Below are 142,213 nucleotides of genomic sequence, written 5' to 3' on the forward strand. Positions count from 1 at the left end.
GATAGCAAACGAGAACCAGGGCTGTAGAGCGATATGGAGCTGGTGGAGAGTTTACTGACCTCACGGGCAGATCTGCCTGAGACTTGGAGCTTTTCAATGCAAGGCTAAAATTCCACGGAACCTCCAGTGGCAACGACTGACTTCGCCCCTTCATGCAGTCTCCCCACCACCTTTCCATTGCCAGGTACCCTCGGGACATAGGATGCATCAAAATGAGATGCTTTCCTCTCCCCTGGATCATTTCCTAGGACGCCCAAGCTGCTTGTTCAGGGTCCCATTTCTCTGCTGACTCTGGAGAAGCAGTACCTGCATCCCGGGGCTTTGTGACCGTCTCTAACTTCCTGCCCCCCCCTCATTAAGTATCATATTGTATAGTAGCTTTCAGACCATACAGTATTCATTGGGTTACTCCTATTATTATCAAGTAGCTGGAATTGTGAAGGTCGGAGTAGTTAGATCTTTAGCTTTTATTCCTTTTTTTTGTATTACTATCCATGTGTATAAATTATTGATCATGTTGCTGGCTTTTATAAACTCTAAGCAAGGGAGGAGCCCTTCCTCACCCTTTGCAAATGGTAATGAAGCACTGTTTTTAAATAAAAGAGAGAAACACCAGTCGGATGTGTCCTGAGTGTTTGTTTATGGGTTCTCTGTGGTGAACATCGTTGGTTTTCTTGCCCAATTCCCCTTTGCAGAAGAATTTCACTGTTTTCACTTTTGAGGGCAGAGAGGCTTTTTAAAAAAAAAAAGATAAATGTAAAGCTCAGGTAAGTCAAGCCGAGAATACTGCCAGACTACAGGAGAGGCGCTCTCTCCGCTCTGCTGATGCACCTCAGTCCTGACCTACCGGGTTCATACATTGGGCCCCCAAAGCTGTCCGTATCTCCCAGTCCTCTTCTACAGCACTCCCTGCTATCCATATCCTGTTTTCTTAAGAGCATAAAATCCCACTCACTGTGGACATGATTTGAGACTTTATTTCACCTATAAGTAATCCACATCTGAACCCCGTTTTAGAGGGTAAAAGGCTAATATTTCAGCCCACAGCATCTTTAGGGCCATTTGCCTTAAACCTGTGTACCCAGCCACCCTGCCATTTGTGTTAGCATGGCCTCAGCACATGACTCAGAGTCAGCAGTTCTAGGTTCTAATCTTGGCTCTGCGTAGATTTCCTGTGGGAGATTGGACAAGTAATTTTAAACTCTCTGATCCTCTTTGCCCGTAAAATGAGGATACCTATTATCGCACACAAGTGTCGAGGTTTAAATTCATTCATATTTTATAAAGTGCTTTGAAATACTGAAATGAAAGACGACATGCAAGTGTATTATTATTAGCCCTTGAAATAGATGCGTTTTCCAGGCTAATGATCCTAAGAATGAGGGAGAAATAATAAATCATAGTGCTGGCAGAATTATGTGTAATTGTAGAAGCTGACAAGGGAGCAAAAGAATACAAGGAGAAATCTGTGGCCAGCAGTGTTAAGGAAAATAAGGAGTATTCTGAAGTACATCAGGAACAAAAGGAACGCTACCAAAGGTATTAGTCCATTTCTAAATGGAAATAGTAGAATTGTCAATAGTAATGTAGAAAGGCAGAAATGTCCAATAAATATTTCTGTTCTGTGTTTGGGCAAAAGCCAGAGGATGTATTCATATCATTTAATGCTCAAGTATTTTCCATTCCACCAGTAACTAAGGAGAATGTTAAACAGCAGCTACTAAAGTTAGACTTCTTTAAATCAGGAGATCCAGATAACCTGTATGCAAGTGTTTTAAAATAGCTGGGCCAGGAGCACTCTGGACCATTAATGTTGATTTTTAATAGGTCTTGGAACACTGAGGAAGTTCCAGAGGACTGGAAGTTAAGCCAGTGATGTGCCAGTATTTAAAAAGGGATGACCCAAGTAAGTGTCAGCCTGACTTTGATTCCAGGTAAGATAATGGAACAGCTGATACTGGACTTGATTAATAAAGAAATAAAAGGGTAAAACAATTCATGCCAGTCAACATGGGTTTATGTTGATATCGTTTTTCTTTATATTACAAATTTGGTTGATGAAGGTGGTAGTGTTGGTGTAATATGCTTGGACTTCTGTATGGCATTTGACTAGGCACCCAACTACATTTTGATTAAGAAACTAGAACAATACAAAGTCAACATGATACATAATAAATAGATTTAAAAACTGGCTAACTGATAGGTCTCAAACAGAAAATCATTACTGAGCAGGCGTGTTTCTATTGATATCCCACAGGGGTGGTTCTTGGCCCTGTGCTATTCAACAATTTCACCAGTGACCTAGAAAAAACATACAAAATCAATACTGATAAAGTTTGTAGATGCCCCAAAGATTGAGAGTCATAAATAATGAAGAGGACAAGTCACTGATACAGAGTATTCTGGATTGCTTGGTGAGCTGGGTGCAAGTGAACAATATATGTTTCAAATATGGCCAAGTATAAGGTCATCAAGGAATAAAGAATGTAGGCCATACACAGTGGGGGACTCTTATCTTGGAAAGCAGTGACTTTGGAAAAGACTTGGGGGTGATCAAATACTCTGGCCAAAAGAGCTAATGCTAATCCTTGGCTCTGTAAACAGGAATCTCGAGTGGGAGTAGGGAATACTGTGTCCAGTTCTGGTGCCCACACTTCACTTGAAAAATTAGCAAAGGTTCAGAGAAGAACCACAAAAACAATAAAAGGATTAGAAAACATGCCTTATAGTGATAGACTCAAGGAGCTAAATCTGTCTAGGGTATCCAAGAGAAGGTTAAGGGCTGAGTTGATCAGTCTATAAGTACCTATATGGGAAACAGAAATTTGATAATAGGGGGCTCATCATCTAGCAGATAAAGGTATAACAAGATCCAATGGATGGAAGCTGAAGCTAGACAAATTCAATATTGAAATAAGGCACATTGTTAAAAAAAATGTGGGAAATTAATCTGTGGAACAATTTACCATTGGGTTGTGGTGGATTCTCCTTCACTGAAATTTTTTTAATTAAGATTGGATGCTTTTCTAAAAGATCTGCTCTAGTTCAACCACAGCTATCGGACTTGATGAAGGAATTAATTTAGGGAAGTCCTATGGCCTGTGTTAGGCAGGAGGTAAGACTGGATGATTGCCATGATCTCTTTTGGCCGTTCACATCTATGCATCTACTGCACTGAGATGCCAACTCTTTAATAATAGGTGATGGACTTGCTTTCACAGCACTTTGGTGCTGCTAGTCTGTCCTCTAGTGGCTGATTGAGAAAATCACAATTATTCCTGATAACAGTGATGGCTCTGAAACATTTTGGGACCCAGTGGAGAGCACCCTTTTCTTTTTTTCTTTTCACAAATAGTGTTTCTGTTCTGAGAGCCCCATTCTGAGAGACAAAAAGCACTGACTTTGGAGCACTGGCCGGGGGTTATTTCTTTGCCCTATTGGGTTTATTTCCCATGGCTAGTCTCTCTCCAGACTGGTGCGTAGAGACTGGGTGCATTCTGCACTGTCGTGCCACATGTTCCAGGTTCACTCTCCAGTTCTATTGTCTCAACCTCTGGCTTCATGTTGGCTCTCAACAAACATTGGGTTGTATTGTTTGCATTTCATTAGCTGCGAGGGGCCCCAGTTAGAACGTGGGCTCCATTGTGCTAAGTACCATCCAGACAGAAATGGATTCTACCCCAAAGAGCTTACAGTCTGCAAGAGAGGGCAGAAGTGCACTTGCAAAGACATACTGGGAATTCATGTCTAGCTTAGCAGGTTGGAGGTACACACCATCCACCAGCTGGCATTTGGAAAGGCCTGTTCAAGAGTGAGTGTGAAAAGGCCCGGGGTAGACCTGAGGAGAGCATTGTTTCTAACCATGCACACTCTGCTTCTGTTACTCTTTGGTGAAAGTGGAGGCGGAAGCATTTTCTTGACACCCAAAGCGCAGTTGCCAATATCCCAAGATGTGTGCCAGAAGGCAGGAATTGACCTTTTATGTTGACAAATCGTGCAACAGTTGGCTCCTGCTTTGCTGTGAGCTGATCACCCTTGGAATAGTCTCGAGATTTTGTGCACACATGGGAGAGAGAAGATGTGCAGTGCCTGCATTGAGAGCAGCTGTCCCAGTTTGTGGGTACTTTGTCTTTTTAAGGACATGCTGAGTGCTGCACTCTAACTTTAGCACAACGGTATGGATTGACTCGGCTTGTTTTATTAATGGAAGGATATAAATACATCTGTTTTGCATCTGCCTTGTTCTTCCATGTGCAAATGGCAGGCTTAGTCCCGACTCTCTTTGGTGATTAAACTCACCATCTTTTCAATCACAAATCACATTTCCATGTGTCAGTAGGAAATGTAAAGCTACAAAGTCACTTTGCTCGGCAGACTGTAACTCAGCCAAGAAGCCACTGATTTTGTGGAGCTCTTTAAAAATATCTTCACTTAATCTTTGTTTATATCAAATTATCTTTTCCATGAATTGACAGTTCTAGCACAGCCGATGCACTAAACCTCTTACCGATTCCGCACTATTCCACCCCGTCCCCTCGGGCTCAGCTCTAAAAACCCTAGATCTTTGAGTTAAAAGCAGCAGTGATTTTTAAAATTTTTACTACTACTTGGTTCTCCTCTGTCCACATAGAAGGAATTCAGCCTCCATAAATATCTCATGAAATTGATCAAGTACATTTCACATGTGTGAAGCAATTGACAGGTGTGTTGCGAGCAAGACACGAGAAGTCATTCTTCCATTCTACTCTGCGCTGGTTAGGCCCCAACTGGAGTATTGTGTCCAGTTCTAGGCACCGCATTTCAAGAAAGATGTGGAGAAATTGGAGAGGGTCCAGAGAAGAACAACAAGAATGATTAAAGGTCTTGAGAACATGACCTATGAAGGAAGGCTGAAAGAATTGGGTTTGTTTAGTTTGGAGAAGAGAAGACTGAGCGGGGACATGATAGCAGTTTTCAGGTATCTAAAAGGGTGTCATAAGGAGGAGGGAGAAAACTTGTTCACTTTAGCCTCTAAGGATAGAACAAGAAGCAATGGGCTTAAACTGCAGCAAGGGAGGTCTAGGTTGGACATTAGGAAAAAGTTCCTAACTGTCAGGGTGGTTAAACACTGGAATAAACTGCCTAGGGAGGTTGTGGAATCTCCATCTCTGGAGATATTTAAGAGTAGGTTAGATAAATGTCTATCCGGGATGGTCTAGACAGTATTTGGTCCTGCCATGAGGGCAGGGAACTGGACTCGATGACCTCTCGAGGTCCCTTCCAGTCCTAGAATCTATGAATCAGAGGCCCTGGTTCTACAGAGCACAAAGTCAGTCACATACTCAACAGCTGCAGGGGTTGCAGCATCCTCATCATGTGAGGGGAGATGACACTCTCCCATGACTCAGGAACAACATTGACCGGCTGTGGAATTAGCTGCAGCCTCGAACTCTGTGACTGTTCAGACATTGGGCTTTTGAGGGGAGGGTAGAAAGAAAAGGGGGAAAAAATGGGGCAACCCACCCAAAGCTTACAAAAAATGATGGTAAATATGGCAGGAGACTCCACATTTGTGGATTTTACATATTTGTGTCTCAATGACTCAAGTCAGGTAACCCATTTGATATTTAAAAAGGAGCAGGAAGGAAGCAGGGGCAGGGGTTCTAGCTGCCAACCTTGCAAACTCCCTGTGGGCTCTGGCAGCCAAGCAGAGCTCTTTATGGCTGTGATATAGGCAATCACTATTCTAGTGTATTAGAATCTAGTTAAGAACACTGTCAACAATGTGTGAACCAGAGTCCAATCCAGCTTGCTGTACCCTAGTGTGTTGGCTCTGCAGTGGGAGCAGCAGTAGAAAGATGTGAAAGCTTGATGAAGACAGAAAAAGGTCTCTGAAGACACACAGAGGATCAAATCCATCTCTGATGTAATTCCAATAACTACAGGGGGGACGGATAGCTCAGTGGTTTGAGCATTGGCCTGGTAAACCTAGGTTGTGAGTTCAATCCTTGAGGGGGCCACTTAGGGATCTGGGGCAAAACCAGTGCTTGGTCCTGCTAGTGAAGGCAGGGGACTGGACTCGACTAGATGACCTTTCAGGGTCCCTTCCAGTTCTATAAGATAGGTATATCTCCATATATTATTACTATTTACTGCTAACTCTAGTGACTGAGGCTATGCCTACACTACAGATTGTCAGTATAATTTACGTCACTCAGGGATGTGACTGATCCACACCTTGAGTGACATACCTTATACCGACCTAAGCGCCGGTGTAGACGGTACTATGTCAGCGGGAGAGCTTCTCCCATCAGCTTAGAGCATCTTCACCAGAAGAGCTACAGCGGTGCAGGGCCCTCCCCATCAAGTAGTTGTTGCTGGCTATTACTGGACAGCTATGGGCAATATGAAATTTTCCATTGCAGCTGCATATTGTCAATACCCTCAAGCCCCAAGTTGGGCACAAACTAATGCTCTAAGCAATTGATACATTTTCGCCCTCGATGGAAATGCTGCTGTAACACTGAGTGCTCCAAGACGTAACCCTGAATGCCCTGAAAACACAATAGTGCCTTGGGAGCCAAATGCAAGGTTTTCCCTTCCCTCCCACCCCTCCTACACACATCCCTCCTACACACACGCCTTTTCAGGCCCCATACTTCTTGTACCCTAGTCTTGAACTCCCAGATCCGTCCAGGCCCTAAACTCCCCAGAACCTCATGAACACCCCGGGGCGAAATCCTAGCCCCATTGAATGCAATGACAAAACTCACATTGATTTCACTGGGGCCAGGATTTCACAGGCTGTGCTTTCCCTACCTGGACCTTGAGCTTTTACAGCCCCTGTTCCTGGCTGTGTGCTCTCATGGGCACAGGCGCTGTGCTCATAGGTCCCGTCCCTGTTTAGACCCCAACCTGTGATGGTACCCCATCCCTCCCCTGCCAACCAGGGCCCATACCTCCTGCTTCCATTAGCTGTAGACCTGTGCTCCCATGCACAACCCCCACATTCTGCATTCCCAGGGCAGGAATTCCCTATACAGCAACAAACCTTATATTTTCTGTATTGTGAGTGTTTGCACATGGGCTCCTTGCTGATGAAGAACTACGTTTTTTCACCCTATTTCTTTGGAAAGTTAATTCACCTGAGACTTGTGGTCTTGGATTTGGCCCAGGTACTAGACCAGGGGTCGGCAGCCTTTCAGAAGTGGTGTGCCAAGTCTTCATTTATTCACTGTAATTTAAGGTTTCGCGTGCCAATCATACATGTTAATTTTTTTAGAAGGTCTCTTTCTAGAAGTCTATAATATATAACTAAGCTATTGTATGTAAAGTAAATAAGGTTTTTTAAATGTTTAAGAAGCTTCATTTAAAATTAAATTAAAATGCAGAGCTCCCCCGGACCGGTGGCCAGGACCCGGGCAGTGTGAGTGCCACTGAAAATCAGCTCGCGTGCCGCCTTTGGCACGCGTGCCATAGGTTGCCTACCCCTGTACTAGACAGAATGGCGCAGCCATTTTGAAACCTGAGGGATCTGGAATGATCTCTTGAGCCATTAGGCAAATCAAGGACATTTTAACTACCACAAGCCATCAGGAAATTTCTCCTGCGTTTGCCATAAAGTCTCAGATTTGCCAGGTAAACTCAGGATCCCAATAATGTGGGCATGCACAATAGACTGATCGGGCACTGTACTTCCCAGAGTGTGGTGGTTTTGTCCCAAGTTGATACTATGTTGTTGTTTTCCGTCGAGTGATTGTGCACATATGCATTCCACTGTAGGGTCATGGAATGTATGTGTGCACAATGAATCCTGCAAAACAGTCGTACATATCTTGTGAGTAACCGATTCTTGTTTTTTTTGCATTAGCAGTCCTGGGTTTTCACACGTTGTGATAGGTGGTGTTGCCATGTGGGTGTGTACCTCTGAGTGGTGATTCTTTGTTCCTCAGTCTAGCACCTGCCTTCCTTTACCAGAGCACCACCCGTTGGAAAAATCTTTAACTTTGTCTATTTTTTAAATACCCCCCTTTTTTTAAACCAAGAATTTTGCAGCAAGTTCAGTGGAAAATGGTGCCCTAGAGAGAGAAAGGAATTAGAGGCTGAATTTAGAGCGACTGCAAGCAGGTGAAACTATACTGCCTTTGCTGGAGCTACACCTAATTCTAACAGCTGGAGTTGTGACCACAGCTGCTGAAATTCTAGCAGTGCTCTACATTTCCAGCGGGTACATTGGGCTGACAGCAAGAGCCCAGCATGCTCAGCAGTGGAAGGTATCAAGCAAGCTCCTGCTCTGTTTACCCAAGTTGGTGATCAGGTGTGATATCCTGATGTCTGCCTCAACATGAAGGGTGCATACTATGTATCATCACTGGGTGGAGAAGCGCAAAGTTTCCCTTGGAGTGAGTGAGGTACCATTTAGCAGCAGAGTTTGGCCTCTTTGTCATCTTCCTGTACAAAAGAGCTCAACTAGCTTGTTAATTTCAGTACACTATGTAAGGAAGATAGAACAGGGAATGAACTGAGGCCAGTATGTACAGTTAAGACCATGCATAAGTCTGTGCTGGATTGGAGCCTTGGGGCATAAAGCAGACAGGGAAGAACATTTATTTTCAGACTGTTTTCAAGACCGCAGAGGGAAGGGTCAGGTCCTGTCACCTTCTCAAGTCAGAAATAATTGTTCCTTTCGGAGCATTCAAGTTTACATGTCCTTGCCTCTGAAAGCAGGTGGGTGTCCAAATCATTAGCTATTTCAGACACTGACGTTCCAGTGCTCACCATGTTATTTTTGAACAACATTGTAAGGGAACCAGCAGCTCTGATTTTTGTCCATTTGATTATAAATTTGTCAAAAGCACAAAAGTCTCAATAAGTGGCAATAGAGGAGAGGACTGATGCTTTTGGTGGAGAAATAAAAGGAGATTCCACCCGCATGTCACATTACTACTGTATTCCCAGACTTAGTACCTTGGCTACCCTGATTCTGTCTAATAGTGACTGCCATGGATCCAAAAGCTTGTCAGAGAGAAGGGGCATCCTTGTCTTGAGTCACAACCTGGATTAAAGGGGCTGGGGAAAAATCTATTACTGCCTATTACAGCCAAGGCCTTAGTTCAGCACTAATGAATGCAAGAGCAAAATGTAGCTCTCCAAATCCACATTTACAGGGTCAAATTCTGCTCTCCGCTACACTGTATAGATCTAGAATAACTCCAGTAATTTCCATGGAGATACTTTGGCTCCACACCTTGCAGCTAAGAGAAGAATCTGGCCTGTCAAGTTAAAAGTAGTGGCGCCAACCCCATTCCACCCTGTTGAAAGCTTTGCCAGGCATGAGAAGAGACTCCACGTTTTGTGAAATTAGACACTGGTAGAAATTTTCAAACTAGGGACCATACAATTAATTACAGAAATCCATATTTAGGCACCTAAATAGAAATGGTCTGATATTTAGAGGTACTGAGAGATCCAAATTTCTGTTGAAGTCTGTGGGAGTAACAAACAATTTTGGACTGGGAAATCCACATTCAGAGTATTTCTCAACCTCAAGTTTTGCTTCCCCAATCGGTGTCCTGCCGCCTGACTTTTAACAACCTATACACATGTACCAGTTTTTCTCAGTTTTCCTAATCCACTGCATTTATAAAACATCACCTCAATATTTGATCAGAGTTCATATGTTTATACAGTGACAACTGCCCAATATAGGGATTATAGGGTGGTGAGGAATTAGTATTCTGTCCTACTCCGGGTGTAAGCAGACTCTTAAATTGACCACATTATCCTTCATTTCTCTGGCCTCCTCTTTGGATCTAGTTACTTGGGAATAATATGGCCAAGAGATGGATCCCTCTTCATGATAAGGCCAGTGTCTCTGCCCTCTGACACTCAGTGCATGTCCGTTTGAGGGAATAGTTTTCAAATAACTATTTAATTATTCTAGTGTACTGAAAAATGTATTAGTCATTCATCCATTACCATGTGTTCTGATTAATAAGAATAATAAAAATGTAGAAAAAGCAATTTTTGCCTGATTGTTAGAGTCTGAGATTATAGCAACATTTGGATGTAGATAAAATCAAAGGAAGCACCAAGGGCCGTATGCCAAGATACAACCTATTTACCAGAACAAGAATATAAATAACAAGAATCACATTGATTATAAAAATAAAGTGAATAAGTTTTCCAGTCAAATCCCCAAATCAACCTTTTCCTCTATGAAAGAAGGGTAGAAAGAAAAAGAGAAAAGGATATATCCAAAGCTCATACATCTTCTTGCATACCTATATTGTTTATAATTATTTTAAAGCCTACAGGATAACCCAATATATTAAAAGAGAAAAAATAGTTCTTTTGGGAACGGCTGCCACACTGAATCCTTTAAAATCAGAGTCTCTGGTCTTTTCCCTCCTCTTGGGTAGCTTCTCCACGCTTAAAAATCAGAAAACTCATTTTTATCCATAAATGGCCTCTTTTCCTTGAATAAAAAAGTGTTTCATTTTGTATGTCTTCAATCACTAAGTGAGTGGAGCATCCATACCCCTGACGTAATGTATCTGTTTGTTTGCTACAAGGCAGCTCAGAGTGTGACATACGGCCTCATCTGGGGAGAAGTCAGGAATTAATCATCAATATGTCATTTGGTAACAATAAAAGAGGGGGAACAATGCACTGTGATGGCCAAACCATCAGTGTGTCAAAGTTTGTTCCAGAAGATGGAGATACTTAGGTAGGCCCATTAGCAATGAGATTAGTTAGCTGGACTTTCTCCATATTTTAAGAGAGAGTGAATCAGCTGCAATCACAAATTGACTTCTAAGAGCTGAAGTCATATACAATTTATGAAGATTTTTGTACTAGATTTTATGGACCTAATCAAGAGAGCCAAGATATTCTAGATTATGTTCTTTTGTTTTTGTATTCACAGTTGTCTTTGCAGATAACCTCCAAGGCTTTCCATGCTCTATTACTGATAAATGTTTTAGAGAGACAGGGTGGGTGAGGTAATAACTTTTATTGGACCAACTGCTGCTTCACAGTAAAAGCTATAATCTCACCCACCTTGTCTCTCTAATATCCTGGGACCAACATGGCTACAGCAACACTGGAAACAACAAGTGGTTTAGATTCATTCAAGGTTTTGTAGACTTGATGTTAGACCTTTGCAAAGGCCAGTAGATTGGATAATTGATTCAAGTGGGGAAAGAGAATAACATTAATTCCACTCATGTTTTCTGATTCCATGCCTTAGTTGAAAGTAAGCAAAAAAATTTGGAATGAGGATGACATCAATATAAAAAGCACATCTTAAGAGACCCTAGCACACCAGCATAGAAAATGGCAGCCAGTCATCTGATAAACTGTGACCAACTGCATGGAACTAGGCTAGGTCAAAATATTTTTGGTTTTGTGACTGGGGCATAGAGGAGAAAGGGATGGAGTTTCACAAACAAATCCATGTTGGGGGGGGGGGACTGCTTACAATGGCTTCACTGATTGGGGAGATGGCTTTTGCCCATCAATCTGTGTGTTGAGGCTCAATTTTATAAAGAGCATGTTGAATATGATGTAAAGCATTCCATCCCTCCCAGGTGATCCTTCACAAATCTTAATGGGAAAATGTTGTTCTATACCAGTAGTTCTCAACCAGGGGTACAAGTACCCTTGAGGGTACACAGAGATCTTCCAGGGGATACATCAACTTATCTTGATATTTGCCTAGTTTTACAACAGGCTACATAAAAAGCACTAGCAAAGTCAGTACAAACTAAAATTTCATGCAGACAATGACATGTTTATACTGCTCTATATACTATACATTGAAATGTAAGTACAACATTTATATTGCAATTGATTTATGTTATAGTTATATGATAAAAATGAGAAAGTCAGCAATTTGTCAGTACTAGTGTGGCTGTGACACTTTTGTATTTTTATGTCTGATTTTTGTAAGCAAGCAATTTTTAAGTGAGGTGAAACTTGGTGGTACACCGGACAAATCAGACTCCTGAAAGGGGTACAGTAGTCTGGAAAGGCTGAAAGCCACTGATCTATACCATGGTTTATATTTAGGAAGCTCAGGTGCCTCTCCTGCCTTGTATCAGAGGGGTAGCCATGTTAGTCTGGATCTGTAAAAAGCGACAAAGAGTCCTGTGGCACCTTATAGACTAACAGATGTATTGGAGCATAAGATTTCGTGGGTGAATACCCACTTCGTCAGATGCATGGAGTGGAAATTTCCGGAGGCAGGTATAAATATGCAGGCAAGAATCAGTCTAGAGATAATGAGGTTAGTTCAATCAGGGAGGATGAGGCCCTCTTCTAGCAGTTGAGGTGTGAACACCAAGGGAGGAGAAACTGCTTTTGTAGTTGGCTAACCATTCACAGTCTTTGTTTAATCCTGAGCTGATGGTGTCAAATTTGCAAATGAACTGAAGTTCAGCAGTTTCTCTTTGGAGTCTGGTCCTGAAGTTTTTTTGCTGCAGGATGGCTACCTTTAAATCTGCTATTGTGTGTCCAGGGAGGTTGAAGTGTTCTACAGGTTTTTGTATATTGCCATTCCTGATATCTGATTGTTAGTCTATAAGGTGCCACAGAGCTCTTTTTCCTGCCTTGGAGCACTTCAGATATTCCAAGTGCATTTGGAGATATCTGACCTGCTGTATAAACAAAGTTGAATAACTTCTCCAACTCCACCCCACTTCTGTTGAAAGGGGTAATTTCTGGAAGAGAGGAAGAATAAGGGGGAAGGAAATAGCCATTTTTATTAGGTTAATTGGACTCATGAAAGGGGGAGTGGAAATTTGTTCCACCTTAACAGGCAAAATGTGATGCCTGGATGCTGAGGCTAGGAGGACATTAGAAGTGTGATAGGTAGGTAGATCATCCCTTATTTTATGAAAGAGTGGTGGTCTATTACTTGTGAGACCAATGGAGATACATGAAGGAAATGTGACTCCTAGGTTGGGCCAGTTTAAATGGAACATAAGAATGACTATGGAATCCCTGCAATACCCATATACTATGGCTTCAATGCTGAGTAGCACTTATTCACATAAGTAACCCTATCAATGGGGCTACTTACATAGATTCTTCTCAACATAAGTCAGAGTTTCAGAACTGAAGGAAATGTTAAACACTGAGAAATTTTTTTTCTTCATATTTTGAAACCAAAACTAGAACTGAATCTGGTATTCAAAACCAAAACCCACCACCTCACCTTGACTGCAAGCTCTTAAGGGCAGGGACCGTCTCTTACTCTGTGTTTGTACAGTGCCTAACACAGTGTGGCCTCTAACTGTTACCGTAATATATATAATCTGCATAAAATGTCATCTTGGTTGAAGATGGAGATGCCTTTGATCATATAAAACCATTGCTCACTTCAGCCAGCAGTTCTACTGCAAGAATAAACAGAAGGGGATATTTAATGTATGATTCTTCATTTATGGTGTACTGAAACTCTGTTAAAATTGTAGGCAGTGATTTTAAATTTCAGGTTTTTATTCCTGGTCCTGCTTGCAAGCTGGGGGCTCTGTAGGAAAGCATGTGATCAGTCAGTCTAGACTCTAGAGTATGCTGGGTGAGTTGTGCCTTTTTGTTTTAGGGAGCAGCCTGCCTTGTCTCTCTCTGTTTTGCAGCTTTTGTTATTGTGTGAATACAGGTTACTTGCAGGATTCTCTGGATATATCTCATTTAATCATTTCCCTGCCATTGCTGGGGCCTCCAGCACCAGGGCAGCTCGGTCCCTTTTGTTCACTGCCTGTGGCACATAATAGTCGAATCTTCTGTGGGCTAGTCTCATTTCAGTTGTTGGGTTTAGGGTGCTGGCTGATGTTGATGGCCTGTGCTATACAGAAGCGCCTTTGTTTTCTGTTTAAGCTGATTTTTACCAAAAAATTCCTGGATTTTAGAAAAAGTATTATTCATTTTTCCCCCGGTTTTCACCCGACTTTTGTATCATTCAAATATATAAAAAATAACTTCTTTTATTAGGAAAATACAATACATTGCATGAGATATATGTATTACGATAGTACATTAGTCTGTGTGTATATGCAAAGCTGCCTGTTGAAGTAAGGCTATGTATTAGTCTAGAAGATACACACAATACACAAACAGGCATGCACGCAAGCTCTGAGGTGCGTGCGCGTCTGAACATACTGATGAATCTCACGTCCACCACGTACACGTTTCAAGCTGTTAGCAGATAACGGTTTAAAGATTTGACACACTAAAATGGGAAGAAAACGAAAATCTGTCTCAGAATACGTTTCAGCACACAAGGAAGTATTCGAAAGTTTTTAAAAAAACAAAAACAGGAGAAAAGGATGAAGTTGAGTGTGTACGCTGCAAATGGTGTGGCACAATTATTAAATGTAAATATTTATAGGCTAACAGTTCTAAGTCTACAACAGTCAACTGTTTATTCAAATGAAAAGTTTTATTTGGGGATTAGAGAGATATTGTTTTCTTAAACTCAGAGGTGGCGTTGTGTTTTGAGTTCTGTTTTAGTTCTGCAGCAAACCCACATTGATTAACAGAATTCAAAGCATTAATCTACAGAATACTCCCCCTGTCTTTCCATCCACCAAAATAAACCCCGATATTTACCCAGTAAAATGATGAATAAATAGTCTTTTGCACTGATTTTCACCTGTTTTTGTTATGATAATAAACACTGATAAATTCCTGGGAAAATAAACACTGAAAACGAAGGGCCCTAACTATACAGGAGGTAGGGTGACCAGACAGCAAATATGAAAAATCAGGGCGGGGGGGGGAGGGTTTAATGAGAGCCTATATAAGAAAAAGACCCAAAAATCAGGACTGTCCCTATAAAATCGGGACATCTGGTCACCCTAACAGGAGATCAGACTGGATGATCTAGTGGCACCTTCTGGCCTTAAATGCCATGATTCTAAGACTAAGGGCTGGTCTTCCCTGGGGGGGGGGGGATCGATCTAAGATATGCAACTTCAGCTATGAGAATAACGTAGCTGAAGTCGACGTATCTTAGATAGATTTACCTCGGGTCCTCACAGCGCGGGATCGAAGGCCGCGGCTCCCCAGTCGATTTCGCTTCCGCCCCTCGCGCTGGTGGAGGTCCGGAGTCAATGGGGAGTGTGTTCGGGGATCGATCTATCGCGTCTAGATGAGATGCGATAAATCAATCCCCAATAGATCGATTACTACCCGCTGATCCGGCCTACACTTAAACCACGACTGCAGCACAGTTGCACAGCTTCACTGTAGACACTCACTAGAGTCATAGGAGGGGTTCTCCCATTGCTGCAGTTAATCCACCTCCCCAAGAGTATTCTTCCTTTGACCTAGCACCGGCTCCACTGGGGGTTATGTTGGCTTAACTAGAGTTACCATATTTCAACAATTAAAAAAGAGGACGGGAGGAGCCCCGCCCCCGTCCTGCCCTAGCCCCGCCCCTGCCCCTTCCACTCCCTCCCACTTCCCGCTCTCCTCAGAACCCCCCAACCCTCCTCTCCACTCCTTGTCCCTTGACTGCCCCCTCCTGAGACCTTCCCCACATCCTAACTGGCCCCCTAGGACCCTATCCCCTACCTGTCCCCTGACTGCCCCCTCCTGAGACCCTCCCCCCATCCTAACTGGCCCCCTAGGACCCTATCCCCTACCTGTCCCCTTACTGCCCCAACCCTTATCCACACCCCCACCCCCAGACAGACACCAGGGACTCCCATGCCCCATCCAACCACTCCCCACCCCCTGACAGCCCCCCAGAACTCCCGACCCATCTAAACCCCTCTGCTCCCTGTCCCCTGACTGCCCCCTCCTGGGACCCCTGCTCCTAGCTGCCCTCCAGAACCCCACCCCCTACCTAAGCCTCCCTGTTCCTTGTCCCCGAACTGCCCCCTCCTGAGACACCCCCCCACCCTAACTGCCCCCCTAGAACCCTATCTCATACCTGTACCCTGACTGCCCAAAACCTTACACCCCCAACCCCCAGACAGCCCCCCCGAACTCCCGACCCATCCAACCCCGCTCCCTGTCTCTTGACTGCCCCCTCCAGAACATCCCTGCCCCTTCTCTGACCCCCTGGCCCCCTTACCGTGCCGCTCAGACCAGAGTGCTGTGGAGCGGTGCACTGGGCAGCAGGGGTGGGGGAGCAGGAGCAGGGGGAGGAGCTCCAGACTGCCGGAGGCCCGAGGCGAACGGCCAGCCGGCAATCTGCGAATGCAGGGAGGGGGAGGGAGGGAGAGAGAGGAGGGGAGTGGTCTCAAGTTGCAGGGGAGAGGAGGGGGAAGTGGAGGAGGGGCTCTAACTGCCAGAGCCCCGTGTGAGTGGCACGATCCAGCTGGCTGCCCCATCAGCACGCGCGCTCTGCATGGGGGGAAATCCGGACATTTACAAATACCCCCCCCCCCCCGACGCTATTTTTATCTCAAAAAAGCCGGACATGTCCGGCAGAATCCAGACAAATGGTAACCCTAGCTTAACTCTGTCTCTTGGGGGTGTGGATTTTCCCCACCCCTGAGGAATGGAGCTATGCCGATGTGACTTTTCAGTGTAAACGTTCCCTAAATAAAGTCGTGTTATGTTGCCAGGGGCGGCTCTAGGCACCAGCTAAACAAGCTGGTGCCTCACCTGGGCTGGATCTTGGGGTGCGGCGGGGCACGGAGCCGGCTAAGTGGGGAGCATGTCCCCGCCACTCTCCCACAGGCAGCGGCCACCCCCTGCCAGGCAGGAGTCGGTAGCACGGCCCTGCCCCGGCTGCAGAGGATGGACAGCTCCTCCTTGGCTTGTCCCTGCCGCTGCAAGCCGAGGAGTGCCCCATCCTCCACAGCCAGGGCAGGGCCGCGCTACCGGCTCTGCCTGGGGGGTGGGCGCTGACAGTGGGAGAGCAGCGGGAGCCGGTAGCGCGGCCCTGCCCCGGCTGCAGAGGACAGGCCGCTCCTCAGCTTGTTAGCACCGCTCTCCTGCGGGCAGCGGCCCCCCCCAGGCAGGAGCCGGTAGCGCGGCCCTGCTCCGGCTGCAGAGGATGGGGGAACATGGCGCCCGGGCGGTCCGCTCCTCCTCAGCTTGTTCCCGCCTCTGCCTCCTCCCCTCTGCTCCGCCTCCTGCTGGGGGGGGAGAGGGGAGCAGAGCGACAACCTGGGCTGAGCCCAGCTCGTGCTGGGGCCAAGGCGAAGACCAAGGATGAGCAGGGCTGGGATCCAGCAGCAGCCCCAACCCCTGGCCCTGAGAGCGGCGGTGACCAGAGATGACTCCACCTCAGGCCAGATCCGCAGCAAGGTAAGAGTCGGGCCAGGTGGGAGGGTCCCCAGGACCCCTGGGGAACTTCTGCCTGCTGGAGCCCCAGAGACGGCTGCCTCCCTCCCCAGCCCCTCACAGCACTCCAGTGCCTGGAGTCTCCTTCTGCCTTCCCTCCTGCAGGGGACGAGCGACCTGGCAGAGAGGGGCAGCATCTGCCCAGCAAGCCCAGCACCTCTTCCTTGGTTCCTCCAGCCCCAGAGCTCTCTCCATTGCATGCCCCTTGGGCTCCCAGCAGGGTGGCCTCAGGGTGCCAGTGCCTGGAGTCTCCTTCTGCCTCCCCCCCTGCAGGGGGCGAGCAACCTGGCAGAGACGGGCAGCATCTGCCCAGCAAGCCCAGCACCTCTTCCTTGGCTCCTCCAGCCACAGAACTCTCTCCATTGCATGCCCCTCGGGCTTCCAGCTGGGCAGCCTCAGTGCTGGGAAAACGCCAGCAGGGCTGGGTCCAGTGTGTATCCGAGCTCGTGGGGAGCTCTCTCGCCCCAATGACTAGCGCCTTACCTACGGCAAGTACAGTAGTGCAATAGGAGCGTGACGTGAAAAATATCATGTCACTTTGTGACACGGTCACTCAAATCACGATTACGTGTGTGTACTGTGTTGCCCTATTGGCGCCATTCGCGCTAATTTCCGTTTCCCATCGGTGCCAGTGGTTATAGGGCTAAAATGCCAGGACAAAAACGAAAACGACTTTCTGGTGCTGCTTACCGGCAACAAAGAGAGAAACGGCAAAAAGAATTAGAAAAACTATCTCGTATTTTAAAAAAGTATTTTAAAAAAGTCAACAATCAAGGAGAAAGCTCTAAGCAATGCACTGAAAGTGATTATTCATCAACTGATGAAGACCGATCAAACCAAAGATTACCTTTATCAACTGATAAAGATGAACAACAATCTGACCAAAGATTATCTTCACTAACTGATAAAGACGAACAATCACAATCCATCCAAAGATTTACTACTTCAGCTGAAGAGTCCAGAAATGAAGAACTGTTATCCAAATCTAAAACTGAAGAACAATTATTGGAAAGTGGAGAGACTGACATAGGATCAGATCCAAGTACATGGCCGACAATAATTACTGATACAATGCGAATTATTATTGTGAAAAAAGGTCCTTCAAAACTAGATCCTACGTTTGAATATCCATTTAATGAGTCGAATCGTCGATTTATGCCATCCAGTATGAAGAAAAAAATGAAAAATGGGGAACAAATTAATAGATTGTGGTTAGTGTATTCACAGACCAAAGATGTAGTTTTTTGTTTTTGCTGCAAACTGTTCTGTAACTCAGACATTTTTCTGGCAACTGCAGGTTTTAATGACTGGCGAAATTTGCATCAGCATTTGAAAGAACATGAAACATCAAAAAATCATTTACGCTCATTGACAAATTGGATTGAGCTGTCAAACAGATTACGTACTAGTACAACAATCGATGCGGTACAGCAACGTCAACTAAATTCAGAAATTCTACGTTGGCAAGCAGTGTTGGAACGTTTACTGGCAATCATTAATTTCCTAGCTGAACAGTGCCTCGCATTCCGTGGAGCCTCGGATATTTTATATGAGAATAACAATGGAAATTTCTTAAAATTGGTTGAGTTATTGGCAAAATTTGATAATGTTATGGCTGAGCATGTACAAAGACTGAAAGATGGAGAGATTCACACCCATTATTTGGGTAAAAATACACAAAATGAGACAACAGAATTAATTTCTAATGGAGTGCGTAATGAAATTTTATCGAATTTGAAACATGCCAAATATTACTCAATTATAGTTTATTGTACTCAAGATCTGAGCAAAACCGAGCAAATGTCAATAGTTTTATGATTTCTGAAAATTGATGAAAATGCAGAAGTGAAAATTTGTGAACACTTTCTAGAATTTATACCAGTGAATGAAACTACTGGGAAAGCCCTCACAGATGTAATTCTACAGAGATTGGAACACTATGGAATACCTTTAGAAAATATGCGGGGCCAAGGGTACGATAACGGCTCAAACATGCGAGGACGACATGCAGGTGTACAGCAAAGAATATTGAATTTAAACAATCGAGCTTTTTTCATTCCTTGCCATGCGCATTCGCTCAATCTGGTTGTCAGTGATGCCGCCAAATCATCTAAAGATGCCGTTTCATGTTTTACCACAGTGCAAGCAATTTACAACTTTTTTAGTGCTTCCACACACCGTTGGGCAGTCTTGAAGACGCATCTTGAACAAAAACTCACACTTAAACCTCTGAGTCAAACTAGATGGGAAAGCAGGATAGAAGCTATTAGACCATTCCGATATTCATCAGGAGAGATTTACGATGCACTATTCGAAATAAGCCAGGACTTGTCGTATGATCCTTCATTTCGACATGAAGTTGAAACATTGGCTCAGAAAATGATGCAGTTTCAATTTTCATGTTGTACGGTTATTTGGCACAATATTCTAAATCAAATTAATTTGACCGGCAAAGTTATGCAGAACATAACCATAGACATATCCGAGGCAAAGATGATTTTGAATAAAATGCTGGAATATTTAAAAAAATACCGTTCAGATGAAGGATTTGAAGAAACTGTCAAAGAAGCAGCAACAATAGCAGAGGATCTTGATTTTGAACCAATGTTTGCACCTCAAAAATTCATTCGTCCTCAGGAAAAAAACAAGACAGTTTTGTTATGAGGCTCATGATGATCCTAGTCTCGATCCAAACAAAAGGTTTAAAGTTGAATGTTTCTATTGTATTTTAGATGTAGCTATAACTTCCATTGAAGAAAGATTTTGTCAGTTGCATGGTCATTGTGAAACTTTCGAATTTTTATACGATATTGGAAATATTAAAAATCAGTTTTCCAAAAAAGCAACAGAGGGTCCTGTGGCACCTTTAAGACTAGCAGAAGTATGGGGAGCATAAGCTTTCGTGGGTAAGAACCTCACTTCTTCAGATGCAAGATGACTTCTTGCATCTGAAGAAGTGAGGTTCTTACCCACGAAAGCTTATGCTCCCCATACTTCTGCTAGTCTTAAAGGTGCCAGAGGACCCTCAGTCTGAATCTGTAAAAAGCAACAAACACGGCTACCCCTCTGATACAGTTTTCTAAAGAAGACCTCATGAAGCAGTGCCAAGACCTACATTTAGCTCTCAGTACTGATAACGCTGCTGACATTGATGCAGTAGAACTGTATGATGAATTAATAGCTTTATCTGAGCTAATAACTCCTAAAACTTCTCCTCTAAAAGTATTCGAATTTATAGCAAGAAATGATTTTTTCATTCCAAACACTGCTATAGCATTACGCATTCTTTTAACATTACCAGTATCAGTGGCTTCTGGTGAGCGCAGTTTCTCAAAACTGAAATTACTAAAAAATTATTTGAGGTCCACCATGTCTCAAAATCGTATGTCAGGACTGGCATTAATTTCAATTGAAAGTACTATTGCAAAAAAATTAGATTTCACTGACTTATTAAAAGACTACGCAAGTATAAAAACCAGAAAAATTCAGTTCATATAAATTCTTTTAATTTATGAGAAACTGGAAGACACTAACGTTTTTCATTGCAGTGTATAGTTGAACTCAAATTGTAATTGTGTTTTTGTTAAAATTAAATGTTAAAATGACACTAGTAGGAAATTGTTTTATTTCACTAACTACAAATTCTCTGTTTTCATTTTTTTTTTAAATTTTAAACAGTCAAAACAAAACTGCAAAGTGCAAACGTGTAAAAGCCAAAAAAAAGTGCAGGGGGGCGGGGGGCAGCAAAAAACCTAGAGTCAGCCCTGTATGTTGCAGCCTTCTAGGAAGAGTATTTGTTTTTTATCTAACGTCTCCGTGTGTATGCCTTGAACACGATGTTTATACTTAAAAGTTTGCTAATTTGCCATATCTATCAACTCCATATACGTTGTATACAGCAAACTGATCGCCTCAAGTTTCATTTTCAGCTTCTCAGCTATTTTTCTTATTTCAGCTCCAGTCTCTCCCTTACCTCCCTCAGCTACATGTGTGAAGCTTTTCCTTATATCATAGGCTTTTTCTATGATGCCTAGTGTTGCTATTGCAACATCCTTCTGCCAGTTTCCTTTGGATGCAGCAGGTGGTGTTTCAGCTGAGTCACTTTCCATTGCCTTAGACGGTCTAGTTGTGCTAGGGCTGCTGCTTCCTTCTGACCCTGAACTAGGGTTAGCTTTTTGTTGAGTTGATTTGTTTAACTTTGTAATGTTTCTATGTAATCCTTGAGCTGAACCCGCAGCAGACATGAAATCATTCCAGTAGCTGCGGAAGGTCAGAGTCTTCTGAAAAGCTTCTAATTCACAATCCTCTTCATTAGAAATTTTCAGATAATTCAGGCCGTTTTCATATTGCTTTAGCAACTCCTCAACTTTAGCCTTTATCTGGAAGTGGTAAAGAATTTTGTATATAACTCTGGAAATATTTGCAACATCACCTAATACCTCCAAACCAACAAAGAGACGGCCACCATCTTTTACTAGATGAAAAATGCTTGAAATAAAACCCATGGTGTTTGCTGCAGTCCTTATTGTGGCACATTTCTTATGGACTTCATCCGTGTTGTCTACCATTTCCTCAAGGCATCGTATGCAGCTTTCCACCTTGTTTCTTTGCTCAGGAAACTGCTTCAGAAAGTCACCGATACTTTCTTTGTTCCTGTTGGATGACAAAGTCATATGTTTATATTTGGTGCCACAGGGTCAGTTAACACATGAGAGCTGCTAAAAGGTAAAGGCTTGGCTGGAATAATCAAATACACAAATGCAGAAGAGTTGAATGCTGGCTACCCATGGACAGTAAGTGCTCCAGTGAAACTCCGTTCTATTCAGGTTCTTATGCTGCAACCCCTCGCCTTGTATCTGAATGTGAAGATGTTGGAATGGCAGGAGATAAAAGACTGCAGAGACATAGCTCTTGGGGGAGGGTGAGATTCTATGAAGCTTCTTCTCCTGGCGGGGGCGGATGTGTAGAGGGGGCGTGCTGAGAGCCATTGAACCAAACTGTAAACCCTGGATATGGTGGAAAACTATTTCAAGCCTGGAGGTGCGGCCATAGGCACCGACTCCGTGGGTGCTCTGGGGCTGGAGCACCCATGGGGAAAAATTAGTGGGTGCTCTGCACCCACTGGCAGCCAAGCTCCCCTCACCTCTGCCCCACCTCCTCCTCCGCCTTCCCTCCCTGAGTGTGCCACGTCCCCACTCCTCTGCCTACCTCCCAACCGTTGGGGGTGGAGTTAGGGCAGGGACTTTGGCAAAGGGGTTGGAATAAGGGAAGGGCAGGGGTGGGAAGAGGCAGGGCAGGAACGGAGCTGCATGTAAGGGGTGGAGTGGGCGAGGGGCAAAGGGGGAGGTCGAACACCCAAGGAAAAGCAGGAAAGTCGGCACCTATGGGTGCTGCAGCACCCCTAGCACCTCTAGTTCCAGCACCTATGCCTCCCGGTGAGTCCCCTCTAATACTGGCCTCAGCCGCAGTGCCTACAGAACAGTCAATGATGGTTAGATGGTGGGTGTGCAGTGACTGCTACTGAAGATGCTCGTTCCAGTGTTACCTTCCCCCTCTCTCTTTGCTGTATCCACTTATTCTCCCTCTACGCCGAGGTTGTAAGCTCTTTGGCACACGGGACTACCTTTCTATTTATACATGTATGCTACATCTAGCACACCGGGAAACCCAAACCCTGTCTGAGCCTTCTAGATGCTACCACAATAGCAATAATTGTAGCTGTCTTGTCATTTGGGAGGGTTGAGACAAGAGCTCCCCCAGACAGCCAGCGGCACAGAATCAGCAGCGAGCAGTAGGATGAACAGGAACTTGAAGCTATCTGCTCTACCCGTGTGCTTGGGACCTAGACCGCCACTGGGGCGTTAGTGCAGAGCCCAGAAGTTTGACTGAGATGCCCAGACAACCAGACTCTGTGCGCAGAACAATCTACGCCTGGACACCCAGCCCACACAAGCTCCTTGTTTGGAGGAGGGGTAAGGGAGTCAACTTCTAGCAGCAGGATATGTTGCCCCTCAATTGCTTTCTGTGGGATGGAGTGTGGGGATGGGACACTCCATTGGCTTCTCAACAGAAGCCCAGCTGAGCAGAAGCACCCAGTCCCTTGCCAGCTAGTGGTCCTGAAATAGCTCGGCTACTCGAGGCATTGGAAAAGGAGAGAGAATTTTAAAAAGTGAGTGATCTTATTCACTTAGTCACTGTAATATATATATCGGACTAGGGTAGTATCCCTTTTAACAGTCCATGAGCCCTCTAGTGGCACTCTGTGTTTTAGAAGCCCCCTGTAGCGGGGTGGTTACCCCGCTCCTGCAGAGGGGTTTAAAACAGCCTGGGCAGAGGGCTGGGGCAAAGGGAAAAGCTACTGGGCTGATTGGGGAAGTAGCCATAGCTGGGCCACGCCCCAATCAGGCCCCAGCTGGCCTGTATAAGAAGGCTGGGAGCCAGGAGCTTAACAGTCTCTCTCTGCCTTCAGAGAGAGAAGGGCCTGGCTGCAGGGAGCTAGACAGGGTACCTGAGTGGAGCAGGGCTGGGGAAAGCCTGAGGATCTGGGGAGCTCCAGCCTGGATAGCCCCAGGCTGCGGCCTAGCGGAAGGCCAAGAGGTACTGGGGGTTGCAGAGGGCAGCCCGGGGCTAGGCCAAGGCAGCAGGTCCAAACCCAACCTTACCTGTGATGAGTGGCTTATACTGCAGTCTGCCCCAGGGAGCAGGGGCTAGTTGGTGACTGGCAGTGGCCTTATTCTGAGGTAAGGTGGGGATAGTGGGTGGGGGTTCCCCAGGGAGGGGAGACCTAGCGTGTGGGTACTGCCAGGGGGCAGCACCCAGAGCAAGGGGCACCGGGGTCCTCGGAGGGACACAGGGGCCTGAGGAAGAGGATAGGCGGATCACCAGCCTGCAGGGGGCGCTCCAGGACGCTGGAAGAGCTAATTCCCAAGACGACCAGCAGGAGGCGCCGCAGGGGTGAGTCCGGCCCTCTTACACCCCCGGACACCAGCCAGAGCAGCAGCGTGTATGTGACTAGGCTGCCTCCCATCTTTGTGTATGTTAGTAAACATGGTTACTTAGGGCCCAACTATGCCCATGTGGTTTCTTCATGTAGTTATTGTGTGAGGAGCAAAAGATGCAGTGCCTACATTTACTGAGATGGAAAGTATCGTTTGAGATTGGGGATGGGGAAGCACTGGTGGGATTTATTCTGAAGCACTTTGAAAAGTCACTGGAGGCAGAAGCGAGCAGCACTGCCCCTTGACTTGGAAAACCTGCAAAGCTGTTGACTCACAGGATGCTCCAGCCACTTCCCCAGTTTGTTGGTGTTCGCTTCACGCATAACAAACAGGATTTGAGCCAGTCATGCAGCACTGCTCTCAGATATCACCCTGAACTGTGTAAATCAGTGTGTCACATGCACCAAAGGAGGAAGTAAATTGCTCTGCTTTACTGGTTAAATCTCTCTTAGGGCGAGTCTGCACTTGACAGTTTCTTAAGATTTCCCACCATTGCCCTATATCCCACCTCAATGATCTGTTTGTTTTAAACAGTTGTAACCCTTCTGCCCCTCTGAGTTGGCAGCAACAAGGGCCGGGTTCAGTATCTAGGGGTTCCGTTTCAATAACGCAATGCAAAACCAGCTCGAGCCCCCACGCAGTGACCTGGGACAATTACATACCACCCCCCAGGTGCCTCTAGGAGGCAATACTTCCCCTCTCGCAAGCACGGAGTCTGAGTGTAGCAAAAGCCTTTTAATAAAGGAGGGAAACAATGCGGCATTATGTTGGGGAAAACACCACAAACAGGATTCATAACACATACCATGAGCAAAAGTTTGGCAGTGTTCTTTTCCCCTCGGGATCTTAAATCCAATCACCCCAAAGTCCAACAACCCCAAAGTCTCTGTCCCTGGTCAGTGCCGCCCCAGAGTTCAAAAGTTTATCTGCAGAGTTTTACCCCCCCAGCCTGGTTGGAAATGGGGGTGGGGGGGCACACGGGATGTTAAGGGGCACCTTATGTGGTGCGAGGCCGACTGCCCCACCTCTCTGTGGAGTTCTGCTGCAGCCTTTACCACGAATGGCTCCACTCTACCAGCCGCGCCACGCTGCTCCTCCAGCCGTACCCGCAAACTGCGCCGCTCTGCTCCCCGTTCCGTGGGCCGCTCCAACCGTCCCACAAACTGCTCAGCTCTGCCAGCCGCTCCACTCCACCAGCCATCCCATGAACCGCTCCAGCTGCCCCCGCAAATGGCTCAGCTCCGCTCGCTGTTCCATGGGCCGCTCCAACCGTCCCACAAACTGCTCGGCTCTGCCAGCTGCTTAGCAATATATCTTCAGGCTCCCCCACTGGTTAACACAGCACTCAGTGATCTCAGCTCAGCAATTTTAGCTCTTTTAGTGATTTCAGCTTGTAGTAGGGGAGCCCCAGTGCTGGTGCACCATTGGCCCAAAGTGAATTCAGTTCAGCAACTTCTAGCTAGACTCCTAATGGAAGCAAACTTAGCTCTGCTATTCAACAGTGGAGAGAGGAGGTAGTGCAACTGGTGTTCCAGGCCCTCAAAAGGGGCCCATACCATCAGGTACACATGTCCCCAACCTCTCTCAATTCACTGGGTTTTGTAACCCATGCCCGTTGTCTAGCGAGTGCTACTTAGTTACTGGTGAGTCCCTCTGTCATACAACAGTTCCACTGGCCTTGATTCACAGAATCAGGGTAACAACACTTTATTCTTCCTCCCCCAATAACAGAGAAACTGGGGATCCCACACCAGCCAAAGTAACCACTTTCAGTTGAGAGAACAGGAGTACTTGTGGCACCTTAGAGACTAACAAATTTATTAGAGCATAACCTTTCGTGGGCTACAGCCCACTTCTTCGGATGCATATAGAATGGAACATATATTGAGGAGATATATATACACACATACAGAGAGCATGAACAGGTAGATGTTGTCTTACCAACTCTGAGAGGACAATTAAGTAAGTGAAAAAAAACTTTTGAAGTGATAATCAAGATAGCCCAGTTCAGACAGTTTGATAAGAAGTTTGAGAATACTTACAAGGGGAGATAGATTCAATGTTTGTAATGGCTCAGCCATTCCCAGTCCTTATTCAATCCTAAGTTGATTGTATCTAGTTTGCATATCAATTCCAGCTCAGCAGTCTCTCGTTGGAGTCTGTTTTTGAAGTTTTTCTGTTGTAAGATAGCCACCCGCAGGTCTGTCATTGAATGACCAGACAAGTTAAAGTGTTCTCCCACTGGTTTTTGAGTATTATGATTCCTGATGTCAGATTTGTGTCCATTAATTCTTTTGCGTAGAGACTGTCCAGTTTGGCCAATGTACATGGCAGAGGGGCATTGCTGGCACATGATGGCATATATCACATTGGTAGATGTGCAGGTGAACGAGCCCCTGATGGTATGGCTGATGTGATTAGGTCCTATGATGATGTCACTTGAATAGATATGTGGACAGAGTTGGCATCAGGCTTTGTTACAAGGATAGGTTCCTGGGTCAGTGTTTTTGTTCAGTGATGTGTGGTTGCTGGTGAGTATTTGCTTCAGGTTGGGGGGTTGTCTGTAAGCGAGGACAGGTCTGTCTCCCAAGATCTGTGAGAGTAAAGGATCATCTTTCAGGATAGGTTGTAGATCTCTGATGATGCGCTGGAGAGGTTTTAGTTGGGGGCTGAAGGTGACAGCTAGTGGTGTTCTGTTATTTTCTTTGTTGGGCCTGTCTTGTAGGAGGTGACTTCTGGGTACTCGTCTGGCTCTGTCAATCTGTTTTTTCACTTCAGCAGGTGGGTATAGTAGTTTTAAGAATGCTTGATAGAGATCTTGTAGGTGCTTGTCTCTGTCTGAGGGATTGGAGCAACTGCGGTTATATCTTAGAGCTTGGCTGTAGACAATGGATCGTGTGGTGTGTCCTGGATGGAAGCTGGAGGCATGTAGGTAAGTGTAGCGGTCAGTAGGTTTCCGGTATAGGGTGGTATTTATGTGACCATCGCTTATTAGCACAGTAGTGTCCAGGAAATGGACTGCTTGTGTGGATTGATCTAGGCTGAGGTTGATGGTGGGACGGAAATTATTGAAATCATGGTGGAATTCCTCAAGGGCTTCTTTTCCATGGGTCCAGGTGATGAAGATGTCATCAATGTAGCGCAAGTAGAGTAGGGGCTTTAAGGGACGAGAGCTAAGGAAGCGCTGTTATAAGTCAGCCATAAAAATGTTGGCATCCTGTGGGGCCATGCGGGTACCCATAGCAGTGCCGCTGACTTGAAGGTATATATTGTCCCCAAATGTGAAATAGTTGTGGGTGAGGACAAAGTTCAGCCACCAGGTTAGCTGTGACATCATTTCAGTTGTTGTTGTCCCAGGCTAGGCGGGTGGGTGTGCCTATGCAAACAAGATCAGCCCCTGAAGTTCTTTTCCACCCTCGCCATAATTCACCACCAGATGTCAGGGTAGAGCTTATCCTGACTCTGCTTACACAGTGAATGGGGAAAGAGCCAGAATCTTAACTGTTAAAATGAAAGCTGAATTCAGGCTGAATGTGTAACAGTTGCGAGACATAGGAACTGCCAGGTTGGATCATACCCTAGTTGTCCATCTACAGTAGTTCAGTATCCTGTCCCTGACAGTGGCCAGCACCAGATGCTTCAGAGGAAGTGGCAAAAAAAACCCTGCAGCAGGCAGCTCTGGTATAACCTGCCCCCAGGGAAAGTTTCCCCCTAAACCCCAATAGTTAGAGGTTGTCCTATGCGCTGAAGCTTGAGAGTGGGACATCTTTCTATCATAACTGGCACCTGGAGACTGTCTCACTCCGCATAGTAAGGAACCTGACTTTGATTAACATTGATGGACTTTGAGTGCAAAGGATAGCCTTAAAAATACTAATCCTAGGTACTAATTCTCAGAAGCCCTGTTTATCCTAGGGAAATTTTCTAAAAAATTCCCACTCTGTCTAATGTCAGTTCAGCTTCACAGACATTAGTAACATTGAGAGCCGCAGCTCAGGACTGATGCTGCTGGCTTTAATGTTGTGTCATGTAACCCCGCTCAAGGCAGATCTAATACATTTTCAGTACAAAATAATACATCTGAAACGTTTCACAGACTATGCACCTATGCACAGAACTGGAATACCACAGCCTGCATTTTTCACATAACATGGAACCTTGTGCAGTACTAAAGGGGAAGTAAATTAAAGCAGATCAACTGGTTAACTTCTGTTAGAGAAAATTCTTAACTGACCAAAATTTCTGTGCATTACCTCTCAAGATAAACCACGGCCTGCTTGATCATCATCAAATCTTCAGCATTCAAGTCAGGGACAAACTTGTCCACCAGTATCCTCTTCAGATGCTTTGATATTTCAAGGTTGTCATCGAGATTTTCTAAATCAAATTTAAAATAGTTAAACCAAGTATTCCCTTGTGTTTCGCATGAGAGTCAAATTAAGAGGGGGTAGGAAGCTACAGCCCGTGGTTCATGCACTGTGCTGCGGTATAGGAGATTAGAACTCAGTTCCAAGTCCTGATCCTTCATTCCCTGGACTCACAAGGCCTGGAAATGCGCCTCATAATCATGTAGAAGACCCAGATTTGGGTCCCAGTCTCTCTCACTGCAGGCCAAGTGTAATTGGGAGTGTTTTACAGGTTACCTGGTTGACTCTGCTTAGGGTCCCAGTCTCTCATGGCCAACGGGATCATGAGAGAGGAAAGCAGGAAATCCTGGCCCCGAAAGGGTGTGTTAAGTGTGATGCACTAGTTCTGAACAGTGAAAAATAGGGAGAGAGAGAGATTGAGAAACAGCCTGAGCTGCAGCAGATATACAGGTACCTTCAGAAATTCTAGATGCTCCTGAAGACATCCTGGAGGAAAATACCCTCTGCATCTTCTCTGTTGAACCCTTCAGGAGTATCTTGTTAAAGGTGACTCAAGAGGAGACTGATGTGGCTGTATGGAATGACTCAGAGTCTAGTTCCTGGTGGGAATAGGTGCCCATATTATAAAACTATCAGTGGAGTCAAAATTGGCATGAGCTTTGTTGGTAGCCTCAGGGATTCCATGGGCAACATTCCCACTCCTGAGAGATGTAGCTATACTGAAGCCCTGGTGTACACAGTACTAGGTCATTGGAAGAATTCTTCTGTCAACCTAGCTACTGCCTCTCAGGCAGGACCGGCTCCAGGGTTTTTGCCGCCCCAAGTGGCGGGAAAACAAACAAACAAAAAAACCCACGATTGCAATTGCGATCGGCGGCACTCCGGTGGCAGCTCCACCGCGCCACTTTCTTCTTCGGTGGGAATTCGGTGGCAGGTGCTTCCCTCCGAGAGGGACCCGCCGCCGAATTGCCACCGAACAGCCCAACATGCCGCCCCTTCCCCTTGGCTGCCCCAAGCACCTGCTTGCTGGCTGGTGCCTGGAGCTGGCCCTGCTCTTGGGAAGGTGGATTAACTATGCCAATGGGCGAACTCTTCCAGTCAGTGTAGGTAGTGTCTACGCTGAAGCACTATGGCGACGCAGCTGCAGTGGTGCCACTGCACCACTGTAGCATTTTAAGCATAGACAGAGGCGATGTGTGGGGTGGCCTCTGGGGTGATGTGCCCTCCCCCACAGATTTGCTGCTTGGTTTGTACTGAGCATGCTCACACAGACTGAACAGGCTCAGTAACATCTGCTGAAGCTGCTGCCCTCCTCCCCCCCCCAATGGGCAGGTTTCTGAGTGTAAACATACCCTGAATGCCTTTCCAAGACCTGAGGAAGAGCTTGTCTTTTTCACCAACGGAAGTTGATCCAATAAAAGATGTTACCTTGTCTTTCAATTAGTTTATTTTGCCTTAATCTGGCAAATGTCAGATTGAAATGCCATTTGACTGAAACATAAGGCTGTTCTCAATGTGTAGAAGGCAGAACACTAATAAATCTTCAGTGCTCTGCAGAATCTTCTTTGCAGTAGAAATAAAACCGATCACATTTCTGGCTTGGACTCTTATCTGTAGATGCTAGATGAAGCACTAGAAAATATATCATGAGGAACAATCTTGTGCTAGCAGGGCACGACAGGGGAGTGGACTCAATTACCTTGGTAGATCTTTTTCATCTGTAATTTCTTTGTTCCCTTAATTTAAAAACTGGCCATTTAAAGTGCTCTGGGCGGCTAGTTGTCTTGGCCTCAGTAATTTAATTTAACAGCTCATGTTCAGAGCCTTGTAAGTGTGTCCTGGTAACGATGTGGGTTGGGTTCAAGAGCACATCGTAGTAAGGAAGGTAAAGTTAATATTAACAACAGCACTGCATTAGGACGACCATTTAAGAGAAGGAAAGCAAAGTGAATCTGGTTGCTGTGACCATCAGAAACAGTCCGCCGTATGTTTTCTATAGTAAATAGTTCAGGTTTTACTAAGAATTCCAACTCCAGTGTGTTCTGTTTGCCAGCAGGAGGCAAAACAGTAGCACCTTGCTTGATAAATATAGAAGATCTAAATCAATAGTTCAAATGAAATCCCATTGCACTTACCTCTCGGGCTGCCATTTGTTTGTCTGTATCGTGATTTGTATGGCTTTCCCTCTCCACTGACACCCAGGCTGTGCTGTGGGAGGACAAAAAGCAAAGCTTTAAAAAGAAAGTGGAAACAGGAAACTGATGAGATAGAAACCGAAAGCAGATCCGATGGGGATTTTAGTGTGTGTTTTGCAAGGTTAAATTAAGGTCTTGGGGCTCTGGTTAAGAATCCTGCATTAAATTGCTTTTCATCATATGCAGAAAGCCTGTCTGTAGAGAAAAGATTTATATAGGGATGAGTATGAAACTCCTGGGTACCTCTTACCACCCAGTTCAACATTCAGCCAGCAGACGGCTCTCTAATCCTTCTAGAGTCCAGCACAGGAGAGGGAAGGAGGAGGTCTGACTGGCTTTAGCAAGAGCGGGGCCCGCCTCCTGGGGGCGGGGCTTGCAGCAAGCCCCGCCCCCAGGACCCGAGCCGCGCCGCGGGAGGGGGGGGACCTGAGCCACGCCGCGTGGGGGTGGACCCGAGCCGCGCCGCGGGGGAGGGGGGGGAAGAGACCCGAGCCGTGCCGTGCGGGGGGGAAGAAGAGAGCCCCGCCGCGGGGTGGGACGGGGAGACCCGAGCCGCGCCACGGAAGCCGCGCCGGGGGGGGGGGGGGGGGGGGCGCCCCCCCGCGGGGGGGGGGGGGGGGGGGGGGGGACGGACCCGAGCCGCGGGGGCCGGGCCGGAGCCGGGCCGCGGGGCCCGGGCTGGAGCCAAGCCGGGCCAGAGCCGCTGGGGCCTGCGAGAACGGGCCGCGCCTCCCGGGAGCCCTTCTCCCGCCCCCACCACCCCAGCTTACCTTGTGCTGCCAGCCCGCCCCTGCTTCTTTTCAGACTTCCCGCGAATCAGAGATTCGCGGGAAGCAGGGGAGGGGGCGGAGCATTCAGGGGAGGGGAGGAGGGGGAAGTGAGCTGGGGCGGGTGGACAGCTGCAGTGCGGGGGCCCTCTTGGCGCGGGGCCCAATTGGCTGAATCGGCCTAAAGCCGGCCTGTCTGGGGAGGGACCTGGCTCAGAAGAGAGCTGAGGGCTCTGTGGAAGGAGCTGGCTCTTGAAAGAAGTCCAGGCAGCTTGAGAGCTGGGGCTGGATCAAATCACAGCCTGTTGCTGGCAAGGGATCAGCACTAGCTGCTGCCAGGGGTACATCAGGTAGAGAGGTCACACCAAGACTCTTTCCTTCATCACCTAGTACTGGGCTGTCCTTGGCCTTGGGGACTCTTGAGTTAGGAGCTGGTGGGCTGATCATTTAAAGCCTGTGACTTTAAAGCAATTGTGCTGAGGGTCTTTGCACCTTACCCCTGCAGGCCTAGTTATCCTCTATGTTATCACAGTGAATGGGTGCTCACCGAGGGCTACAGCTGAAAGAACCCAGTGCTTGGAGCAACTAAAACATTCACCTCCGGGGGTGATCCGGGGTGTGGTTCATCCAGTGTGGTACCAGATACCTACAAGTCAGTGATCCACAGCACTCGGCGACGCCCTGCACTAGGGTTGGATACAGTGTCCCGTGGCTTGCAAAGTACAGCTCACACGTGAGGGTGTTGCCATCTTCTAATCCTCGGCTCCACTTACAGAGCTGTAAAAGATCTGCCTTGCTCCCTCAGGGACAGTGCAGTGTGTAGTGTGGACATGTGCTGAGTCGGAGGAAGATTCAGCTACAAAGGCGCAGTGGTACCTGCTGTCGTTGCTGGGTTTTTTGAGCCTCGCGTTTGTACCAGCATGTGAGTCCCTTACGCTGTCACCGGGACCCATCTTTAACATCCCTGGCTTTGTCACTGCACGGAACAGTCTGTGTTGCAGAGATTATCTTGGTCGGTTTTAGCATGAAATGAATCTGCACTTAATGCATCTTTTCGAGTGTGGCCACCAGATGGCTTCAGATCATGCCAGTGGCTAGAAAGAAATTTGGACTACAATAGAGGTATCAGCAGGAACGTAACGTTTGAATATGCAGGAAGAGCTTCAATGTCTGCCAGTTCAGTTCAGTACGATAGTTGGTTAGGGTCAGATATACATGACTGGGGAAATGCTAGACAAAGGATGTGAAAACTTCTAAGAGAGAGACCAGAGTCTGTTCTGGGCAGCCTAAGGAGACTAAAGGGAGATGACAGGGGACGTGGTTATTTGGAGGAGGGGGACTTGGGAGGTCTGACACTGGAATGGATGAGAGACACACAAGAGCCCAATGCTGTTACGGGCCTGAGGCACAACGTTCTGGGAGTTTGGATCCAGGGTTTTAATTCAGCTCATTAAAGGGCTGGAGGCCTCCCCAAACTGCAGACTTGGAACTGGCCTTCCCAGGAGTGCATGGATGGTTGTGTCTGGGATTTTGGCTTGGGCCTATTACTAGCCCCTCTGTGTGGGAAGCTGCCTAAGCAGGGAAAACAGGACATGCTGTGTTTGGAATGAAACCTTTTAGTAGAATATGCTGACTCTGGCTCAATTTGTGTGTGAATGTTCAGAAACGAGCTCCCATCACGTGTCAGTGGAAAGGTTATTCTCCCTCTCTTTGCAACCTGGGTGTCACCTGTGATTTTGATGTCACAATAACTTAGCTATTCTGAATGTACCAACACTCTGCCTGGATCCCTCCTCAGCCTGCTAGGAGTTGAAGGTCAGGCCATGGTCATCCTCCCCAACTCTCTGCTCTCCCACTCCCCCAGTTTGCAGTAAAGTCTTGGATTTGGCATGTGACCTCAATGTCACAACCATCTGGGCAATCTGTGCTGGGAATGGGCATCATATGAATGGTGTGTGTTGCCATATTGATCCTAGCTAGTACAGTGGGCGGCTGAACCTGTTCGGAAGGCTCTGGGCTCTACTGTGGTACAAATAAGGATGCACTTTCTGAACGGCAGGGCTGGCTTTTGGGGGTTTCTGTGTATGTTTTTGCCAAAGCAACGTGTATTTTTAAGTTGGAAACAAAATGAACGCGAGGCCCTCAGTGCTCCTCCATTTATATGATCAGTAATTTTGAAAAAGTGTTTTTTAATTTCCATGTCTGCTCCTTTCAGACTACAGTTTTATTTTCCAGCTGGATTAATTTTTTTCAAACACATTTTTAATTCATTCATAATGAGTCAGGAATTAAACTGCATGTGTCTAATGGGAAATACATGTGCCCAGCGAGGGTTTCATATGCCTGCCAAGCTAGCTCTGTTTCGTCTTAACTCTTCACGGCATAAAACACCAATAAACCCCTCTTTTGCCAGGTCTGGTCTCTTGGTCTCAAAGGCAAGACATGGGAGCAATGTCACAGCTGCTGTACAGGGTGCATTCTCTAAGGCACTGGCTTTCTCTTGTTTTCCCTTCAAGGGCTGATTCATAGACTCATAGACTCATAGACTTTAAGGTCAGAAGGGACCATTATGATCATCTGGTCTGACCCCCTGCATGCTGCAGGCCATAAAACCGTCCCTACCCCTTCCCTGGACTCTGCTGTTGAAGTCCCCAATCCTGTTTTAGGTGACTTCAATTGGCAGAAACCCTCCTGCTAGTGATCCCTGCCCCATGCTGCGGAGGAAGGCGAAAAACCTCCAGAGGCTCAGCCAATCTGCCCTGGAGGAAAATTCCTTCCCGACCCCAAATATGGCGATCAGTAAGACCCCGAGCATATAGGCAAGAGTCTCCAGCCTGACCCCTGTCAGCCATTATACAATTTACCTACCATTTCTTGGTTTTCCTTGACTACTATGTTTTACCATTAAACCATTCCCTCCATAAATTTATCTAACTTAATCTTAAAACCAGACAGGTCCGTCGCCCCCACCGTTTCCCTCGGAAGGCCGTTCCAATATTTCACCCCTCTGACGGTCAGAAACCTTCGTCTAATTTCAAGCCTGAACCTCCCCACGGCCAGTTTATATCCATTCGTTCTCGTATCCACATTAGTACTAAGCTGGAATAATTCTTCTCCCTCCCTCGTATTAATCCCTCTAATATAGTTAAAGATAGCAATCATATCCCCCCTCAGCCTTCGCTTTGTCAGACTAAACAACCCAAGCTCCTCTAGTCTCTTTTCATACGACAGGTTTTCCATTCCTCTGATCATCCTAGTGGCCCTTCTCTGCACCCGTTCCAGTTTAAGTTCATCTTTTTTAAACATGGGAGACCAGAACTGCACACAGTACTCCAAATGAGGTCTCACCAGCGCCTTGTACAATGGAAGCAGGACCTCCTTATCCCTACTAGATATACCTCGCCTAATGCATCCCAAGACAGCATTGGCTTTTTTCACCGCCACGTCGCATTGTCGACTCATAGTCATCCTGCGGTCTACCAGGACCCCTAGGTCCTTCTCCTCTTCCGTTACTTCTAACCAATGCGTCCCCATCTTGTAACTAAAATTTTTATTAGTCATCCCCAAATGCATCACCTTACACTTTTTACTATTAAATTTCATCTTATTCCTGATACTCCAATTCACAAGCTCATTCAAGTCTCCCTGCAGGATATCCCTATCCTCCTCCGAATTTACAACGCCTCCCACCTTCGTATCATCCGCAAACTTTATCAGCCCACTCCTGCAATCGGTCCCGAGGTCAGTTATAAATAAATTAAATAAAATGGGTCCCAAAACCGAACCTTGAGGCACTCCACTAGTAACCTCCCTCCAACCCGACAGTTCACCCTTTAATACGACCCGCTGCATTCTCCCCATTAACCAATTCCTTATCCACCTCTGGATTTTCATATCGATCCTCATGTTTTTCAGTTTAACCAATAATTCCTCATGGGGTACAGTATCAAACGCTTTACTGAAATCCAGGTATATTAGGTCCACCGCATTTCCCTTATCTAATAAATCCGTTACTTTCTCAAAGAAGGAGATCAGATTCGTTTGGCACGATCTGCCCTTCGTAAAACCATGTTGTAATTTATCGCAATTGCCACTAACCTCCAGGTCCTCAACTAGTTTCTCTTTCAGAATTTTCTCTAACACCTTGCACACTACAGATGTTAAACTAACAGGCCTGTAGTTACCCGGATCACTTTTTTTCCCTTTCTTGAAAATAGGAACCACATTAGCTATTCTCCAGTCTAACGGGACCACCCCCGAGTTTACAGATTCATTAAATATTATCGCTAACGGGCCTGCTATTTCCCGTGCCAATTCCTTCAATATTCTCGGATGAAAATCGTCCGGTCCTCCCGACTTAGCCCCATTAAGGCATTCAAGTTTTGTTTCTACCTCGGATACGGTAATCCCCCATCCTGAATGCCCCTCTGTAGTGGTGCTAGTATCCCTAATACCTTCATTGGCCTCATTAAACACCGATGCAAAATATTCATTGAGATATTGCGCCATGCCTAGATTGTCTTTAATCTCCTCTCCGGCAATAGTCTTCAGCGGTCCCACTTCTTCTTTCTTTGCTTTCTTCCTATTTATGTGGCTGTAAAACCTCTTACTATTGCTTTTAATTCCCCTCGCTAGGTCCAACTCTACACGGCCTTTGGCCTTTCTCACTCTATTTCTACATTCTCTGACTTCGCTAAGGTAAGTTTCTTTACTAATCCCTCCCCTCTTCCACTCTTTGTACGCTTTCTGTTTCTTCCTAATCGCCCCTTTGAGTCCGTCGCTCATCCAGCTCGGTCTAAATCTCCTGCTTTGTAATCTTTTTCCCTTTTTTGGAATGCAGGCCTCCGACAGCTCATGCATCTTTAACTTGAAGTAATCCCAGGCTTCTTCTGCCTTTAGATCCATTAATACGTTTGCCCAATCCACTTCCCTTACCAGTCCCCTTAATTTGTTAAAATTGGCCTTTTTAAAATTATAAACCCTAGTCTTTGACTTAATTCTGTTACTCCTCCCATGTATTTTAAACCGAATTAGCTCATGATCACTGGAGCCCAAATTGTCCCCCACTACCACTTCCTCAACGAGGTCCTCACTACTTACCAGAATCAAATCTAAAATGGCCTCCCCCCTCGTCGGTTCAGCTACCACTTGATGAAGGAATTGATCAGCAAGCACATCTAGGAACATCTGAGCCCTATTATTACTACTAGCGTTTGTGCCCCAATCTATATCTGGGAAGTTAAAGTCCCCCATAATTACACAGTTTCTATTAGTAATTACTTCTCTAAACACATTAAATAGTTCCTTATCCATATCTTGGGTCGATCCCGGCGGTCTATAGCACACTCCAAGCACTATCCCCGGAGAGGCTCTAGTAGTCCTATTACCCAGTGTGAGTATTGCCCAGACGGACTCTGTGTTATCTAATCCATCAACTATTATTTCTTTACAGCTTATTTCACTATTGACATACAATGCCACCCCCCCACCTTTACCTTTATTCCGGTCTTTCCTAAACAGCGCATACCCCTCCATACCTGCGTTCCAGTCGTGACTGCCATTCCACCACGTTTCTGTTATTCCTACGATATCTGGTTTCAGCTCTTGGACCAAGAGCTCCAATTCCTCCATTTTATTACCTAGGCTTCTGGCATTGGTGTATAAACACCCTAATGTATGTCGTTTAGCCTGTCTCCCATTAGTAGCACTATAAGTTGCGGGCCTCCTTGCGTCCGTCCCCCCTGTCCTTCCTATGTCCAATCTCATCTCCCCGGCTATGTCTCCTCTCATTTTACTCACCTTTTCCATACTGGAATCTGGCGTGGAGATTAACTGTGCATCTCCCAACCTTCTCCCCAAACTTCCTAGTTTAAAGCTCTTTTGATAAGATGAGCCAGCCTCCCTCCCAGAAGTCTATTTCCTTCCCTACTCAGGTGAAGCCCATCCCGCGAGAACAGGTGTCTGTCCCCGAAAGCCTCCCAGTGGCCATACATCCCAAAGCCCTCCTTATAGCACCACTCTCTTAGCCAACTATTTATTCTCACAATCCTATCAGCCCTTTGCTGCCCTTCCCTCGGAACGGGCAGAATCCCACTAAAGATAATCTGAGCCTCTATCTCCTTGAGCGTCTTCCCCAGCCTGGCATAATCTCCCTTGATTCTCTCTAACGAGAACCTAGCCGTGTCATTCGTTCCTACATGAAGGATTATCAAGGGGTTCTTACCTGCTCCTTTTAGGATCCTTTTCAACCGCAGGTCCACATCGCGTATCTTTGCCCCCGGTAGACAGCACACCCTTCTGTTCTCCGGGTCCGCCCTGGTCACAGGCCTGTCCAATCTCCTCAGTAAAGAGTCTCCAATTACATACACCTGCCTTCGCCTGGCAACAGTGCGATCTAGTAATCTAGTCTCTAGTCCCTCTAGTCCTGACCTGTGCCTGTTCTTATCTTCCCTTATGCTCCCCCTTATGCCTTCCTGATTCCTCCCGGGGCCCAGAATTGGTGCTGTCTCCATCAACTCCTCCCCTCTCTCTCTCGGACTAGCTGCTCTTCTCTTCTTCCTCACTCTCCCACCTTCAGCCGCCACCTGCTGCCCCTCCACCTCGCTATCCAAACACTCGAACCTATTCCTGAGTTCTATTCCCCCCTCGCTGGCCCTTCTTTTCCTTGGCCTGCTTCTCACAGTCACATGCTTCCACCTCCCATGTTCTCCCCCTTCCATTCCCCTCTCACCGTCCTCTGCCTCTACCTGCGCTGCAGGACACTCTCCTTCAGCCCCTCCTTGCCTGTCCTCCATCAGCTGCTCAAACCCCCGCCTAAACTCCACCAGGGTATCTACCTGCATCTCCAGCCCCTTAATCTTTTCCTCCAGTAACACTATCAGGCGACACTTCATACACACATACCTGTGTTCCAGCTCCCCTGCTAGGACCATATACATACCACAGCTTCCACATGCAGCCATCTGCATTCTGTCTGCTCCTGCTGCTTGGCTCATGCCTGCTGCACTCCCTGCCCACAGCACCTGTGGAAGCAGAGCACACACCGAACCCCGCCCTCCTGCCTCCCCCTTTACCTCCCCCTGCAAACTCCCTCTCAAACTCCCCTGTTAGCCGCCCTGTTTGCTGCCTCCGGTGCCGCTGCTCGCAGCCTTCCTTTTTCTCTAAGTTACTGTCTGTACATCAGCTCCCTCTTGGTACTCTGGTCCCGAGGATATGGAGGCACGTATATTGGTTCCTGGTTAGTGCTGGCTGAGCCCATAAGAACTCATTAGCCTCTTCTCTGCTAGAGTGAGGGTGTGCCCCTCCCCTGAAATGTAAAAGGTTTGACTCTCCACCTTCTGGAAACACCGCTTTGCTACTCTCCATGCTAGTTCATGGCTGTGTGGTTGGTTAAAGCACGCTGGCTAGCCTAGAACTGCTAGGACTCCACGGCATGGCTTTAATTTCAAATGAAGGGAGTTGAGGGAATCTCCCCTTCTCCAGATGCTCTTGCAGATGGGGGTGAATTTCAGAACTTTGGAGAAATTTCTCTCCCTCAAGCCTTCTCTTCACACCGAGCCCCAGTTTCCACTGAGTCTGTACAACCCCCAGCGTTGAGGCACGTAAGTGCTACTCTAATATAAAAATAATGGTGGCAAGGCACAAATATCTCAGGTATTTCTATCTATTTGCTGAGGTGAATTAAAATGCTTCAGTGAGCATTACAGCTGTGGGCAAGGCAGCTAATACACTCAAATCAGAAAGGAAGAAGTGTAATGCTTTACAAGTTCATTTGAAAAGCAGTTACTGCTCTTGTAATTTCACTCCTGAGCAGATCTCTCACACATGCCTACAGGATATTGTTGCTTTCTCTTAAGCATAGGCAAAATAGGATAAATTCCTAGCAGGATGATTCATGGTGTCCCAGGTTCTGAATTAACAAAATGTTGTTCAGTAGCACGACGTCTCCTGATCCTTTCACTGAATTCCAAACGCAGGAGGGAGTGAATTACGGTATCAATCTCTTTGAACTGTTCAGATCGCTTAATGCTTTTGGTCAAAGTGGAGCTGGCATCTCCTTGTTAGTTGGCATCGTGTGTAGCTTTTGGGGGCTTTGACTTCCTACCACAATCTCCCCTCCCCTTGTGAATTGGTTCTTCTCCTGGCCCAGTGCTGGAAATGGGAACTTGTGTCTCATTTATTCATATACCATGCCTTTCAGCTCCTCATACAGCTCGCTGAGATTCTGAAGGTCCTTTTCAAGTTGGCTAGCTTTTTCTCTTATATCTGCTGCAGCCTCTGCCTTCGCCCCCTCAGTTAAATGGATGGAGTCTTTCACGAGACTGTAGGCATCAAACACGACAAAAACTCCTGCGGCTGTGGCACCGAGCACCCTCGCACTTTTGGACATGGCAAGAGTGGTCCCAGCTAAGGCTTTTTGCACTTGCTTGGTCCCCTTTGCTGTGTTCCGGGCTGTCCTCCCAGCCGCGGTGAGCCGTTGTGCTAAGGCTTTCAAACCAGGGTTAGCTTTCACCACTTTGAATGCTCTTACGTTGGTTCTTATCCCCTTAACGCTTTTGTAGACTACCTCTGGAATTTTACTAGCAGTGGAAAGGACGTGTGTCAGATGGTTGCCCATGGCCTCGCTCTTTGGGGAGGTGATGGGTCTGAAATCCACTTCATCGGGGTGGGTCAGTGTTTTAAGGTTGCTTTGGCATTCCACCAGCAGGTCGTTGGCTTTGCTCCTTTCCTTCGAATTGCTGACGTTCTCATATATGCTGACAGAAATGCTGGTAGCCGCTGCTGCTGCCCCTAAGCCAATCCCAGTTGCCGTGAGAGCCAAACTCCCCCCTGCTGTCAGCGGTGCTAAGGTCAGCCCAAGGATGGTCAAGATGCCAGACGCCAGGCTCGTGGAGTTTGCGGCCATGTTGGCAATGGTGCAGTTCTTATGGATCAGGTCAATGTTGTCTGCCATGTCCTTAAGGCACTGGATACACTTCTCTATCTCCTTTCTCTGCTCAGGGAACTGCTTCAGAAAGACCATGATATCTTCACTGGCACTCTCTTCCCAGGGGATGATTCCTTCAGACCTGTTAGAAGCCAAAGGTATATTTTCGTCACTGCAAGAGACCTTATAGTTGTGCTGTGAAAAGTGACTGTTAAAAAAGCGCCTTCTTCCTCAGCAGATCTGTTCCCTTGTGTGTATCAGAGTCATTGCTATGCCTGGCAGTGAAAATATTTTCTGACATATGCAGAGACTGTGTGTTCTAATGGCTGAGGTAGTGCACTGGGACTTGGGAGACACCTGGTTCTTATTTTGGCTCTGCCATTCACTGGCTGGGTGACCCTGGGCAAGTCACTTTACCTCTGGGCCTGTTTCCCCACCACCCTTTGCCTTGATCATAATCTCTTTGGGGCAGGGCTTGTCTCCTAGCTTGTGTGATACAGTGCCCTGCACAATGGCGCCTCAGTCTTGGTTGGAATCTCTAGGCGCTATTGGAATTCAAATAATAACGATACTGCCAGCCTTGTAAACTCAGCAAGTATCCCGGGGCTAGTCTACACTAGAGAATTAGATCAACCCAACTACATCGCTCAGGGGTGTGAAAAATCCATCTCCCTGAGTCATGGAGTTAAGCTGATCTAAGTCCCCGTGTGGGCTGTGCTAGGTTGAGGGAAGAATTCTTCTGTCGACCAAACTACCGCCTCTCAAGGAGGTGGATTAATTACGGCAACCGGAGAGCCTCTCCCCTCACTGTAGTAAGTGTCCACAATGAAACACTACAGTGATGCAAAAATGGCAATATTTTAGGTTTCGACATAGACGCTATCCCTTACATACTTATCTGGCCTCCATTGCCATAGAACTGGGTGCCTCCTATTCTTAATGTATTTATCCTCCCTACACCCCCGTTAGGAAGGGTAGTGCTGCACTGAGGCACAGTGTGAGTTGCCCAAGGTCACACATACAGTCTGTGGCAGAGCAGGGAACCCAGGACTCCTAAGTCTCAGGGTAGACCCCCTAACTGCTGGACCACACTTTGTGCATTATCACCTCAATGAACGTTCTGCAGATACTACCCTCAGCTACAGCTGTGCAATGCCTTGTCTTCCAAAATGCTGCCCTCAGTTACACCTCTGCCTTCAGGGTAGCTGCTCTGGTGTAATTAAAGGGTCATTTGAAGACAGGTTCCACAGGTGGCACTGCAGTTGGGTTTACTGGACAATGACGTGTGAGCCAGGAAAGAATCCAGCTCACGCTCTTGGAGCTGCGCTGGTTCTGCAGGGCTAACAGGAGTAACTTCTCATTGCTTTTATTTGTAGGCTGAATAATATTTTTTCCTGGAAATCATAAAAGTGCAGTAAGTGAGGAATCCCACGGCACCATTTTGAGTGTTGCTTTTCAGTCAGCTCCACCCTGTGGTGCTGCTAACCAGTTTCTGGTGACTTCCTACTTTCCATATTAGGGAAGATCAGGGGAATGATCTGTTGGGTTTTTCAAATTAATTTTGTCCGCAGGGAAGGTGAGAGAAAACAATCAGAGCTCTGCATTTTTTCAGCCTCTCCCCTTTCCTTCCTGTGTTCTTGGCAGCAGCTCTGGTCTCTCTCAGTGCCATGGGCAAAGAAGTCACCTGCATTTGGCTCAAATGCAAATAAATAATTGACCCTGTGGCTGTGCCTGCTCCATCAAAATGAGTTTGAAGGGCTGGTCTGTAACCTCCACCCTGCAATGGCCCCTCCCTGTCAATCTTCCCCCATCACTGTTTTTCCCATCCCTTGGTGGGAAGACGCTGCCAGCTGGAATCTGCCCATTGAGCAGGAGGGAAACTGAGCCACCCCTGCTTCCACTTAGCTTCTCCACAGCCAAAGCCACAGTGAAGGAGAACAAGGGAGAAGATGGAGGGGGAGGCTTCCAATGAATGCAGCTGAAGCTAGACGTGTTCGGACTGGAAATAAGGTGCCGTTTTTAAGTGATGGTAATTCACCATTGGGACAGCTCGCTTAGAGTCGTGATGGAGTCTCCATCACTTGAGTCTTTAAATAAAGGTATGTGGTGTCTTCACTGGGAGCCGTAGGCTTGATGCAGCAATTGCTGGGTGAAATTCCATGGCCTGTGGCATGCAGGAGGTCAGGCTAGATGATCACTATGGTCTGTCTGGGCTTAAAATACATTAATCAAAACCAGATCAGACAGAGACCAAGGGAAAAGTTAGATAAAGGAGAAAATAGGAATCTGATGAACAAACAAGGGAGACCGTAAGTGAGCTATTTTAATAGTTTTATGAAGGGTTTGATGACACAGAGTTACTAAGAAGATATCTTTGTATATACCGGGACAGGTCAGAGGATGCAGCCCTGTAGGGTGGGGGGTGCTGGGAGGTCTGGCTCTAGTAGGAGATGGAACTCCACCGCGGCCATTGGGAGCTGCGGGGGGCCATGCCTATAGATGGTCAACGTAAACAAAATGTCTTGCAGGCCACCAGCAGATTACCCTGATGGGCTGCGTGTCGATACTGCTGCAGCCTTAGTCCCTCTGAGGCAGGGTTTCTCAACCTGTGGGTTGGGACCCAAAATTGGGTCACCAGAATGTTTCAAAAGGTCATGTGGCAGCTCCTGTGGTTCTGTCCCATGGGGCTGGCTGGGCTCACATCCCTACTCTCGGCACTGCAACCTCCGGGGTAGCAGCGCCACTCAGGTTTGGCTCAGATGTCATGATGATGGGAGTCCAGCTAGGCCAAATTTGAATGAATGGCACTGCAACCCCATGAGGCAGGTCACAACTCCACTCACACAAATTTGTCCTAGTGCAGGGCCAAACCTGAGTCGTGCTGCAACCCCAGAGAGCCAAGCCCACCCCAGCCAGGCCCATAGCACAGGAGTGCAGGAGCTGCTATTGTGGGGTGAGTGCTGGGCAGGACCCAACCCCCGGGGGGCAGGACCTGACCAAAAACACCCCAGGCCCCAGACTATTTACTGGGTTGCGACTGGGCATAAACATTTACAAATGGGTCCAAAGCCCATAAAGGTTGAGAACCACTATTCTGAGGCACTGGGTTGTTCTCTCTGGCACCCTCTATTCCTCTCTCTTGCTCTGCTTAGCGATGAAGCTTATCCTTTCCCTGAACTGAGCCTGCTGGCAGAGAACCTTTTCTGCTTTATACAGCCTCACTGGTGCTAATAAATCTGAAATTGTTCACCAATAACAAATAAAATGGAGGCAACACCCGGTGCTGTCATGGACAAAGGGACCTGGATGCTATTCAATTGGGGGTCAGGTGTTATCAGGAGACAGCTGACCAGCCTCTGTGTGTGAGAATTCTCTTTTGACCAAGATTTCTCTTGCTTACCTCTCGAGGTCCATCACGTCCTGCAACATTTCCTCGTAGTTCCACCCTTCAGGAAAGAAGCTCTGCAGTTCCTCATTATGTATTTTCTCCTGCAAAAGCTCTGAGACCCCCAGGCTGCCGTCATATTGCAAATTGTGGTCATCAATGTTTTCTAAGATTAAAAACAACATCAGACTGGAGCGTCTTCAGACCTACTTTTAAAAGGATGCATGCATTTCTAGTTCCTAATCATGAAAACAGAAGGAAAGAGAAATAGTGCAGTGGTAGGAGCAGGGAATACCTTCATAAGTACTGAACATTCCCGAGGCCATCTTATTGGGTGAAAATACCAGGTGCAATCTCTGTGACTTCGTTTATGTTGCAGTCCTTCAGCACCTCTCATGCAGAGAAGAAGAGGGGCTTCCACCCTGGTAAAGGGAAGAGTAGGAGGGAAACATGGTTCAAAGTGAATCAACAGAAGAAACAAGTGTTGCATGTGGAATAAGTTGAGTGGGAAGGCAGGGTCCCATTTTAGTTTGCTAGTGGAACATGCCCAGCCATCACAAAATCACCATCATAACTGGCACAAATTCTCCCTTTTGTTGGCAGTCGCATGTATGTTATGGGCAGGGCCGGCTCCAGGCACCAGCGAAGGAAGCAGGTGTTTGGGGCGGCCAATGGAAAGGGGCGGCATGTCCGGGTCTTTGGCGGCAATTCGGTGGTGGGACCCTCAGTCCCTCGCAGAGCAAAGGATCCGCCGCTGGATTGCCGCCGAAGAATGAGGCAGCGCGGTAGAGATGCTGCCGAAGTGCAGCCAATCGCAGCTTTATCTTTTTTTTTTTCCCCCCTCCGCTTCGCCACTTGGGGCAGCAAAAAAGCTGGAGCCGGCCCTGATTGTGGGAAATCTAGCTGTTGATGCTGCTAACAGCTTGAAACCCGTAACACTTTCATTGATAACTTGCAATCAATTGGTTATGCAGGGGATTGATGTTACTGCTCTCAATAACCTCTATGTTAAATATCCCTGTGAATTTAAAATGACTCTTCCTGGCTTGAAGAGAGGCTAATCTATGAAATGGGCACATGGATTTAGCTGGAGATTTGCAAACACAGCAAATACACAGTTGGGTTTTCCTAAATGGGGTAATAATTGAATGTATTTTAGCCCTTATTGTAAACTTTGCAGATGGGTAAAGAGGCCTGGAAGAGGCTAATAAAGAAATTTGAAGATCTAGCTCGGAATTGCTCTACAGTCAAAAAGCTGTTAAGGGTGGCAAGTTCCCCATTGTAGAGATGAATACAGAAATCAAAGAACGTAGTGCTAAAGCAGACAGTGTCCGGGCAGGTGGTGCTGCAAGGGGTGATAAATTACACAAGATGGCCATCAACACAACAACTCTTGATAAAAGAAAAAGAAATTGGATGATCAAGAAGTGAAAACGCAGGGGAAAATTAAATAAGGAGTTTGGCGTGGGCAGGGGTGGCAGGTTTGTAGAAATTTTGGTGGTACCAAGAACCTGCTGCCCCGCACCTGCCTAAGGCTCTGGAAAGGAGTTCGAGTGGGGGGAGGAGGTCTGAGGTGCAGGCCCTGGGCTGGGGATTAGGGCGCAGGAGGGGTGCAGGCTCTGGGATGGAGTTTGGGTGCAGGCTCCAGGCTCAGACAGGGGGTGTGGTTGCAGGAGGGGGTGAGGGGTGCAGGCTCTAGGACAGAGTTTGGGTGTAGGCTGGGGCAAGGGGTGGGGGTGCAGGAGGGGGTGAAAGGGTGCAGGCTTTGGGAGGGAGTGCGGAGGGCTGGGATGCAGGCTCTGGGATGCAGTTTGGGTGTAGGCTCTGGGCTGGGGCAGGGGTGGGTGTGCAGGAAGGGGTGAGGGGTGCAGGCTCTGGGATGGAGTTTGGGTGCAGGCTCTGGGCTGAGGGGTGCAGGCTCTGGGAGGGAGTTTGGGGATAGGAGGGGGTGCAGGGGTGAGGGCTGTGGGGCTGAGGATGAGGGGTGTGGGAGGGGGCTCAGGGCTAGGGCAGAGGGTTGGGGTGTGAGGTGGGGTTGGGGATGAGGGATTCCTGATGCAGGAGGCAGGGCCGGCTCCAGGCATCAGCCCACCAAGCTTGTGCTTGGGGCGGCACCTGGAGGGGGGGCGGTGCGGTGCTCCGGCCGCCGGGGAGAGTGGAGCCCCGGGTGGGCTCTCCGCCCTCCCCCCGGTGCTCTGGCCACCGGGGAGAGCGGAGCCTCGGCGGGCTCTCCGCCCTCCTCCCGGCGCTCTGGCCGCCGGGGAGAGCAGAGCCCCGGCTGGGCTCTCTGCCCTCCTCCCGGGGCTCCGGCCGCCAGCGGAGCCGCGGCAGGCTCGCCGCCCTCCCCCCGGTACTCTGGCCGGTTGGGGAGAGCGGCCTGCGGCCGGGCTCAGTGCCCTTCCCTGCTGCGCTGGGGCGGGGGGCGGGGGGAGGCTTTTTTGCCTGGGGCGGCAAAAAAGCCAGAGCCGGCCCTGGCAGGAGGGGGCTCAGGGCTGGGGCAGAGGGTTAGGGTGCGGGGGGATGAGGGCTCTGGCTGGGGCTGGGGATGAAGGGTTTGGGGTGTTGGAGAGGCTCAGGGCTAGGGCGGAAGGGCAGGGTAAGGGCAGCCTGCCTTGCCATTTATGGATGGGGGACACTAGGACTCTGCGGCAGCAGTTGATGCCGGGAGCTGGCAGAGCAGTGTCAGCATGAGCTGCAGGCTCCGGGGGAGGTGAGCGGGGGCAGCAAGTGGGGGCCGGGGGATACTCAGGGGAGGCGTGTGGGGGCAGCAGGCAGGGCTGGGGGAGAGACCCGGCCCCAGACATTGGTGGAGCAGAGCCCCCGGGCCCTGAATATTGGTGGAGCCCGGGCACCATGGGCCAATACAACTCGCTGTTCCTGGGTGTGGGATGCCCTACACAGGAGTTTCTTCAGGAAAAACTAGTCAACCTTTATAGTAGGTACATCTAGAAATCGTTAGGTTAATTAGAATGTTAGAAATAAAGGGTAAATAAATGATTACAGTCATTTTAACAAATGGCTAATCAGTTGGTATAGAGTCCAACAGGGTGCTTACGACCAACCTTGTATCAATGTGCATATCACCAGCTATAACACATGCTGCTGAGATTTTCAAAAGCACCTTGTTTGTAACATGCTTATGTCATCTCTTAACCCTTTATAAATGTTCCCTTAATAGACAATCTGATCAGAAAAACTGGTGAGTACTCAAATTGAGCAACTAAGGAACCTAGGCCCCAGTTCAGCAAGGTCCTTCATTAGGAAGATGCGTCTACAGACCCCAAAGAGCTAAGATGTTGTGTAGTGCTGTATTGGTTAACAGAGGCATTGAACTGCTCCAATGAAGTGACTCAGAGCAGTATAAAAGCTGCTGGGATGTAGTCCTGAGAAGGCGATTACAAGCAAACGGATGTAAAGAGAGGCCCTAACGTATTTACTTGTGTGATTGTCATTTTTTTTCTGTTTTTCTGGGCAGTGCAAGTTCTGCTGTGCCGAAGTGAGAAGAAGACAGGATCGTGAATTTTGAAAGCATGAAGCCTGGCTTACCTTTGTGGTAAGAGCCAGAACCGGGATGCAATTTGAGTGGATGCAAATGTGTCTTAGTGTTGAGTCTTGCACTGCAGCTGATGTTTGAAGCAATAGTTGTTTCCTGATAGATAAATGGATTTTGTAAAAGTTGGTGTTTTCCGTGCAGTAGATTTTGACCTGTTCAAACTGCATTTCATTAAAGTCTAAAATCTAGAGAGACATTTTAATCTAGATCAAGATGAGGCCAGCTACACATACAAGGCCTGAGTCTCCTCTCACAAATACCAGGTTTAAACAGGTCTAATTCTGCTAGTGGGGTGGAAGAATGCTCTTGTGCAGTGTTTTCCAACCATTTCAGGTTGGCAACCCCTTATTCAAATGTAAATTTTTTCCTGACCCCTTATATTTTTTTACTTTTACTTTTATACTAGCTGTATTGATGATAACAATACCAAGCCTACATCATGTATCCATATGTGTATTTCAGGAGGTTGAATATTTGACCTTGAAGGGTAAGGGAGGGAGGACTGGAGGAGCTTTAGATTCTAATTAAGTTTTCAGTGCTTCACAATGTACCTTGATTGCCTTTTGTAACTCCCCTGAGGGACATGACCCCCCAGCTGAGAAATTCTAGTGTAGTAGATGAGGATCTGGATTGGAAGTCAGAAGATAGGAATAGAACCTCAATTTCTGCCACAGACGTGCTGGGTGAATTTGGGCAAGTCACACCCCCGTGCCTCAGTTTCCCCTTTGACTAACTTGTCTCTATAGTTAGCAGATTATAAACTCTCATTATGCATTTATGCAGTGACTAGCACAGCGTGGTCTTGATCTCATCTGAGCCGCTAGGCTGTACCGTAATACAAATAATAATCTATAATAGAATGTAGGAAATGGAGGATTTAAAATCTCAGCTCAGTGCTAGTCTCTTTGGCCAAAGAATTTCAGTAGTGATTTTGGGGGCCCAGCTTTGGGGGCTGATTTTCAGAAATAGAATAGAATAGAATATCAGGGTTGGAAGGGACTTCAGGAGGTCATCTAGTCCAACCCCCTGCTCAAAACAGGACCAGTCCCAACTAAATCCCCAAATCCCTAAGTGGCCCCCTCAAGGATTAAACTCACAACCCTGGGTTTAGCAGGCCAATGCTCAAACCACAGCTCTTGGCCAAGGAGAGCAGCGCTGGTCTGAGATGTTTTAAATCTTGGCCTTTGTGTTTTGTCAAGCGCCGTGTACATCTACTGGGCTCTGTTTAAAATTTAAAAAAAACGGTTATTTTTAGAGCTGATTAAAATTCTGTGTACATGAATATGGAAATTAGGTGCAGCCCTGGGGCTCCTGGCAAGCGGTGAGCGAGCGTGGCTCTTAGCACTGCAAAGGCCGGGCAGCTCTGCTGGTCAAGTGAGTAGAGCCCAATTTACAGGAAAGAAAATTCCCTGTTGAGCGTGTCCAAGTGCCTCGCTGTAATTAGCATCTGTCACACTGCAAGTCAAATGAGTGCCTAGAAGGATGCGGGGAGGGGCAGCAATCCAGCCATGGGAAAGAAATGGTGATGAGGGATCTACTGGATGCTGGAGAGGCAGGATGAGAAAGTGACTTAGGAGTTGTGTGACCCGGTCCTGTCCATGATTCCGCTCTGGACATCCTGCGTGCGCTTCGGCTAGTCACTTAACTGCTCTGCACCTCATTTACTCCATCTGCAAAAATAGGAGTCATTCCTGTGCCTCTTTTTGATGCGCTTTGAGCTCTTCAGATGAAAAGTGCAATATGAGCCCAAAGCACTGGGTTATTGTTACTACATCTGTTGTCTCCAAAGAGTAGCTAAAATTAAAATAAAAGAATATTAATTAGCAGTTTAATCAACTGCATTGCTGCAGCATTAGAGCAGTGTACAAACTCCCCCCAGAAGAGGATGTTAGAAATCCAGCGATACAGAAAGTGTGTCTACATCGTGATGCAGCCTTGTTCTCGCAGCACTAGCAGCTCTGACCTGCTGGACTCTCAGAGAGGAATGGTTATGGATGCCTTGTCCTGGGAAGTGCCTCGTGCTTCCTGTTGGAGGCTGAATGCTCTCATCTGCCCCGAACTCAATGGGAACTGAGCTGTTCAGCACCAGTCAGGATCAGGCCCTTAGAAAGCAAGAGCCCCCATTTCCTGCTTGGCAAACAAGAGAAACCTGGTCTGCAGTTTCAGTTCAACTGAAAGTACCTGGGTCTGGGCCTCATGCTGATGTTTGGTATTTATACCCGGGGCGGGGTGTGTGTGTGTGTGTGTTAATGAAATGTGAATACTGACCACATGCTGTTCAGTTGGTGTTGGCCCACGCACCTTGGTAGAATAATCTCCACTCCCTGCCTAGCTTCCCTTCCCCATCACAAGTGGCATTCAGCTGAATCTTGCCATTTTCCTGGTGTCATTTGGGAGGTATTATAGTCAGAATACTGATTTGGTAACTAAACAGGATAGGCTTTCCAAGGGAATAAAACTGTTTTATTCTTGTTTCTTCTGCTGCTGGGGCAGTCTCGGACCACCGCGCCCCTCTCCCTCAGCAGCAGCAGGAGTTTGGATGTGGGAGGGGGATCAGGGCTGAGGCAGGGGGTTGGAGCGTGGGAGGTGGTGGGGACAGTGGGTGGCGCTTCCCTCAGGAGGGTGGGAGGGCTCCCTGGAAGCAGCCGGCATGTCCAGTTCTTAGGTGGAGGCATGGCCAGGCGGCTCTGCATGGTGCGCGCTGCCTCCGCCCGCAGGCACTGCCCCCACAGCACCCATTGGCCACAGTTCCCAGCCAATGGGAGCTGCCGCGTGGGCATTTGGGGAGGGGGCAGTGCACGGAGCCCCCCGGCTGCGCCTCCACCTAGGGACTGCTGGGACAGACCGGCCGCTTCTGGGAGCCGTGTGGAGCCAGGTAGGGAGCCCACCAGCCACCCTCACCCCTGCAACAGTGGGGGTCCTGGGCTGTGGGCCCCTGGGCCACCCCTCCCAGAGCACCCACTGCACCCCTGGGCCACCCCCACCCCCCTGCACAAAGCACCCAAGTTTTAGTCAGGGGTATATAGTACAAGTCATGGACAGGTCACGGGCCATGAATTTTTGTTTACTGCCTGTGACCTGTCCGTGACTTTTACTAAAAATACCCATGACTAAAATGTAGCCTTAGCCATGATCACCTCAGCGGGCTGACTTATTTTCAGTGCCTGCATTTTTGTCCCCTGTGTGAGCAATGACAGTGGTATTCACTACCCAGTAACAGAACAGGCTTCCTAAAGCAGAGGGTTATTTATTTAGAACCAAAGCTTTTCAGATTAAACAAATCTTAAAACAATAAACAGACTAATGCATGTCTAGTTTACCAGGTATCCAACACTCTTCCACATGAGGATCTTGGTAGGTAGGTCTAAGCTTCCTGTAAACACACTGAAACCTCTAGGGTCTGGCCTGCATAATCTGTTGCTTTAGCTCACAAACCATTTCTCCCCCTGCTTCAGAGAGAGTCACCTTTAAAGACTGCTTAGTGTTTTGATCACTCCCCTATTTATAGACCTTTTGATCACTAGTCTCCTAGCCTGGCAGAGTAAGTCTTGCATCTTTGTTAGAGACAAGATATAAGCTCTGTTCTTATGTGGGACCATTATGTTTCTTTCCTGCTTGTTTTTCCAACAGTCCTCATTGAATTCGAGCATTATACGGTTATAATACACATTCCACTACCCCAGTGTAAGTTACGCAGTCTACCTCAATAACCAATAACCTCAATAATACAGCATACGTAGAATTATTACATACTGGTGGTCTTAGATTATTCCACAGCAGCTTTGTGCCCATCACACCATGTCTCAACACTGACTTGTGCACTCTCCAAAAGAAGGCAATCAGATTATATAATTTTCTAGCTAGTTGTCTTTGAAAGCCTGAAACTGTGACCACTGAAGTCAATGGCAAAGGTTCCCTTTGATTTTAATGGCCCTTAGAACAGTTCACACAAGCATACTGATGAGTAAAGTGCACTGCACTGCACTGGTCTCTACACAAGTGAATAACCCAACATACCCCACAGATGCTTACCTCTCCCCTCCCACCCCTCTTCCAGCTATAGCCCCCTCCCCTTTCAGCAGGCAGCCCAACCCCACCTCCTGCTGCTGGAATCTGTCCATGTCAAGAGATGAGGTAGTAAAAATAGCGTTTAAAAGGAAGGAACCTGCATAATCCCTAACAGACCACCTTACGTTTCAATAGTAACTAGTTTACGTTTTATAGGGAATTTCAGGTTGGCCCACAGGCCAGCAGGAGGCAAAACAATATCCCCTTCCTCAATATAAGGTCTGCAAGATCGAAAGCCCTGATGAAATGCTATGACCCTTACCTCTCTGGCTGCCCCTGGCTAGTCTGCCTGAGAAATCACAGGACTGTGTCTGTCTAGACTGAAGTACAGTTTCCTGTAAGGAAGTGGAGAGGAATTTCTCAGAAGTGCATTAAAATATGTCATAGAGAAGCCAAATATACTCGCCAAGGCCCTTGGTGTGTATTTACCAAGGGTGGAGTAACCCAGTATTATCTGTTATGAAGGAAAGTGGGAGGAGTGAAACAAAGGGCATGTTTTTTTCAAAGAGGCAGCTTGTCTGCTGGCTACACTCTCCTGTTGTAGGCAGCGTTGTTGTAGCCCTGTCAGTCCCAGGCTATTAGAGAGACTAGGTGGGTGAGGTAATAGCTTGGACCAGAGGTGGAAGTAAGCTGGTCCAGTCGGGCGTACTGGCAAGAGCCGGTATGCCGTGCCGGACTGGACCAGCTTCTCCGGCAGTGATTTAAAGGGCCCAGGGCTCCAGCCGCTGCGGGGAGCCTAGGGCCCTTTAAATACCCGCCTGAGCCCGGCTGCTGCAGCGGCTGGAGCCCTGGGCCCTTTAAATCGCCTCAGGAGCCCTGACGCCATTACCCCATCCCTAGCCCGAGCCCTGCCGCCCCGGGGTAGCGGTGGCAGGGCTCCCACGGTGTTTTAAAGGGCCCGGAGCTCCACAGCGGCCAGAGCCCCAGGCTCTTTAATTCGCCCTGGGGCTCCCAGCCGCCTCTGCAGCTGGTAGTTCTGGGGTGATTTAAAGGCCCAGGGGCTCCCAGCCACAGCCCCAGGTCCTTTAAATCTTGAAAGACCCCGCCTCTTCCCATTGAAGCCACGCCTCTTCCAGTCGAGGCCACACCCCACTCAGGACTCTGACGTACCGGTAAGTCCTTTAAGTTACTTTCACCCCTTGCTTGGACCAACTTCTGCTGGTGAGAGAGACAAGCTTTTGAGCGACACAGAGCTCTTCTTCAGGTCTGGGAAAGGTACTCTGAGTGTCACAGCTAAATAGAAGATTGAATAGATAGTTTAGTCGTCTAGAGTCATGGTCTTAATAAGGACACTGGATTTATGGCTTATTACAACAATCTGTAACCCACTAACTTCCTTTTTGTCCTATGACTGCAGGGGTGTTAACGAGCCACTTCACCTTGATTGGTCCCTTAGAATATGTGCTAACTGCTTATGCTAAACTATCTGTTTGATCTTGTATTTAGCTGGGACACACTCAGTCTACACTACAGAATTATGTTGACCTAAGTTATGTTGGCATACAGCTGCAGCAATTACATTGTTTGTGCGCGTCCGCACTGCGCTCCGTGTAATGGTGGTGCGTGTCCTCACCAGAAGCACTTGTGTTGATGCAGAGTGCAGTGTGCTGTGGTAGCTATCCCACTGTGCACCTCGCCTCCATCCAGTGTAGGGTGCTGTGGTAAGTTTTCACAATGCTTCATTGGGACGAAACAAGTTGCGCAGGGGTGACTGGGAGCATGGATTCAACTTCCCAGAATGCAGTATGCTCCATCCCATAATTGCACCTGCATCCCATAAACCCGCGCTTCCCTCTTCACTGTCCACCATCTCCAACGGAAGCATGGAGCCTACACAGCACTGCACTATGGCGATGAGCAATGTGAGCACAGGCCATCTGGCCCTGCAGTAATTGCAGAACTGCAAGAGGCGCCACGGGGAACACGATGATTCCTTGGATGCTAGATTGCTGTGGGACGTAGAAACAATTCAAGATTGTTGGCAGCATTCACAGAGCAGCTTCAGACAGTGGAGTGCTGGTTCTGGGCCTGAGAAAAAAGCACTGACTGTTGGAATCGCATTGTCATGCAGGTTTGGGATGACCAGCAGAGGCTGCAGAACTTTTGGATGTGCAAGACCACATTCCTGGATCTGTGTGCAGAGCTTGCCCCAGCCTCCAACTCAGAGACACGAAAATGAGATCTGCATGGACAGTGGAGAAGGGAGTAGCAATTGCACAGAGGAAATTTGCAACGCCAGATTGCTACTGAACAGTTGGGAAGCAATTTGGAGTTGGGAATTCCACCACGGGGGCTGTTGTGATGCAATTGTGCAGGGCCATTAATCGCCTCCTGCTATGAAGGGCTGTGAATCTTCCCAAACGGCAGTGGGCAATAGATGGCACGCATATCCCTGTTTTATCACCAGACCGCCTTGCAACAGAGTACATTAACAGAAAGAACTAGTTTTCTATGGTAAAGCAAGCTCTGGTGGATCACCAGGGATGCTTTACTGACATCAGTGTGGGCTGGTCAGGGAAGGTTCATGACACACAGATCTTTAAGAACACAGGAATGTTCAGAAAGCTGCAAGCAGGGACTTTCTTCCCTGACCGGTGGATTATCGTTGAGGATGTTGAAATACTAATAGTTATCCTGGGCGACCCAGCCCTACCCCCTTGCTCTAATGGCTCAAGAAGCTGTACACTGGGCACCTCAACAACACCAAGGAGTGCTTCAGCAAGTGCAGAATGACTGTTGAATGTGCCTTTGGATATTGGTAGGGTCACTGGCGCGCTCTACTCATGAGATTGGACCTCAATGAAAAAATATCCCAATGGTTATAACTGCCTGCTGTGTCCTGCATAATATCTGTGAAGCAAAGTGGGGTGAAGGGCAGAGGTGGAGCAGCTGTCTGGTGATTTTGAGCAGCTGGACACCAAGTCTTTAAGAAGAACTCAGTACAGAGCTATTAGGCTCAGGGAGGCTTTGTAAGACCATTTTAATAGTGAGCCAGTGTAGTGTGAGTTGCTATAGTGTGCTCTAGCTGGCCTTGCTCTTCTGCAGCTCTGTTATGAACTCTTTGGTGAGTGCTGTGTGTGTAGTAATATAACCCTGCCAGTGCACCGATACTGTCTGTGAATGATGGCAGCACCACCCAGCATATGTTGTGATCTAATAAAAATGAATGATGTTTCCCAAAATAGATTTTTATTCCATAACAATGCAAACAGAAAAACATTTATAACTTAATAAAGCGTAATGCATTAAGGGAAAAGAACGTATGAAGGGGAAAGAACAGTCGTTTCCATCTCAGGTGCGCATACACAAATCATGTCTTTCACAGGTCAGTGTATGTGCGACTGTGAAGGTCTTTAACGTCCCCAAGGGGTGGAGTGGGAGGGGTAGTGCAGCAGACCCTGGTGCCATGTGGAATGTTGGGGGGGGGGGTGTAGGGAGGTCCCAATATGCAGTTCTCTATGGATTGCAGAGGAAGGCAAGCATGGATTGTTGAACCTACAGGTCTATCAGAGTCTGCAGCATGTCTGTTTGCTGCCTGAGAAGCACTAGCATTTCCTGCTGCACGTCCCTCTCCTTTTCCTGCACCTTTCTCCGCACTGCCTGTCTGGCTAGATTGTCTGCAAGGGTGATTCTCCAAGCCCTATGCTCATTATCCGAAGCAGCGGAGGCTTGCAGGATTTTTTGGAACATATCATCCTGACTCCTCTTTCTCCTTCTCCTTATCTGGCTCAGCCATTCTGCTGGTATGGATGGAGAGACCCCGAAGGCCGCGTTTGCAGCTGCTGAAGATACAGTACACAGAGGTACTGTTGTCAGTGTATTCATGAGATAAATTGAAACTTTGGGCTGGTCTACCCTGGGGGGAGGGATCGATCTAAGATACGCAACTTCAGCTACGCTATTCGCGTAGCTGAAGTCGAAGCATCTTAGTTCGACTTACATGGCCGTCCTCACGGCAGCAAGTCGACCGCCACGGCTCCCCTGTCGACTCCGCTTACTCTTCCTACTGAGGTGGAGTATGGGCGTTGATTTGGGGATCGATTTATCGCGTCTAGACAAGACACGATAAATCAATCCCCAATAGATCGATTACTACCCGCTGATCTGGTGGGTAGTGTAGACATGGCCTTAGGATACTGAACTCACTCCCCTTGATCCAGACAAGTTTTAAGCACTCCATTTTTCTTCTCCTTGGGGTGTATACAGCATGGTGACAGTCACAGCGCCATCCATGGTGAGTATGGCCCTGGGACGGGGGGCAAATTGGGGAAATGAGGGGAGGTGGCTCACAGGCATGAGTATATGTGTATAGGGCAATTGAACTGAATACTGGCACTGTTTTCCATAGATGGAGCTGGATTTTAGCTGATATTTCAGTCCTGAGGGTAACAGAGGGTGAACAGGGACAACTCCTGCAGATATCCGGCTGCAGACCAAGGCAATGGTGCCTGCTGAACTAATGGCTAAGTGGTGTGGGAAATTGTCCTACTGCAGTGGAAGAAATAAGGCAGTCCTCCCCAGAAACCTTCAGCAGAGGATTGCAGACTATCTGCAGGAAAGTTTCAGCAAGATATCTACGGAGGATTTACGGGACATCGCAGTGCACATATATACAAAGTGTTCCATGGGGCCCCATCTGCCTAACTCTAGAGGGAGATGAGAAGCGGATAGCAGTTCTACGTCTCTTGGTTGTTTCACTATTTCTTCTAGCATAAGTAAAAAAGCGTAAGTCAACAGATGTGTCCTGCTACTTTGGGGATTCTGTCTCTGTAATTTCTAAGCAAACCACATACTTACCAGAGGTTCCTTACCCTGCATCAGGCTCGCCCGTACTCAACTGTTAGGACTGGTTGGACTGCATTGGAGTCCAAAACAGGTCCTGGGTCGCCGTGCTGTTGGATCCGCTGGTCATCTCTCTCCTGTATTCCATGTTCCTTCTCACTGTTCATGATGGGGGCCTCTGCCTTGGGGTCCTGCAGAGTGTACACAGGGCTCTTAGGGATGGATGGTCTCGTCCCAGGATGGCGTGCAGCTCTTTGTAAAAGCGGCAGGTTTATGGTTCCACAGCCAGTGCTTAATTTGTAATGAAAGAGGTGCCGGGGCTCAAGCAATTTTTTTACATTCATAACTGATGCAGCAAGCCCAGAAGTGCTGGGGCTATGAACTGCCAAGCCCAGAGGTGCTGGAGGCTCAAGCCTTGCACAAATTAAGCATTGTCCACACCAGAGTGATTGTTAGCCTCCCTTGTCTTCTGGTTCGCCTGCCGCAGCTCCTTGGCTTTCGTGCATCACTGCTGCTGGTCCCTATTGTAGCCCTTCTCCTCCATGCCTCAAGCGATCTGCTCGTAGATGTTGAAATTTCTATGGCTGGATCAGAGCTGTGCCTGCACAGCCTCTTCTCCTGCCAGACCCAAAAGATCCGACCCCCCCGTTCCCGGTGTACTCCAAGCAGGAGGGTGTCTGTAGCATGTAGCCAGCATGGTCAGTCGGGCAGTTGCTAGGCGTGCTCTAGAGTTGCTAGGTGAGCTCTCCAAGCCAGGCAAACAGGAAATGGAACTTCAAAAATTCATGGGGCTTTAAAGTGGAGGGATGGCTTTCTGTGTACCTGGCTGCTGGGCAGTGGAGTTCACAATGGTGACCAGAGCAGTCAAGGTGCGGCATTGTGGGATACCTCTTGGAGGCCACTGACAGTTGATGTAAGTAACACAGTGTCTACACTGACACTGCTTCGACCTAACTACATTGACCTAAACTCTCCGCTGCTCATGGGGGTGGAGTTAGTAAGTCGGCATAGTGGGTGAGTTACGTCGGTGGGAGTAAAATTTTAGTGTAGACACTGTGAAGGGTTGGGTCACAGAGACCCCCTTGGGACTGTCACCTGATGTGCTGAGACTACCTCTGAGCCTGTTTTCCCTGCCAGCTTGGGAGTTCAGAACCCTGCCTTGTTGAGCCAGATACACTAATCTGCTGCAACACAGACCCAGGGTCCGACCCACACCCCCAAAAGTGCAGGCTTAACTAAAAACAGCTTAACAAGTGCTCTTATCTCTAGCACCCAGACACTCAGCTCCCAATGGGATCCAAACCCCAAATAAATCCACTTTACTCTGTATAAAGCTTATACAGGGTAAACTCATAAATTGTCCGCCCTCTATAACCCTGATAGAGAGAGAAGCACAGCTGTTTGCTCCCCCAGTATTAATTACTTACTCTGGGTTAATTAATAAGCAAAAACTGATTTTATTAAGTGTAAAAAGTAGGATTTAAGTGGTTCCAAGTAATAACAGACAGAAAAAAGTAAGTTACCAAGCAAAATAAAACAAAATATGCAAGTCTAAGCCTAATGCATTAAGAAACTGATTACAGATGAAATCTCACCCTCAGAGATGTTCCAATAAGCTTCTTTCACAGACTAGACTCCTTTCTAGTCTGGGCCCAATCCTTTCCCCGGTACAGTTCTTGTTAGCTCCAGCTCAGGTGGTAATTAGGGGATTTCTCATGACTGGAACCTCCTTTGTTCTGTTCCACGCCCTTTTATAACTTTGGCCCCAGGTAGGAATCTTTTGTCTCTCCAGATCCCCACCCCTCCTTCTAAATGGAAAAGCACCAGGTTTACGATGGATTTCAGTATTAGGTGACATGGTCACATGTCACTGTAAGACCTCATTCTTCATTACCTTTATTACGTAGAAAGGCTTGCAGGTAAACAAAGCCATCTATGGTCAATTGTCCTAGTTAATGGGAGCCATCAAGATTCTAAACCACCATTAATGGCCCACATAATTACAATAGGACCTCAGAGTTATATTTCATATTTCTAGTTTCACATACAAGAATGATACATTCATACAAATAGGATGACCACACTCAGTAGATTATAAGCTTTGTAATGATACCTTACAAGAGACCTTTTGCATGAAGCATATTCCAGTTACATTATATTTCACACTCATTAGCATATTTTCATAAAAGCATATGGCGTGCAACATTACAGACACCTCCATAGTTAGGTCAACGTACGCTGCCTTGCGCCAACCTAACTGTAGTGTAGACCAGGCCTTAGTACCTTTCCCAGCCCTGACGAAGAGCTCTGTGTGGCTCGAATGCTTCTCTCTCTCACCAACAGACATTGGTCCCAAAGAAGAGATTACCTGAGCCACCTTGATACTCTGCTGTTGACAGGCTTGTAATGTGACCCCGCAATGCTATCCATGATACAAAGGTGTAATAGCTGGGATGGCCTGAAGCTGGTCGCAGAATCATTTTATTTTAATGAAAAATGTCAATGTAAATGATGTTTTTGTTTTTGCCCAAACATTTTGGGGTTTTGCCAAAAAGTTGAACATGAAAAATATTTCCCTTTTTGGCATCTGCAAACGAAGACACAACAAAATGAAATGAATTTTCTGGTTTTCATTTTTTTTAATGAAAATTCAAAACAATTTGAGGAAAATGAACATTTTCCATGGAAATGTTTGTTTCTATGAAGAGAAAAATCTTCAAATGAAAAATTTCAGCCAGCTCTACTAGCAACTCTGTCCTGAGGGTGGCCTTTACTGCATGCACTCAGGAAGCCTGGCTGTAGGGAAAAGACTCAAAAGGCTGAGCATTGTGGATTCAGGGTATTAATCGAGAGGCAAGAGTGAGGTGCCAGGAACTATAGTGACCTCAGAAGAGTGAAGCTTTTGATGTCATCAGACCCCGAGATGTCTTTATTTCCATTCACTTTATGGATTACAGATGAGTCTCTCTTCACAGTAGTGTCATCACAAGAACAGTTTGGATTGGGTGCAAATCACTTGGAATTAGTTGCTGCCGGCCCCTGCCCAAATACAATGGTATGGCTCACTGGTCCATAATTCTCAGGGGATCTCATGGCTCCTTTTTTGCAGATGGGCCCCAGCTTAGTAACTAAGGAACAGCTGTAGTTTCTAGAGCTAAATCTATGCCTTTCATAGAATCATAGAACATCAGGGTTGGAAGGGACCTCAGGAGGTCATCTAGTCCAACCCCCTGCTCAAAGCAGAACGAATCCCCGACTAAATCTTGAGAAGGATCTTGTAGTTAGAGCAGTGGACTGGGAGAACTGGGTTCTCTTCCTGGCTCTGCAAATGACCTTATGCATGGCCTTGAGCAAGTCACATAACCTCTCTGTGTGGCTCAGTTTCCATCTGTAAAATGGAGATGATAATGCAGTAATTGCCTTTCATAAGTGAAGTTTAATTCCTTAACGCTTGTAAAGTGCTATGACATCCTCACAGAGAAGGCGCCAGAAAGATGAAAAATATTACATGGTCATATTCCCTATTTATTGCCAACAGAACCTTCAGATGCTGAATACTCAGATGGTGCAGTACTGACAATGAATTGCATTTGAGTTTCTCTAGTTGCTCTGTAATTTCCTTAAAGATGTCAGTCCCCATTAATGGGGGTAGATCCAGGCAGGGCTGCCCAGAGGGGGGGGCAAGTGGGGCAATTTGCCCCAGGCCCCACAGGGGCCCCCACAAGAATTTTTTGGGGTCCCTGGAACGGGGTCCTTCACTCAGTCCAGGGGCCCTGGAAAACTCTCGTGGGGCCCGGGACCCCGGAGCTTCTTCCGCTCCGGGTCTTTGGCAGCAATTCGGCGGTGGGGGGGTCCTTCCACTCCGGGACCCGCTGCCAAAGTGCCCTGAAGACCCGCGGTGCGGGGTCCTTCTGCCCCAGGACCTGCCGCTGAAGCGCCGGGTGTTCGGCGACAAGAAGACTCCAGGCCCCCTGAATCTTCTGGGCGGCCCTGTATCCAGGAACGCTGCATCCTGTACCTTGCAGTAGAGCCCTGTGTGGGATTATTTTTTAAATCCTGCTGCCACTCCCACCTGCTCCCACATTGTTTCTTGCATTTTTATCCTGCTCCCACCTGCAAAAACCTTCGATCTTGCAAATCCCCCAAGAGAGACAGATTTTCCCCATACTACTAAAAAAGAAAAACAAAACAAAACTCAGTCAGTTAACATATTATATACATAAACATAATTCAGGCACAATTTTTGCCACTGAAATTATAAAACAAATCTTGCTTAAACCATATAGAAACATTTTATCTCCTGTTAGAAAAGACAGCAAATCTCTTTGGATCTCTCATTTAAATTTAAGTATTAAAACCTTTATTTAAAAAAAGAAAAACTTGCTTTACATTGCTGAAATTCTATTTATGACAAACTGACGAGAGATTTTGTGTTTTCCTGCAAATTGCCATTGTCTATTTTTTTTCTTGGTCCACCCAATCCTGCCCACAACAAAGCACATTTTATGGCTGTGGGACCCGCAAGATCCCAGTCCCGCTGCAGGGCTCTTATCTTGCAGTGTCCCAGACATGTTTCTTGGCATTGCCATTTTTGAGTTCCTGCCTCTCCCTTTTATAAAATGCCCAGCTACACACTGGAAAGTTGCAGAAGTGGCAATCCAAAATGGAAGCTACTATCTGACAGCTCCTTTTGCTCTCGTGACGATCTTGTAATTTGTCCTTGTCAGAGCACGATAGCTAATACTGAATTGGAGAAGCAGCCTTCTGTATACATACATTAGTCATGCTTTAGTTAGCAATGGACCATAATTTCTACTCTCCTTTCCCTCTGCCACAGGCAGAATTCTTTAAAATCCCTGGCTCCTGCCATTGGGATTAACCTACTGTGATCTCGCTATTAATGAGTCTGCACTTATTGCATTACTCACCCAGAGCCACTAGGTGGCAGCAGGTCCTGCCCAATAGATTAAAGTTTGGACTGAGCTGCCGGGACTTGCAGGATGTATGTATAAGCATGCAGCAGGCACCTGTCATATAGGTGATGGCATTATCTCTCTGTGTCGCTCACTTGCACCTCCCTCCTCCCCACTTGGTTGACATACAGGGTATACTCTGATTAAGAGTCCCAGTCAGAAGAGCACTCATGATGACTTGGAGGCATAAGGAAGAGGGAAATAGAGGGACTCCTGAGGACTTTAAAGGGGAGAAGGGAAGGGAAGGGCTGGGGGGGTGTCACTTGTTAGATTGGCAGTATTCTGCTTTGAACCTCAGAGCATCTGTTTGGTCCCAGCTAGCCAATGACCCATCGAGTCATGTATCCTGTCTCAGGGCTTGTCTACACTTAGAACGCTGCAGCTGCAGCGCTTCAGTGTAGACGCTACCTACGCCGACAGGAGGGGTTCTTCCTTTGGCGCAGGTATTCCACCTCCTGGAGAGGCAGTAGCTAGGTCAATGGGAGAATTCTTTTGTTGACCCAGTACAGTCTACACCGGGGGTTAGGTTGGTACAGCTACGTCTCTCAGGGGTGGATTTTTCACATTCATTAGCACACTCTGTTACACAGCATTATAATTATTAGCACTTATATACTGTGTTTCAATGTGATTTACAAAGATGATCTAATCAGATAGAATATTTTCCTTGAGGGCTGGAAGCTATTTGGAATGATTATGTCTCTTTAATTAGCCTAATGGATCGATCTAGATGCTTATGGTCCTCACAAACATTAATGGATTTTAGCTTGTGAGATGGTCAAGTATTATCTCCATTTCACAGATGGGGACCTGAGGCACAGAGAGATCGACGTGATGAAAAGGTTGTATTGGTTTTTTTTAGGGTTTTACTTAGATTGTAAGCTCATTGGGCCAGAGAGTGTCTTTTTGTTCGGTGTTCATACAGCACAATGGGGTCCTGGTCTCTGACTGGGGTTCCTAGGTGCTACCACAATATTAATAATAATAGGCTGAGTTTGGGATCCTTATTCAGAGCAGAATGAAGCCTTTTTATCCATGAGCTATGTGGTTATCCCAGATGAGTGCTAATAAGACATTTTATACCATATCACACTATCATGTATCTGTAATTGCCCCATATTTTTCAAGAAAACTTTCTTTTAAACAAGTTTAGAGTTATATAAAATGCTAATAGTTCTATATTCCTTTACTTGTCAAGCCAGACTCCCTTCCATGCCATGAGACCAACTTTATGAGCCTCAGAAGAAGAGGAAAATTAGAACAGATAGATTTTGGAAAGGTATCACCTATACATATATAACAATGTCACTAACTTAAAATCTGATATCTTGTGATTTACATGGCTAGAAAAAAGTGTTTTATCTTATTGAAAAGGAGGCTTTCCTGGCTTGCTTACACTATAACTCTTATTTCTAGCCCTGGTGGGTCATGAGTTATCAGAGCTTTAAATCTCTCATTGTTCTAAGACTGAATATTGACCTGTCCCTGGCCTAGTATCTGTATAATTTGGGTGAAACGGGGGTGGGGAGGGGGACGGCTGGGGGGGGGGGGGAGAGAAATGGAAACCTTTGGTGCCAGGTTGGTTTTAAAAAAAAGTAGAGTAGTTTGGAGCTTCTCAGAGGCCTGGAGTGTTGTTAGACGTCCCAGCAAGATGGCTTAGTGGGTGAGTGCAGGTGAGGTGGTCAAAAGTACATGATAAATGATATCAATCAGACAGCTGTCACCTAATACTCTACCTCTCACACCCCTTAACCTAAATGTCTCCTTCCATATAGAAACTCTGAAATGAAACAGTCTTTGATTGGGTGGATGTTTACTGGCAGAAAATTGATGGCCAAAATTTAGTATGAGGTTATCATGGTGAACCATACAGTTCAACCTGGTTGACAGAAACTCAGTACAAAATTATATGCACATTTTACACCACACCTCTCCAGAGCAATTTTGTGCCTGGGTTTGATGTCTCATGATGTCTGACACGTGATATGTGGTGTAGTAAGCTAAGCACAAGATAAGAAGAAAACTGTAATTTAGGGGACAGAAGGGATAATGGGAGAAAGGGAACAGAAGGGTTACAAATAGGAGTTTGTCTTGACTAATGTGCTAGCTAAACCCAACCAAAACTTGTCCTTTCCCCTAGGCTAGCTGGAGGGTAACACCTTTAGCCTCAGTTTTAGCTGGTCAAGTTGTAGCTTAGGCTCCTGCCACTTTTCCTAGCCAAGACAAATCTCTAAAGCTATGAGTTATTCAGAGATGTCATGCACAGCTCTTGAAGGTACTTATCTGGCCCTCTTTACTGTAGTATCTGTAACCTTCTCTGGAATTGGTTGTTCCTAACATATTACACAAAGCCTCTAGAGGGGGATACCCCTGGACTATAGCAGCAATGGCTTCAGAAGCTCAGGACTCTTTTCCCAGATTGCATAGATTCCAGGGTGGAGATAAAACAATCTGGAAGCTACTACCAGAACCAATCATAACCCAAAACTCAGAGACAAAGGATTTGGTTATACTTTTGGGTTTTGGTGGTGGTTGGAGTATGTCAGGGTGAGAAGCATCACAGCCAGGGAGGACCCTTCTACTCTCCATGTTCCTAACCAAGGGAAGACTTTTGCTAGTCTACTTAGATGACCTCATCATCTCCGGGAAGCCCCATGAAACACATTTGCTAAAGGTCCTGGATTGTCTGCAGGAATGTGACCTGAAATTATCACTGCACAAATGTGTTTTCTGCCACACCTCCATCAAATATGGGGGACACATCATGTCTGAACTGGGAATATCTCCCAGGCCTGACAAAATAAGTGCTTTGACTGCTTGGTCTCAGCCATGCAATTTACGAAGCCTACTCTTCTTTTTAGAATTATGTGGATACTGCCGCAGGTTTGTCGAGGGCTATTCATTAATTGTGAGACCTCTGCGTGAACTAACACAGGGATATGCCCCTACCAGATCTGAGGGGACTGGCAAGAAAACATTTAAAGAAAAACCCTATTTTAAGGAGTCTCAGCCTTTCAGAGCCCAATGAGACCCCAAATGTGAGGAGACGTTACAGCAGATCATCCAGTGCCTGACACGGGCCCTGGTACTAGCCTATGCTCACCCTAAAACACCTAAACTTTGCACGCAGACACTAGCTGTAGTGGTTTGGAAGCAGTTCTTTATCAAGGAAATAATAAAGAGTTAAAACCCCATTGCCTTTTCCAGTAGAAGTTTGAAAGGGGGGGGGGAATATTCTGCTCATAAATTGAAGTTTCTGGCATTGAAATGGACAGCAGTGAACAAGTTTCACGACTATCTTTACCCAGCCAAGTTTCTGGTACGTACACACAACACCTGTTATCCTATGTGCTAACATCAGCTAAGCTTAATGCTACAGGACACCGATGGCTTTCAGCAATGTCCATTTATGACTTCAGTACCAGCTCGGTTTGAACGACACTAATGATGGTGCTCTGTCTTAGCACCTTCACCCAGAACAGAACACACCAGATTGCTGGAGGACTATTCCTGACCCTGGTGTAAAAGCTATATGCCATATGCTAAACTATACAGACAAAACAACCACCAACCTGAAAAGGGCTGTCAACCAGCTGGGAGCCCCCCCAGAAGCTATCTCTATAGGTTACGCCCATTTCACCCATCTGGATATGACTTCTTTACTGCAACTATGCAAGTCTGCCTGGAGAAAAACCTGACTTCAGTTTAAGAAACTTTATTCATACTTTACAGAAGGGATTGTGAGAGTTGTCAGTCCAGTATTCTCACCAAGATGCACCCTTATTTTTTTTAAAGAAATGGAGTAAGCTCTAATAAATGCCCTATTATTTCACATAATCCAAGGTTCAATGGCTCTGAAGAAACAACTAGTGCTTCCTTTTAAACTTTGGAGGATTGTCCTACATTTCCTCCATTATGAAAACGAGCACTTGCAAATACACAAAACTCTTAACCTAGTAAAGTCCAGGTTCTATTGGCCATGTATGGCTCATGAGGTTGAAAAGCATTGCAAGGCTTGCTTTAGATGTACATGTAAGCAGGATCTGACTGAATGCTTCCCTGATAGCTAGCTGGGAGGGGGAGAGACTTTGGGTGTGTTTATGTAAATACAGTTTGCACCTGCCTTGCTTAGATATTCATCAGATGGAGTGGTGTCAAAGGAATCAACTTTGGCTGGTGTTTGGTTACAAATCACTTTAGTACTGAATTCAGTGAAATACGCTTACCAATGTCGTAATTATTGTAGGAATTACAGGAAAGCAGGACTGTGCTTAACCTGTCCCAAAATAAGGGGGTCACCCTCAATTTAAAGAACCTCATTAAGCCAGGGGCTTGAATGCCAGATCCCTGTGAAAGGGGCTAGGTGTGCTAGCCAGAAGGCTAAGAACCCTCCCCAAGGGTCTTCCCTGGACTAGTTAAACCTGTTCCTTCCCACTGTTCAAAGAAAGAGATAAATAGGCTTCATTGGGAGCTTCTTTGTTATTTTAAATGCTCAATCAGAGCTGAAATCAGTTGTGGTAGGACTGTGTTTCTCCCCTACCTGCTAAGAGCTAAAAATCACTGAGAGACTGATGTGTAGAGGTCATAGCAGAGAGGCAGGTGGCAGCAGAAGGTGATTGACAGCTAGCAAACGAGTGGCTGGTGAGGTGGAGAGGCTCAGTGAGCAGCCAGCAGGGCAGCTGGTGGATAGCGCCACAGCACAGCCTTGCAGAGATGTGGCGAGCGAGTGCTTGCGCAGTAAGGTGCCTCTTTACCCCTCCCCCCCACTGGGTGGGGAGGTGAAATCTGCAGATGCACCTCTGAATTGTGGGTCTGCCCTGACGAAGGACAGCAACTGTGAATGGGGTACAGAGAAGGGTTGGGCACGTGAAAGGGATTTTTGGGTTGCTGGACTTAAGGGGGAAAAGGACACTGCCCGACTTACTTGGTTTATGTTTATGAATCCTGTTTGCAGTGTTTTTCCAAATTAACGCCCAGTTACTTCCCTCCTTTTATTAAAAGTTTCTTTTCTACACTCAGACTCTGTGCTTGTGAATGGGGAAGTATTGCCTCTGAGGCACCCAGGGATGGTGTGTCATTTTCCCAGGTTACTGGGTGGGGGCTTGAGCCAGTTTTGTGTTGCATTGATGGAAAGGAACCCCTAGATATTGAACCCGGCCCCAGTTGCTGCTGGCTCCACCTGGCAGAAGGGTTACCTTCACAAAGAAAAACACTGCTAAAGATATCTTCCCCTTTAGTTAGCTGTGGACCCTTTGATCTCGTACACATGGACTTTTTAAGTTTGGAAAGTAATACTAAGAACATTGAAAACATACTCCTGGTAAAGGACCATTTCACCCAATATGCGGGGACTAGAAAGCTGCCACCGTTGCAGAGGTGCTGTGGGAAAAGTTCTTTGTGCACTATGGATTGCCCTGTAGAATCCATTCAGATCCAGGAAAAGATTTCAGAAGTCAGCTTATTAAAGATCTATTGCAAATGACAGGAATGAGGAAATCCAAAACCACTCCTTACCATCCCAAGAAGATCCGCAGCCAGAGAGATTTAATAGGACCTTGTTAAACATGTTAGGCACCCTGAACACTAATCAAAAGTCCAAATGGAGTCAGCATGACAGCTGCTTAGTACCTGCCTACAATCACACAAGTAAAATCCCACTAGGTATTCCCCATGTCACCTAACGTTTGGGAGAGAGGCAGACCTCCAGTGAACTTAGCCTTTGGAGCGTCTGCTGATGGAGCTTACCCTGAAATCTACCTCCAGCGTGTCATCCAACTAAGAAAGCATTTAAAAGGGTCTATAAAATAGCCACAGAAGCAGAAATAAAAGGCGGAGAGCCCAACAAAGCCAAATACAATGACTATGTGAGGGATCAAGCCCTCAAACCAGAGAGCAGATCCTGATACAAAATCTTGGGCTCCAGGAAAGACACAAGATTGCTGACTGTTGCCAGGCTAAACCTACATCACAGAAGAGAAGGCGCCAGGCCTTCTTGTCTACAAAGTTCAGCCTGAGGAGGGGAGAGAACCTAGCAAGATTCTCCACGGAAACCATCTGTTGCCCATTGGACAGCTAGACTCCAGTACTAACACGGCACTACCAGCCCCTGTCCAAAGATCTCCTGTTACTTGGAGCGGGAAGACAGCAGGAGAACCTCAGTCTCCAGTGCCATCTCCTGATATAGCTCATTCAGCGACAGCTAAGGGGAAACCTGTTGCTTCTAATGACGATAGTGAGTCTAGTTTCCCATGTGGGGAAATGAGCACATCAATCTGATGACGTTTGGAAGGAACAAGACTCGTAATGGAATAAAAACCCTAGTTTTAACCAAACCTTACTGCTCTACATAAGTTAAACCCTTTAGCTGAACATTTCATTTCACCACAAAATCAAGAAGATATGGTCATGGTTATGGAGAAATATCCTACTGAGGGAGAAGTTGCAGACCCAAGTGTGGAGCCTTTGGTGGGAAGTGAATGCCCTACTGCTGCCAAGGATACAGCTGTACCCGGACAGTCTGGTCAAGAAGTGAAACCTGTCATAAAGTTAATCTCTGACTCCCCTGGTGTCGCCTCCTCTCCCTGTGCTGTATAAGTGGGTGTCAGGAGCATGCTGTCCAATATTAAAACCCACTGTGTAGTGAGTGGGGGGAGGAGCTGTGTAGTTGGAGAGACAATGGTGACCGCCCTGTGGTGGGCAGAGCCAGGACACACACGCCCACCTTGCCAGAAACAGAGGGATGGGAAAGGAAGTGAAAATATAAAAGGCAGGCCCTTCAGCTCAGTTGGAGAGGCTGGAGCTCGGACCTGACAGCGGCCATTACATCACCTGAGACCCAGAGTGACTACCAGAACTGCCGGTCGCTGGAGACACCGAGGAGTTGCTATTAGCTGTTTATCCCAGTGAAGTGAACGACGGCCCGAACAGGAGCATAGGAAGTAGCCCAGGGGAGCTGAATATAGTTCGGCTGTGTTGCTGACTGACATCTGACCAATGTTTTGTGGCCGGATTTCCCCGCTAACCCAGTGGTGAAGCATTTCACCGTTGCTAGGGCCCTGGGCTGCGACCCAGTGTTGTCAAGCAGGCCCATGTCCCCCTGCCACCCAACTCCTGGGGTAGCAGGCGCCTCACTCTAGGCCAAGAGACCTGTGTGTGTTGGCGGTCTTCCAGAGCCAGGACCCCCAACTGTGTGCTGCCCCACCTTGCCTGAGGGCTGGGGCTCATAGACATTACTGCTCTACCCCGTCGAGTGGCAGAGACCCCAGTGCTAATTCCCCCTCGGAACTGCACTCTCCCAGAGGCCTTGTAGCGAGGGGGCATGGCCTCCCTCCTAGACAGATGGCGGGACAAACTGCAACTGCCTTACACCATTAATGTTGTGCGCAGGTTTTAGTAGGACAGCGTATTTGTGTACATTAATGAAATTTAATTTATGTATCATTTTAAATGTCTATTGAAATTCTTGATGGGAACATCAAGTTTTCCCAGGTGAGGGAGCGTGTAACCCCCTCTGGAACTAATTGTTCCTAACATATTACACTGAGCGTCTAGGGGACTTGCCCCTACACTACAGCAGCAGCAGTGACAACAGAGGCTGAGGATCTTATTTCCCAGACTGCCTAGAGTCCAGGGCAGAGATCCAACAAGCTGGATGGTACTACCAGAACCAATCAAAAGTCAAAACTCAAAGACAAAGGGTTTGATTATACTTCTGGCTTTTTGGTTGTGTTTGGAGTGTAGCGGGGAGAATAGCATCACAGCCAGGAAGGTCCCTTCTACCCTCCCCATTCCTGCCCATGGGAAGATTTTAAGACCTTTTGGAATTAATATGACAATGGACAATGTCACCTCAGCAGAAATCAGAAACTCAGAAAACTTCAATTTGCAGTCAGGCTATTGAAAGCCAGCCTAACTGCACACTTAAATCCAGATCAGAGAGGCACAACGACAATCTCCTTGGTGCAAATATAGTAGTTTGTAAAAACACCGTTGTTTGTTTATTCTGATATTGTGTTTTAAGCAAGCCACTGATTTCAGTGCTGCGCCATCCATCAAAGACTGAGCCTGAACTCACTGTTTGCCTAGGCAGATGCTAGCTGTTGGGGGAGGAAGCAGGGTGGTTTGCACTGGCTGTAAATGTTGGGTGGGCGGTAGAGTTTATATATGACTAATTTTGTCTTTTGTTGTTTTGTTGGTTATTGTTTTATTACTCTGAGAACTGATACAACTATTTTATTTTTATGTATTCTGACTAATACTCCTCTGTATAAGTTTGGGTGGTAAATATTTTCCCAAGGAACAGGCCCTCTGTGTTATATTGGAATTGGAAAAGGTTCAGAAAAGGGCAACAAAAATGATTAGGGGTATGGGACATTTCAGCTGGGAAAAGAGACGACTAAGGGGGGATATGATAGAGGTCTATAAAATCATGACTGGTGTGGAGAAAGTAAATAAGGAAGTGTTATTTTAGGGTAACCTTAGGTCCGGTTTTTCCCGGACATGTCTGGCTTTTTGGTAATCAAACCCCTGTCCGGGGGGAATTGCCAAAAAGCCAAACATGTCCGGGAAAAATACCGCCGGCCGGGCACTTCCCCTCCTGCAGCTGCTGTGCTCCCTACCTTGACTCTTCTGCTCTGTTTAAAGCTGAACTGCCCAAGCGCTACTGGCTTCGGGCAGCCCCCATGCCTCTGGACCCTGAGCTGCCAGCCGGGCACTTCCTCTCCCGGGCTCCGGGGACGCAGGGTCCAGAGGCATGGGGGTTGCCTGAAGCTGGTAGCGCTCGGGCAGCTCGGTGCTTACAGAGCCCAGGAGTTCAGAGAGCACAGCAGCTGGAGCCCGGGAGGGGAAGTGCCCGAGGGGCGCAGGGTCCGAGGCATGGGGGCTGCCCGAAGCCCAAGCGCTACCGACTTCGTGGTTTGCCGGGCAGCCTCCAGACCTTGCGCCCCTGGCTGGGCGCTTCCCCTCCCGGGCTCCAGCTGCGCTGGGGAAGTGCCGGCCGGGGGTGCAGGGTCTGGGGGCTGCCCGGCAAACCATGAAGCCGGTAGTGCTCAGGCAGCCCTTTTTGCGTGGCTGGGAGGGAGGAGAGGGAATGCGGGGCACTCAGGGGAGGGGGCAGAGTTAGGGCGGGGACTTTGGGGAAGGGGTGGGGAATGGGCGGAGATGGGTGGGGCCGGGGTTGGGAAAGGAGCGGGGCCAGGGCCCCGTGGAGTGTCCTCTTTTTTTATTTTTTAAATATGGTAACCCTAGTTATTTACTCCTTCCAATAACACAATAACTAGGAGTCGCCAGATGAAATTAATAGGCAGCAGGTTTAAAACAAACAAAAGGAAGTATTTTTTCCACACCACACACAGTTAACCTGTGGAACTCCTTGCCAGAGGATGTTGTGAAGGCCAAGACTATAACAGAGTTCAAAAAAGAACTAGATAAATTCATGGAGGATAGGTCCATCAATGGCAATTAGCTAGGATGGAGTCCCTAGCCTCTGTTTGTCAGAAGCTGGGAATGGGCAGCAGGGGATGGATCACTTGATGATTACCTGTTCTGTTCATTCCCTCTGGGGCACCTGGCATTGGCCACTGTCGGAATACAGGATACTGGGATAGACGGACCTTTGGTTTGACCCAGTATTGTCGTTCTTACGTTATGTTCTTATGTTCTCTGCACTAGGAGGGGTTTCCTTGGGCGGAGGCACCAGGTGCCTTTGTAGATGAACCCAGGACCCATACCCACACCTCAGAGTTGAGTTACACTCACAACTCCACTGTGAAGTAGGATACTGCTATTACCCCCATTTTACGATGGGAAACTGAGGCACAGAGAGACTGAGTGACTTGCCTAAGGCCACATAGGAAGTTTGTGACAGGGAACTGAAACCAGGTCTCCCAAATCCTAGGCTGGTGCCAATGTTCATCTCCTAACAAGAGCTCCCTTTCTCTGTGTAGATACACTTCTGCTTAGCCACAGATACGGCTGCATATTACAGCAGTAATTGTTGATTGAATTTTATTATCAAGCCATGTTCTGACCATGTCAATAAAGATTCCTTGAACTTGGGAGGGAATAAATCACCACGTCAGTGTGTCTGCCAGTTGTCTGTCCTTCCCTGGCCAGCTCCCTCTATGGAGCTATAAAGAAGGGTGGTAAGTCTCCCAAACAGTAAACACAGCACTGTCCTTCCCTGCCCCCCCGCCCCTGGCTTTCTCCAAACACACTGTTATTTGAATGTAGGGATACAGACATTTAGTTAATGATTAGGGGAGAGAACATTATCAGAGACTAACAAATTTATTAGAGCATAAGCTTTCGTGGACTACAGCCCACTTCTCCACGAAAGCTTATGCTCTAATAAATTTGTTAGTCTCTAAGGTGCCACAAGTACTCCTGTTCTTTTTGCGGATACAGACTAACACGGCTGCTACTCTGAAACCTAACATTATCAGACAGGATCAGACCCTGGGTCCATCTAGCCCAGAGTCCTGTCTCAGGTGCTTCAGAGCCCTGAAATATGCAGATGTGGGATAATCTGCCCCTGACAGTAGGTCTAACCCTGGTCCCTCATAGTTAGAAATTGTTTTGAGCCCTGAAGCGTCAGGTTTTTTATCGTTTGATAAATGGCTACCTGGGGGCTCTTTGACACATTCTGGGTGCCAACTTGCAACATTCAAGCAGTTCAGTGCTGTAATGTAATATCCCCCTTGTTTTTTTCCTGGTTCTGGGGAGTGAGGAGGGGAACACATGGCATTTGGACCCAGAGGAACTAAAAGCTCCCGAGGAGACTTCTCCATGAGACTGTGCGATTTTCTAAAAGAGAATCACCTGTTTTATCGGAGAAGAAAATAAGACTATTAAAAAGGAAATGTAAAATCTAATCCCAGATCTGCAGTGGAAAGGAAATACTCTTGTAATCAGTAACCAGTTCTACAGGAGAGCTGGGCCCTCCCCTGTTGCCCATCCTGGGGGGATAATTGGGGGTGCAAAGGATGGGTCACTACAGACAGACATGGTCCATCTCGGTGCTGCCGAGTGTTAGCTTATTCCTTCACTCTCACACTTCTCTGGTCCTTCTCACATGAACAGAGAGCAACAATACCCGAAGTCCGAAGGTGCAAACAATTCGATGTTTATTGGGGTGAACTTCCAGCAAGCTTAAATCCAAATTCCTTTTTCCTTATTTTCGAATCCCAACTTACTTCCTGTTTGCCCCTAATTTATATAGTAATATTTTTAGCTATACCTTAACCATTCTACTAAAATTTACCTAACCAATCCTAACATATTGTAACATGATTAGCTAACCAATTATATTCCACCACCTTAATTAATTTACACCCAGCAAAATTAATTATATAGCAGACAGAAACAATTACAGAACTAGACAGAGACCATGCAAATAAATATACAAAACAATACAGAAGTGAGGATTTCACAACTACATCTATACAGACATAAGGGTTTTCCAGCTGTGTCTATTGATAAGTGAATTCTTACCAGACAGAAAACTATCAAACTAAATTTCCTTTTACATGTTCCTTTCTCTGGAGGTGATAGATTGGATCACCTTCCTAACAGCCCCAGATTGCCTTATTTCAATATGACTAAACAGGGCCTCAGACTGTCACAGTGAGAGAAGGCCCTTCCACAGATAGACAATGATTTTGATTCTTTCTTTTACACCTCTATAACTAGCTAAGTGATAAGAATACACCTAAATTCTTAAAGTATAGGCCTTTGCAGACAGGCCTGACTATCTATATCCTAACACCGAGTATGTGGTTCTGAAATCTACAGCTTGAAATTTTGACTCTGCCTCTCGGGACACCAGCTCTGTGACAGGCTCCTGGCACTGCACTTCAGCAGTGCCCTTTCTGCCCACAGTGGGACATGTGCCAACCCAATAGGAAAAGCAGAAATTATTCCATCAGTGGCAGCCACAATAGCACCAGACCCAAAATAGCTTCCCAGAAAGAGAGAGGCAGATTAGGTTAGACTAGCCTGAAAGAGAGTGAAACTCCAGCTGACAATTGACAGGTGTCCGTCTGTGAGGAGGGATTATAAACCCCCGGAGTGAGCTCTCTAGCAGCACTCTGAGGCAGGGCATACAGCTGCACCACTTGGGAAACAACCTCATCTCTGCTTTTCTTTTTTTCAAGCACCAACAAATTATGGGGCTCAGTGATGACGAATGGCACCATGTCCTGGGCATCTGGGCGAAAGTGGAACCAGACCTCTCGGCCCATGGACAGGAAGTTATAATCAGGTAGGCATGAAACTGGTGATGGAAGTGCGAGAGAGAGCATGGCTCAAGAGCTTGGTGCACTCGACTTTATGACTAATCTGCTTCTGAGCATCCCTTAGAGCAGGGGCGGGCAAACTTTTTGGCCTGAGGGCCGCATCGGATTTCAGAAATTGTATGGAGGGCTGGTTAGGGGAGGCTGTGCCTCCCCAAACAGCCAGGCGTCGCCCGGCCACCACCCCCTCTCCGACCCCTCCTGCTTCTTGCCCCTTATAGCCCCCCAGGACTCCTGACCCATCCAACCCCACCCCTGTTCCCTGATGACCCCCCGCCCGGGTCCCTGCCCATCCAACCCCTTCCCTGCTTCCGGATGACCCCCCCGGGCCCCTGCCCCATCCACCCCCCTGCTCCATCCACCCCCCCAACCGCCCCCAGACTCCCTGCCCCTAACTTCCCCCTACCCCATCCAACACCCCCTCTTCTTCCTGACTGCCCCCTGGAACCCCTGCCCCATCCAATCACCCCTTCTCCCTGCTCCCTGACTGCCCCCAGAACCCCTGCCCCTGACTGCCTCCCGTCGCCCCATCCAACACCCCCTCTCCTTCCTGACTGCTTCCTCCCCCCCACCCCGGGACCTCTGCCTCATCCAACCACCCCTTCTCCTTGACCGCCCCGGAACCCCTGCCCCCATTCAACCCCCATTCCCTGCCCTCTGACCGCTCCGACCCCTATCCACACCGCTGGCCCCTGACCACCCCTGAACTCCCCTGCCTTCTATCCAACCCCCCTCCCCCACTCCCTGCCCCCTTTCCGTGCCGCCCATTTGGAGCCAGCCACACAGCACAGAGCATCGGTTCAGGCCGGGCTCTGCAGCTGCACTACCCCAGGAGCTCGCCACCCAGAGCATTGTGCCAGTGGCGGGGCGAGTTGAGGCTGCAGGGGAAGGGCTGGGGGCTAGCCTCCCTGGCCAGGAGCTCAGGGGCTGGAGAGAACGGTCCCACGGGGCGGATGTGGCCCGCGGGCTGTAGTTTGCCCACCTCTGCCTTAGAGGTTTACCGGTGAGAAAGCGAGGTGGGTGGTTGTGTCTCATTACCCCTGGGGCTTTCATTTTCTCTAGAGTTTGTTTGAATTGACTTCTTTCTTTATTGATCATTTCTAGGGCAGTGGGTTTCCCGTCACTCTGGTTTCTGGGTTAAAAGCTTTAACTTTTTAAGGTCGTCCCCCCCCAAAAAAAAATTAAAAAAAAAAGTTTGGGTTTTGTCACTCCCTTTGCCCTGATCAGCCAACCCACTAATGAACTTGAACTCCAGGTCCCCACTGACAGAACACAGTGAAGCAAAATGTTGGAGTGAGGTGAGTGTCCCTCCTGGGCCTTCCAATTCCCTGAAGTTGGCCCATCAGGAGGTAGGGAGGGGAAACAGCACGGGAGGATACAAAGAAAGGGATGGTGGGAAGAGATGAGAGAAAAATTGCACGTAACCAATTTTCATCAAATTTGCTGTGATTACCTGTGATTTCCGCTCCACCAAATTTCACATGCTGAACCCCCCCGAATCATTTCTTTCTGTTTCCTCTTCGGTAGTCTCTTCCAGCCTGCCACAGCCTCAGGCCAAACCCTCTAGAAATGTGGGCGGTAGGAGCCAAGCTCTTTTCAAAGCCCAGCTTGAGTCTGTGGTCTGAGATGGGGCACTTCCCCCTCCCCCTCCTCCACTGGAGTGTGTGATTCTGAGGTTAGGGTCGGAGTTCTCCCCGAACCAAGCTCCAGGGAGGCCCCACAATACTGAGTCTTTGACCATCTGGTGATGGAGCAGTGAGTAGCATTTCAATGGCCTTGAGGTCCCCTCCAGTGGGATGGGCATGTTGGGTTTTGATTCCCCTGGGCACCTGTTTCAAGTGACATACACCATGAGCTTTAACAGTAAATTAAGATCCCCTTTATGTATCAGTTCTGCCTGTCCAATTTCAGAGGTCACCAATCCCCATAGGTGCATGCTAAAAAATGCTGCACATAAACATGTTCTTGGTTAAGTTGCTTTGGGTGCTTTACTTGTGTAATGGTGAGGTCATCTTAACTAAATGTGGCGCCAATGACATGTTGTTGATATTTTAAGCAGGGGCTGCTACCAGATTTCTCCCTTAGCCGGGGCTAAATCCCATGTACCAGAGGTATGGCGTACACTTGCAAGGAGAGGACGTGGTGCAGATGACTGGAGAATCTATCGATCTGCTTCCCCTCTTTGAATGAGAATGTTTTCTTTTAAGCATAGCTAAGGAGGGGAGCAACATTGCTTGGCAAACCCATACTCTGTGCCCTTCACTGGAAAGGTCCATTCCTTGCTCTTGAAAAATATCCTGAGTATAGTATTCTTGTATGACAATTTTTGGTTCTGGTAGTGGCCACGGTATGTTGGACGCTTTTCAAACAGAAAAGAAGGAATTGTCCTTACTCCAAAGAGCTCACACCCGAAAAGACAGACAGAGGGAGGGTAGGGGAAATGAATACAGCATAAACCAGAGGTGGGCAAACTACGGCCCACAGATCACATCCAGCCCGCGGGGCCCGGCCCCGGAGCTCCTGGCCCGGGAGGCTAGCCCCCGGCCCCTCCCCTGCCGATCCCTCTCCCCTGCAGCCTCAGCTCGCTGCGCTGCCGGCGCAATGCTCTGGGCGGCGGGGCTGCGAGCTTCTGGGGCAGCACAGCTGCAGAGCCGTGGCCTGACCCGGTGTGCTGTGCTGTGCGGTGGCGTGGCTGGCTCCAGCTGGGCGGCACGGCTGACTGTCCTGGTAGCTCTGGGCGGCGTGGCTGTAGCACCGCCAGCCACCGGTGCTCCAGGCAGCACAGTAAGGGGGCAGGGAGCAGGGCTGGGGGTAGGTTGGATAGAGGGGTGTTGGTCGGGGGTGGGGGTGTGGACAGGCGTCGGGGTGGTCAGAGGGCGGGGAACAGGGGGGTTGAATTGGGGCAGGAGCCCTGGGGGAGAAGTCAGGAAGGAGGGGGGGGTTGATCGGGGGCGGGGGTGTGGATAGGGGTCGGGGTGGTCAGAGGGCGGGGAACGGGGGTTGAATTGGGGCAGGGGTCCTGGGGGGCAGTCAGGAAGATGGGGGGGTTGGATGGGGCAGCGGGGGGCCAGTCAGGGCCAGGAGATCCGAGGGCAGTAAGGAGACAGGGAGAAGGGGTGGTTGGATGGGGGCAGGGGTCCTGGGGGAGCAGTCAGGAATGAGAGGAGGGGTTGGATGGAGCGGCTGGGGGCAGTCAGGGGTGGGGGTTCCAGGGGTGGTCAGGGAATAGGGAGCAGGGGGGTGGATGGGAGAAGAGGGGTTGGATGGGACAGGAGTCCTGGGGGGGGCTGTCAGGGGGCGAGAAGCAGGGGGGGTCAGATGGGGGCAGGGGCCGGGCCACGCCTGGCTGTTTGGGGAGGCCCAGTCTCCCTTACCTGGCCCTCCATACAATTTCCGAAACCTGATGCGACCCTCAGCCCAAAAAGTTTGCCTGCCCCTGCCAGAAACAATAAGAAAAGATGTGGCTATATTCATGGTGGTGTATAGCCACATCTTGGCAATACAGTGTTTTAATAACATAATGGGGAGGAAGTGCAAGGGGTGTTTGTTTTTTGCACAACATACATAGATTATCCCTCACTACCCCAAGACCTAATCAGCCAGCTGGTTTCGTGTAGAAATCAAGAGGGATTTGAATACAGGGAGGCCTTGCAGACTTCTGTTGGCATAGTCGTGTGTCCAGCTTGTGCTAAGTGAAAGAGCTTGTAGGTAGATACCCCCTGGAAATATTTTTGACACTTAATGCAGCTGGACCCATTTCAAGCAAAACAAAAATTTCTCTTCAGAGGTATTTTTAGGAGTCCAAAAGATGCATCATCTTTGGCAGGCATAATTTAGCCATAGCCAGACAGAGGGTGAAGGGAGACCGATTACAAGCATAGAAATGATCATAACCTTTCTTCCAATGTAGCGGTGACATTTTAACAAAGCTAATTGGTCCTGATAGGCTCCTTACATTGCACTGGGTGGAGAGTGTGTCTGCAACAAATTGCTTCGCTTATCAACTGCAATAGCATATCGTTCAAATGATACTAAGCGAAGCAATTCGTTGCATGTCCTTCCCTAAGAGAGACCTCTGTGCCAGTCGTTTCTTTCTGAAACAAACCAGGTCATGGAGAAGAAACAAACAAGGAAAAGACCCACCTTGGTACATGTAGTACCGGATAAAGGACAAAATTGACACAGACATCCTTTGTTCCGGTGCCTTCTTAAATGAAAGCCCTGTAAAGAATGATCACCCACATAAAGAATCTTTTTGCTGCAAGGCTGTTCCTATTATCCATATACTCGGGGTGTTTGTCAATTTAATCTAACTAATATAATGCTGTGGTAAGACTGAGAATCTGGCACGAGACTGAATGGCCCATAGAAGCTGAACTCCCTTCTTACTGCCCTTTAAGGGGTCTCTAGTTAAAGGTGGCGGGACTGGCATACTGGCTACTGGCCAATAGCATCATTCCACATGGCAGTCAAACATGGTGGCCATCACGTTGTGAGAGATGGTCTGGTGGTGAAGGCACTGGACTCAAGAGATGTGGGTTCAATTTCTGGCTGTACCACAGACTCTTTGGCCAAGTCACTTTACCTCTCTGTGCCTCGTTTCCCCCTCGTGTAAAATAAGGATATCAATATTTTTTGCCTCTTCTTTATTTGCCTCGTTTATTTGGAGCGTATGATCTTCAGACCAGGGAGGGCCTCTTTGTCTGTGTCTGTACAGTGCCTAGCTCAATGGAGCCATGATCTCAGTGCTACTGTGGCACAAATGATACATGATTCTTAGGTATGATACAAATAAATAATAGTAATGAAGGCCAGTACTCCCCTTTCATTGTCACTGCAGAACGTGGGGCAAAAGTGACATTTCCTTCGGGATTGGCTGCCTGCCGTATCACACCCCCCCTTGCCCCCATGTCTCCAACCCCCAGTAAATTCAGCAGGGGAGGGATGGTGACAGGTCTGTTTTTTAACCACCTTCCCACCATCTCCATTTCAGGAAACAGAGCTCCTGTTTGTAGCTTTGGATGGTGTGGGAGACTTGCCGGCCCTGGGATGGCTGCAGACCTTGTGCTCCTCCAGCTCTTGTTACCCAGTTGCTCCCAATTCTCTAACAGTGCACAGCGGGAGAACCGCGGTGTCAGATATCGGGCTTAGCTGGTGGATGGGTGAGAGAAGTAGTAGGAATTAACACACGCTCTCTGCCATGGTGTTGGGAGTGCTGACTACTGTCTGCACACACACACATACACACACACACATGACTCTGTGGCACAGCACTTGCTGTCTGCACACACACACACACACACAGGACTTTGTGGCACAGCACCTACACCTCTCAGTCAAAGGGCTTTTAGTAGCACCTTTGGCCATTGTATTTAAGTGCTGTACATGGCTCTGGAGGGAGATGTCTAACATTGTTCCCTTCTGGTCGATTTAAGAGCAGCACAGATGAGTTCAGATGGGAACTCAGAGTTTAATGGCTGTAATGCCTCATGGAGCAGAGTTGAAGAAGCAGCCAGGGCATTAAATTGTATGAATCTTCAGAGCCCCATGGCAGGTGAGGGAAGAAGGGTTTTCTCAGACAAATGTCAGTCACTCCGTCGTGTCCCAGCTGACCCTGTGCTCCTACCCTGATCCTAATACACTGGCACAATCCCAGGTGACTGGTGCCAAAGGGCTAAACAGCTGTGAAAAACAAGTAAGATGGGCACCTGCTCTGTGGCATCATTTGAAAACGTTAAGTGCACTGCCGGCCTGCCTCTCATGGAGAGAGATGGAGAAGGCTGGGTTTGGTCATCTTAGAAAGGAGACAAATACGAGAGAACAGGATTAAATGTTATAAAATGATGCTTGGTCCAGGGGAGGAGCTTCTGTTTTCCCTGTCTCGTAACACAAGAACAAGGGGATGTGCAATGAAATGTAAAAGCAGCAAATTCAAAGTGGATAGAAGGAAATACTTTCCCACACAATGTGCAATTAGACTGTGGAACTCACTGCCACAGGATGTTGTTGAGGCTAAGAACTTAGCAAAATTCCAAAAAGGATTAGGTATTTATGTGGACAACAAGAATAGCCTGAGTTGTCAAAGGTATTACTGAAAACTTGGAAAGGATCTAAAACTTCATGCTTCAGTACACTGGAACTAGTGTACCGGGGGTGCTGCCGCACCCATTGGCTTGAAGTGGTTTCCATCATATCCAGGGTTTACAGTTTGGTTCAATGGCTCTCAGCACCCCTACTATACAAATTGTTCCAACACTCCTGCTTCAAGGGTCAGACTAATCTCAAACAATTGAGGGCTAGGATGAGACCTTAATGGGAGGCAAATGATCCCACATCTGCTTTTTTGTGCGGTTCTTACACTTTCCTGTGATGTATCTGGTTCTGACCACTATCTGAGAGTATGTCTACACTGCAATCGGCGGTGTGATTGCAGTGTGCATAGGGATACCTGAACTCTAGCTAGCTTGGATACCAGAGCAGCAAAGCCATAGTCGCATGGACTGGACAAGCCTACCAAGAACCCTGGTTAATTACTTGGATGGCTAGCCCATGCTGATGTCTGTTCTACTTCAGCTTCACTGCTAGATTCAAGCTAGCCTGGGTATGTCTACTCGAGCTGCAATCATGCTGCAGTGTAGAGATCAGTACGATACTGAACTAGATGGACCTTGGGTTTGATCGAGTCTGGCAATTCCTATGGTTTTTTCCCCCCATCCCACCTTTGCACCTCATGGGTTCCCTGCCTCTGTTCACAGACTCTTTCAGGTTCACCCCGAGACCCAGGAACGCTTTGCCAAGTTCAAAAACCTGAAGACAATCGATGAGCTGAAGAGCTCCGAAGAAGTGAAGAAGCACGGCACCACCGTCCTTACCGCCCTGGGCAGAATCCTGAAGCTGAAGAACAATCATGAACCGGAGCTGAAGCCGCTGGCAGAGAGCCATGCCACCAAGCATAAAATCCCTGTCAAGTACTTGGAGGTATGGGAGTTGGAGCGGGTTCCTTGGGTGAGAGGGGGTTCAGTGTGTGTAGAGAATATGGGCTTGAGTGGGAGGGTGGGTTGCACCTCTGTTCACTGATGTCTAGTTGGACTTGTATGAGCTCTGTGTGATGTAGGAGACCACTGTAATATTGGGAGGCTCAGCTCCTGGTATGTGAGTCCCCGTGTTTACATTGCTCACATGCAACCCTTAACAATAACAAACCAGTGGGTGCAGCACCAGCACCCGTGGGAAACCAGATCATATTAGAATCTAGTGAGTGACAGCACCCAAGGGACTTCTTTGTATTACAGCAGCACCTGGAGGCCCCAGTGAAGATCGGGGATCTATTGCGCTAGGCACTATACAAACGCAGAGGGAGAGTTTACAGTGTAAATGGACAAGGCAGACAAAGGATGGGAGGGGAAGTGACTTTCCTAGGATCACGACAGGTCCAGGACTAGAACCAGGTGTCTCCCAAGTCCCAGCCTAGTGCTCTATAGGCCACAATGCCTCTTGAATGGCTGAGGGAAGAACTACTGAATTCAGTCCTAGGACTTGTCTATGCAAACACTTAATTTGTGGCCAGCTGGAGCGTAAATCTATCTTGCCGTAGCTTGCCACGCACTAAGTGCCTGTAGGCACCCTGCTGCCATGCACCAAAAGCTCCCTAGTGCACTTTGATCTACTCCCATTTCAAAGCGGGGTAGATCAAAGCACACTAAGGAACACTTAGTGCGCAGCAGCTGGGCCCACATGGACACTCAGTACACAGCAGGATAGTGTGGGGTAGATTTACACCCCCGCTTGCTGCGAGCTAAGTGTTTGTGTAGACAACCCCTAAGATGTCATTTCCACTATCTGCAAACAATTTTTTACTTTGCATTTACTGAAAGGTCCCTACTGTGAGTGACGCTTACTTGTCCCTTTTTTTCCCCCTCCCCCCAACCTCTCCTTCTTGACAGTTCATTTGTGAAATCATTGTCAAGGTCATTGCTGAGAAACATCCCTCGGACTTTGGGGCCGATTCCCAGGCTGCGATGAGGAAGGCCCTGGAGCTGTTCCGAAATGACATGGCCAGCAAGTACAAGGAGTTCGGTTTCCAGGGCTAGCGTGCACCTGAGGCGACACCTCCATGGAGGCCCAGCAGTGCGTCTTAGAATAGCTTCCTAAGCCCCGGTTTGGGTGCCTCTTAAGTGACATCCAAAAAGCGAGGGGGCGCTTTTGATAGAGCAGCGTTCAATCTCTCACCAAAGAGAGGCGCTCACAGTGATATCTGGCTTCACCTAGAGGAGAAATAATCTGTTTTCTTAGCAAAATAATGTATTTGTTCATTAAGGAATGACCTGAGACCTTCTCCCCTGAGCTCGGCCCCAAAGACCCTATCTCATAGCAGAGCCAGCGAGTAGGAGAATGTTTAGGAATAGATGCCTGAGAATGTGTGTGGGAGAGAGAAACTGGGCTTAAACTGAGAACTCTCCTGCCCGCTGCTAGAATTGACACCACAGCTGGACCCCGATGGACAGACTTGGCCAAGGTCTCCAAAAGGAACTCGGGGGTTTTAGGTGTCCCACCGGAGATGCCATAAAGTGGCCTGATTGTCAGGAAGTGCTGAGCTCCTGCCCTCTGAAAATCAGGTCTCCGTAAGGTGTCAAAATCACTAGTTTGGAAGAACTTAGCAGCCTCACATGAGCCACCAAAGGAGTGAATGAGCTGTGAGGAGCGTCCCACTTCCCCCTAAGGGGGGGGGGGTGACCGTCTCTTAAGATCAGGGATGAGACATGTTAGCAGGTTGCAGTGGGGAGCTTGCAATGGTATTATGCCAATTCTGGGGATGAGCACAGCCCTTCAGCCTCTGGGGACTGGCAAGTGTGTCGCTAGTTGGTAAACTCTCATTAGCCAAAACTCTCAAGAGAAAGTGTAGGACTCCCTTGATCCCCAGCAGGTGCTGCTACGCATTTGAATTTCCATCGCACTGGGTGGTGAATAGTGTGTTTCACAGTAAATAAATATGCTTGTTGTACCGGAGTCTGTGTCTGCTTCTTACTTTTGAGAAGTGCCTAGGTGAGAAGCATGGGAGGTGGAAAAAGGAGAGTGTAGCAAACATCCTTCATTTCCTCTCTGTGACCATCACAGGACACTGCCCCTGTGGTACCACTCAACGTCTTGAGATGCACTTGGAGTCTGTATGGTATAGCGGAAATCAAGCTGCCCTATGGAGGAATAAAAGGCCCTTATATCTGTGTATGGGGGAAGACATCCTCAACTACATCATTGCTCAAAAACCAGCACAGATTCACAGGCTCATCAGCCTTTAAAACTCCACTTCAGCTGAATTCTGGGTCCCTGACTACGCTGTGTGGTTTCCTTGATCAAACTCTGTGGCCCCTGCTGGGCTGGGGATTCTCCTTGGCCCAGCATGGTTTCTTCCTTTCACAGATGCTTGGTTGGTGCTGCTTCTGCAGGGAACTGAGGGTGACACTGTACTCTATTTTCTAACGGCAGCACGTTTCTTGTGTAAACTGAAACATGGCAACAAAAGAAATGCAACTCCTAGTTCAAGAGGGCGATAGAGAGATGTAGCTGGCAGGCAAATGGTTAAAACCTGCAATGGAGGAAGGATAGGCCAGTGGTTAGCCTAAGACTTCGAAGACCCCAGTGCAATTATCTGCCCTGCCACCGACTTCCTGTGTGACCTTGGGCAAGTCACTTAGTTTCGCCATGTCTTGGGATAGTAGTGTTTCCCTACCTCACAGAGCTGTTGTGAGGATAAATACATTGAAGATAGCGAGGGGCTCAGTATGATAGTAATAGGGGCTCTAAATACTTTAGAGCACATTCCCTACTTCAGTGTGAGTGAAATCAGCAGTGACTAAGCTGCCAGTTTCCCTAAAATACAGAAGCCTAGCTGGGGTGGTCCTGCTCCTTTTCCATTCAGCTCAGATGGCCAAAAACCCTCTGCCACTCAGAGCAGAGCAGGGGCGAAGTCCTTGATGGAACAGGGAGTATTTCTTTCTTTGCTCCCTTTATAAATCCCCACCATTCCAGTCCCGGGTCATGAGCAGCATTCCTGTCTGGGAACTCAACCTTGCAGAATCTGGCGTTGTTAACTAGCTGGAAGGGTCACTGAATTCCCTCTTGCCACCTAGATGAGGGTTCAGTCTGCTTGGACCTTGTCTCAGTCAGACCACTAGCAGCTTGCGCATTCTGGCTCGGGGTGCACCAGCCACTGCAGGAAGAGCAGCGTATTAAATACGGGCCTAGGATTGTCAGCTGAACACAATAAGATTCCCTGCCAGCGACAACAGCCGCTGCTTTTGGCTTCAAAGCTAGGCTTGGTGGGGAGCTAAATTCTGCAGCTATGGCAGCTGCTTATGTCAGTCCAAGTGGGCCAGCAGCCATCTATGGCTATGTTCACTTAGGGCAGTGTAATGGAGGAGGGGGGCTTGTTGCTGGCTGTGTTGTGTCTCACTACTTGCTGCATACTCAGCATAAGCTGCAGTTCTATTGGGTGAGGTGAGTCTCTACCCTCCCCAGCCAAGCTAGTAGGGAACAGTGCTAAGCTCACCTCAGTCGTGCCCCATTGGCTTGGCAGAAAGCCCGTCACCCATTTGTCTGTAGTGTGGTAGCATGGTAGCACCCCAGTTGGTGAGCAGGGCTGTGTTGGCCCTGTACACATAGGACAGTCCCAGCCCCACAGTTTCACTAGCTAGGCTTTTGGACAGGCTCAGGCTTTCGCTTTAAAACCTACCCAACATGTTGATCACCTACCACACGGACAGCGAATTGCTTCGTGAATTTCCCCCTCCAGTGACTGGTAGCACTGGCGTGCACGTTAGTGACTAAATGCTGTGGTGTTGATCACAGGGTCAGTGCAGGCGAGGATGGAGATGGTTAGTTATGTTATAGGGTGAGACCAAGAAAATACCTCGTGGGCGTTGTACCCAGCTTTGTCCCACCATGTGCAGCTGATGTGAGGAACATCAGTCATTTCTTCAGCCCAAACACTTGAAATTCTCATCCATTTGAGGATATTTGAACATGCTTTGACTGTTTGAGCCCAGTTTGGGGTCTAGGCAATGTCCCAAGAGCACAGAGTCTGCACCGTGGTTGTTGCTAGACAAAAGGGTGCCGCCCCATTGCCCTGCAACCAGTGCAAAGTGATGTAAAATGCTGCCAGCTCAGCATACTTACAGGTTATGGTCACTTTGATGGACGTGGAGACTCAGGCCAGAGGCAATAGGGGACTGGCAGAGGGGTGCATGTGTCCGTCCTAGAAGTGACAAGAAATGGAAAGAGAAGTCCAGGTCAGACTGGTCTCACAAAGGCTCATAAATGTGTCTAGCCGAGCATGTGTGAGAAAGAGAGAGCCACGCAGGCCTGTTTGTTAGCACATAAATTCACTCCCTGCCTCTGTGACCCTAATCATGGCAGGGTCCATCTCTCAGTCCTGTGACTTGCATATAATCCCTTTGCAAATGTCAGCAAAGGTGACTTTGTGGCTTTTTAAAGAGCTGTTTTATAGACGCTTGGCTGAGTTGCACCAAGGTCCTTCCCCAGCTTGGCTGCCCTCACTCCATAAAGATACAAGCAAAACATGCATCTTCTGCCACCCCAGGAAGCACTGATGCTGCCTTTTATGGTGAACAGTAGCAAACAGAGCCACCTCCCCGGTATGTCATGCAGTCTAGGCTCTTGCATGTGTCCACAGGCATTACGGTGATTTTCCAGCACGATAGCCCTGCATTCGAACTACAATGCGCGTTCAGATCATGGTGATGAGCTATGTCTCTGCTTCATCCCCCTCATCCAATCGATCCTGCCGCCTCAGCTGTTACTGGGGAAAATGGTGATTTAGTAGCACCAAGAGTTGCATTAGTTGGTGATGGATTGTTTCCGAGACTGTTTGTAAGCACAGTAGCGTGACCAGACAGCAAATGTGAAAAATCAGGACAGGGGGTGGGGGGTAATAGGCGCCTATATAAGAAAAAGACCCCAAAATCGGGACTGTCCCTATAAAATCGGGACATCTGGTCACCCTATGCAGTACAAATATAGCATGCAGGGGCCCTGATGTAATATTACAGCTTTGTTATGGCCCGGTCACACACTGAATCAATTGAATAGTTTGGGCTGGAAGACACCTTAGCTTCTAGTTCTGGTGTTAGCTACTGTTTCTCTGTGCCTCCTTGCTTATCTGAACGGCAGCTCTGTGGGTTGACGGTGGTTTTTGTTTGGAACTCCTGGTGCGAGAACGGGAACCTCATTTACTCTATCCCTTTCTCATCTGCTCCCCCCCTTCCAAATTCCACAGTAGATTCTCCCCCAATCCCACCGTAGGGATGGAAAATCACTGGTGTTGACATCATGCTAATGCAGGGGGGGGGCTCTGCCTAGGGCCTACGTGAGAGCAGTCCCGTCCTGCTGGCTCTTTGTGAGCTCTTGGGTTATCGAGAGAGTAGCTGATATGTCAGAGTGGTTCTGTCTCTTCTCACTCATCCCCTCCACTGGATGAACAGATACAGGAATAGTCAAGCCACTCGGAGGAAACCCTTTGAGGGATGCAGGACGTCACGTATTTACTGTGAGCGGGCAGAGGAGGAGGAAAACTAAATGGGACAGAGAGAAAGAGTGAAGGTAAAGCACAGCTGGAAAGAAAAGAAAAGAAAACTGCAGAAATTGCTACCAATGGGCTATCAAGCCAGGTCTCTTCCCTTGGACAATAGCTAATTCTATGAGCTTCAAAAAGTTGCTCATAATTTTTCACTGCTTTACAATGGGCAGGAGGGGAGGAACATGGCCTGATCCCACTGATAATCCATTTATGACCTGTTGCAGGGGGATAGTGAGACTTTTTAGTATGGCTACTCTCACTTCAGCAGCTAGTCGTCTTAGTACCCTTTTAAAAAAAATCTTATATGCTTTTTGTCTCAGTAATATCATGTGTCAGTGAGTTCCACAGGTTAATCATACCACATCAAGTTTAAACTGCTCATCCTCACTTTCATGCTCTTACATAATTCTTCTGTGTCCAACATCTCAGATCTACTCAACTTATTGTAAGCTCTTCTTCCGGCCCTTCTCTGGTCTATCAACAAAGGCAGGCTTAACACCTGCTTAGTCTCCTTCCACTCTTGTCCCCATGACTTTTTCCATGCGCCTTCTGTTACCCGGGGTTCTTTCAACCCAAAGCTCTTGGTAACTTTACTCTGTGTGAGGTGGTGTCAGGAAATAAATCAGGGGAGACACGGCCATCCGACCAATAGATGGCTGGCATGAACAGGACAACATAAGAGTGCTTTCACTTAAAGCTAAACTTTACTAGTCTCAAGCACTTACACACATCCGCAACAGGTTAGTAAAACATCCCCAACCTTTGATAATTACCAAAGCTGAGTGTGGCTCTCGAGTGACACAGCGGCAGGCTTCCGGTGGCCAAATCTTCCATCTGCCGGTGGGGACCGCAAGATGTATCCAGAGGGAGAGTCCAAAAGAGTCCCCAAACGAGTCCAACTATCTCAAGCTTTTTTCCCTTATTTATACATTAGTAATAGAATGACATGTCCCTTAAAGAAACCTTGTTAAGTAAGCAGTTTCAAGCAAGAGGTTCCCTCTGACTATTGATTAACCAGGTGTGGGCTTTCCAGAGTCTGCAGCTCTGAGACCCCAATAAACATTCCTGCTCTTTTTAAAATGGATGTATCAGCAACTTCAACACAATTCTTATCAGGAAGGACGTGGGGTCAAGCTACCCTTTCCGTGGCACCCAAAACCCTCTCCCCTCCTGCCTTGGTCAAGCCGAGATTGCTGAATGATCAATTTACAGCTTCCTGACTAGGTTGCTTTTTAACAATAAGCCATAGTGGTTTTAGGCACTTTACTGGTTTGCCAAAGTCTCCCAGTACACCTCTGTAAATGAAATGACCTCCTAGTCCCAGTTCATGAAGCCACCACACTCTTTTTCTTCATTCAAATCCCTCCTAAAGATTGACTTTTTTGTGATATCTACCAGATGCACATTCATAGCTTTAAAAAATCCTTAACATGGTTCCTCCTGTGGTTTTCCAGCACATTCTTTGTAGGTCTGTTTTAGATTGGAAGCTCTTCAGAGCAGAGACTGTCCATCTGTGTGTCTTGTCTGGGATGGAGCACATTATTAGTGTTTGTTTAATAATAAGGTATTCTGGTTTATTATCTATTTTGAATCCATTGTTTTTTTAAATCGTAATAGCCATCTGTTATTGAAGCAGACCTGCTTAGCCTTCTCCCTGCTATTCATTATATTATTGCTGTCTCAGTTAGACCTAGGATGCTTCACTTCCTGCATAGAACGACTTGGGCAGTAGTCCCATGTGCTCTTAAACAATTCCATCCCTGAGGTGGTCCCCTTTAATTGGTAGATGAGATGATTCCTGTATCCAGCTGTGCAGCTACTCCAGTGATAGCTAACCAGACAGATTACAGATGCTGTCTGTAGGTATGTCTACACTTCAAGTTGTGTAATTTCCAGCTCAAGGAGATAGATTCGTGCTCACTTTGATTGAGCTAGTGCATTCAAAATTAGCGTGAAGGGCTAGAGGCCCCCAAATCTGTTCGCAACACTAGGTATGTACTCAGATGTCTGGCGCTACAGCTACACTATATTTAGTATGTTAGTTCATCAGAGCTAGTGCAGGGATAGCTCCTGGGGCTGGAAATGATACCTCCAGCTTGAAGTTTAGATACATGACAGAGTGCTGTTAAGAGCTTTGGGTTTCGTTTGGAACGAAAGGCCCTGGAGAGATACACACTATTATCCTTATAACTCTGTAGAGTGGCTTAGTCTTCTCCTTCCCAAAGAAAAAGCCCTGGTCTGCAAAGAAAATGGCCACAGGTGCTGTGAACATCAGTGGCAGGCCAAAGCAGAAATGGCTCCAAACCCCTGGATTCACTAAGCTAGAGATTTATATACACAAACACAGAGAGAAGGGAGCAGCCTGTCTTTTGAGGGCACAGCAGGTGACCGCCATCTGGGGTACAATTCGGAATCGCCTTTTCACTCAGACCCATTTGCTTTGCATTTAGCCTCTGCACAAGGTGCTAGGGATTCTAGTGGCTTTTTAGGCTACCATCAGCTGTGTCCCGAGCTATTAGTGCACAGCGTTCCTGCTGTCAGACTGAACTATACGTGCTGGGATTTGGACAAAAAGCCACTGGCTTGAGACGACTCAACATATTCCACTTGCAGTGTAACAGAAAATGGAAACTAGGCCTTTGTGTATTAACCTACTGAACCCTGAGTTCCCAGTGGTAGTCCCTTTTGTGGCATGGCTGTGATCTCTTTAGAGCACTAAGACTTCAAATCACAGTTCCCAGCAGCTGGGGTAGAGAGTAAGATATCAATGGAAGCAAGTCAAAAACAAAATGACATCCCTCCCCCACCCCCATGCTGGTATCCATCCCGGTTGGCAGTGGTTGGTAGTCCCTGCTACTTGAGGGCATGACTTGGTTTCTGGCTTTAGTGTGTTACAGCTGGGGAGAAGGGAGGCTGGATTTCCTGGAGAAACTGTGCTGTGATTTGTATGCCTGCGTCACACTCATTCTCCTTTATTTATCCCCAGGGAGAGGGAGATGGTCCTATCCGACTGACTAGATCTGCATTTGCAAAGACGTCATGACTAAATCCACATGGCATGACTGCCAGACTGAACTCTGATTTAACAGCAGCACATCCATTTTCAAATCAGCAGTTTGTCCTTACAGGGGAGGTTTAAGCAGCACGGGGAGGGTGCATACGTATGGTGGGGAACGGGAGGGTCTTGGACAGCCTGTTTTATAGGAGAACTTGCTTCAATTTTCACAACCTCTTATCTAACTCTGTATAGTGCTGTAGCAATATTATTAGTGTGAGCTATGCACAAGTGTGAGGAGTCCAGTAAAGGCAACAAAAGCAGGCTGCTTTCTCTCCTGGCACAATATATGTAACAACCAGGATATCATGGAGGCCCCGGAGAAGCTCCACAGATAAAGGTTGTGTAGAGATTTCTGTTTAAAGCAGGACTAAAGTCCATCTGTTTTGAATTTCAGCTTAGGTGCTGATGCACAGTTACTCTGTTCCTGCAGGCACAGAGGGCAGGAATGGGGGTAGGGAAGGAGAAAAGGGGCTTTGAGTGAGGTTTGTTCTTCCTGTGTTGTGGGGTAGCCAATGGCCTGCCTGCTCTCCAATGCAACCTAGAGCAGCCACAAGGCTGCTCTTACGTATGTGCTGCTTCCCCTGGAAGCAGTGAATAGCTGGAGTGTGGTGGATTCTGGCCACCTCTCCGCCTGGCTCTGCCTTGCACAAAAAGCCACTGGCTTGAGACCACTCAATATGTTCCACTTGCAATGTAACAGAAAGGGGAAACCAGTCCTCTGTGTATTAACCTACTGCACCCCAAGTCCTTGATGGTCCCTTCTGTGGCACTGACTGTGATCTCTTTAAAGTGCTCAGACTCCAAATCACCATTCTCAGCAGCAGGTATAGAGAGTAAGATATCAGTGGAAGCAAATAAAAAAAAATAACCCCCTCTAATGCTACTGCCCAGGCTCTCCCCCCCCCACTCCACCTGCACCCCCTGCTGCCCCAGCCCTGGGCTCCCCCCCACCAGTGCTGACTCCACCCACTCCCCCCTCGCCTCCAGCCGGTCCGGTTCTGGCAGGGTCGGGGTAAGCAGCGGGGCTCCTGGGCCGTGCCTCAGCTCAGGGTCCCTCCATCCAGGGCTCCCGCCTTCAGGACTGGCCGGGACCGGGAGGGCAGAGCCGGGGGACAGCCTTGGTAAGGAGCTGAGGAGCCAGGGCAGGGTAGCCCCAGAGGGAGCAGAGCCCTGGAGAGCGGGATGCGGGCCCCACATGGCAGCGCTCCGCTCTCTATGGCCCCACTGCTGCTTCTGGCGGCCCTCCCACAGTCCCTGGGCGGCTCGGGCCACTTTGCCCAGCCCCGGCTGCGGCGCTGGGGGGAGGGGGGGGGGCAGCCACCTTGCAGCACCTGCAGGCAGCTCTGTGTGGCCCGCGGGGCAGCCCCCAGCCTGAGTGTCCCCCGCTCGGAGCCTACCGGCCCAGCCACAAGGTGCGCACTGCTGCTGCCAGGGCCGGTTCTAGGCTTTTGCCGCCTGAAGCAACAACAACAACAAAAACCCAAAACAAAACAAAACAAAAAAAGAGGCCGGAATGCTGCCCCTGAAAATGTGCCTCCCCAAGCACCTGCTTGGTTTGCTGGTGCCTAGAGCTGGCCCTGCTACTGCCTCATCCACTCACCTACATGTTTGCTTGGAGGAGATTCTCAGAGTGTTGTTTCCACTCAATCAATCGCAGTGTAACTGAGAATCAGTCCCTTAAGTCTCTAAATTATGCACTGCTAAGCAGGAGACAACTGAGTTTTTTGGGTAAGCTGCCATTGCCTTCCATGCTAGCTTCTGCCTTTGGCTTTTGATTGGTTCAGAGGAGCCTCGGCTGACCTTTCCCAGCCTCCTTTCTGAAGAAGTTGGCTCTCTGTTGCTTTCATAACTGGATAGGAAGGCTGAGGTCATGTGACTTTGCCCCTCAAATTACAGACAATTGTCTTGCATGAAATTGCCTTTTTACTGAGTAATGTAATGTCCAGCACAGCCAGGACTTATTATAATTACATCACTAGTTTCTTTAGGGAGCAAAGCCTTTCTGAACCATTTCTTCTTCGCTTGAGGTAAAACCACGACTGGGAGAAACAGACACGTACCCTCCCGGCCCACTAAGAGAGAGGCGCTGAGAAGGTCATCTCAGAGATTCCTCTGCACAGACATCAGCACAGCCAAGGACATCACAGAGGCCAATGACATCAGACCAACAAGGTGGAAGTGCTGAGCAAGTGTTAGCTCAAAGGCTAGTCCATCAAACTTGAGACGTTGAGCCAAAAACTTCAAACTTTGCCTCAACAATAGCCCAGCAAGATAGCCTGACGTAGTCAATAACCTTACAAACGTCTGGGCCTTTATGTAAGGCCAGAAAAGCTAACAATGTTGATCCAATGACCTCACAGAGGGCTGCCCCTTAACATCAGGCCAGCAAGTTAGAGGTACCGAACCAGTGAACTCAGAGGCCTATGCCATGATGTTAATCCAATAAGGTATAGATGCTTAACCAGTAAGTAACTCTACAGGGGCCTGTGTCTTCAACTAAGCCAGCAGTTCAGCGGAGACACAAGAGTGCCTTTGCAGAGGTCTGTGTTTTGATATCAACCCATCAAGGTAGGGTGCCAAGTGGCAGTGGAAGTAAGGAGCAGTGCCTCGGAGAGCAGATCCCTCAGAGCATCTCCTTTTCTTTGCCCGGGGAAGGGAGGACTCATCAGGTGAGGGACTCTGAAGTGGGAGCAGCAATTGGCTGCCTAGGAGCAGAACTGATGGAAATTTCTCAAATGAAAAGTTTCCTCCACCTTGAAAACTGGCCTCTCTTTTTTTTTTTTTTTAAAGGGCATTTTAATGAAAAATTGTCACCATTTTCCAAACCTTTTTTCCCCACCAATCGTGACCATTCCTGCTAGTAGATGGGCCAGCACTGGCACCTGAGAGGAGAAAGAGGATTATCCACACTGGGAATTCCTTATGTGTTTCCTGTCTCCTGCAGGAGGATCTGGTTTCCTCATCTGTATAGAGGGGTAGAGAGAAAGGAAGCCACTTTCAGCTGTCCCTTCTTTCCAGGAGTGACAGATCTTGCCACTGGCAGAGACCATGGGAAACAAAATGGCCCTGTGAGTGCCTGCTCCCTTCCTGGTACTGCATGATGGGGAGGGCAGCTGGGAAAACAATTCACAGCTCCATGAATGGGCACACAAACACCACTGTCAGCCTCGTTGAGGATAGGCAGTGGTGCAAGTAGAATTCATTTCTTACCGGTATGCTGCACCAGCTAAAAGTGTGTGTGTGGGGGAACCTCCCCATGTGATCCCCCTCACGTAACTCCTCATGTGACCCTGCCCCACCCCCAGCCCAGGGCCCCGTACTCTCCCCCTCCCCATGATCTATCCCATGTTACCTGGGGGGAGGGAGGCGGCCACCAGGCGGCCCCACACCAGCAGCAACTCCGGCTCAGCTGTACCGCCCCCCGCCCTTCCACACAGCTGCGTCTCCTGAGTCCAGGGAGGCAAGACTAGGGGCGGTATAGCCGTGCTAGAGGTGCTGCTGGCATGAGGTTCTGCTCCTTTCGCTGCTGTGGTTCCCGGGAGAGCCCTGAATTGCAGAGCTCTCCTGGGAACCACAGCGGTGAAAGCCAGAACATGGGGGCCCCTACTGTACAAGCCCCGGACAGGAGATGCAGGTACACAGCTGCGTGGAAGGGCTGGGGGCGATACAGCTCAGTTCAGGGATCTCCCAGGAACACAGCGGCGAAAGGAGCAGAACGCCACGCCGGAAGCTCTACATCCAGCCAAAGTAATGGACTAGCTCTTACTTTAGTCTGCTTTAATCACTTAGGCTACGTCTATACTTACCTGCTGGTTTGGCGGCAAGCAATTGATCTTCTGGGATCGATTTATCACGTCTTGTCTAGACGCGATACATCGATCCCGGAAGTGCTCACCGTTGACGCCGGTAATCCTGCTCCGCGAGAGGAGTAGGCGGAGTCGACGGGGGAGCCTGCCTGCCTGCCACGTGTGGACCCGCAGTAAGTACCTTTAAGTTCGAACTAAGATATTCACGTAGCTGAAGTTGCGTATCTTAGTTCGAACTGGGGGCTTAATGTGGACCAGCCCTTAGTCAGAAGAAAGCCCACCAATCAGACACAGCACACCCGAGATCCAGCCTCTTGACATTCACGTAGTTCCTGGGTTTGAGAGGCAACGGGTTCAGCATTCTTACTGGTGTCTGTATACAATGGCAGGTTCCTGAGGGAAGGGATGTGAACAGTTGATGCCTGGTGAACTCTGATAAGAAGGAGTTCCAGGTGTAGGAGCAGCATCAGAGTAGTCACATAATTAAGATTAGGGGAGAGATATGAACATAGTGGTTAGGTGGAATTCAATGGCAGCTAAAGAACATGGGACACACTGAGCTGACGGTAAGTTATGGGGCTCAGTACAGTAACAGTGACCTGCAATGGCCTGTGCTCCGCAAGAAGACAGACTAGATGAGCTAATGGGCCTGTCTGGCCTTAACCTCTGTTCATTTGGCACAAAAGAGGAGGCCCCGCTCCCCAGTTCTGATGGCTGTCATCCCACATCTTGCTCTGGTGTGGTGAAAAGATGTTGCATCGTCTTGTGGTGACAGTATACAGCAGGAGGACACTAGATACTATGGCCCGGCTCCACAAAGGTACTTAGATGCCCCAAGCCCAAATTTAGGCACCTAAATGGCAGGTTTAGGTTCCACTTCAATCCACAAAACTTCTGCTGAACACTCAGCAGGTAAGTTTTGAGAGTAAAAGTTCCCTCAGCACCCAAGTTTCTGCCTCTGGGCATGCGTCTGCTGCCTCACTTTAAGCATCCAGATGGGTGCTCTAACCATTGGACTACAGAGTCTCTCTCTCTTGCTGGGCCAATGATTGTTTGATGTGGATAATTTTAAATAGTCATTGGGCCAGAAACCAAGAGAATTACTCTGTTGTCCAGTGATCAGGGCACCCATCTGGGAGATGGGGGACCCCTGGGGGCCAGTCCCCCCTGCTCCAGTTACTCTTATTATTTATCCACAGGGGAACAGCTTCAACAGGCAAAACTGAGGGAGTCCTACATCAAAAGATCCCAGAACTTAGTGGTTAGATACTCTCCTGAGAGGTGGGAGACCCCTGTTAAAATCCTTTTCTGCCCTCTGACAGAGTGCAGGGAGTGAATCTTAGGCTCTCACCTCCCAGGCAAGTGCTCTAACTACTGGATAAAAGTTATAAGGTGGGCACCGGCACCGTCCCTAGTCCCACCCACCTCCATTTTGTGTGGAGCCATGTAGGTGCCTAACCACAGGTGAGAGGGATGGGTCTTACGACACACTGGTGGTCAGCATTTCCCATGGGCTAGCTTAGGCAGCTCCCTGCCTAACATGTTAACTTTTGTGGATCAACACAAGGCACTTCTCTCTCCCTATTCATTGTATAGGCAGCGCAGGTGCATAAGTTGCTCTTTGTGGAGCGCAGTGATGTTCCTGGTGCCTAAAAAAGTTAGATGCCTTGAATCTCAGCATTGCATAGGGTTGTCAGGTTTCCTGTTTTGGACCAGACAACCCAGTCGAAAAGGAACCCTGACAGCTCCGGTCAGCACTGCTGACCGGGCTGTTAAAAGTCTGGTCGGCAGCACAGCAGGGCTAAGGCAGGCTCCCTGCAGCTCCTGGAAGCAATGGCATGTCCCCCGTTCGCTCCTAGGTGTGGGGCAGCCAGGGGGCTGTGCATGCTGCCCCATACCCCCAGCGCCAGCTCTGCAGCTCTCATTGGCCAGGAACCTGCCCCCTTTGTGAGTCCCTGGGTTTGGCCCAGCTCCTTCAGCAGAGACACATTCCCTCCTGTCTCCACTTCCTCAAGCTAAGTCTTCTGTTTCTGTTTTTTCGACTTAGAGAGTGACCCCACGGGGTCAGGTGCTCAAAGCAGATGTAAGGGGACTCTAATCCCCTTACTAACATTTAGTGAGGGTGTTCTGGCTGGCTACTTCCAGTACCAAAAGGGGCAGGGTCGATGGGAAATCAGGACCCTAAGACTGACAGTTCCCAGGGGCAATGGGGAGAGGTCAACGCTCCAGGTCAGCTTGATTGACAGGGCAGGCAGCTAATCAAGGAGTCAGGAGGCCAGAGGGGTCCCGTCCTCCATGTGAGCTGGAATGGTCTGGGTCAGACAGAGTGGGGCTGAGCTAAGGAGAGAGCAGGGGCCCGAGCTAAGCTGCTGGGAGCAGAGCTGCAGCCCCAAAGCCAGAGCACAGTCCAGAGAGAGCAGACCTGCCCTGGGAGCAGAGCTGTAGCAACCAGAGCAAACAGCCAGGAAGCAGGTCAGAGCTGGGAGCAGAGTCACAGAAGCAGCCTGCAGAGCCGACGTGTGCTGGGAGCAGAGCTGTAGCAACCAGAGCCAGAGAAGCAGCCCAGGGAGCTGGAGGCAGAGCAGCATCAGCAGCAGTGCTGAGACAGAGTGGGGCAGTCCGGAGCAGGGTATGGTGAGCAGCTGGGGAGAGCGAGGGGGACCGTGGGCAGTGGGCACAGGGAGATGCCTCAGCCAAGAGGCTCTGCAGGCCAGACTTGGAGGGGGATCATAACCCTGACAGGGCGGGGGTGACGCTGGGAAGAAGGGTCCTGCCACCTAGAACCTGAGAGCCTGTGGCCACCGCCAGAGCAAGTGTCCAACCCGCAGCATCCCTGCAGCACAGCCAGGGCCTGAGAAGGTGCCTGGGACCTACAAGCAACAGACTGTGAACTGCCCTGACGTTCCAGAGACACTGTTTGTAATCTTCCCTGCCACAGAGCAGGGTGATGTGTTTCCTTCAACCTTTCCCATTTTTCCTTATTCCTTTTTAAACTAATTATTAATTAAATAAACTGTATTGCTTTAAATTGTATGTAATGATCAGTGGGTCAGGAAACCATCCAGTGCAGAGAGAGTACCCCGGAGTGGGTACACTCTAGCCCCTGACCTAGGTGACCACAGAAAGGGGAGGGGGCTCGACCCCCAACCTAGGAATCCTGGACCCAGCCTTGTTGGGGTTACGAGGATTCTACCAGACAGGAGAGTGCAAGGGGAGACTGCCAGGGCAGGGAGGCCTCTGGGTAAAGGAAATGGGAGCGAGGACTCAGATCCTTCCGCTAGCCCATTTCACCGGGGTAATGCAGAAGCCAGGAAAGTTCCCCACAATAGTGGGACCATTCCACCGTTTACACAGAGAAGCTGTCGTTGTCCCAGTCATCTGCTCAGACCAGGGGATTCCAGCTCTCCCTTCCCCGCAGACAGGTTTCTGGGAAGAGAGTCTATTCAAAGTCAGTGACCTCACTAGCAGATAGCCCAGTGCCCCAGCAGGGGAGAGTCATACAGTTGATGTCCCTTGATGGCTCTGTCAGCGTCAGCTTTCTAGGAGGTGCCCCCATGCTGTCAGCAGGAGCATGCTGTGTCCAGAACAGCCTGGTGTTCAACACCACCTTTGTCTTAACCCAAAATGGAGGATACAATGTAAAAGGACTTTCACAAAACAAAATAGCATTTACAAGTTGACACTGACATATTCTCTCAGACTATCACAGTGCTGGTTAGCGATTCATGGGGTGGGAGGAGGGACATACCCCTGGGAACCAAAATACAAGGTCAGGTTTGGAAATAAACTGACAGGGCAGACCAGTCTTCCGCATGGGCTCTGCATTTGTACAACAATTGCCTGTTGGGTGAGAGCTTCATAAAAATAACTCACACATGGGCTAGGGTTGCCAGGTGTCCAGTTTTTGACTGGGCGTTCCGGCTGAAAAGGGACCCTGGCGGCGCTGGTCAGCACCGCTGACCGGGCTGTTAAAAATCTGGTTGGTGGCACAGTGGGGCTAAGGCAGGCTCCCTACCAGCTGTGGCTCTGTACGGCTCCCGGAAGCAGAGGCATGTCCCCACTCTGACTCTTATGTGTAGGGGCATCCAGGGGACTCTGCGTGCTGCCCCCCGCCCCAAGCACCAGCTCCACAGCTCCCATTGGCCAGGAATCACGGCCAATGGAAGCTGCAGGAGCGGTGCCTGTGGACAGGATAGCGCAGAGAGGTGACTGGCCACGCCTCCACATGGGAGCCAGAGGGGGGGACATGCTGCTGCTTCCGGGAGCTGCTTGAGGTAAGCGCTGCCTGAAACCTGCACCCCCCCACCTCCTGTCTCAGCCCGGAGCCCCCTCCCATTCTCCACTCCCTGCCCAGAGCCCCCTCCCATTCTCCACTCCCTGCCCAGAGCCCCCTCCTGCACCCCAAACCCCTCATCCCTGGCCCCACCCCAGAGCCCACAACCCTAGGTAGAGCCTTCACCCCCTCGCACACCCCAACCCCCTGAGCCAGCCTGATGAAAATGAATGCGTGAGTGGGGGTGGGTGGGATGGAGTGAGTGGGGACGGGGCCTCAGAGAAGGGGGCGGGTCAAGTGTATTTGGTTTTGTGTGAGTAGAAAGTTGGAAACCCTAACATGGGGGCTGATGCATCAGGCATAGGTATTGCCTGCTCTATTTACAATTTATCTAGCACCACATCATTGGGGTGTGTGTGTGATTTTTTTTAACTTAAGTAAGCAGTCATAAACATTTTGCCCCCGCCCTCTCAAAAAAGAAACTTAGTTCCAGTTAGCTGAAAAGCACCCAGTTCAAGTTCTTTCCGTCCTCCCGGGGCTGGACTCAAAGTACAGATGAACTGACATGACTCTGGGAGCCAGGAATTCCTGGATTGTATTTGCAGTCCTGCTGCCACGTCTCCGTGCCTCAGTTTCCCCACCTGTAAAATTGGAATAATTACCTACCAGACTGAGGGCTTGTGAGGGTTAAACTGATGTGTGTACACGTGAAGAATGTAAAGTATTTATTATGCCAGGCAGGTGGCACGTACAGCATCTGGTGTCATGACCTGGCACTTTTTGTAACTGGCCACAAGATGGCATCATTGTGCCTCACATCCCACCAGCTGGGCACTTAGAAAAAAGAAGAGTAGGGTGCATGTAGGTGGCTAAGAAGCTACAGTCATACCATCCCCATCACAACAGATCTTCCCAGGAGGGAACATTAATCAGCCTGTTGGGGAGACATTTAACAGATACATGGGTGGTGTGTATAAGAGGCCAGAGGAGGCTAAGCCTCCCCAAAAAGCCAGCCCACCATCTTTGGCGTGCGCCGCCACTGAAAGGGCATCTGGGCCATGGCCCAGCTTACGCTCTGCCCGGAAGCCTCGGTCCCACTAGTCCTCTTCCCTCTCAAGGCCCCATCCCAGCTCTGCCCACATGGGGATCTCGGGGGATGGGGGGTGAAGAGGGGCGTGTGAGCAGCCAGCCAGGTGGGTGGGGGGGAGCCTTGGGGGAGGGGGTGAAGAGGCACAAGTGGTGGGTTGGCAGTCATCTCAGGGAAGAGGAGTGAGAGGTGGACAGTAGGGTTACCATATTTCAATCCTGCAAAAAGAGGACACTCCACAGGCCCTGGCCCCACTCCGGCCCCGCCCCCACTCCGCCCCTTCCCCAAAGTCCCCGCCCCAACTCTGCCCCCAGGATGACCAGAGCAAAAAAAAAACCGGCGGCAGAGGGAGGCCCGGGAGATGCAGGCAGGACTTGGGTGGTACCTGGAGTGGGAGAATAGGAGGCCGTTCCTTCTCCCCACCTGGGCAGCCGGACTCGGAAGCAGCCGCTGCTGCAGCTCCCGCTGCCGCAGGCGGAGGAGGCAGCCAAGCACGTGGCGCTCACCGGCTGCAGCTGTGGGGACCCAGCAGCGCCCACACTGTGCCCAGCCCCTGGCCAGTCGCGTCTGGGCTCGCTGCCCAGCTGGTGCAGTCCCGCGGGCGGCCCCGGGGCGGAGGCATCGACAGCCCTGTTCGTTCCCCTGCGGGACCCGAGCGGGACGGGGAGGCGGGGCCTGCTGCCCCCACTCCAGGGCCGCCCGCAGGATTGCACCAGCTGGGTCCCCGCAGCAGGCCCGGGCTCAGGGGGTTCATGCCCCGGGCGCCACATGCTTGGCCGCTTCCCCCCGCGGCAGAGGGAGCTGCAGCAGCGGCTGCTTCCAAGTCTGGCTGCCCAGGCGGGGAGAACGAACAGCCGCCGCCTGGCCCTGGAAAGTTGGAGCCCGGGGAGGAGGCGGTCCCCTTACCATGCCTCCCTATTTTCCCGGACATGTCCTGCTTTTTGTAAATTCCTCCCGGACGGGGATTTGAGGACCAAAAAGCAGGACATATCCGGGAAAATCTGGACGTATGGTAACCCTAGTGGACAGGGAAGGCCTCGAGGAAAGAGGGCAAGGTGCGAGAAGCGGGCCGGGGGTGGGGGAGGCTTGGGGGAAGAGGCAGGCGGCGGGGGACCTCCGGGGAGGGGGCCAAACAGGGCTGTGGGTCATGGGCAGGGCTTCAGGGGAGGAGGCCGAGCGGGGGCAGGCCTTTGGGCGAGGCCATGGTCCGGCATCCCCACCCAGCCTCTCCAAATGGAACAGTCACAAGCCACGAGTGAACAGACACTCTCTGACTGGGGCAAAAAGCTGCTGAGAAACTTGACTTTGCATATCCTGCTCCCCAGCTGCTGTGGCGAAACATGAGAAAAACTGCCTTGGTGGTAAATATAGTGAGGAAAGAACTGCCTCTCCCCCTCCTAAGCCCCCCCCCCCCCTCTCTCTCTCTCACACACACACACACACACACCAGCATTAACTTTCCTCCAGCCAATTGACAGAGGCTATACAATCTCTTATCTTTACCTATCAACATTTGCAGAGCTGCGTCACTAACAATTCAGAGGCCCAGCAAGGATTCTTGGCTGTGGATTGGCTGGAGAGCATTCACATTTAAATTCTTCAAGCCAGACTATGACTCTCACATACATGGGTGTAAATCCAGAGTGACTGCGGTGAGATAAACAGTGGTATTTACACAACGCAAATGAGATCAGAATCTTCCTTCTCATTCTTACCTCTAAAGCTCTGCCTCTGCTAACATCAAAGGCCTTGGCTACACTGGCAATTCACAGCGCTGCACTTGCTGCGCTCAGGGGTGTGAAATAACACCCCCCCTGAGCGCAGCGAGTGCAGCGCTGTAAAGCGCCAGTGTAATCAGCGTCTGCAGCGCTGCACGCTCCCTCGCAGCGCTGCAAGCTATTCCCCTTGGAGAGGTGGAGTACTTGCAGCGCTGTGAGAGAGCTCTCGCAGCGCTGGCGGCGCGACTACACTTGCACTTCACAGCGCTGCCGCGGCAGCGCTGTGAATCCGCGAGTGTAGCCAAGGCCTCAGACTGGTCTCCTCCTGCATTCCCCTATGCTCTGCCCCCACTAGTCTTTACTTGATGACCCCTTGGTATCTTTCTCCCAGGCACAACTTTGATGCCACTTCCTATGCCTGGAAAAGCTGCAGTCCCCTTGAGCACTGAACACCTTCCCTCTCTAAATCCCTTCTCAGTTCTCTTGGCTCTCTTTCACTCCCTGACAGCCGCACTGGCATCATCAGTAACCTCACTCCCATCCAACCACATCATTAATTGAAACAAATAACCCATCGCAGGTCTGATCAGACTCCCTCTTGCAGGCAGCCCACCAACAGGCTGTGGAGAAATCCAAACCTTTGTATCCCTGAGTGTTTTAAGGCTCCAGAGTCTGAACGCTGCTCCTTCCTGAGAGTGGTGACCTTGCTGTCCCCTGCCTAACTCCATTACCAGAGCTGACCCCACAGGCTCCCCCATAGCTTAAATACACTTTTCTCCAGAAATCCACCGAAGGTGTGAACCATCGGGGTTACTGCTTTACTCTCTCAGGGTTGCACATGGTAGATGCAGCATATAATACTCACGCATTTTGCCTGGAGTTCTACAATGCTGCTCATCTTTAATAGCATGAGCATTACACAGAGCTTTACAAAAATAAAATAACCCCCCACACAATTCCCCTCACTCTAGCTAACCCTTCCCTTGGGAGTCCTATCTGTTTCCAGATAGGTGGAGGTTCCCTCCGCAGCAGCTTCCCTGATCTTACCCTAATGAAAAATGGTCAGAGAGAGAGCAAATAGACTGAGCAACTCCTGCCCTTTAGAGTATGCCAGTCCCTCTGTCAAGTGACTCATTGATCGGCCTACTCAGGTGATCCACAGGCCCTTACCAAGGTGACTTCATTGCCAGGTGCCCTCTCCCCGATAAACCGTTTCTCCTGCTGGGGAGCCAGGCTAGTGTAGAGAGTTATTCCAGCTCAATGGTCGGCCATCTGGATTTACCATTCTGATATTGTCAGCCTTGTATCACTGTCTTGTTAGACTTTCAGTCCAACCTGGCGGTACAGAGGTAACAGAGTAGGAGAAGAACCCCACAGCCAAGATGGAGTCAGCAGGCTGACACAGATACAGATGAGTTCATAATCTCACACAGCTCATAAATGGTACAGATTTCCCCCAATCATCACACCAACATTAAAACCAAACAAAAATAGAAGAGAAACATGGAACCAAAACATACAGAACTATCTCGGTTCTTCATAGCTCACTCTCCCCAAACCAGCTTTCCTTTCACATTTTCTGTTGTCTCCCCTCTTGCCCTCCTATCCTTCTCCATAGATCTATTTATTATTCTTGAGGAAGGGATTGTGCCTTCCTGCCCATACAATGCAATTCATATTTATTGGGCTAATGCCATAGGATGGGAGAAGGATCTTGTTTGCCAGCCATCAATTAGAGATATGTACTAACTCCAGCATGGGTTATTGGCTTGATGCAGGAGTGGTGGAAATTCCCTAAAAGTGTGTGTGTGTGTGTGGGGTCACGAGTGCCTGAACGGTGGCCCCGCCCCTGCCATCCCTTTGTCCCCGAGGCCCTGCCCCCACACCATCTGTTAGCCCTGAAGCCCCACCCACCACACTGCCCCGACTCCCTGAGACCTGCCCCTCACGCCACCTGTTCCCCTGAGGCCTCACCTCCATGCCACGTCTCTTCCCCCCCCCCCCCAACCTCCTCCTTCCGCTTGCTCGCCCTTAGGGCTGGTAAAAACTGGGAGGGCATATCCCTCCCACTTTTAAAAGTGCTGGGGCCATGGCTGCCCTCCCTGTTCTGGCGCCCCTGCATGAATTACTGGATGAAATTCTAAGGCCTGTGTTATCACAGAGGTCAGGGTAGATGAATACAATTGTCGCATTTCACCTTGACCTCTCTCTGTTTATCATGCTTGTCAGCATATGAAGGCTAACTAGAACTTCTAGAAGAGAGGATCTAACCCTCTAAACTTCCATTAAAGACAGGTCCTAATCGCCATTGAATTGCACTGGCCTGGGAGGAGTTTTGGGGATGGACAGAGGTAGAAAAAGGATAGCTGTTTTGCTATGGAAAAAAAGCAGGGATTAGTCCTACTAAGGAGGGGCAGTCATTGTGTATGAGTTTACTGATTCCGTTAAAAATAAACCATCAAAAATTGACTGACATTAAAGTCAGTAAAAAAAAAAAAAAAAAAAAAAGTCAGTGCAAGAAACGAGAGTTGGAAACATTTCCCCCTTAATTGGTCATATGCTTCTAGATGGATTCTTTTTTTATATATGTAATCCAGATTTATGGCTTTTACTGGAAAGCTGAAATAGTCAGTTTTTCAAACATTAACATTATGTGATCATCAACAAAGAGCGTCTTAAGATTGCTTTGAGTTGGACCCAGTCCTACTCTGTAGGAGTTTTGGCATTGTTATCAGGGGAGCAGAAATGGGCCCTGATTGAATACTTGATAATACATCATCTGATATTAGCCTTCCAAGAGGGAAGGTCCTCTCATGATTCAGTAATCAGTTAAAAGATAGGAAACAAAGGGTAGGAATAAAATCAATTTTCACAATGGAAACAAGTGAATAGCGAGGTCACCCAATGATTTGTATTGTGACCCAGGGTGTTCTACATATTCATAAACTATCTGGAAAGGGGGATGGATAGTGAGGTGGCAAAATTTGCGGATGATATGAGACTACTAGATAGTTAAGTCTAAAGCTGGCTGTGAAGAGTTTCAAAGGGACCTCACTAAAGTGGGAAACTGGGCAACAAAATGGCAAATGAAAATCAGTGTTGATAAGTCCAAAGTAATGTGCACTGGAAAAAAATAATCCCAACTATACATCCAAAATTATGGGGTCTAAATTAGCTGTTAACACTCAAGAAAGAGCTCTTGGAGTCAGTGTGGCCAGTCCTCTGAAAACATCCACTCAATGTGCAGTGGCAGTCAAAAAAGAGAACCGAATGCTAGAAACAAGTAGGAAAGGGATAGATAATAAAACAGAAAATAACATAATGCTGCTATATAAATCCATGATGCGCCCACACCTTGAATATTGTGTGCAACTTTGGTCACCCTATCTCTAATATATCTTTTCTGAGTTGGAAAAGGTACAGAGAAAGGCAACAAAAATGATTAGGGGTATGGAACAGCTTCCATTTGAGGAGAGACTGAAAAGACTGGGGTTGTTCATTTTAGAAAAGAGACGGCTAAGGGGTGATATGACAGAAGTTTATAAAATCATGAATGGTGTAGAGCAGGGGTTCTCAAACTGGGGGTTGGGACCTCTCAGGGCGTTGCAAGCTTATTACAAGGGGGGTCACGAGCTGTCAACCGCCACCCCAAACCCCGCTTTTCCTCCAGCATTTATAATGGTGTTAAATATATTAAAAAAGTGTTTTTAATTTATAAGGAGGGGTTGCACTCAGAGGCTTGCTGTGTGAAAGGGGTCACCAGTTTGAGAACCACTGGTGTAGAGAAAGTGAATAGAGAAGTAAACAGCACCAAAGAGTCGTGTGGCACCTTATAGACTAACAGATGTAGTGGAGCATAAGCTTTCGTGGGTGAATACCCACTTCGTCAGATGCATGGGGAACGAATAGGGAAGTGTTATTTACCCCTTCACATGACGCAAGAACCAGGGGTCACCCAATGAAGTTAATAGGCAGCAGGTTTAAAACAAACAAAAGGAATTACTTAGTCAACCTGAGACACTTGTTGCCAGGGGATGCTGGGAAAGCCAAAAGTATAACTGAGTTAAAAAAATAATTAGGTAAGTTCATGGAGGGTAGGTCCATCAATGGCTATTAGCCAAGGTGGTCAGGGATGCAACCCATGCTCTAGGTGTCCTTAAACTCCTGATTGCCAGAAACAGGGACTGGACAACAGGGGAAGGATCACTCGATAATTGCCCTGTTCTGTTAATTCCCTCTGAAGCAGCCAATGCTAGTCACTGTCAAAAGACAGAACACTGGGCTAGAGGAACCATTGGTCTAACTAATATTTATTATTAGAATTAATTATTTGGATTACCATAGCACTTAGCATCCCTAGTCATGGACCCAGACCCCATTGTGCTAGGTGCTGTACAAACACAGCACTAAAAGGCAGCCCTTCCCCCAAGGAGCTGACACTCTAAGTATCATACAAGGGATAAGAGGTGTGTACAGCGCGAGGGGGGAGAGGGGGACATGGAAACAATGAGACAACAGTGGTCAGGATGATGAGCAGCAGGCCTTGTCAAGGGTTATTTTTTGTAGGTATAATGGCACAGGAGAGTTTTAAGAAGGGATTTGAAGGAGGATGATGAGGTGGCTTTTTGTTGTACATTTTTTCAGTGAAAAGGGCAGAATGTCAGTGCTGTCAAACAAGCATATTATATATCTGCTGTATCCTGCGACTGTTAGCCCCTTCACCTTGCCTGAAAGGAACCAGTCCCAGATTTAGAAGGGGGGGCTAGGAGAGAGACAGGGAGTTCAGGTGTGAGTGGAGCTCTGAACAAGACTGAAATGACAGGCTTTGCCTCTCACTTATGGACCTGATCTTACACAGTGGGGAACTTCCTCAACTCCGGGCCCAGTCAGTGAGGATGGGGAGGAGCTCAGCACCGAGCAGGATGAAGCCCCAAATGCTTTGAAATCAGAGGAGAGTCGGTGTCACAAAGATCAAATGCAGCCTCTTCTTTTCCATGGGTGAAGCCCCTGTCCACGCAGCAGGAGATTGTCCATAGGCACAAATAACACCTAACTCCCATTGAAAGTACACACATTGGGCATCTGGATACTTGTTTTCCCTCAGAGGCCTATCCTTTGGAGCCCTCAAGTTCCAGTGTCACTGTTCAGTCACTACTACCGTTATTTAGTGGTATACCTGTACAATGAGAAATAACCACAACGCTCTGCCCTTCATCTGAGGCTCTCAAAGCACTTTGTGAACATTTCTAGGTCTCATAACACCTCTCTGGGATAGATACAGTATTTATACCCTAATTTTGCAGACGGGGAAGCTGAGGCAGAGTCACTTGCCCAAATTCAGACAGAGAGTCAGTGGCAGACCTGGGAATAGAACCCAGAGACCTGCCTCCAAGTCCACTGATCTAACCAATAAGCAATGGTGCTGGTTCCGTCTCACCCAGATTTGAACTGGAAACTTTGGATCTTCCTACTCAGAGTTTTCAGTCTTCCGCCAGATTTCAAATGGGAACCAAAAACAGAAGGCCCCGACCAAAACTCTGGATCTCCCAAACTTTAGAGAGGTCCAGATCTGAGGTTTGCGCCTCAGAATCACCTCTAGTGGACCAGATGTCCCATCTCTCCGGGACCAGCCCATGGCGGGAGTGATTGCCTCCAAAAGCCCAGTGCAGAAGATGCTGCTGTCAACTTGCAGCCATGACAAGACAACCCTCTCCTGCCTCTACACTGTACTGTAAAGCCTCTTACATCTCCTGCCATGTGGGGCTGATCCCACAGGATATCTTCACTTATTGGGGCAGAGGGATCTCATAGGTTCTTCTTTGGTCTCCTGCCTCACAAATGCCCCCAAAGTGCACAGTTGTCCAGTGCAACCTCAGTACAATTGCTTAGACATTATGCAACATTTCCAAAAAGTCAGCCATCTTTCTCCCCCGGCTCTGTAAACTACACCTGTTACAAGCAATAAAAAGGAGCCACGCAGTCATCAAGTGGAAAATATTTTCCCCCTCCCCCTCTTTCCTCCACCTACGAGGTATGATTCTCAGGCTGCAGATTTTCAGCGAGTCACTTATTGCTGGCAGAACCTGCCTCCGCTCTCTCTCTCTCTGCTCGCTGGATGAGTGACACTAATCAATGGTGTGGGAGGTAAGGAGGAGATTAGCATTGCTGTGATTGACAAGCCTCACTCAGTATGGCAGTGGATACCTGAAGACCCACTGGATAGATCTAACCCATTGATACCGCGCCCGTCACTGAAACAAATGGCTCACTTCATGGACAGAAACAAACAGGGCAAGTTACCGCAAAAAAGGCCTAACTCAGTGACATTTTTAATCAAGAAATTTCCCTGTATTAATCACAATATGTAATCAACAGGAAAATTGGTCCCTGCTGTGGAAGGAAAGATCTCTTGAATTATCTCAGCAGGGAAGCCGGCACTAATTTATTGCTGTTTCGTGCCAAGTCTTTTTGATGCGATAGATGAATGAAGCTGATGTTTTGGACCTTGACTCTCTCATTTACCCTAAGGCCCTTTACACTGGGCTGGCAGGGCCATGTAAGTGGGAATCAGGCCCTTGGTCCTGTGAAGTATGGCTACGGTCAAGAAAGCTGGTGCTGTTAAAACTGCTCTCTCTCTTTTCTTTTCTTTTGCCCAACCCCATCCCCACACACCTCCAAAGTCTTGGCTGGATAGGACTCTCCCACCTCCTCCCTTCATCCCCAAAGAGCTGATGTCACTTCAGAAGAGCAAGCATTGAAGCCCATTCTGCCTCATCTCAGCAAACTCATGGGCTGAGTGCCTGTAACTTTGTGGCTGGCAATATTGCTGTAGAAAGCAGCAAGGGCACAGTTTGCCTATCAGAAACATTTGCTTCCTCTAACTCCATCACAACATGGAAGAGGAGTAGCCAATAGCTGGATAGATCAGAGACAAGACTATAATAGAGACTTTCCTTTCCTTCTCAGAGGAGTGAGGCTCTGGAACAGCCTTCCAGTAGGAGGTGTGGGGGCAAATGACCTACCTAGTTTTAAGATGGAGCTTGATGCATTTATGAACCGGATTATATGATGACATTGCCCAGGACTGGAATGGATGACCCAGGGGGTCCCTTCCCATCCTATGTCCCTGCATGGCAGCAATGTCTATTTTCTCCACAGATCTAACCAAAAAACCAGAGCCAGAGGGGCCAGAGAAGCAGCAGCAGCCGTGCTGAGGCAGAGTGGAGCTGGAGCTGAGGCAGAGTGGTGGAGCTGGGGCTGGGGCTGTCCGGAGCCGGGTGTGATAGCAGCTGGGGAGAGCAAGGGGGACCCTGGGCGATGGGCCCAGCACAGGGAGATGCCCCCAGCCAAGAGGCCCAACTTGGATGGGGATCGTAACCCTGACAGGGCGGAGAAGACGCTGGGAAGAAGGGTCCTGCCACCTAGAGCCTGAGTGTGTGTGGCCACCGCCAGAGCAAGTGTCCGACCCGCAGCATCCCTGCAGCACAACCAGGGCCTGAGAAGAAGGCCTGGGACTCGTGAGAAACAGACTGAACTGCCCTGACATTCCAGAAACGCTGGTTGTGATATCCCTGTGCCACAGAGCGGGGTGACGAGTTTTCCTTTAACTTAACCTTTCCCATTTTGTCCTTATTTTTTTTAATTGATTGTTGTTTAATAAATTGTATTTACTTTGAACTGTATGTAATGATCAGTGGGCAGGGAAGCATCCACTGCAGAGAAAGCAACCTGGCGTGGGGACACCCAAGCCCCTGCCCTAAGTGACCACAACAAGGTTGGGGGGGTCGAGCCCTCCAAGAATCCTGGGACCAGCCTTGTTGGGGTTACGAGGACTCTGCCGCATGGGAGAGTGGAAGGGGAGCCCTTGAGGTCAGGCAGGGAGCGAGGACTCAGATCCTTTCGCTAGTCCACTTCACCGGGGTAGTGTATAAGCCAGGAAAGTTACTCACAATAGCGGGACCATTCCCCTGCTTACACTAGCTTGTAGTCCCTCTTAGGTGTCTCAGGCTGGCTTCCTGAGAGGCAAATGGACTGTAGCTATTTTGTGAGCCTGCTGGTTAACCCTTGCTTTCCTGACTGGATCCACAAAGCTTTCTAAATATGTCACTCCCTCCCCTTCCTGGGACCCAGATATGTAATATACCCCAATCACAGCAAGGTTACTGACTTAAGTACCTCTACAATGCTGGAACGATATCAAGACATAGGCCTCTTTTAAGTTGCTGTCACTAGCTTGCTGATCTGATGTCAAGGAACGGGTCCCTATAAACTCACTGACCGAACATCCCCGGATTTCTGGTCACTAGCTCAGCAGCTTTAGCCAGTTGGTATGATGTCATGGCCTCTGTGAGGTCACTGGCTTCACTCATCTAGCAAGCTGGGCTGATGTCTAAACAGAAGAGTCTCCAAGGTTACCTATTCAGCACCTCTACCTTGTTTGGATGATGCCAATGCACAGGTCTCTCTGAGACTACTGATTTAAACTGCTGGTCCTTCAGTGGTTGAGAAAGATCAAAGCAGGAGGATACCCAACCCCATTCTGGTGGATGCACGTTATTGTGGAGGTTGACATCATGTAGTGAAGTGATACTTCAATATCTTGTCAGATGGGACATGGCATGTTGAAGAAAACAGAGCTAAGGGAATAAATGGTACTGTGCATGTGTGCGCATGCAGAGTGTGCAGTTGGATAGGGCAATAAACTTTGTCCACCCACAACCCCACAGTGGAGTGCCAGGAGGGGACATGGTATTGACAGCCATTTTGTTTTCCTTCATTCTGGTGAGAGGAAGGGGGCAGGCTTTTCCCTAGAAGAGAAGGGAGGCCTAGAAGTGACAAACTCTCCTCTTTCCTTCTGCCTCCTCTATAAGGGAGGGGGAACCAGTAGGGGGACTGATCTTTCTGTAGAAGAAAGGAAGCTGGTCAGAGACTCCTAGTTTGAATAATTCTAGCAGGTGCTAGTGCTGCTCCACCTACTGACAGGAAGGCTTGAAGTCCCAGAAATGCCCCCAGCCAGACACCAATCAGCCCCTCCTGCTGCCCCTGCTTCAGATTCTCTTTTCACCAGCCAGTGAAGAGGTGGGAGGAGGTGGAGGGCTGGGCAGCTGAGCTCTCCATGCCCAAAAGAGGAGGAACCCACCTGTGAACCCCTAAGGTCCTTCTAACTTTAATCCCTGATTAATGAAAAGATGTTAACTGGGAAAATAACAAACAACCTTTGTCCTCGTGTCAATGCAGTCCCCAGGAGTGCATTCCTTTGCCCGACTGTTTGAACAGAAATCAAGTGTCCCTATTTACTAAATGTAATCAAGTGAAAATAAAGACCTCTCTCAGCCATTTGACCGAGGAAATGGTCTCAGCTTAAATACCTCTCCAGGAAAGCCACTTATTGTTCCTTTGAATGGGAACCCCGTCCAAAACAACATTGCTCTTTAATAAACATCAGACCGCAAATTCCCTCTCTCCACTTAGACAATTGGGGGAACATTTTCAAAAGGAGCCAAGTGATCTAGGAGTCTGAGCCTCATGGAAAATCAGTAGGAGTGAAGGCTCCGCTGTCAATTAGGTGCTTTTGAAAATTTCACCGTTTGGCAGAACGTTGAGAAACGAGCCAGGGTGAGAATTCGCCCAGCCCAGGGAGAAGGAGCTAAGAGGACTTTAAGCCACTTTTGCGCCTTCCTGATTCCAGGCTGCTGTAGAAGCCAGTGTGCTCCAAGAGAGCAGCTGTAGAATCTGCCAGTGAGATGCCTTCCTGCCCCCAATACTCACCCAACAGAGCAGCCGGGCCTTTTAGGACAATGTAAATTGCCTTGCCCAAGCCTTTGCGGGGAGTGGGGGAGGAGGCGAATTCTCTCCTGTCTGGATGCAGGGCTGTACCAGCTGTGCTACACTTTGCAGCAGTACAAAGGAGCCGTCGAGAAGAGAATCCCTCCCTCTGCCGTGCACACTCCTCACTACTTTGCCTTCAGTGATGGGGTACAAACATCTCCTCTCCCACACTCAGTATCCAATTGGCTATGTCTTACAGAACCACTCAAGAATCAGCTAAGGAGCAAAGTGAATGTGTCTCGGTCTAGCAATCCCTAGAACAGCCCTCCATGAGAGTATTGCAGGAGTGAATTAGCCCAATATGTTCGACAGTGGCTGTTGATTTTTGGTGCCTCAATTTTTGGATGCCCAACTTGAGACACCTGTTGATTTTCAGAGGTGCTGAGCACCCACAGCTCTCTTTGACTTCAGTTGGAATTGTAGGTGCTCAGCACCTTTGAAAATCAACAAGCTGGGCCCCCCAGAACTGAGGGGACAATATTGCAAATTTTGTCTTTCCCCTCTTGCGCTAGAATCAACTAGGGCTCTACGACTAGTGGGCAGGACTGTATGGGAGCTCTGTCCTCTCCAGCTGTGTCTTAGCAAGTCCAGCTAAAGAAACGTTGTTCCCGGTGCTGCTACCCATTAGAATATAATAGCTTCACAGACATACTTATCACTTATTTATAATATTAACCAGGGCAGTGGCTGACTTCTAATGCATACAACCATACCCATTTCAGCTTACCAAACAGGGAGAATGAATGAGAGACCAGGGTTGTGCAGATGACTAGCCAGCATGATTAAAGCCTTGGACAGACATCATTATGATGGGCACAGTATGGCTATAGTACGGTTGGCTACTGTGAGCTAAATTCTGCCCTGGCCTTTCTTTCAATTGTAAGCTCTTTGGAGCAGGGATCATCTCTTTGTTCTGTGTTTATACTAGCACAATGGGATCCTGGCCCAATAACAGGGGCTCCTCGGCACTACTGACACACAAGTAAATAATACAGAAAATAATAATAGTCTATATAAGATTCCAGGATTGTCACTCTGAAGCCTAGCATGCCTGCTGAGTCAGTGTGATGTGATAGACACTGCTACAAGCATGGCTGAGAGCTCTTTGTTCCGAATATCACCAGGTTCAGTTATTACTGGGCTTCAAAGTCTGTTACCATCCAGTGTTTAAGTTCTCAGCCATTTTGAATGTATGAATTACACCCATACAGTGAACCGCTACAGTAAGGCCTGTATCTATGCCATGCCAAGAGTCCTAGACCCCTGTGATATCAGAGGTAACTCAACCAAACATCATCCTCACTCTATGGGTAATTTGCTTATGACAATTTCATTGGTTGTATTAGGGAGTGTGGACAGATGGAGGATTACTTGGCCCAACTCCCATACCTGTGCAACACCAGGGCTTTCAGCTCCTAGTAATAATAATAATACTGGACCTTGTGTAACTGCACTGAAGTCCAGGGAGTTGCACGGCATATGAGTCATTGTGTTTGTGTAAGGGGATAATGTTCATCTTGCCAGCGGTGTGCCTGGCTAGAATTGTTCTCTTCTATAATTGCCAGAATGTAGGTTTCTCCCAGCTGGCAGCAGCTCATAAAAAGTGTCTGAAAACTGCTGCTGAGCTTTGTCTATGAAGGCTCCAAGGAGAGCTGTTCATCCCCATCATGCAATTCCCAGGCAAACCTCCTGGCACTTGGGAGAACGCTTTTCCACTCTGTCTTTATTTCCCTTTTTATTTGATTCCTTTTTAGAAACTTGTATTTCTTTGGTTGGCAGCCTGCCACCGGGACTGGAACAAACTGTCCCCTTGCATGTGGGGCACTCGCCTGCATCAGCCAGTCAGAGAGCCACCTGCCCTGCCACCACTCCCTGGCCAGCGTCACTTTATCAAAACACACACTATTTTGTAATCAACTTGTGTTTTCATTAGAGGTTTAGGTTCCAAAGCAACTATGGGATGGATGAGGAATTTATACTCTATGCCAGTGCAACATGCTCTTGGGCTCCCACCTGTCTGCAATCCACTCCTGGTTCACACATCACTGTGCACTGATCTGGGGGCGGGGGTGGAGGGATTTTAACCCTTAAACTGATGGGATTTTCTAGGCTGCCAGGAGGACATGCATAATCTGTGTACCTCAGTTTAGAAGTGGTGAATAGCTCCTAGGAAATGTAACTGCTAATAAGTTAGCTTATTTTTGGTATTTCTGTTGAACTCCACCACCATAGTATCTGAGCAGCCCACAGTCAGTAACATCTTTATATTCACAACCCCCCTATAAAGTAGGGCAGTGCTATTATCCCATTTTACAGGTGGGGAACTTAGGCACAGAGACTAAGATTCAGATCCTCAACAGCATTTAGGTGCCTAGCACCTATTGGAAATCCATGGAGCACTTTTGTATTTCACACCCTTCACAAACGTTGTTACAAAAATGTCCTGCTTTTTTTTTTTAATTTTGAAAAATATGGTGACCTTATCCAACCCTCCCTCTCTGTCTCATCTAATCTAAACGATCCATTCACCCGTCCATCCACTGGCTGGAATACATTTGCATAAATCATTAATCAAATACTTTTGAATAATGAACACATATGTAAGAGCCAGTGTCTGTTCATGGATAATTCATTGATTGTTTGCTGCAAATAGTTCACTGAGCTCCTCTAGAGACGCTCTCAAAATGGGTCTAGTACAGGCCACCAGGTCTACCTTGTAGTATTGATCTGCCTGAAGGGAAGCAGAGAACTACCCCACCTCCAAATGGCAAAGTGAGAATGTGTGGAGGGAAGGGGGTTGGAAGTAAGGGGGAATTTGGGGATATTTTTCATAGCTACCAGATTCAAAGGCCAGAAGGGACCACTGTGATGATCTAGTCTGACCTCTTTGATGCAGACTTTGGGCAGCTCATGTTCCACCACAGAGACACTTTTAGAGATGGAGATAACCTATTCTGTTATCCAATCCATCCCACTATCAGCACAGAATGATTCTTTGCAAACTAGTATATATTCTAGTGTTTATCCCTATCTAGTCCTAATGAGTCTTCCATGACTTCCCTTGGGAGATTATACCAATAGATACCAATATCAGAAAATTTTCCCTTCTTAACTTAATCTTATTATTCCCAGTTAGATATTCCAGGGTCCAACCATAAATAACTCCTCTTCTTGATTGGTGTCTACACTCTTCAACTACTTGTAGCAAGTTTTCATACCATCACCACCCTTAGAGATTGTTTACCTAAGCTGTACATATTTAGCTCTTTCAGCCTTTCCATAATCCTTATAAAAATCACTCTCTGTAGCAGCCCCATAATCATTTTTGCTGCCCTAACTCCCAGTCTACATTTTCAATAACCATCGAGTAAGGCAGTATCTAATAGCCAATGAATAGTCCAGATGCTGGGATGGGCTTGTGACTGTTTGTGTGGGAGCGGAGTAAGGAGAAGATCTGGGCTGATAGTGTAATGGTCTTTCCCTCCAGCTGCATCAAATGTTTCCTGGAGGAAAGCCTCATCCCCTGAACCCACCAGATGGCAATTCTGTAGGAAGTGAGGAAGTCTGGTGATGGGACGATAATGCTAAAATCCACCCACTTTTTCGGCCTGCAACGTGGCTAGATCAAATATCCCTGCACGACGTCTTATAGTTACTGTGTGGAAGTTGGTATCTTACATAGAACAGCAGTTCCACTGTGCTTCTCTATACGTGTCTTGCAGGAAGTATCATCAAGGAAGGTATGTTATGGGGGCTGGCCTCTGGTCCTTGTTTCTGAAGGGTTGACATTACATTCCCATGAGGACTAAGGGGCAATATATACAGGCACTGGTGAAGATCAGCTTTTGTGTACCTCGCACACTGCAAACTTTCTGTTGTCACTGTGAGCTGAGAGAAGAGACAGTCACTATGGAAACCAGGGGGGAATCATAGAATCATAGAATATCAGGGTTGGAAGGGACCTCAGGAGGTCATCTAGTCCAACCCCCTGCTCAAAGCAGGGCCAATCCCCAAATAGATTTTTGCCCCAGATCCTGAAATGGCCCCCTCAAGGATTGAACTCACAACCCTGGGTTTAGCAGGCCAATGCTCAAATCACAGAGCTATCCCTCCCCCCAATATATATAATATACATTATATCCCACTTTAGACCTGTTTCAAGGAAACCTTTTCATCCAATTCCACAGCTAGGTGGGTTACTACAATGATTTAATTTCTAAAGCATCCCTGGCCCCAATCCAATCCCACAAATGTGATGGAGGGGTGAGTCCCATGCAAGGCTTAATAGAGCTTAAAACTGAAGAAGCATTTTCAGATGCTTCTTATAGGTGCAGGAGGACAAACTGAGGAGGATACCAAAAGGAAAAAGGTGTCACTTCCCAGCAGATGCCACAGCAAAACCTCTATCAGTGACCAGCCATGGGTGTAACAGCTGAGCTCCTAGATGGCAACTAGCGTCAGATACCCATCCGGAGGAGCCCCACAGACAAGGTCTTGAAATAACCCAGGCCCGCAGCTCTTTACAAGAAGCAGGTGTGCCAGCTTGGAATCAATCTGACCGTCTTTTATTTGTGTGACTTCATCCCATCCATGCCCTTTCACTTCTCCCACCCACCTCTCCCTCAGCATCTTCCCCCACCTCTCCAAACAAACCTCCCACACATACTTTGGACTAGCAACATCGGCAACTAACAAACATTATTAGCCCTTCGTCAAGCATGCAGAACCTACCAAAGCAGCCACATCATCTAACTGCTGTCACCCTACCCTCCTCCCATGCCCCTATCTGGACATCTTTCCCTACATTATATCTCCTTATCTAAGGCTGTAAGCCCCCCCAGGACAGCCCCCCCTTTACTGCTCTGTAAAGTGCCTTGCACACTATGGGCACTGGACAAATGCGAAATCATAATAGCTGTGATTAGACTCACTGTTTATCAGCATCCAATGACCTCCAGGTGTGATTCAAACCAATGGAGAGCAATTCCACACGCACATCAGCAACATTCCTTGGAACGTCAAGGCAACAGCCCACACTCAACCACCCCGAAAGCTGCCAAGAGGCCCAGCATGGGCAGCTGGCCCCAAACTAAATAGAGCCTTAGATCATGTGTTTGAAATTATTGAAACAAACCATTTTGATTTGTCAGGCAAGATTCACAAGGAGATTTCGGCACCAGTCACAAAATTGAGGAGGAGCAGGTGGTGGTGACTGTGGTGCATGCCCTCCTTTTAGCCAATAGCCTGACGGTTAGGACACTCACCTAGAAGGGGAAAAACCTGGTTCAAATCCCTGCTCTAGATTTCAAGTGTTCCCCATCCCAGGTGAGTGCCCTAATGACCATGCTACTTGTTAAAAGGGGGCCACCACCTCCTCCAGGAATCTAGCCCTTCATGCCTTTTGCTTTTATTAAACTAACCATTCTGCCAGGTGGAGCTGCAGCAACCAGGGTTGGGTTCAATATCTAGGGGTTCCTTTTCAACAATACAACACAGAACTGGCTCGAGCCCCCACCCAGTAACCTGGGAAAATTACACACTGCCCTATGGTGCCTCTGAGAGGCAATACTTCCTCACTTGCAAGCACAGAGTCTGAGTGTAGAGGAGAGAAGTCACCTGACATTAATTAGGGACAATGCCGCAAGCAGGATTCATAACCATAAAACTGAGCAGGTCGCCCACCCCAGAGTGCGTTGGACAGAGTCTTCCACCTCATGTTCTTGAGTTATACAACCAAAAGTTCCTTTACAGGGCCTCCCTCTGCTCCCTCACCATACCCCACTCACAGTGGTCGTCCTTGATCAGTGAGAGTCCTAGGTTCAGAGGCACATCTGTGTGATTTCACTTCCCATCTGGGGAAGAAGGCACCTTGCTTGCTCTGTCATCTGAGCACTTGCTCTAGCTGGCCGCCCTGCCAGCCGTGGTTCCTTGCTGCCTGGCTGCTTTGCCAGCCACTTCTTCCCTCACCAGTCACTCGTTCTGCTCAGTACCTCACCAGCCGCTCACTGGCCGTCAGTCACCTTCTGCTGCCACCTGCCTCTCTGCTGTGACTGCTGCGTATCAGTCTCTTAGTGACTGCAGGCTGGACAGAAACACTGCCCCCACCCCCAAAGTGATTTCAGCTCTCATTTGAGCACTTTTACATAACAAAAGGTTCCCAATGAAGCCTATTTAGCTCTACCTTTGAACTGTGGAGAGGAACAGGTTAAACCAGACTGGGGACCGTTAGGGACCGGCCACACCTCCTGGCTGGGACACCTGTCCCCACCCCTCTTACTTTCACAGGGGTTTGTCATTCGAGCCCCTGGCTTAGCGAGTTCCTTTCAGCTGAGGATGGACAAGCTCAGCACAATTCTGCTCCCCTTTAGTCATACAATGAAGATAACATTTCTCTATCCCCTGCATTCAATATACTAAAGTGATTTGTAACCAACACCAGCCAAAGCTGATCACTTGGCGCTACACAACTCCTGTCTGCTAGATACCTACGCAGAGTAGGTGTGTTCACGTCAGGACAGAGTTCATTCAGACCCTGCTTACAAAACAAAAGGCTAAAAATACACTCCCCCTCCCCAAAAAAAATAAATAAAATCAACCTGACATTTTGTTTCAGGTTGTGAAACATTTCATTTGACCAGAAATGAAATTTCCATTTTTTTTTCAATTTGCTGTAAATTCTGATTCATTTTTTGTTTGATTTTTCAGAACAAAAACATCAGTTATTTGCACAGTTCTAATGGTGGGTCAGAGGGGATGCATAAGACAATTTTCCTTCACAGAGACCACATCTAATCCAAGCAGGCGTGGACAGTGTTTTCAGTCCATGAGAGGAGGGAGAGAGTGGCTGTCTCCCTGCACTGTGGGCAATGTGGGGAGCATAGCTAGCTGCCTGTGCTCGGAAGGAGATATGTGCCCCCTTTCATTTGTGCTAGTAGCATAGCATCACGGTGTGTGACCCAAATAACCCAACCCCTTCTCAGGAACTGCCAAAAATGTGTGGCATCCTCAGAGCTGTGTCAGGGATGGATGCACATAATGGGATCCTTCTGGAGAAAATAAAATGTTCTGTTCCAAGCAGGTCAATATCAAACATGAAGTCTGAAAGGGCTATGAAAATCCCTTGAAACTTATGCTCCCATTGGGAACTAGAATCCTTTTCTAAGGCCTCAACTGAAGCCCCCTGTTCAAAATCCCCTGACGCCTTACATAAAAACCCTACAGCCTTCCTAATTACTCCTGCTAAAAGTAAAATCAGGCAGGACACTGCTAATAAATAAATCAGGTTTAATCATAAACAGTATACATATTTATAGAGAGTGAGAGAGACTTGATAATATAGGGTGTTGCCATGGCACCAGGAATCAAACACTTGTGCGTTTTACCTGTGAGCGATACAAGGCGAGGATGGAATGACGGACAAGTGGAGACGGGATTGGGTCTCTCAGAAGCTATTTCTAGCAAATATCCGTCATTCTTTGTCACCTGTCAAGTTACAGAACGAACTAGGATTCAGCCCACAGCTCCAGCCAGGACACAGCGAGATGGATACATACAGGGGCAGTATGTGAGGGATGGGGCGGGGTGGAATATGCCAGGGCTGGTATGAGTTGTGTAAAACACATTCATGGGAAGAATATATGCACTGTTGTTACTTACAATTTTAGAACCAGATTCTGCCCACAGCTATGTATGCCCATCTCCCATTTAAATCAATGGGAGTGGCATGCTCATATCTGAGGGAATACATCTGGCTCTCTGAGCGCACACAGGGCCCCAGCACACCAAGCAAGAGACTCTGAAATAGAAAAGGCAGGGAGATAGCAGCCAGGGACCAGGGCAAGGGAGGAATGGGAAAGAGTGACTCAACCCCAAATTAATCACAGTGGCAAAATTCACCCTGTGCAGAGAGTTAGCACAAGGATTATGCTCTCAGGGACTTTAGTGGCGCCTATGCCCATCCTCTGTTCAGGGGCAAACCCCATCAGTAATAAGGAGAACTCTGGAATGAAGGGATGGTTCCAAGCAGAGTTGGTTCCAAATCAACTCCCCATGAATTCCAGAGGAGGGTCCAAACCTCTTTCTATAATAGTTCAAGCCAAAATTCAAATCGGGTTAATCTCTTGTCAAAGACAGGAGGAAGGAACCATTGCTCTGATAGAGAGGTGGGCAGAGTTAGTATTTATAATGAAGTATTCAGAGTACCTGTAACAGATTTGTGCTTGTTTTGAGACACAATCACACATGAGGATAGCTAGCAGTCAGATGTGTTGGCTTTACAGTACAACAATTTCACTTTCAATTACTGTACATATTATGTAACCTTAAAACTGAAAATACTTGGCAATTCTAGAACAGAGACACGGTTTTCATTTCAAATACACAATTGCCATCTGGTTTCACTTGAAAAAACAAAACAAAAACAAGATTAAAGCTATAATACAAAAGTGACGTTTACGTCAATGGCTGTTAGAAATTGCCACCGGTACAGCAAAATTTCATCACTCCCAGACTTTCTAAGATACAGCAAACTAGAGGTCATCTAACTGGCCAGTCAGAATTGCACACCCATGTATAGAGTCCACCCTCAATCTGAAGAGCCTGGGTTAATACAATTATCCGTTGAATGAAGATGGGTAAACTGGAGCATTTTTAAAGTATGCTTGAAAAAAGACATTTGTTTTTCTCAGCAGATGAATAATGGGTTACTGTTATTTACACAGACCCAATGCCTTTTGTGTGTTACTGGCCTATTCCCTGGGTGGGCAAGAGGCAAATCCTTCTTTACAAGTCCAAGTTCTTCAGACAGGAGAAGAACGAAAAGGAACTTAATTAAGAAATGAAGAAGCCAGTCACCTTTCAGACCTCTGATTTCCTCAACTGTTTACAAGGGTAGCTTGGAAGTTTACTATTTACATTAGCGATGCTGTGGAGGTCTGAGGAAGAGCCATGCTTACGGTCATGGTGGGCATCCTCCATCAGGTGGGTACTATGAACCCGTTCTCAAACCGTTTTCTTTAAGGCACTGCACCAACACAATGACTTCACTCAAAATGGCGGATACCCCTTCACTGGATAGTGCATTTCTCCCTCTCCCTTGCCTGGCCTTCCCTGAGAACTTTGGATTTGATGTATTTCAGGTCACTGTTGACACTGGGTCGGCGAGCGAAGGGGGAGACCATGCCATAGGCATCCATCTCTTTGACCCGGCGCATCCTGAAGGATTTTTGGTGGAAGGCGTCGCCATACTGGACAGAGATTTTCCTGTGAAGGGCAGGGCTCATCTCGTGAGGTAGCTTGGCCATGCTGAAGAGGACATAGAACATCTCATCCACGTTCGTGTTCTTCTTGGCTGAAATTTCAAAGTAAGCACAGTTCTCATCGCTGGAGACAAGCTTCTCTGCTTCCTCTGAGCGCACCTTGCGGTAGATTTCACTATGATCATTTTTGTTTCCACAGATCATCATGGGGAGGTCAGCTGCCTCTTTGGTCTTGTTCTTCAGGCAGGATTTGACTTCAAGGATCTGCTTTTGGATCCTCTTGACCTCATCAAAGGATTCTCTGTTGTCCAAACTGAACACCAGGATGAAAACATCTCCTGCAATTAAAAAGAAAGAGGACTTGTTCATTAGAATCCACCTCAGAGCAGTCTGCTTCCCTTCCACCAAAGAAGTCGGTCCAATAAAAGATACTACCTCACCTATCTTGACTCTCTCTATTTAAAACATAGTGGATTTTGTTCCCCCATCCACCCATCATTCTTCCTCTTTGCTTGTTTCTCCTTCGATCCTATACACCAGGGGTCATAGATTCATAGATTCTAGGACTGGAAGGGACCTCGAGAGGTCATCGAGTCCAGTCCCCTGCCCACATGGCAGGACCAAATACTGTCTAGACCATCCCTGATAGACATTTATCTAACCTACTCTTAAATATCTCCAGAGATGGAGATTCCACAACCTCCCTAGGCAATTTCTCCCAGTGTTTAACCACCCTGACAGTTAGGAACTTTTTCCTAATGTCCAACCTAGACCTCCCTTGCTGCAGTTTAAACCCATTGCTTCTGGTTCTATCCTTAGAGGCTAAGGTGAACAAGTTTTCTCCCTCCTCCTTATGACACCCTTTTAGATACCTGAAAACTGCTATCATGTCCCCTCTCAGTCTTCTCTTTTCCAAACTAAACAAACCCAATTCTTTCAGCCTTCCTTCATAGGTCATGTTCTCAAGACCTTTAATCATTCTTGTTGCTCTTCTCTGGACCCTCTCCAATTTCTCCACATCTTTTTTAAAATGCGGCGCCCAGAACTGGACACAATACTCCAGCTGAGGCCTAACCAGAGCAGAGTAGAGCGGAAGAATGACTTCTCGTGTCTTGCTCACAACACACCTGTTAATACATCCCAGGATCATGTTTGCTTTTTTTGCAACAGCATCACACTGTTGACTCATATTTAGCTTGTGGTCCACTATAACCCCTAGATCCCTTTCTGCCGTACTCCTTCCTAGACAGTCTCTTCCCATTCTGTATGTGTGAAACTGATTGTTCCTTCCTAAGTGGAGCACTTTGCATTTGTCTTTGTTAAACTTCATCCTGTTTAACTCAGACCATTTCTCCAATTTGTCCAGATCATTTTGAATTATGACCCTGTCCTCCAAAGCAGTTGCAATCCCTCCCAGTTTGGTATCATCCGCAAACTTAATAAGCGTACTTTCTATGCCAATATCTAAGTCGGCAACGTTCGGCATGCGGCTTGCCAGGGTAAGCACCCTAGCGGGCTGGGCCAGTTTATTTACCTGCTGACGCGGCAGGTTCGGCCAATCGCGGCCCCCACTTGCCGCGGTTCACCGTCCCGGGCCAATGGGAATGGCGGGAAGCGGCGCGGGCCAAGGGATGTGCTGGCTGCGGCTTCCCGCCGCCCCCATTGGCCTGGGACGGCAAACCGTGGCGAGTGGGGGCTGCGATCAGCCGAATCTGCCACGTCAGCAGGTAAATAAACTGGCCCGGCCCGCTAGGGTGCTTACCCTGGCGAGCCGCGTGCTGAACGTTGCCGACCCCTGCTATACACTCTCTAAGGTCACCAGTTCCCGGTCACTTTCTGATTCATCTTCCCCCTTGTTCCCACAGCTGTAGAAATGTCTTATGGTCAAAGTATTTCCTCAGTCACAACCTGTTGTCTTATCCTAGACTGCATTTGACTTATTGATGTTGCCCATTTGCACCATGTTTTTCCAATAATCTTCTGACTTAATTCTTCTGGGTCATTCACTCCTCCCCCCCCACCCTTCTCTAGATCATTTCCCCTGAAAAACACCACCTGTGTAGCAACTCCTAAGAACAGAAAATGGTAGCCACGATGCCTCAACCCTTTCAATATATAAGAACAGGAGCAGCATTTGACCTCAAGACCCACAAGCCAGGTTTCAGAGCATCTGAGAAATGAGTTGGAGCCTCCAAGAATCCAGTGTTCTGCTACCATTTCACTTGCTCAAGAGAAACAGAGTACAAAAGAAAGTGCAAATGACATATGTCCTCTGGTATTACTTACAGTACTGGGACTCAGAATCTTTCTTGTACAAATACAAGCTAAAGCAAACCAACAACCTGTTAAGTGCAGTTTATATGGAACCGAGAAAAATCTTTCATGGACCCAAGGTTATCCCAATCCACATCCTGGAGTTTGGCACCTGTTTCATGTAGGATCCAGATCCTGGTATCTAGCGTTACTTAATATAGACTTAGGGTGTCATTGGATAAATAGGGCAAGTAGGACTGAACCCAGGTGGCTATGAACTTTGGTTGTATACTCAGCCATGTATACACCCACAGTCTAATTTTCAGAAGTGATGCATGCACAGCAGCATCCACTGAAAACAACAGAAACTCCTAGCTAATCAACACTTTCAATATGAGGCCACCCCTCTTCTAATATGTGGTTTACCTCATTCTGGGTGACTATAGGAGAAGGAAGAAATAATAAGAGTGGAGGGAGTGACTTTAGGGAGATGCATTCCACTGGAATTTTTAATTGTCCAAAAGCAGGGAACCAGTTTAAATTATTTTTAAAAAACCTTGTCAAGTCATTTTTAACCCCTCAGAGTATATTTTACATTTGTATTACATTGCTTGTGCATGGTGGTGACAAACTTCCTCTTTCTCCTGGCATTCTTTATACCTGTGAGATTTTGATTTTACCATTCACTTGTCATCGCAGTTAAAAACACAAGTTGTATGTGTTATACGCAGGGGTTGACGGGAGGAGAATAAATTAGGCAAAGCAACTCAAATTTTAGAACGTCTCCAAGTTGATTCCTGGATGAGTGATGTACCCCCTGATGACATCTGGGGTACTCCAGTCAGGGAATGTCACTGGGGAAAAGATGCATCTTTATAACAAGTTCCATCCCATTACCCATCATTCCCTCTATCTAGCTCCCATTTTTTCCTCATTCACCATATAAACTAGTGCTCTGTTAGGAAAGAGTTGTGTCCAAGTTATTATTCTCAAGTAGAAATGTACAGTTGGGATCCTTGACCCACCATCCCTCAGTAGGACACCCCTTTCTTTCTCACACTCCACCCCTCTCACCTGTCAGTATAGAAAGCCTCCTCATTGCAGGGAAAGGGTGATTCCCAGATGTGTCCAGGATGTCCAACTGGTACATGTCTCCCCGGATGTTGTAGACCTTGCGGTGAAAATCCTCAATGGTGGGAGTGTACTGGTCCTCAAAGCGGCCAGTGAGAAAGCGTGAGACGATGGAGCTCTTGCCCACCCTGGAGGCTCCCAGCACCACCATGCGGTAGGAGTTCTTGGCTGGCACGCTTAGGGTGCAGTTCCCACTGGACACAGTCTTCATCATTGCTTGGTGCTGAAAGGGTCAAAATAAAAGCAGGCCAGGGGTGGAGAGAAAGGAAAGAAGAGTGAGGCTGGAGTGGAGAGACCCCTATGTTTTCTTACAACAAACTCAAAGGGCACTGTGGATTGCTCCATGATGTAAGATAGAGCGGTTGGTTCTGGTTAGCAGGTCTGCTTAGCAGATATAGGAAATCTTGATAGGGAAATTTCATGGGGGAACCTGCCTCATTTTTTAGCCTGGTTTAAGGAGAATTTTCTTTTTAAGTCACATCAAAATGAAGAAATTTATATTTGCACATAAAGTTTTGAACTACAATTTGCAATTTTGTTTAAACATTGAGGGCTAATTTATCAGCTTGGCTTTAGCCATGACTCCAGTTTCGTGCCCACAGTTTAAATCACTTAGATATTTGGGGCCTGATTTTCAAAAGAGCGCAGTTCTCATTTAAACACCTAAACGAAGCAGCCAGGTTTCCAGAAGCACTGAGCAGCTCCCATTAAGATCTAGACACTCCCTTTAGGTGTTTAAATGGGAGCTGCTCACAGTACCTGCTTTCTAGGATGAATCAGATACTTAGAGTCCAAGTGACCTAAAGTGCTGGTACAGGTAATTGCAGGCACAGAATTGCATCATCAGACACTAGCTTCAAAGACTTGGTCCCCAAATGTTCTTTTTCAAATTTTGACATCAGATTTTTATCCAACAAATCTCTTATGCCAGAGCTCCTCACCCCCAAACGGTTAGCATTTCAAATACTGCTGCTTTGCAGCAAGATGGCTGGTAGTGGATGGAGCTGCAGAAATGCTAGTTTTGTTTTTCATGGATGTGTCACTCTTTACATACACATGTTAGTCCTCGGTTCTGCCAGTCCTTGGCTGTATTGAGAGAACTAGAGAGAAATGAGGGGCTGTGGGGAAGAGGGCAGCTTTCTGATATAACCAGAGAACAAGATGAATATTAAAGTGAATCTACAGACCCCAGAGATTACATTTTGACACAGCACAAAGATACAGGAAATCTTGATAGAAAAACATGGATTCCACAGACATTTTTCATCTTTCAGATCAAATATGTTGTGCACAGAAAAGAAAAATACAAGCACACTGTGGAAAACTAGCTGTCATAGCATAGCAGACACATTTGGACAGTTTATTTTGGTTACTAGGAGCTTATGAAAGAAATATCAAGTTCCCACTGTGCTGTTTATTAAATGTAGGTGTTGTTTACTGAATGATAGGTTTTGAGTATTTATATATACACACTGAGAGATTATTTCTGGGTACAGATCTGGATTCCTATCCTTTCCCGATGTGAATTTCATCTCCCAAGCCTTTATGCCAAGAAAATCACTTAAAATGTTTTACATGTGTTAAGTACCAAGCAGAAGTAACGAAATATTCTTTGTATATAAAGAAGCCTGTAAGAAGTCCGAGCCAGCATCTCTACTGGCTTTGTGCTGTGGTTTAAGGCAATAGCAGAACATTTCTACTCATTATTATTGTTATTTACTGAGCATTGACAGCATTCTCAGCTCTCTAAGAAGCATAAAAGAAAATGCAGCGCTTGCCCCAAAGGCAAATTATAATCTAGATTACACTCAAAGGGGATTACAGCCTAAATTACAGTCAGGCATTAAAATCAGGACATAATATTGTGCACATGTAGCATGGGTCCAAGTCTGTTGATGTGAGCGCTGCGCCTGGCTAGGCTGGCAAGATCCGGCCCTATGTTTGTACTGGACTCTGTGTCTAATTTGGAACAGGTTGTACCTTCTCAGTGCAAAGTCACCAGTTTTCCTCAGAAACACCGACATCCAGTGGTGTTCACTGCCCCTTGTACTCTCCTTTGTACACTAGGATGTGCAGGTTCTAGGGTCTATGCACCAAATGGATGGGGATTGAGCTGTTTTGGGATCAGGTAGAAGTGGTTTTTTTTTTCCCCATTGTGCTCTCTGAGCTTTGTTTAGTAAGGTGGGGTATTTTAAAAAGCAGAATCAGTTTTGCCAGACAATCCTTATAAAAAAGATTGACATAATGGTCCAATGCTATACATAGGGCCAAATCCTCAGCCAGTGTACACTGGTGTAGCTGCACTAACTTCAGTGGAGTGATGCTGATTTACACCATCTGAGGATCTGGCCCAGTATCTTGTCGCTGTGCTGCTGCAGCGGCTGGGGTGAATACTGTTAGAATACGGTAGCGTTCTTCAAATACGGAACTCTATCGGTGCTATCTGACGTGTTTGGTACAGCGCCCAGAATGACAGGCCCCTGATCCTCACTGCAGCCTCGGGGTGCTACCGTAATATAAACTAATAAATAAATAAATATTGACCGAGAGGCAACTGCGTGAACTAGCAGCAAATCACAGCTACACAGTCCATCAAGAAAGCAAGCAGGAGAGGGTCTCATCTCAATGGGTGGGAGGAGAATTCTGCATCTATCATACAGACATGCTAAGCTGCACGTGTGCATCATCTCTTTCTATATTTGAGTGTGTGGAGGAAATACTCATTTTGGCTAATAGCTTTAAAAAGTGGTCAAAGTAGGTGACTATCCAAATTGAATGGATCATAATATAAAGCGGCCCTGAGAGGTGGCCCATCACAGAGGTTCTAGGGGGATGGGGATGAAACGGACGCTCCTCAGCTGAGCACCGGAGGAAATGTGAGAACATAGGGCCAGATTTTCAGCAGAGCTCTTTGTTGGGGTCTGAGCACTGAAATATCTGGCCCCCATTGTGCAGGACGTACAGCTGAAAAGCTGGCCCCAAGCCCATAATGACCCCATATAAACCCTGAAAACTGATCTTGGTCTTTCAGAACATGCTGAGAACAAGAAGCAAACAACTGAACCGGGGAAGAAGAGCATTATTTTAGTTTTGGGTCTGGTTGGGAGCATACACATGTTGTCAGTTTCATTTTACACGTGCAGGCTTTTCACGCTGCTCTGGATGTGCCACGTCACTTTATTGATAACACGCCCCCTACAACTCTCTGTCCCTTCTCTCTCGAAATAGGACAGCATACATTCCTCCACTGAAAAGAAAAATAATCTACTTTCTGTCCGTCTTGCCTAGCACAGGACTTTTAGGAATTTTTCTCTCATATTCATCCTAACAATCAGGGCTGAGAGTCTGCAGAACAGTCTCTCTTGGATCCTGGTGGGAGCCTTATGGCTTGGGCCAATTAACAAGCTTGACGAAGCATGGGAGAGTGCACAGTTGGGAGCAATCCTAAAACATATGGGCCTTCTCTAATTTCTACACACTCAAGCTGGGGCAGAACTTTTCTCCTTCCTCTCAAAGACGCACAGGCCATGACAAATACAATAAATCAATACCCCCTTTGCATCTCCACAGCACCTTCAATCCAGAGATTTCAAAGCACTTTTTGTTAATTTCTCCTTCAGTATACTCCTGAGAGAAAAGTATTATCATCCCCATTTCACCGAGGGGAAGAGAACGAGGCACAGAGAGGCTCAGTGACTTGACCAAAGTCAGTAGCAGAGTGGGGAACAAAACCCAAGTCTCCTGACTCTCAGAGTGCCCCAAATTCCTGTCACTAGGCCACACTGCCTGCCATCCTGAGCAGGGCAAAACCTTATTGTGTGTGCTCATACACACACCCATGTGGTCAGATTCTGAGGCTTCGACTGAGGGGTCTTTGTGCACAGGAGAGGTTAGGGGAAGTGACAGCTGGAAGCAGATCTCCCCCAGCACATCCAGTATTCATTTAAAATGTCACCTTATGGTGCCCTTGAGAGGTTGGTTCTGTTTGTCAGATTATCCCTTTAAGGGCTCTCCCATGCTTTGCAGCCTGCCTTTGGTCTAGTGCACAGTAAATAGATTCTTTCAGCACTTCTAATTCCTGTAGCTGCTATTCATTTAATTGCCTCCGCTGAGCACCTGACTTACAGGGTGCGGCATAACCTGGAACCTTCGTTTGTCTTTCACGCTCTTCACATCACCACAGCTTCTCTCTGACTCAAACCTTTCTCCTCTCTTACTCGGAGAAAGAGACCAAGTTCAAGCCCCCTGCGGGGCGCAGGGAGCCATACATGGGAAAGATTAAAGGCAGTAAAGAGGAAACAGAAAGAGACCACACAGTTATTTACGAAATAAAGTAAAAATCAATCAGAAGAGGACAAACAAACACCACCAGCTGATTGGAATCTATGACTCTTCCTTCAAGTTTATTAAAGGTTTAAAAATAGATTTGTTCCCTGCTGTATCTTTAGCTTCAGGCACTGACTTTAAGGTAACAAAACACCTGATTTATACAATTTTGCACTTGTAGCGCACCTTCTGTTCAATGATTTTAAAATGTTTCACAAAAGGTAGGTCTATTTAAAACTATCCCTATTTCTGTGAAACCAGGGCACAGAGAGATAAAGTGACTTGTCTAAAGTCACACCGTGAGCCAGTGACAAAGTAAGCATTAAAACCAAAGTCTCCTGACTCCAGACCCTTGCTCTAATCATTAGACACTGCTGTTTTTGCAAATTTAAGACTACATTACCATGCACCTGCCTTTGCAAATCCATGCATGCACTGAAAAGATCATGCTTAAATTCCAGTGAGGTGGTGAAAAGTCTGATCCTATGCACCAGTTACAGAAAAACATAATGAAGATAGAAAACCTGCTGCCTGGAGCTTTTCCATACTAGCTTTCAATACCCAGATTCTGCGTATTACTGCATGCATTATGCTCTCTACCACTGAACATACATAAAAACATTCTGAGGTGCCACTGTTTACAGTCACCAGTTACAATATTTCTCTCTATATACTAGTCCTAAGAGATGTATTGCATCTGGCTAAAAGAGACATAGGCAGAAGCAAACCAAACTGTGTAGTACAGACCTGTCATTGATTAGAAAATCCTGGAGTATTTTCATTTTCATGCACACTGATATTATTTCTGTAGGGTGCTGTTCTCCCTTATTGCCTTAATTCCAGGTTCAGTGGCTCTCCCTTACCTTTCCTTGTTGGGAGGAGAAGTCCTGAATCCTAGTGTCGTGGATGAAGCTGTCTTGATGGTTTTAATCAGAGGCTGCTGCTGCCGCTGCTCTTTTCTGGATCCCAAGTCACTGGGCTGGGCTCTTCTCCACCACTTTGGACCCTAGCTGGACTGGGAAAGACCAGAGCGCTCCAGAGGCTGGTTCCCCATGGGTGATCTTTATTGGGTCAGAAGATTGACATGGTCCAAAGTAGACTCTCTGTACCAGAAGTACTCCTGTTCTTTCTCCCCTCTGAAGAGGTTTGCTCTTCTCCTGGTACTCTCAGTTCACTAGGTCTCCCACTCACACTTGCTTTTCTTGCAACTTGTAATTCGTAGACTCATGTGGGTGGAAGTGGCCTCTGGTGCAACACCTAGCTGTCAAGGCTAGTGTGTGCATTCAGCTGACCCATGGTGCTTCTAGGTAGACCCTGTGAAATAAAGAGGGGGAAGCAAATTAGGGGTTAAGAGGGGGGCCTGGGAGTTTCTTATGATAGCAGGTTTGAAAGTACACCCTCACACTTGCACTGCAAAAAATCCTGGCAAATAAAAGATTTCCCCCCTCATCTAAGATTTGTTTAAAAATGCTTTGCTTTTTCTTTAAATTTTAGAATTTGTCTATTGATTCTTCCTCCCTGCCTCTCTCGCTGTCTCTCTCCCCCAGCAGCTGGTAAGTTGCAGGTTTTCCTTCTGCAGAACTCACAGATAATTGGCTCACTCCTCCCTTGAAGTCAGAGACAGTGGAAGAAGAGTTGCTAAGGGGGTGGGATCTTAGGTTTATTGAAGGTCTTTTTTTTTTTTTTAAACACAAACTTCTTTCACTTTCCAGATTGCAAATTCTTTTCCTTTCCACAAGAGACGTGTGTATGTTTGTGATCATGTGTGAGAGAGACTTGTTACTCCTAGTACATTTTACGCTCTGAAAACTCATGATCTCCCACCTCTGTTTCCTAATTTCTGTGATTCTTTTGAGATAGAGCATCCCCTGCCCGAAGACACTTTGCAGTTGTTAGGAATGCTCGTTGGTTTTGATCTAGAACTAAAAATCAGATTACAAATGATAAGTGGCTTGCAACTTCATTTTGATCTGGATCAATCCGGAGACAGTGCTAATTTCCCACCTAAAAGCTGTGGTCCAGCCTGCTTTCTCATGATTGGATTCCTGACCTCTTCTTGCTGCAACAAGACCACTTTCTCCATAGACTGCGTATCGGCACTACTGCTGCTGCCAGCCCTGGTTTGTAACCACCTCCCTCCTTCGCCACACCCCTTAGCTCTATGAATGATTAATCACTTCCTAGGAAGAGGACTGCTGGTCACACCCACCCACCCACTCTTGAATGTGCACGTAGTATTCCTGAGGGCATTCTGTGCCAAAAAAATGTAAATTTGTGCACCAAAATATTAAAAATTCTGTGCACAATATTTTTAAATTCTGCAAAATTCTGCAAATTTTATCATTGGAGAGCAAAAGGCACTGGCTGCACAGAGGTGGGAGATCACCATGCAGTTCCCTTCCAGGACACGGACTCAGCCGTGAGACTGCACCCAACCCTGACACAGCACAAGGACCCGGCCTGCCCCAGAAACACCCTGGGGCCCTGCCCTTCTGTGTGGGCAGGCAGGCTCAACAAGGGAGGATCTAAGTGTGGAGTGGCTTAATGTGGGGGGATCCAGGTGTGGGTTGAGAGGGTTCTGTGTGGGGCAATCTGGGTGCAGGCGGTTCAGTAGGGGATCCGGGTGCAGAGGGGATCTGGATGCACAGGGGCTTGTTGGTGGGGGTTGTGGGTGCAATGGTAATGGGACTCTGCAGGGGGTCCAGGTGAAGGTGGTTGGGGCTCAGCAGTGGGGGGGGGGGGGGGTGGGGGGGGGGGGGGCTCACTGCGGGATCCAGATGGAGAAATCTGGGGGTAGGTCTGACCTGGCCCTGGATGCCGTGCAGGGGAAGAGGAAGTCTTGTCCTCCCCATCCCAGCCGGGACTAGCAGCTGAGCCCAGCGCAGGGTAGAAGCCACTAGCTGGGTCTTCCCCAGTCCTGCCTCCTGCCCTACAGTGATTTGCGTCTCTGCTGGCTGCCCTGGGAACCCGAAACATACTGCTGGGAAGGGCTGCATGACTGTTCTTGTGGCTTCCCTTTGCTTCCCCATCAGAAAGTCATTTTTCTGCGGGGAAGCAAAGAAATCTGCAGGGAACATAAATTCTGTGTATGTGCAGTAGCACAGAATTCCCCCAGGAGTAATGTAGCTGCTCTGTGTCAGGTACTTGGGCTCCAGCCCCGGGGCTTGGGTTCTCAGCCATCCCTTGTAACTCCTGTATGATAGAATCATAGACTCATAGGACTGGAAGGGACATCGAGAGGTCAGTCCAGTCCCTGGTACTCACAGCAGAATATGTATTTTCTAAACCATTCCTGACAGGTGTTTGTCTAACCTGCTCTTAAAAATCTCCAATGATGGAGATTCCACAACCTCCCTAGGCAATGATGGTACCATACAATAATGGGGGATAAATCAGTGCATCAGTTCAGCTCCCTACCTAACCTCCTTGTCTGGGGTGAGAGTAGGATTGCCAATTTTCTGATTGCAGAAAACTGAACACCCTTTCCCTTCCCCCTGCCCCTGCTCACTTCAGCCCCACTCCCTCCTTCGCTCACTCTCCCCCACCCTTGCTCACTTTCACCAGGCTGAGGGATGGTTGAGGTGCGGGGGATGCGAGGGCTATGGCTGGGGGTGCGGGCTCTGGGGTGGGGCCAGAGATGAGGGGTTTGGGGTGCAAGAGGGGGCTCCAGGCTGGGTCCAAGTGGTTCAGAGTACGGGAGGGGGCTCAGGACTGGAGTGCTGTAGAGGGTGCAGGAGGGGTGCAGGCTCTGGGAAGGCGTTTGGGTCTAGGAGGGGACTCAGGGCTGAGGCAGGGTGTGGGAGGGGGTGCAGGCTCTGGGTGGCACTTACCTCAGCACGTCCCTGAGGCTCCTAGGTGGAGCTATGGCCAGGTGGCTCTGTGCTCTGCCTCCGCCTGCAGGCACCACCTCCACAGCTCCCATTGGTCACAGTTCCCGGCCAATGGGATCTGTGGAACTGGTGCTCGGGGCAGGGGCAGTGTGCAGAACCTCCCTGGATGCCCATGCGCGTAGGGGTCACAGAGGGACTTACTGGCCGCTTCTGGGAGCCGTGTGGAGCCAGGACAGGCAAGGAGCCTGTCTTAGCCCTGCTGTGCCACCGACCGGACTTTTAACAGCCCAGTCAGCAATGTTGACCGGAGCCACCAGGGTCCCTTTTTGACCAGGTGTTCCAGTTGAAAACCGGATGCCTGGCAACCCTACCTCAGAGGCCTGCAGTTGGCTGGCTGTCTGATTAGTCCCACCCACTGCACCTGGGAAAAAGACAGCCAACTTAATTGGCTGGTCCTCATAAAAGGAGGAGTAGGAAATGGGAGAGTGGGCACTGATACTTGTCAGAGGCTAGGATGTGCAGCTCCAAGAAACAGAGGGGAGACTGGGGAAAATCCAGTTAGCGCAAAGGGCTCTGAGGTAAGAGCCAGGAACTTTTGGTTAATGAACTCATAGAGTGAGGGACAGACTTGGGGGGCGGGGGAGAGACTTAATCTGTATGGGCTTTGTGGGGAAAGGCTGTGAAACTTTGATCTTGTTTTCATTAAGAAGGCTTGAAATAAAACCCACAGCAATTAGTGGGCGTGGAAACTACTCTACCTGGATTCTGCGAGAAGCCCCATGCAGGATTCCCCCAGGGAGGGAGCTAGCTCTGCAGGCACCAGCCTGGGTCCAGCTGGAAGAGGGCACTATAAGGTAGGCCTAGTCCTTCATACGTGGCACCTGAACAGGGACCTTTCGATCTGAGCCCTTTCCGTCAATGGAGGAGATACTCTGACTAAAGGTGAAGCAAAAGCACGTGGAGAATAAAAGTATCCCCAAATTTCTTGTCTCATGAACTCCTATGACTAGCCCATACACTCCCCATGGCAGGACACCTAAGTAAGGTGAAAACCCAAGAAAGATTGTTTCTATTGGGTCTATTCTTTTGGCCAGGGATACATAAAGAAGTAGGCAATTTCTGCATATTGTGCCCCAATTACCAAAAAGTTACCCCCAACAAGTCATGGCTGGGCCCCTTAACTCCCTACCCATCATTGCAATCCCCCTTGAATGGGTAGAGATTGATTACTAGGCCTTCTGGAGAAGAGTGCCTCAGGTCACAAGTTTATTTTGGTACTGGTGGACTACACCACCTGAATTCCTTTATGAAATTCCTTTGCCTCCACCCTTGGATTTTCCTGGGTTGACCTTCCTGTGGAAATCCTCACTAATCGGGGATGAATTTCACATCCCAGGTGTTCCAAGAGTGGCCACTGTTGAAAGTAAAACCACTCCAGATCTCAGTCTACCACTCTCAAAAAGACTGGCATGGAGAGTGGGCCAATAAGACCCTTAACAGGATGTTAAATTTTGTGGAACAGAGGCCAAAGACTGTGACCAACTGCTTCTCTATATTTTGTTTGCAGTGTGGGAGGTATTGCAGGCCTCCACAGGCTTCTCCCCTTTGGAGCTCCTTTATGGGAGACAGCCTCACAGAGTGTTAGACTTAGTTAGGGTATGTTGGAAAGTTCACCCCACCTGCTCTACCAATAACCTCCAATACGTTATTCAAACAAGGGAAAGGTTAGAATGTGGGGGCCACCTTGCCTGAACTAACTTCTTGCAGGCCCAGATGCAACAATAAAATAAGGGGGTTAGAGCCAGGGAATTCTAAATACTTCCCAGCTCAGAGAGCAAGCTCCTGGCCAAATGGCAGGGATAATATGAAGTGCTCCGTTGCATGGGATGAGTAGACTGTGAAATCTATTGCCCTGGCTCGCGAAAACCAAAGTAGATTTATCACATAAATCTGTTAAAACCCTGGAAGGTCCAGAAATGCCTCTTCATCCACCTGAAGGAGGGCGAAGAGGATCTGGGTCCTCAGCTCCCTACACCAGCTGAAATAGGGATAGGAGAGGTGCCACTTGGGGACAGACTCTCTGATGGGTGGAGAAGGCAAACAACCTCCTGAAAGTTTACATGGAAGTGTTCTCCCCACTATCAGAATGAACCTCCTTAGTAGCTCGCTGCATTGTATAGAGCCGGGGGCCAAGCCCCTCCCAGAAGGCATAAAACCCATTAGTTCAGGAAACACAGGAAATGTTGACTGGGAATAATCAAGGAATCCAGTGGTCCCTGGTGTAGTACGCTAGTTTTGGTACCAAAGTTAGCCAGGACTACCCAATTTTGGGTAGATTTCTAGATATCTGATGCTCCAAGTCAATGGATTGCCTCGGTCAAGCCTGCTTTATCACAGCATTAGATTTAATTAAGGGCTATTGGCAAATTCCTCTTACTCCCATTGGAAAAAACACCTTTCCTACCTTGGTCTATTCCAATTCATTAGCATGGCCTTTGGATTGCATGGGGCCCCGGCTACCTTTCAAAGGCTGATGGACCAGGAGTTGCAGACCCATCATCGCTATGCTGCAGCCTACCTTGATGATGTGATGTTCTATCATCAGGACTGGCCCACCAAAACCTAGCAGGTGTCTTTCAAGCCCTATGGGAGGCCATCCACAGCAAATCCAAAGAAGTGCCTGGTTAGGAAATGGGAAATAAAATATTTGGGGTATCTAGTAGGGAACAGAAAGGTACAACCCCAGTGGACAAAGTTGAAGCCCTAGCAAACATTCCCATATCAAGAACTATAAAGCAGGTCTAGGTCTTCCTAGGTCTTGCAAGGTACTATAGAAGATTGGTACCAAACTTTGCCCGATTGGCTGCACCACTTATGACCTTTTAAAAAAATCAGCCCCTTGAGAGGTCATGTGGGCTCCCCTGTGTGATCAAGCATTTTGGAAAAATTAAACAGATTCTATGCAACAAGCCAAAAATGCACAGCCCCAATTTCTCTCGAGAATTCGTTCTACACCCTGACACCTTGCACCACGTTGTGAGTGCAGTGTAATCCCAAACCTTCCATGGAGAAGAACACCCTACCCTCTATATAAGTAGAAAACTTTTATTCTGGGAAACCTGATACAGTACTTGGTCCTTGAAAAGGAATGCCTGACCACACACTGGGCTGTAAAGGCACTGAGGTACTATCTGTTTGGAAAACCCTTTGTCTTGGTCACTGACGACGTGGCTCTAAGGTGGCTCCAAACCATGAAAAACTCAAATGCCCATGTGACATACTGGTACTTACCCTTACAACCCTTTCAGTTTTGAATAGAGCATTGACCCGGGAGTGACCATCAGAATGCCAACTTCCTGTCATGAAGTGAAGACTACTAGGGGCCCTGTGGTGAGTGCCTGACAGGACCACTCAAGGACAGGAGGTATGGGAAAGTATAAGGTCAGAGGCTTCCAGGTGGCTGGCTGGCTAAGTAGCCCGACCTGCGTCGCCTGGAAAAATGACCAGCAACTCAATTAGCTGATCCTCTTAAAAGGAAGAGCAGGAAATGGGAGCAGGGTCAGCCATACCTGGGCTGGAGGCTGGAGCAACTGCTGGGAGGAGCAGCTCCAAGAAACAAAGGGACAGAAGAGAGACTTGGAAAAGTCCTGTTAGTGCAAAGGGCTCAGAGGTAAAGAGTGAGGAGCTTTGGCTGAGGAACGCATAGGGTGAGAGACAGACTTGGGGGGTGGAGGGAGAAGGGACTTAACTTGTACAGACCTAGTGGGGAAAGGCTATGAAACTTTGATCTTGTTTTTATTAAGAAGGCATGAAATAAAACCCACAGCAATTAATCGGAATGGAGACTATTCTTCCTGGATTCTGTGAGGGGCCCCTCCGGCAGGATTTCCCCAGGGAGGGAGCTAGGTTTGCAGCGTGCATTCAGCCAGAAGAGGGCGCTATAAGGTAGGTAGGCCCAATCCTTCACACTCCTTTCATACAGCAAGATCAGGACTCCTTCAACTACCGGGTCTCAACTGTCATCTTGACACATACCAGGGGTGGGGACTGGATAGCTCAGGACATTTTTTTTAAAACTGGAATATGATGCCCTTTACCTCTAGGTTACCAATTCAAACTGAATACAGGTCAACAGGAACCAAAAGCTGTCACTATAGGATAGCTGTTTAGTGGTCTAAATAAGATGAGCATGGGGCCCCCACCACCCAGTTTCTAGCAGATAAGGATCAACAGCACAAAATCATCACCCCAAGAGAACGGGAAGAGCTTGGTTTGTTTAGCCAAACAAAAAGAAGGCTGAGAGCGGATATGATTGCTTTCTATAAATATATCAGAGGGGTAAACACCAGGGAGGCTGAAGAGCTATTTAAACTAAAGGACAATTCTGACACGGGAACAAAAGGATATAAACTGGCCAGGAATAAAATCAGGCTGCAGATTAGAAGACAGTTTCTAACCATCAGAGGGGTGAGGTTGTGGAATGGTCTGACAATAGGAGTTGTGGGGGCAAACAACTTAATTCATTTTAAGGGATAGCTGGACAAAATTGAGTAGGATTGTATGACGGGGTTGCTTATGATGGTGGGGGACAGGGCTCGGCAACTCTGAGGGGGACATCTCTTCTGGTTTATGTCTTATTTTCCTAAAGCTTATGCTTCAGGACTTCAGCCAATCACCTACAGGGGGGCAGGAAGGGATTTCCCACCCCCCACCCAGTGTATTATGGAGGGTTTTTTTGGTCTCCTTCCTCTGACACATCAGAGATGGCCAAGGCTGGAGAAAATGGGACACGGGGTGGGGTGGGCCAGTGCAGTGAGGTAACACCAAGAAGTCTTTCTCCAAGGTGCTTGGCTGGATGGTTCTTGTTCACATGCTCAGGATCTAACTGATTGCCATATGTAGGATTAGGAAGGAATTTTTCTCCAGGTCAGATTGGCAGTGACCTTGGGGTTTTTTTGGCCTTCCTCTGCAGCATGGGGTATGGGCCACTTGCCAGGATTATTTGGGTCTCTCTCAATCAATTCTCTGCCACTGCTGGGGGCCTCAAGCACTGGTATAGTTCAGACGCTCCTATCTCTGCCAGTGGCACATAATAGTCTAGTCTCATGTGGGCTGTAATGCTTTGGTTTCATTTCCATTGTTGGGTCTAGTGTGCAGGTGCTGTCTGGTGGTCTGTGATATACAGGAGGTCACACTAGACTATCTGGTGGTCCTTTCTGGCCTTAAACTCTATGATTCTATAACAGTCACTGGCAGTATTATCAGAGAGGCCTAGGACTGGATGGGCTATGGAAACTGAACTTACCTTCCGCTGACAGAGTGCATGTACCCAGAGAATATCTCTAAGAGTTTCTCTGAGCTGATGCAGCTCCACCAGTGTTATCAAAGACAGAAGCTGTAGAGTAGATGGGGTGCAGGCTATATCACCATCATGATGTCTAACCCTAATCAAGGTAGGTTACTCTATACTTAATGCAGGTGAAGATGAAGAAGAAGCAGATAAACAAAAGCGAGGTTACAGCTTGAAAGACAGCCTTCTTCATGAAAACCCAAATTGGATTTGGATATCTTTTCCTGAAAGGTGCCCAGATACCATGTTGATGAGTGCTGGATGGGAACCTAGATAAGATAAAAGATTTCCAGACTTGCAAATCAGTTCCTGCAATTATATCAAGAGATAATCTGAACAGATTTTGTCAGGTGCCCTTGGATCCATTTGATGTCACCAAATGGGTAATAAAACAATCAATTGTATTAATAAAGTAAAAATAAACTATACATCTTTATGAATAGCACTTTGATTTTTATTTATATTTTTCTAGCATAGTCACACAGGTCACAAGAGGAAAGATGGCCCAATGGTTCATGTGCTTGCCTGGGACTCAGTAGACCAGGATTCAAGTCCCTGCTTTGCTACAGATTTCCTGTGTGACCTTAGGCAAGTCACTTAATCTCTCTGCATGAGTCCCAGGAAGCAATTTAGGCACCAGTTAAGCTCCTAAGTCCTTGCATGCAGCACCACTGTGACCCACAAAACTGCTGCTTGGTTACTGCCTTACCTCACTCAGTGCCTATCTTTCTGCTGTCAAAGTTCCCTAGGCACCAAAATTTTAGACCCTGAGGCATGTACATTGCCCTACTCTAGGCATCCAGACACCTATCTCCCACCTAAGCCCCAGAAGGATGCATGAACCAGGAGCATTTGGCTACCACTCACTTTATACCTTATATCCCATTAGTGGGAGCACTGGGGAGCATGGATCAGTGTTCACGTCACGCTCCCCGTCAGTACATGAGCTGGGCCAGGGAAGCTAATGATCCAACCAGCGGACCAAATTCGGTGAGGAATCCTGGTCACGTGCCACCTGAGGCATGTTGTGCATACGTTAAGAAGAAGTTGGAGCACTCGCTGGGGCTGGAGGAGACCCAGATTCAATTCCCCCTCTCTGCCAAAGGGGGAGAAAGGAGTTGAACAGGAGATTGAGAACCTGGCTATAGTCATTCATTCTCTGTCCCCACTCACAAATGACTGTTCCACTGTGGATAAATAGAGCCAGAGAGCCAGCAAGAGAGTGAGAATGACTCTGTAGTCCACCTGCCTAGGAGATGGGAGACCAAGGGACCAGTCCCCTTGTTCCAATCACTCATTTATCCACAGGGGAACAGGTTCAACAGGACAGAATGAGGGAGCCCTCCTACCTCAGAATATCCCATAGCTCAGTGTTTAGAGCACACTCCTGAAAGGTAGGAGACCCCTGTTCAAATCTTCTCTTCCCCTTCTGGCAGAGATGGGTGAGGAGAATTGAACATGGATCCCACCTTCCAGGTGAGTGCTCTAAAGTTATACGGTGAACACCACCACCACTGGCTATTTAGTACAGAGCAAAGCAGATGCCTAACCCATTCCCACAAGAAATGTCTTAGGTGCTTACGCTGTCTGATTCCCAATGGTTGGTTCCTATTCATGGATTGCCAGCAGAGGAAGTGCCTATCTCATAAGAATGGCCCTACTGGGTCAGACCAAAGGTCCGTCTAGCCCAGTATCCTGTCTTCCAACAGTGGCCAATGCCAGGTGCTTCAGAGGGAATGAACAGAACATGTAATCATCAAGTGATCCATCCCCTGTCGCCCATTGCCAGCTTCTGGCAAACAGAGGCTAGGAACACCATCTGCCCATCCTGGCTAAGAGCCATTGATGGACCTATCCTCCATGAACTTATCTAGTTCTTTTTTGAACCCAGTTATATTCTCGGCCTTCACAACATCCTCTGCGAGGCGGTGTGGCTTAGTACATACTCCTCTCATCAGCATCTCCCATTGGCTAGCTTAGGTGGATCCCCATCTAGCATGCTGGCTTTTGTGGATCAGATTCTAAGGTGCCTCTCTCTCCCCAGTCATTATACAGGGAGCCCAGCTGCCTAACTCAGGCTTTCTGAATCACAGTGTTGTTCCTGAGATTTTTTGTTTTGTTTTGTTTTGTTTTAGGTGCCTCTAGGTTAAGTGCTATGACACTCAGCATTGCAATGTGTTGTGGAGCCCTCACTTTGTGCCTCAGTTCCCATGTGTAGAATGGGGATAGTAGCACTGTTCTTCCTCCCAGGAGTTTTGTGAGGATAAACACATCACAGATTGTGAGTGTGAGTCAGATACTATGGTAATGGGGGCCATATAAGTGCATTGTATATGTACATAGTTGACTTGTGATCCAGAACACGAAGCCAGCTAACGTGTGTAAGAAAACCATGTTGCATGATTCTGAATGCAAGCACACTCACTATGGTACAGATCCCATAGCAGTGTACAGCCCAAAGAAAAAAGTCTGGGTTATTATGCCCAAGATAAGAGAAACAAAATTCCACATCTCAAACAGCTCTCTGTCTCTCTCTGGCCAATTAGCGACTAGCATCAACAGGTTCTGGAGGGAGCTCCGCCTACCCCTTCTTGGTCATATTGACAGCATAAGAGAGGTAGGGAACTAGGAACAGCGCTTCAGATTCTTATCATTTGAACAAAACCAGTAGCCATTATTTGGTCCGGGCCCACAAAAATAATGTTTCTTCCTCCATATCCTGGCCCTGCAGCAACGAACACATCTATACACTGAACCATGACACCAAGATCACTCACTGATGCTGGTGCATAAATGAAGTTGTCTCTGCAGCAGAATGTGCTGTGCAGGATGCAGTGGTTGCTGATGGGCCAAAGTGCCATGCTCATTTCAGATCAACTGGGAAAAAATAAGTCAGCAGAGCAGAGAGGGAAAATTTACCAATAAGGGTCAAGGGAAGGAGAACAAACATGGTGATGGGAGAAGCTCCATGTTCCAACTTCACCAGAGGCTTTTCTAATAAAGGAGGAGGGGGTGTGGAGAAGTGAAAAGCCAGAGAACAGTGCAGTTCAAACTGACTGCTCCCAAATCTAAATGACAGACTTGCTCTGTAATAGTCTGCATTTGAACCAAAGCACAAAATAGCGGCTGCAAGGGAAGCGCCTCCATTTTTAAAGATGCAGTGCTCCCAAAACAGGATGGCGGCATCACCTCATTGCTACAGGATCACAATACAGCATTGTACAATAGGCTAGGTGCAATAATTGTTATTGTTGTACTTCTGCTGAAGCATCAGCCAGTGCTGACTACTGGATGCTGACTTAATGGACTAGTGGTCCAATTAAGTGAGACCCCGTCTGTTCTCTCTTAACCAGGGATATGAGGGAAATGACAATTGCATGCCTCTCACCTCTGAACACAATTAATTCAAGACAAAGGATGTTCCAAGGTTTTCGTCTCCTTTTCAATGCAAACACATGAGAAATTAAATATTTAAATCAGCTTTTCTCTCTTCTCCCATTCATTTTAATCTCCTTCATTATTCAATGTACCAGACTCATTCTCCCACCCCCACATCTTTGCTCTTCCCTCCACCCTTCTCGTATTTACTTCACTTACTTATGGCCCTCCCTGAATAACTGAAAAGTTATTACACAGGAGACAACAAGCTGCATCTCTTTTCCCCAACCCCACGTAGAGTTGCCAATTTCGGTTGGAAGTATTCCTAGAGCTGTTTCATCATATGACTTAATCCTGGAGGTTTGGCACCCCTACATGTCACACTTACTATAAGCAGCACAAAGTTGGGTAGCCCTACAGATGAGAGCCCCCAGCTAATTCAACTTAGTGAAGGACACTCAAGTGGGGGGGGGGGGCTTACAATTAGTCATGAACATGGGGAAATAAGTGGCTATCAACAGCGTTAACCTAGAACAGGAGGAAGGATAAGATGCAAGCCTGGGAGACAGACTGTGTGTGTCTCCTTAGATAAGTCATTTGATTTCTCAGTGCCTTACTGGCTGTGAGGGTTCACCCCCCTCCTTACAGGGCAGCACGGGCTACTGGCCAGAGTCCATAGGATCAACCCTTGTCGCAGGGTAGCACGGCCTAGTGGCCAGAGTCCATATAAGCGCCCCTGGTTGCAGGGCAGCAGGGGTTCGTGCCGGCCTGTAGAAGCCTCTGTTCCTGCCGGCTTCAAGAGCGTCGGCTGGTCCTCTGCAGGAGCTTCCCGGTTAGGTCCTTCCCCTGCGGCCACTAGCCCCGACTGAGCTGAGTTCCCTCCTTTTATACTCAGTGAGCATCTGGAGCATGCCCAGTGGGGCGGGACTTCCTCTGTCAGAGCTACCGGTCTGACGTCGCTGGGGTTAGTGCGGCGTGGGGCTGCCCCATCACACTGGCCTTGGGTGTAAAACAGAATAATAGTCACCTGTCTCACAGGGAGACTGGATAAAGCTGGTTGAAAAAGGGAGGAACAATTTTGTCAAAAATTCTGAAGCTGTTTCTGATTCACGAGGTTTGAAATTGAACAATTTTTCATGCAACAAAAATGAATTTTCATTTCCCCCTGGTTCTCTCATTTGGCCACTCATTTGGTGCATAAAATGAAGGATGCCCAGATTTTACCTCCTCCCCAAAGTGCACAGACAGCCTTTTTTTCCTTTTGCCACTCTAGCTTTTCAAAATGTTTTGCCCATCTTTGAAAAGTTACCAAGTAGTAGATTTAGAGTTTCCTTTGCGTATTCAGAAAGGTTACAGAGTGGAAAATGGGAAGAAAACAGAAAAATGAGGAACACCCCACCCCCCTCAAATATCAACATCGGGGGCGGGGGGAATTGGGAGAAAGAAAAACAAATTCAAAATATTTGTTTTTTGTTAAAAAAAATGGAAAAAATGTAAAAACTAAAACTTCTTGCAAAAGTTTTCAGTTTAGAAACAAGCCATTTTTCATCAAAGAAGTTGTGAATGAAAGTTTTCAACCATCTCTAGTTGCAAGTCTACATTCCTTTATGTTTGTAAAGCTCTTTGAGATTCTTGGATAGAAGGTGCCAGGGAAATACAAAGTATTATTCTTCCCCTATCCTAAGGAGGGCTATAGAGCTAAGGGTAAAGAAATCAGTGTCTATACTCCCATTGGTGGACCAAGTTCATTGGTTTATAATCTCCCCTGCCCTGATGAAGGAAAATAGAGTGGTCTAAACAACGAGGAGTTCTTGTGGCACCTTAGAGACTAACACATTTATTTGGGCATAAGCTTTCGTGGGCTAGAACCCACTTCATCAGATGCATGAAGTGAAAAATACAGGAGCAGGTATAAATACATGAAAGGATGTGGGTTGCTTTACCAAGTGTGAGGTCAGTCTAATGAGATAAATCAATTAACAGCAGGATACCAAGGGAGGAAAAATAACTTTTAAAGTGGTAAGAGTGTGGCCCATTACAGACAGTTGACAAGAAGGTGAGAGTAACAGTAGGGAGAAATTAGTATTGGGGAAATTAAATTTAGATTTTGTAATGACCCAACCACTCCCAGTCTTTGTTCAGGCCTAATCTGATGGTATCCAGTTTGCAAATTAATTCCAGTTCTGCAGCTTCACGTTGGAGTCTGTTTTTGAAGTTTTTTTGTTGAAGAATTGCAACTTTTAGGTCTGTTACTGAGTGACCAGAGAGATTGAAGTGTTCTCCCACTGGTTTTTGAATGTTATGATTCCTGATGTCAGATTTGTGTCCATTTATTCTTTTGCATAGAGACTGTTCACTTTGGCCAATGTACATGACAGAGGGCCATTGCTGGCACATGACGGCATATATCACATTGGTAGATGTGCAGGTGAATGAGCCCCAGATGGTGTGGCTGATGTGGTTAGGTGCTATGATGGTGTCCCTTGAATAGATATGTGGACAGAGTTGGCATCGGGGTTTGTAGCAGGGTTTGGTTCCTGGTGTTTTTGTTGTGTAGTTGATGGTGAATAATTGCTGGTGAGTATTTGCTTCAGGTTGGGGGGCTGTCTGTAGGCGAGGACTGACCTGTCTCCCAAGGTCTGTAAGAGTGAGGGATCATCCTTCAAGATAGGTTATAGATCCTTGATGATGCGCTGGAGAGGTTTTAGTTGTGGGCTGTAGGTGACAGCTAGTGGCATT

The 142,213-nt window shown here is 47.8% G+C and overlaps 5 protein-coding genes across 21 annotated transcripts in view; 2 read left to right on the forward strand and 3 right to left on the reverse strand.

The window, feature by feature from the left end:
* The window catches only part of RBFOX2 (RNA binding fox-1 homolog 2), a 250,700-nt gene extending 250,085 nt beyond the window's left edge, over positions 1-615 (forward strand). For all 15 annotated transcript variants that reach the window (XM_034777735.1, XM_034777756.1, XM_034777743.1 and 12 more), the window contains one exon: positions 1-615. This exon is cut by the window's left edge and continues 5,559 nt beyond it. The gene's annotated coding sequence lies outside the window, so the exon portion shown is untranslated.
* A 20,351-nt stretch (positions 616-20,966) lies between these two features.
* On the reverse strand, positions 20,967-29,379 carry LOC117881029 (apolipoprotein L3-like). Its single transcript, XM_034777799.1, has 3 exons — positions 29,103-29,379; positions 28,535-28,658; positions 20,967-21,936 (listed from the first exon to the last, which is right to left on the reverse strand). The coding sequence occupies exons 1-3, from the start codon at positions 29,155-29,157 to the stop codon at positions 21,141-21,143; spliced, it is 975 nt and encodes a 324-aa protein (XP_034633690.1). The 5' UTR covers positions 29,158-29,379; the 3' UTR covers positions 20,967-21,140.
* Positions 29,380-38,786: 9,407 nt separating this feature from the next.
* Positions 38,787-75,187, reverse strand: LOC117881030 (apolipoprotein L6-like). Of its 2 annotated transcripts, none has more exons than XM_034777824.1 (4): positions 75,041-75,187; positions 44,217-44,343; positions 43,937-44,087; positions 38,787-40,678 (listed from the first exon to the last, which is right to left on the reverse strand). In XM_034777824.1, the coding sequence occupies exons 2-4, from the start codon at positions 44,245-44,247 to the stop codon at positions 39,787-39,789; spliced, it is 1,074 nt and encodes a 357-aa protein (XP_034633715.1). In that variant the 5' UTR covers positions 44,248-44,343; positions 75,041-75,187; the 3' UTR covers positions 38,787-39,786. The 2 variants fall into 2 exon arrangements, with proteins under 2 accessions (XP_034633715.1, XP_034633704.1); XM_034777813.1 differs by lacking the exon at positions 75,041-75,187 and adding an exon at positions 51,805-51,880.
* MB (myoglobin) lies at positions 73,270-82,593 on the forward strand. Its single transcript, XM_034777838.1, has 3 exons — positions 73,270-73,556; positions 80,343-80,565; positions 81,531-82,593. The coding sequence occupies exons 1-3, from the start codon at positions 73,462-73,464 to the stop codon at positions 81,675-81,677; spliced, it is 465 nt and encodes a 154-aa protein (XP_034633729.1). The 5' UTR covers positions 73,270-73,461; the 3' UTR covers positions 81,678-82,593.
* Positions 82,594-117,999: 35,406 nt separating this feature from the next.
* Positions 118,000-129,022, reverse strand: RASD2 (RASD family member 2). 2 transcript variants are annotated; one of them, XM_034777851.1, is made up of 4 exons: positions 128,921-129,022; positions 127,780-128,230; positions 122,534-122,813; positions 118,000-119,544 (listed from the first exon to the last, which is right to left on the reverse strand). In XM_034777851.1, exons 3-4 carry the CDS (start codon positions 122,802-122,804, stop codon positions 119,015-119,017), a joined length of 801 nt encoding a protein of 266 aa, XP_034633742.1. In that variant the 5' UTR covers positions 122,805-122,813; positions 127,780-128,230; positions 128,921-129,022; the 3' UTR covers positions 118,000-119,014. The 2 variants fall into 2 exon arrangements, with proteins under 2 accessions (XP_034633742.1, XP_034633749.1); XM_034777858.1 differs by lacking the exon at positions 128,921-129,022 and having other exon boundaries at positions 127,780-128,520.
* Positions 129,023-142,213: the final 13,191 nt, after the last annotated feature.

Source organism: Trachemys scripta, chromosome 1, assembly GCF_013100865.1.
Source record: "Trachemys scripta elegans isolate TJP31775 chromosome 1, CAS_Tse_1.0, whole genome shotgun sequence".
Taxonomy (NCBI): Eukaryota; Metazoa; Chordata; order Testudines; family Emydidae; genus Trachemys; species Trachemys scripta.

What these genes read in the sequence shown, in the direction of transcription:
- RASD2 (XM_034777851.1), bottom strand. Translation starts at nt 122,804, where the DNA reads ATGATGAAGACTGTGTCCAGTGGGAACTGCACCCTAAGCGTGCCAGCC. An exon ending in GAGGCTTTCTATACTGACAG is followed by an intron (nt 119,545 to 122,533) that starts GTGAGAGGGGTG and finishes TTTTAATTGCAG; the next exon opens with GAGATGTTTTCATCCTGGTG.
- MB (XM_034777838.1), top strand. Translation starts at nt 73,462, where the DNA reads ATGGGGCTCAGTGATGACGAATGGCACCATGTCCTGGGCATCTGGGCG. An exon ending in GGACAGGAAGTTATAATCAG is followed by an intron (nt 73,557 to 80,342) that starts GTAGGCATGAAA and finishes CTCTGTTCACAG; the next exon opens with ACTCTTTCAGGTTCACCCCG. An exon ending in TCCCTGTCAAGTACTTGGAG is followed by an intron (nt 80,566 to 81,530) that starts GTATGGGAGTTG and finishes CCTTCTTGACAG; the next exon opens with TTCATTTGTGAAATCATTGT.
- LOC117881029 (XM_034777799.1), bottom strand. Translation starts at nt 29,157, where the DNA reads ATGCAGAGGGTATTTTCCTCCAGGATGTCTTCAGGAGCATCTAGAATT. An exon ending in AGCATCTAGAATTTCTGAAG is followed by an intron (nt 28,659 to 29,102) that starts GTACCTGTATAT and finishes AATTTGATTTAG; the next exon opens with AAAATCTCGATGACAACCTT. An exon ending in GCCGTGGTTTATCTTGAGAG is followed by an intron (nt 21,937 to 28,534) that starts GTAATGCACAGA and finishes GTCATCCAACAG; the next exon opens with GAACAAAGAAAGTATCGGTG.
- LOC117881030 (XM_034777824.1), bottom strand. Translation starts at nt 44,247, where the DNA reads ATGGCCTCGGGAATGTTCAGTACTTATGAAG. An exon ending in AATGTTCAGTACTTATGAAG is followed by an intron (nt 44,088 to 44,216) that starts GTATTCCCTGCT and finishes TTTTAATCTTAG; the next exon opens with AAAACATTGATGACCACAAT. An exon ending in GACGTGATGGACCTCGAGAG is followed by an intron (nt 40,679 to 43,936) that starts GTAAGCAAGAGA and finishes GGCTTCTAACAG; the next exon opens with GTCTGAAGGAATCATCCCCT.